Below are 138,975 nucleotides of genomic sequence, written 5' to 3'. Positions count from 1 at the left end.
GAAATCCTGATTACATCGTAAGTAACAAATCTGTACACTTTGATTTTTGCCTCTGTGAGCCTAACAGCAAATTGCCAGATCAGTACAAGGAGCAGTTATTACTTTGGAGATGCAGTTTCGGAGCAGTGTGGTCACTGCAGGTCATGGATGGAGCACTCTGGCAGCAGTGCATGAAGATTGGGAGGTTAGTGGGGTTAGAATAGGAGAAGTGCTGTGATTTGGAACTGAGATGCATCAGTTGGGAGAACTTGGCACTCTTGAGATGGTGGCTCAGAGTGGAGAGCCACAGGCCAACATGCGGTGTCCCCCGGTCTGTGGTAGCACAGGAGGGTACAGGTAAGAAGTGTGACAGGGTTTAGGACGCAGAAGAGTGGGACAGGAATGACTGCTGCAGTCAGGAGATCACTGCTGGCTGTGGGCAGACTGCATAGACACGATCTCAGAAACCAAAGGTTGACAAAACCGAGCACAAGTCATGGTTGCGGGTCATGGTTGAAGTGTGTTGTGCAAAAAAATGCAGAAGGGTGATAGGGTGTGCTGCAGGAAAGGACTGAGCCACTCTGATGCGGTGGACTTGGACTGGAGCAGGCTGGAGTATGTATAGCAGAACTGAAATGGTGTGGGAGAGCTGTGTTGGGAGGAGGTGTCTTGATAGCCCTGTGGAGTCTCGTGACTTATACCACTGCTGTTTCTTTTTTTAAAGGGTTTGTGAAGCTTTAAAAATAGGATTACAAACAAAATGTGGGGAGGAACAGCCAGCTCCTCAATCTTTGACTTTTTAATTGTTAGTGCCTGTCAGGGCCAGTGTGAGCACAAAGGAGATGTGGAGCTGGCAGGGTGCTTCTGTGCAACTGATGGTTGAGTGAGAGATCTCCTAGGAGCTTGCTCCCTCACTGTAAGTGCTTGCTGTTGGGAGCCAGTCAATAGCTTCCCCAGATGCTGCCACTAACTGCTAATGGGTATTTTGGGTTGCTGAGCCAAGTGAGGGAGGGAACTGTTGGACAACAAGAGAAGAGGCAGGCAGCAGGTGTGCCTGTGGAAGAACACGGTAATCAGGCCTTCTTTAGACTTGAGGCCAGTATAACCTGTCCAAAACACCCCACAGGGACTGCTTACCAACATGCAGCCCTAACAGGATTCCAGGTAATCTTGTGAAGGGGAGCTGGGTGAGTGGTGACTATGTTCAGTGAGTTATACCTGCTTCACCTAATGCTTCCCACTCTTTAAATTGTACGTTCCTCTCCTGTGCTCTCCTTCTCGAGCATGCCATGCCCCCTGGTGCTGGAAGGAAGAAGCTCTGCCATCTTTGGTGTAAAATAGGAGAGCTCTCAGGTGCGGTCCTTCTGCTAGTGTGGGGTTGTGGGGCTCTCCCGAGGGGGTTGAAGAGCAGCATCTTTGATTCTGTTCTTTTCCAGGAGGTGAGTGTCGTGCCTGCTGAACTTCCTCAGACCTGCTAGCCATGCCAGGGATTGTCGTGTTCCGCCGGCGCTGGTCTGTAGGCAGCGATGACCTGGTTTTGCCAGCCGTCTTCCTCTTCCTCCTGCATACCACCTGGTAAGCGAGAAAGGCAGAATGATGGTTTGAATTCTCCCATGAGTTCTTTGCTATTCCTCTTTCTTGCAGCTGTAATTCTTCCTGCGCTTATACATGCGGCTGGAAGGCTTGTTTGGGGCATTTCTGACAGACACTAACATATTTTCAACTTCTGGTTCTTTGGACAAGTTCTATTCTAAGGTCTAGTTCCGGTTCCAAAGAGGGAGCCTGACCAGAGCCTCCTGCATCCTCCAGTGCTGCCCAAGGTTGTCCACTGGAGTTTGGGGCTATGTTTCTGTACAGGGGCTCAGGAAAAACAATTGGAGTGGCAGATCCCGTGGGATAATGTGACTTGATGCAGATCATCAAATTGTTCTGACTGGGGTAGCAGGGCCTCTGGATGGCTTGTGGGGAGGAGATTTCCAGAACAAATTAATATTAATTGTAAATAGCTGTGGGACACTGAGGATCCTCAATAGTTCTGTGAGAAGAGCAGGTGTGGGATATTACATGCAGCTTTCTTTGGCTTACTGCTGGTAACAAGCTGGTTTGTGACTGGCAGGTTTGTGATCCTCTCTGTGGTGCTCTTTGGGCTGGTGTACAACCCCAACGAGACCTGCTCGCTTAACCTGGTGGACCACGGCAGAGGCTACCTGGGCATCCTGCTCAGTTGTATGATCGCAGAGGTGGCAATCATCTGGCTCAGCATGCGAGGCAGTATCCTGTACACAGAGCCCCGGGACTCGATGCAGTATGTGCTCTATGTCAGACTGGGTAAGAGGCAGCGGCCTGAGGCCTCCTAATGACTCAGCCTCCACACTGCCATCTGCTATCGCAGAAGACTTCTCTCCCCACACCCTGACAAACACACAGCTTCTGAAAGACATCCAGATGGCCACTTGTATGTGATATGCATCTGAATACATCACGTATACTGCACCCTGTCATTGCTGTAAGACTCTCATGCAATGCCCCAAATATCTTTCTAGCAAACCTTTAACTTGTCATCCTCATTGCGATGCAGGTACATCCTTTTCCTCTAACAAAATATGCTCCCCTTCTGTCTTGCAACACAGATCTGCCACAGTGAGATGAATCTACACCTCTCTCCCACCTTTTTCCACACGTTCTCCTATGATACAGGCATATGTTTGTGTAAATCATGGTGGTTCTGACCCCGAGGCATGTGTATGTCCTTGCCTGTCATACAGACACTTAAGTCTACACCCACCTACCTTGAGACCTCTTGACTCACATGTAATGCATCTCTTCATCCAGGAACCTGCACTTCGATACTCCACCTCCAGGCACCATGAGATAAATAGGTTTACCACCTGCTCACTGGTTGCATCTTCTGTCTTAGAGAGCACTTTTGCCTCCTAAAAACATTTCCTGTCCGCTCATGCACCAAGAACTAGATCAGAAAAGAGATTGTTCCTTGATCTCTTATTCAGGGCTTCCCTTATAGCTTGTCTTCCCTCCTCTGTTCTGTTGTCTTCCAGGTACAGAAACTTGGTCAGATTTTTCTGTGCTGAGTGAAGATTTTAAGAGAAAAATCTTTCGGAGATGCAGAGTCAAGCCCATTCCAAAGAAAGAATCTCATGGTTTTGCATCTCTGTTTTTGCTGGACTGTTCATGCAGTATTTGCTAAAATATGGGTAACCTTGCTTGAAAGCTCTGTCTGTGAGACATTTCCGCCTTTGAGTGCGAAGTGCAAATCATTAACATGAATAGCAAACAAATCTTTCTCTCCGGTTTCCCAGACACACTGCAGTCTCCCTAGGGAAGCACGTAGAGCCTGGCGGTTTGAGTAACACTGTGTTAAAACCAGACTAAATGGGGCAAGGGAGGTAGAGAGAATCCAAAGAGTTTTTTTCCCACCCAAGAATCATCCACTTTTCTTCCTTGTCTGCCTTAAACTAATACAGGTGTTCAGGATCTGTAGTTATACTGTATCTTGGGTCTTGTATGTGCTTGTTTCATGGGGCTTTTTACTCTCAATAGCTTCATCAGTTCTGATGGTAGAAATAGGAGTGGGACCATTGTGTGGACAAGGTCTGTGTGACTGTCCCATTTTAAGCATGTGCTGTTAGTGCATATGAATCTAGGGAAAGTGTTCCAATATGAACCCATGAAAGTCTTGTCTGTGCTATTGCTGCTCCTGTCCTGCAGCAGGTGATGTCAGAGGGGAGACAAGCCAAGGTAGGCAAAGCCTAGCTCAATTTAAGAATATAGATTGTGCTGAGCAGGAACCAGGTCCAGCCCTGGTTCCTTGCCCACTGTTGTTGAAAACTGTTTGCTATTGTGGCTCTTTGAACTGGTCTTTCCAGGATAGCGAGAGTCTGTAGTAAGCCACTTACGGAAAGATACTGTGCTGACACATAGATAAGGAGGGTGGATGGTTAGTTGACAAGGCTGGAACATGGGTTCAGTCTCGGCTCCACCAAAGGCTTGGTAGGCATTACTAAGCAAGCTATTTACCCTCTCCAGACCTGATTGCCCACCTGTACTTTGGGGTTGTAATGTGTAGAGAAAGGGTGAGGATGGGCACTTCAGAGCAGTGTTTCCCAACTTTTTTGTTCCAGGGAGCCACTGTCAGCCCACAGTTTCTTGTTCATTGCCTGGGTAGCATGCAAAACTGAGGAGCCGGTAAATGACTCCTTAGGGACTGTGTCCTGGGAACTGTTACTGTGAGGACTGCAAAGAGCAGAGGTGCTGGGAACACTTGCTAAGTGTAGTAAGCAGGATTAGTCCTGGATACACACTACTACTAAGTTCATATCTGTGAATCAGGCCAGCTGTCTGAGGTGCTTAAGACCTAGGTACTGTTACATGGTGATTCTTGTTACTTAGGGAGTCTTTCCACTGTCCTGGGTGGAAGGTAGGGCTATCTGATTCACACCTTTGATACAGCCAAGGGTACTGACAGCTCTGTGTGTATGTGATCCTTGTGTCATTTAGGAGTAGTTAGTGTTAAGGACATAGTACATTTTTGGTTCATTTTCTTGAATATCACCTTCCAAAGCACTGGGACCCAGTCCTGCGGTCACTTATTCTGTGCAATTGTCCTGCTAAAGAACCTCTCTCCAGAAGATGGGGAGAGGCAGTCGTTAATCCTTAGGGAGATGCTGCTACTATCCATTGTGTTCCTTTTGTTTCAGCTATCCTGGTGATTGAGTTTGTGTACGCTATTGTGGGCATCGTTTGGCTAACGCAGTACTACACTTCCTGCAATGATATCACAGCAAAGAGTGTCACTTTGGGTATGTATTTGGAATGTGGTTTGTGTACATTCCTGTGTATGCGCAGACATCCTCTTGCCTTGGAGAGCTAATTCATTCATGCATGTGGGGATTGACTGTTGGAAGTGGATTGTAGCTGTAAATGTGGTGCTTGTTTTCCTGAGACATTATTGCTCAGAACAGTCCTTCTATTCATTTGTTTGTGCTGTCTGCACTGAGGCAAGAATTCATGTTCCCATGGAAGGGTCTGGCTGGGGAGTCTGTAAAAACCTGGTTCCCCTTCTTCAGTTCAAAATGATTTTACTGTTTTCCTGGAACTCCTTTTCAGTCTCAGCCAGTCTCCTGGCGGGAGCGATGCCAATGTTGCAGTCCCCTAGATACTCAGTGAGTATTTAACGGCCTTCTGCATGGGCAATCTCCTAAAACAGCTGGCAAACCTAGCTGTGGTTTAGAAGCCTTTCCAGAGGAATTCCTTTTGCTGCAGCTGGCTGGAAGAGTATTTGGGGTAACTTTCTGTGTCTGCCATGCAGCAATGGAGAGGTAGGTGGGTCCGATGTGTGCAGTGAAAAGCGGGAAGCGATGCTGCCAAGACTTACGGGCAGAGCACCTGACTCGTCTTTCTTTGCAGGAATGGTTGTGTGCAACTGGGTTGTCATCCTGAGCGTCTGCATCACTGTCCTGTGCGTCTTCGACCCGACAGGCCGGACCTTTGTCAAACTGCGCGCCACAAAGCGGAGACAGCGCAACCTGAGGACGTACAACCTGCGGTAAAGCAGCGTTTCTGGAAGTGTGCCCTGCTTTTTTTGGTTCTTGACATTCTCCTTGCCTCATTTCAGGGAGCATTCAGCTTGAGGCATTGCTTCCCTTTGCTGGTGAGGGTGATTTTAGAAGGCAGCTGAGACTGTCAGGTGCTGTGTGTGGGCATCTGTATCCAAAGGAGGCGAAGCAATGTGGTATCTGGCTGGATTGCGTGTTAATCACTGGATTTGTGAATCCTTATGAGCCCCTTAAGGCAGTGCTGACCATAACAGCTTGTTTGTCCATCCTGTAGCACTGTTTTGCCTGATAACAGTGAGGCAGTGCTTAGATTTTCCTTAAGTTGAGGCAGCATCTTCTTCCAAAGCCCCTTTCTTCCTTTATTTTTGTCTTCAAAATATGACCTTTTGGCCTGAGGTTTCTTGTATTTGGTCTTGGCCAAGAAGCAATTTCTTTTGTGTTGGCAGTCAGATCTTTTAATTAAGAATTGATTGCATCTTTGAGCTACCCAGATGGGGATATGAAGGCTTTTTTCACCAAGCAAGGCATTTTTCAGAAGTTTCTTTCCAGTAGCAGGACAACACAAACAGGCTTTGTTTTCTTATGCAGTCTTGACATCTGTAACTGTCAGCAAGGAATGTGGTTTTGTAGGACTTGAGGGCATTAGCTTTTGAATGGTAAAAAATGAGGCTTTTAAAAAACACTCTGCAAATTTTGCATTTCTTGTTGGGAATGTGTATTCAAGGGATGCTTTAAATATATGCTCTTCCAGTGTCTCGAAATAGGATCCTTCAGGTTGTCTTTTTGAGGAAAAACCGACTTTTCTAAGGGCCATGCATCAAGTTTTGTTTGAAGGAGCCTGGGTTTTTTAATTGCAGAATGTGTAAGACGTTCTTCCTAACCTTTTCAATATGTTACTAACACCAGCCTTAAATATTTGGAGTTAGTGCCCGGTTAGCCTAACGTGCGCGATTGCTGCATTGTGATCAAGACATTCCCAGGGAGATGGGGATGAGAAGCTGTGACGATACTGTGGCTCTAGTACCCCACACTACATCAAAGCCGCTGGCTCAGTGCATTATTTTTCCGAAGGGAAATGGAGTGCCACAGATTACAAAGTTTTTTGCCAGAGAACTTAATTTTTGGGTTTGTTTTGATTTGCTTTTATCTCCCCTGTGAGGAGCTCTGAGATCCCAGACAGCTGAGTGAAGGTATTTGACCCTTGGGCCACAGCCAGGTTTTTCCCTCCAGGCCTATAACATTTTCAGAGAGCTTGTGCATGCTGTTTGCAGATTTCCACTCTAGAAAGGGAGTGTTAACAGGTGTTAACAAGCAAAATGCTGTGGGCTATAATGTGAAAGGGAAACATAAAATGTTACTATGTGTTCACTACTAAAGCAATTGTTTTCAAAGAATATATTTTGGAATTTTCCACTTGCTTAAAGCAATCCTTTCCAAAGAACATGTTATGAAATTCACTGCCTGTTTCTGGATTGTGATGCTGAGGGCCAGTCGTTCCTATTGAAATCTCCCTGTCTGCAGTGATACGTGCCTTCTGATGTAGAGCAGTAATTTGACCTTTGTATTATACTTAACCTGAGCCGTATTTCCTCTGTCTTAACTCATGAAAAACTTGATTTGTTTGTCACATTAAGGAGACGTGTAACTTTGGCTGCCTTTTTGTGGTACTCTGCTGTAGCTGTTGGACTCTGTTACGCAGAGGTTTTCCTTTACCAGTGGCATCGTGATGTGTGTGGGCTTTTATGTTCTTGCAGAGCTAAGAAAATAAAACAACTAAACAAAAGGCTCAGCTAATTGTGCTGAGGCTTTTCTAAGAAACTTGCTTTAGAGCTCATACTAAATGTGTGGAAGTTCAGTGTTGGGAAGAAAGAATTTGGGGAAAGTTGGACTGAAAACAGCTCAGAGCACACTTGCTTGTTCAACCCCCGCTGTGAAGTTGTGAAGTTCTTTGCATTGCTGCCCGAGTTCTTTGGCATTTAGTGGAGCAAACTGAGTGTTGCCAGCTCTGTCTTAAGACACTTGTATTCCTTTTCCTCTTTTGGAGTCTTCCTAGAGGTTGTGGATAGTTGTTTTAAAATGCTCAGGCATGAGTTGATGGATTGCCCTGTGGGATCTGCTCCTCCTGTTGCAGGCAAATACACCTTTACCAGCACCTTTTTCTCCCAGATGCAACCCACTTTCTGTGCTTGGGCTTTTCCTGATGTGGTTACCTGCCAGGAAATAAAGTGGTCTTTTTTGATTGGTCTGACCTGTGTTGAGTTAGTCTGTGCTCGCATTAAAAAAAGACCCTGCCTTAGAGGAGCTCTGGACTTTATGCAGGTAGCATGGCGCTCTGGCACAGAATCACACAGTCACCCACTTTGACGCCACTAAGCCAGACTTGATCTAAGGATTGTGTGCAGGTATGCCAGTCAAAAATGAGGGACTGTCACCCTGCAAAATGTAGTAACTAGGACAAGCTCACAACAGTGGAGAGAACTCAGCTGTAGTTCATTTTAAATAGGGTTGTCCAATTAGCTAATTTTGAAGCTGAAGTTGAAATGTCATATAAACCAAATGTGGGTTGAGCTAAACCTGCTGTATTCAGCCTTTTTTTAACCTTTTCTAAACTGAAAGGGAACCTTCAGCTTGCTTTCCTTTTTTTGATTAAAGTTATGCACCATACTTGAATAAAGAGTGCAAATTGTTTCAGTTCTGAGACTGTATTATGTTTAATAAACATATTTTTCAAAATAAGCTATTTTTTGGAAAAAATTGCACAGCTCTTCTCGTACTGAGTGCTCTTTTTGTACCATTCCCACCCCCTCGCCCCGAGGTGGAGTTTTCCTACTGAGTGCTAGCACACCCCAGCACGTGATGCAGCTGCCGAGTTACCAGTAGACCCTCCATCTGAAGCACCAGGTTCTCTTGTATATCCTGCTTCCAGCAGATATTGTAGAACAACAGTAGCTTCATCATGGCCATCCTATTCAGGCAGGACACCATGTATATAAATACAGAGGCTTGATCCTGGCTAGAACAGCTAGATTATTGACCTTCCTGTCCTATAAAATGAGCTGAGTTGTTAATCTCTATGTGCTTTCCTTGTCTCTGCTAGACCAGGATAAATATAAGACTATGGTTTAGCACTCATTTTACCAGCGATAGCGTAGGCTGTGTGACTTTGTATTGGATCCTACCATTTGCTTGCAGTCGTGTTCTCCTGCCCGTCCTCACGTGCATACTCTACTCTTTATTTATAGACACCGCCTGGAAGAAGGGCAAGCCAGCAGCTGGACGCGCAGACTCAAAGTTTTTCTTTGCTGCACACGGACAAAAGACTCTCAGTCGGTAGGTAACAAATATCTCCTGTCAGAGAGCAAGCTATGTGTATGGCTGACAGTATATGGGACTCACAGAGCGTAGCAGTGTGGGGTTCCTGCTGTCCAGCCTGGATGATGTGTGTCTCATTTCACTGTGAGTGTTCTTTGAGATCTGGAGGCACAAGGAGTCCAGTGAGCCTTGACAGTAGTGCATGCAAGGATGGCAGTGCCTTCCAAGAAGCAGCAAGCTGAGCTACCCTCAGAATGACCAGGCCTGAAATTTTGCTGTGTGCTGGTTCCTTTTCTTTCCTTTCAGCCCAAGTAGCCTGAATGAGCGCTTACATTTCTGCAGGAGGGTACCTGGGTATTCCGTGCAGAAGCTGATGTTTCCCTCTAGATGCAGATGTAAAACATGGTTGAGTAGGGCAGTTGTCTTTTCAGAATGGCTAGTCTTAACCCTCTGGTTTTGAGTATTACAGGACTCTCACTGAAGTTAGTAGTACTGAAAAGCGATGTTGTCAGTGTTAAAGTCTTCTGCTGAAGTTGTTTACCTCGCTGTTGCAGTGAACTGGGATAATAATTTTAAGTGAAGATACCAGTGGAAGAAATACATATTTTCACTGTTTAGGTTCAACATTTGACAGTACTTGGTGGTCAGCTTCAGTTTCCCTTTATCAGCCAGTTTGCTTAGGCAGTTTCTCTTATCAGCCTCATACACTTGAGAAGGAGACAGACCTCTCTGAAAATGGGAAAATGTAAACCTGTCAGAATCGGCAAAAGAATACTTCTGGATTACTAACAGTCGAAAACTACTACTTAATCCATAGATTCACATGAAGATCATTGGTTTGAAGTTTTCATGTGCTACAGTTGGGACTTTCCCTTGCTGTTGTCTATCCAGCAGGGAAGGGTAAGGGGCTTGATATCGCTTCCCCAAAAGTTAGCAGTCCATTCTTATTGCAAGTAGTGGGAGGAGGTTTGTGCCTTAGGGTGGTATTCAACAGGAGTCCTGAGGACCTGCTGGAGAGGTGAGTATTAAGGTGGAAAATTTTGCCGTAATATTTAAGTTGGTCAGAATTAAGAGTATTTAAGAACTCTTGAAAGACCAAGCAGAACCAGGGAATTGTTTCAGGAAAAATAGAAGAAAGTCATAAAGAAAGACAAGGTGATGTGTGCACATCTGAAGAAAGAGTTTAAATTACTTGCATACACTGGGCTCTGAATTAGTTACAACCTCTCAGGAAAAGAGCTGGGAGTTATCAAGGACACTTCAACAAAGACATCAGTGCACAGCAGTGGCCAAAAAATCAGAAAAACGTTTAGCTTCCATAGAAGGGCATAGAAAATGACAGGGAAAACACCAAGGGACCGACCACATCAGTGATGTCCTCACTAAATATAGCTTGGTGTTTGGTATCCTAAAAGATGCAGCAGAAAAAGGAGCATATTGGAGGGGATATGAACTTGTATAGGAAGAGAAATGGGACTGGGATTTTAACCTCAAAAGGGAAAGGTGTAATAAGATGAAGAGCCGTGTAAGAATAATGGTGAGGCAGGTGAAGGCTACCTGAACATTTGTTCATCACAGATGGCAACCAGTATGAATTAGATTAAAAAGGTTTGTTGGTAAGTGCTATGTAGTTATCTGCAGGGTGCAGTTTCCAAAGTGTGGACGGCTGCAGGAATTGTCATAGCACTTTTGCAGAAATCCAGCAATGTGTACTGGCATGCAGATCCTTCCCCGTGGCACACTCCTGTGGTACGGGATGAAATGCTGCCACGTTCCCAGGGAATGTCCCAGCCACAACCTGCTGTCCCGCTGAGAAGTCATAGCCCAGGACTGCCAGCTCTCACAGATCATCTGCTAGAGAAAAAAATTTAGGAAAATCCATCTGGAAAACGGAAACAAAACAAGCTTTGTGTCATGGCGGCTCAAACAGCAGCATTTCCTTGGGGGTTATTTTCTGCTCCTCTGCTTGCCTGCGCTACCACAGCAGAGGCAGCTTCCCTTCCCCCTGACAGCACAACCAGGTCGCCTTGCCCAGGTGTCCAGAGCCGCCTGTCCTGAGGGCGCAGCGTGGGTGCTGCAGCCTGGCTGGAGAGCCCTGGCAGGCATCTGAATGGCCTGGTTTCTGAACAACTCTATTTTATTCAGGAATGCAAACTATTTCACTTTGTGTCAAGCTTTTTTTAACAAACTTTTCATTCTGTGGTGACTGTCTGTTTCTACTTTTTTTTTTTTTTTTTTAGTTCAGGATAAAAGCAGATACCAGAATCTCCAAATTCCTTGTGCTATTGAATTTCCATTTTATATTCAGCTTGAGCAATTTTCAGGCTCTTTTCTTTGCAGAAACAAGCTCTGACTTTGTGTGTCCTGGCATGACAGCGTGTGGAATGAATGCATTTGTAATGGATCAGAAATGAATCCATTACTGTCTCTCCCAGTCTTCATGGAAAAAATGTTCTAGCAGAGGATCATCCTCCTCTGGGCTGGAAAACAGTTCTGCAGAGTGGACATGGCATTGGGGCAAGAATCTGTTCTTATGGGTCTAGACTGAAGTATGAAGTGCCAAGTCTCCACCGGCTCTGCCAGCCCCAGAGCCTGCAGGATTTGTTGCAGAACACTACAGTCAATCCTACAATATAATACCAGGTGCTCCAGCAAAAACTCTTCCTTCGGAACAGAACATGAGTGTTGAACTTCCATTACAGCCTTTTAATTTGGTCAGAGTATTAATGGGTGTTGATGTCACTTTGGGTTAATGGGTGTTCGTCGTATTTTACTTTGAGGCTGTTTGCATTTCTGGTGTGCTTAGAGGAACTGTGTTAAGATTTATGGGGTCAGTACTTCAAGGATACTGCAGTTGTAATGTTGGAGAGGTTAATGCCAGTCCATTTGCTCTTCAGAGACACAGCTGGCATGGAAACCTGCACAGTTGGCACCTGAAGCCCTGTTCTTAATGGTGATTTAACTTGCTTTTGTAGGCAAGTGAAAAATGATAGAAAGTAATCTTGCACACCAGGAGTTTGTCAGAGATAAAAGAATGTAGGTCACTTCCTGCAAGACTGCTAGGGAGGAAAGGGATTTACTTTCTTGCCTGTCAAAGAAGAGAGATGGAGAGATCCTGTCCTGAAGACTAGCCTTTCTTCAAGTGCACAGCTTAGGCTTTCTACAGAAAAGACTGCAGTCGCATGGCTCTAGGTGCTGAGTAAAGGATGCTATGAAAATACAGGCTAAAAGTTCAGGATAAGGCTGTGACAGACCTTGGTAGGAAAGGTTTAGTGATGGCAGGAATCAAAATACTGACCATTTGTGTACTACAGCACTTGCTCAGTCCCACTTTTTGTTGATCCAACCTCTGGGTCACCCTTGTCTTTAAGCTCGCTGGTCTGAGCGATGACCAGATCAGCACTGTCTCACAGTCCAGCCTATCTCCAACCTCCCCAACCATTCTCGCTTAAGGCCTTGGAGGTTTTTTTGTGTTACCGAGCAAAAGAGAAAATAACATTTCTCCTCAAAATATCTTTGTTTGTCACTCTGCTTCAGAGCCTTTGCTTGACCCTCTCAGGTCATTTCCACTTCTGTGCCTCTTGTGATTTCTTCCTTTTTTGGGTTTGGTCACCTTCTCTTCTGGGAACTCTGTATTTAATGATCCAGATCTTTTTCCAGGTTTTCCTTTTCAGGCCCTTTTGCTTGGGTGTAGTCCAAGATAAACCTAGAAAAGCCTGGTAACTTGGTCAGCTTCTTCAGTACCAAGAGCTGCCATGTGTAACACCTGCTTGTTGTGATTAACTCCTTGAAATCATGTAGCAAAGAGTGTGATGGTGACAGTGAGCAGCTACAGAGACTGTTCAGTGGCAGGATTCAAAAGCTGTCACTTTCTGTGATGTGCCTGGGATGGTGAGGTCAGGGTTAAGTACAGGCAAAATGATCCCAAGACAGAGTTACAGAACTGAAGAGGCTGTTACATAGGATGAAATCAGTGCTTTTTTCATGAATAGCCTTTGTTCAGATGAAATTGCTTTTGAGGAAGGATGACTCTGAGGTGACTCTGGATTGGGATTTGCTTCGTTCTCATCTTACTTCCTCTGTCTTATTTACAATGTAGAGATGAAAGCATTTCCTTTCTCTCCCTTCGTGTCTGCCTTGTCTGTTTTGATGTTGAGGTGGTCTGCTTGCCCACACATAAGCACCCAGCATAGTACCAATTCAGTCTCAGCTGAGGCCTCCTGTGTGACTGTGTAAAATAAGAGATATTAATATGATTAGACCAGATATGGTGTTCCCTGAAGGAATCTCGTGGATGTTTTGGAGAGAGAGCTATAGAAATGAGGCCGTTGCTGCTGCATTGGTTCTCATTCTGTGTCCTGTTTTGAGGCTCCCCACACCCAAACTCCTCCTCCTAAACTCTTCTTTCCCTGGATTTTGCAGGACGCCTACTCTGAAATCGCCTACCTTTTTGCTGAGTTTTTCCGAGACCTTGACATCGTCCCATCTGACATCATTGCAGGCCTGGTTCTTCTGCGCCAACGGCAGCGGGCAAAGCGCAATGCTGTGCTGGATGAGGTGGGTGGAGGGGGCGCATCGCTGTGCACGGAGGCGGTGGGCATCTCACTTGGTTTCTGACTTTGCTGCTGCTCTTGTGACTTGTTGTGAGAGAACTGCATGACTCTGCCCACCTTGTTTCTGTTCTGTGATGGGCTATTGCCAGTCACTGAGCTGTAAAATAAAAACACTAACTTCTTTAGCAGCTTTTTCTGAGTCTCCCAAAGGGCCCAACTGACACTGAGTCAAGCTTGTGAAACCTGTCATCTTTTCTAGGCAGGTGATACATACAGATTTAGCTCTTGACCCCAGATGGGAAACTAGCTTGAAAGGAGGTGGCAGGTACTTGAAAATGAATGGGAAGATTACGCCTTCTATACAGTGGTGCGGAGAAGTCTCCAGCATCTGGGTAAAGCTTCAGGAGGAACTTCAGGGGAAAATTCCAAAATTCCCAAGCCATTACTGGCATTGAGACTGTCAATCCAGTAGAAAATTGTTTTGTTTTGTTTTTCTGAGAGGTGGGGTTCAGACAGCAGTGATCAGATCAGGCAGAAATAAGAACAGCAGAATTGGAACCAGTTGAAGAGACTGGTTGGGATACTTGAAAGTATCTTGCCCCAGGTTACATAGTGCTTTCTGTTTCTCAGGCGTAGATTTTGTGTTGGTGTCACAAAGAAGAATTTTTATGTATGTTTGTGACTTCCAGGCAAACAATGACATTTTAGCTTTTCTGTCTGGGATGCCAGTGACCAGGAACACAAAATATCTGGATCTGAAAAATGCGGTAAGTCACTGGACTCTGATCTTGCAAACTCACCTTGCTTCTCCATGTAGCCTGTTTTCTTTTTCTCAGTGGCTTCTCTTATTCCTTTCTGCCCCTTTCTGGAATAATGAAAAAAATTAAAGATTAATACAACAGAATATAATAACAGTGCTTGCTCTCTGGAGGCTATTTGTCTTCAGATCACTTTTAAAGCGTTATCTGCCTCTGTCCTCCACTTTGTGGGAAGTGGTAGTATTTCCACTCAGATGGGGGAAGGCAGTGTGAGGTTTCCCCGAAGCCAGAGGTACGCCTTGAGTGCTGCATCCAGGAGTGTCGTGCAGAGCTCCATATGGAAGTACCACCAGCAGGGCTCCATCTTGATAAGGGCAGGAAGCTGCCTGGAGCGAGATGGAGCCTTCCTTCCTGGGGCTGATTGTCAGCAGTTCTCAGGATGGAAATGGCTGCAGTCTGTTCTGTTCTGTGTGAACTAAACTTGGCTTTTCTCCTGGCATGCTGCTGTTGCAGCCCTTCGTTGGGCAAACTGTATTCACTCCCCTTGATTAGATGATATTGCAGCAAGAGAGGCAAGACTGACCCAATCCCAGCATCTCTGATCAAGTGATGCTGTGATTAACCTGCTTGCGGCTGTGCTGTGCTGCGTTTTTTAATACTAACATCCTGCTCATGTTCAGCCTGTCTCTCCTTCCGAATAGGTGTGTGGGGAGAGATGTCAGCAGAACTTACAGAAGACAGCACTGAGGCACGTGGCCCCAGACTGGCTTTATGGTCCTCTCTGGGCATCTTTCTTATGGCCTGTGACTATGTGAAAGCAGTATATTTAGAGGGCTCATCTTCTTGGGACTTAGACTAGTTTATCTCTTTCCCAGCTAGGGCAGGGTGGGGCAAAACCCACAGAGGATGACCTTCCTTTGCAGCAGGGTGTTTGATACACAGAGGAGAAGTTCTCTAGAGCTAACTTCTAGTTTTGTTAAACAGCTGGCAGGGCTCCTCCGCTCAGGAAAACAGGCATAGCTATACTGAGCTGTTCTTGGGAGGGGGGAGGATCTTGCTCAGCACAATCAGCTTGCTCTCCTGCGGTCACCTGGAAATGCTGATGGTGCTGTTCTGGTGGTGCTGAGAGAGAAGGCTGATGCTCAGAAAGAAGGGTGCATGTGTCTAACTATGATGGAAAAAGGGAAACAGTAGAAAAACTTACTATCTAAAGAAGAATAAGGCCTTTAGCGAGTCTCTTGTCTCTTTCAGCAAGAGATGCAGCGGTACAAAGAGGTGTGTTACTACATGCTGTTTGCCCTGGCTGCCTATGGCTGGCCCATATACCTGATGAGGAAGCCCACATGTGGACTCTGTCGCCTGGCCAGATCCTGCTCGTGAGTGGCCATCCTGTCTATCACTCTGCCTTCTCTTCTTCCCTTTTCCCTTCTGTTTCTTCCAGATTTAGAATTCTCCGTTCTTTCATCAGTTTGCTCTCTTCATCACCCCTCTATTTATTCTTTCTCCTTTTCTCTTCTGCTTTTTCCTCTTTTCCCGTCTCATGCTTTTTCTTTCCATCTCTCAGTGACTCTGTGCCTTCAGACTCCAGTGTCTTTCTCCTCAGCCTCTTCCTTATAGTTGCTTATCTGCTTATCTTGTTAAATAAACCAGACTGTCCTGTGCTCTATCCTTTCTGGTGCACTAAGGATCATGCCAGTCCTGTGCAGTTTGAACAGCCAGCAGAAAGAACTCATCTGGCACAAGACTGCTTTCACACTGAGTCAAAATAGCTGTCTCGGAGCTCAGAAATCAGATTTATCAGCAAGCCCAGATATGCAGGCAGCTGACATTTGGGTCTTTATTAAAGCATTGGCAAGACTTGGCTGGAGTTTGTGCTGTGTTCTCTCTGACTAATTGTTTTTCTGCCATGCTGTATAGTGCTCACCTCACGGTAGCAATGCTGTAGTTCAGTTCAGGATTGCATTGTTTTAAATGTTTGCTTTCAGCTGTTCTAAATGCTGTCATCAGGTTCTCTTTGGGGTTGAGCTTTTTGCACTGACACAGGCAACTGCTGTGCTGAACTTATTAGGGGGAATATACTTCCTTTTTGAGTACTTTTATTTGTGAATTGTCTCATAAGGGAAAGAAGGAAAGAAGTAAAAAAAAAAATTTGTGCTGCTGTTTTTGTTCTGGAATGATTCTAGACCTGTTTTCTTTTCTGTTATAAACAGATCTAGACCTCAGTAAATACTAGCTGCTTTGTGTGTTGAAGCAATGTGGGACTGTGCTATGAAGCACAGTATCCTTTGAGGAGAGGTCCCAGCCCCACCGTGCATTGATTCCTCGGGGACTGGTTGCACTGTAGCTCTCTCTGGTGCTCGGAAGGAAAACTGCATCTGATCCCAGTGCCCCTTTTCGATGCTGAAACATGAGCTGTGTGCTGTTTTGTGCAAGAGCTCCTACGAGTGAGGGAAATGACTGCTGTTGAGATGAGGCCAGTGTGGCATGCAGGGTCTGTCTTTCCCTTATCTCTAGGCATTCCACTCTAAAGCCAGTCACTTCCACATTCCTCTTTTCCTCAAAGCTATTTTTTCCTTCTGCAGATGTTGTTGTCTCTGTCCTTCACGTCCCCGCTATGCACCTAGTGTCACCATTGAAGAGGATAATTGCTGTGGCTGCAATGCCATTGCCATCCGGCGCCACTTCTTGGATGAGAATATGACCTCAGTGGACATTGTTTACACATCTTGCCACGATGCAGTAAGGAGAATCTGCAACCCCCTTCATATCTGGGGCATGCTTCTAAGGCCTTTCCTAATGGGATTTACGTGCTTCCAGGTGTAGTGGTACAAAGAAGGAAACTTAAGCCTTTTTCTGACCCTAGAGCTTCCCAACCTATCTCTCCATCAAGAGATTCTGCCACTCGGACAGAAATATTTGCTACTGCCAAAAATCAGATCCTTCAGAGGAGTGCTTACGCATAAGGCATAACCTGTCAGGCTGCTCTGCCTCCTTTTCCCTGAGCAGGAGAATAATTAAACGGGAATGTCTCGCCTGATTGTTACAGTAGTGGATCTTTTCCAGGTTTATGAAACGCCTTTCTATGTGGCTGTGGACCATGATAAGAAGAAGGTGGTCATTAGTATCCGAGGAACTCTGTCTCCAAAAGTAAGTGCATTGTCCAGTGGCCTCACATACCCTTGGCCACTCTGGCAAACTTTCAGGAGAGTCTGAGACCTTCCTGACTGGCACGTGGTGTTTGGCTTACCTGAAGCGTGGTGACTGCTTTTCTTCCAGGATGCCCTGACTGACCTAACTGGGGATGCAGAGCGCCTTCCGGTTGAGGGTCACCATGGAACCTGGCTGGGACACAAGGTGTGGAAAAGAAAACAAACCCCAAACAAACAAAACACTGCTTTTTTTTCCCCTAATGTTTTGACTTTTTAATTATAGGCCAAAAAAAAGTGGTCTCAGTTGCTTGAGGTGCTTTTAAGAAGGGCGTTACATAATTGCAGTGAAATGGCTTTGAGGTGTTAGCATAAAATCCTTAGTTGTAACAGTTAAAATCGCTACATCTGTAATTAAAAAACCCATGCAATTAGTAAAAACCAAACTGTAGAAGGCATCTGCGGAGACCTAGAACAAAATGATTGGAGTCATTCAAGTAACTTTTTCTTCCAATCACCTTTTCAGAACTTTCAGCCAAACCCTGAGAACGTGTTTAAAATTCCGTTGCAAGGGGAATAGGCATCGAACCTCATAAAAGGATGATACCGGCAGGACTTGGCATCTGTGTGATTAGACTGATACTAGTGATCAGGACTGGGCTGACTAAATCAGTTTACTATAGAGCTGACCTTTGCCCCAGTCCAACAAAGTAATGACACGCATGCTGAGTTTTAAGATTATCGGGAATTTGGCAGCCTCTCAAGATGCAGTGCCAGATTGGGAAAGAAAAATACAAACTGGAGGTTGTGCGTGTTGGAACGTAGCAGCTGCTGGAAATGCTGCCGCTCAGGGAGACAAGATGCTGCTGATCATCCCATCAGGGTCCCTTCAGGGCGGGACGTTGAGCTCCTAACTCAGTGGGAGCCGTGAGCTGGGAGTTCCTGCCTCATTCATGATGTCCTGCCTGAATGCCAAACCTCTTCTCCGTGCTTCGGTGCTCTGCTTTAGGAAGTAGAGCAGTGGATAGATAACTGCGTACTCAAATGCTTAGCTGGATATGGGTCTGATAAAGAAGCCGTTACCTACGAGAGTGTTGTTTGGACGCTCTGTGGTCTCCAAGTCTCCCAGAGTGGGTCTTTTCCAAAACAACGCTGTGTACCTGCTATTTGGCTAATGGGTGTTTCCTTTGTTTTCCCCCAAAATGAGAAAATTAATCAACCTAGCAATTACACAGGACATGTTATGGAAACAGATAAATGAGGTAGTATTTTGTCACTAACTGATATTTAGCTATGTGAATCTTTACCATTTGTTTAACACTTCTGAAGCGGTATGTCTGCTGTCAATGATAATGTCACTTGGTTTTGTACTAATTCATTGAGCTCAAAATTACTTTGCACAATCGGTGTGATCAACAGTTCATAGAAAGAAAGAAAGGTAAAAGGATACCAAAGGGAAGCAAGGGGAGTTTTTTCTATTTTTAATGTGCAGATAAGCTAGTAATAGATCCTGGCAGAAGCTGGCTTTTCTTTTGATCTTTATGTGAAAATATTCATATGCCAGTGACTTATATGAAACATTATCAGATCACTCCCTTTGTTCTATGCTGAGTTTTTATTTGGCCTTTGTGTTATTTCTTTTCTGATTGTTACTAGTCCAGAAATACAGCTTTATCTTAAATTTTTATCGATATTAATCTTCAGACAATAATGTACTGTTGATTCCTGAGGGAAACTAATGGAGATAATAGAATTTAAAAATGTCTGTCCTAATGCGTTTTTAACGTCCAGAACTCAACTTTAATACAAAAATAAATGAAGTGTCTTGCTAACACTTACATTTAATTTGGAGAATAGTACTTGGCCATTTGGGAGCTTCCTGGAAGTTGTTTGATTTCTGTTATTTTTCTTGCTGATTCCGTCCCGCGCACCCAGCAGGCTGGCATGGCCTGTTATCTCCACCTGCGGAGCCCACTCGTCACTGTGCTTCACGCAGTGTCGATCAGACATCCTACAAATTACAACTCTTGATGTTTACATGAGCCTTCTTATCAATCCACTGGTACCAGAGCTGAAAGTGTTTGATTGCTTGGGTTGCTGTGAATGCCACGGTTAAAATATTTATTAGGTCTCTGAGCTATTTTGGGTCAAAAAACATAGCTGTAACTAAGGTTTATGGGTTAGCGTGCCAAAAAGAAAAGGGATTATGACAATCCCTAGGGGAAATTAACTGCAAAAAAAAAAAATCTAGCTTCACTATTTTTGAAATAAAATCCATTGATTTTATAACAAAGTTAATTTAAAAATAATTGTAAATCAAGGGTATGAATCCATACTTAATTCTGTTGAACTTGCATAGAAGAAAACTACTAAAATCATGTTATCGAGGTTTGTTTCCTGGTGTTGAGCCAACCAGGATGACAAGAAGTAGCTGCTAGAAGGAAGCCCTGAAAGCTCAGCCATGCTAACAGCTCTCACCAGTTTAATAGAAGAGTCAGTAATAGCAATGACTTTTCTCTACCAAATAGACCCCCTTTGTGGGTTTTCACACAAATTCAAGTATCGCAGAGCAGTTTCGTGCCTTCAAACTGCAAAGCAGTACAGGATATTTCCATTTCACTTTCCCTAGATCTCCAATCTGTTTGGTTATTTACGTGTGAGGTTTGAAAATTAAGCCCAGATGGTTTTAGTCCTTTGAAACTTATGAAACAGTGTCCACTTTAATGGAAAGTCTAAATGTAACTTTGCAGGGATAAAAGGCTCATTCCATAATATTAAAATCACTGTCTATATTAGAATATACTGTAATTATCAAATATAGCTATAAGGCTGACTAACAGCCCATTAGTAATACCACCATGGATTTAGGTCATGCTTTTCAAAAATAGAATCCTAAATTCATCTTAGAAATTTATATAAGTAGTCTGCCATTCACTTCTCATTAGAGCTGGAAATGGAGACTCTTCTGAATGCAGCGGAAGCTGGCTAGCTGCTGAGAGATCTGAACACAGGCATGAAATATCATGGCATCTGCTTTTTGATAATGATTACAGCATTATAGATGTCCCATTTACAGGCTCAGCAGAATCACCTGTGTTCTTCTCTTTCTCTTCAGTAGTCAGATGGGTTTTGAGGCTGTGTTTGATACCGAGGACTTTGAAAATTCTACATGTCTTTGCTTTTTGAGAGGGCCATGAATTCTTTTATGTCTCTGAGATTAAACAGTGCTCAATAATGTTCACTTTGTACTTAAACTGTTTTCAGGTAGGGATGTAATGGAAAATATCAGAGGAGATGATCTTCCCTGTTTTTTGGCCAACCGAGGCAGTGTGAATTATTTGAGGTCTGTAATCGCCAAATTAGAAGGAGCTGACTTCTGTTTACCCATGTTCACCCTGGACTACATCACTGGTTTTCAGCCTTTGAAGTTCAGGCTTGCTTACCACTGAATTAAACTGTAGTAAAGGCATAGCCAAGAATTTATGCAACCAGCCAAATTCTAGTTGCTTGTTTATAACAGATCGACTGCATTTGTAATTATTACACAGAGGGAGAAACGCTCTTCAGATGCAGCCATCAGCAGAGAGGATACATGTTTAGGACCGGACTGTCAGCTTATTCCCTGTCTTCCAGCAGTTCTTAGCTTCTAGTGAATAAAAACCTTTAATAAATTGTGATTAATGTCCTTTGACAGCTGAATCCCCTTAATAGTTGCTGCCTTCTCCAGTCATCAATAACTCTTCCTATACAGATAGCGCTGCCACTTTTCCCCTCCAGTTAGTGTCTTGGTGTTTGTATTATTTTCCTTGTGTGCTTGTTAGGCTAGTTCATGCTTTTATTCCCAGATTTAAGTGGAAGAGTACAGTTTTGCAGTTAAAGCACCAACGTGCAGAAAAATCAAAGTTTGTTTCTCCATTCTACTGCAGGTCCCGGTGTCTGCTGAACTGCCAGATACACAATCTTGTGTTCAAGTAGTGGGTTGTTTTGTGTTGGTTGGGTTTTTTCTAGCCTTTGCACCGTGAGCCCAGGAATAGGGCCTTTGAGTATTATCTTAATTTAAGAACTGTCATTACTTCTAAACAGTTTGTGGCTCTGGTAATCAGTGAGCCAAGACGTGTGCCTAATGAAGTCTGTTCCTAAATGTGGGATGGAGTCAGTATTCTTCCTCAACCCTGACACATGCTGTGTGGCACTCTAGAGCTTACACAACATTCGGGGCAGTATGGTGGCTGCTGGATGTTTAAATTGGGGCTGATATGCAAGCATTTACATCCTGTTCTGTCTTCATGTTTCCCTCAGGGAATGGTGCTATCTGCTGAGTACATCAAGAAGAAATTGGAGCAAGAAATGGTGCTTTCTCAAGCTTTTGGACGAGACTTAGTGAGTATTAGTTTTCTTTTTATTCTTGCAGGCTATACAGAAGACAAGATTTCCCTAAAACACTGGTTTTAGGGAAACCTCCATGTCCCTGAATCTGTTGTACTCATTTCTCAAATCTTCCTTCATTTCCTATCCCTCTGGATTGCTAGACAGGCAACTAGTTACTCATTCCCTCAAAGCTTTTTTATTTTGAAACCACCAATACTGTAGAGCTGCTGATGTTTTTATTATTTTTTTTTCCCCCCTCAGGCAAAGCTAAGCCAGGAAGTCCCATTTGGTGGCAATGCAGGACAGGGAACATTAAAAACAAATCAACAGGAACTAAAATCCCATCTCTATGGAGATTCTCTTTGGAGACAGCAATGGGATGCCACACTGACTGTCTGTGTGTGCACATTTCTTGTGTGAGAGCGCTATTGGATGACCCAAGAGAGATGTTACGAAGCAGCTTACCTTAGTTTATATGCCAGTAATAGCACAGTCTTACGTCCCCGTTGGGGAGGGAACTTCTGAACTGCCTGATTCCCTGCTGTCAGACAGCTGTCCTTTCCTCATGCCCAGAGAGTGCCTTGGCCTGAGCAGTGCCCATGGGGAGATTAGCAGTAGCTCAAGGGAGAAAGAAACAAGGGATGAAAGCCCCAACGGTTCTCTGAAACTTGAGTGTCACACCAGTCAGCACTGAAGTGTCTGCCTTGTGATGTTTGGTAGGTATAGGGAGAGATACATAGGCATCTGACTTCTTTATATGCTGCTTTATTCCTCTCTGCCCAGAAAGTGAAAATTGGTCTTGTTAAGTGATCTGTTACTCATGAGGAATTTTTCCTGATGTCCTGTAGAGGTCCATTGCTACCGGTCTGATAAGGATACGGTGACATTTGGAGCTCTATACTTTGGTTGTCTCCTGTGCGTGATAATAAGTATCATGTTCTGTTCTGTTTGAAGCTGGCTTTATGCATGGTGGGTCCAACTTTTAACTGATGAAAAATAGTGTAACTAGCTGGCCCTGACCCACAAGGATGGAGAGAGAGCTTGATTAATGTGAGGTGGAGCACCTGGCTTGTGGGTAGAAAATTAAGTACTGTCTGCAGCTGAACTTTGAAGAGTATCTGAAAAGTGGTATGGCCAGAATACAAATGCCCTCCCAGGTCCTACCAAAGGTTCATTCTAGCCCAGTACATTGTTTCTGACAGTTGCCAGCAACAGATGTTTAGGGAAAAAGTAAAACAAGTGAGGTGTATAAAGTCTTAATTCTCCCCCCAGCATTCACCTCACTGACTGAAACAGGCATGATGGTGGCTTAGAAATGGTCTTGAAAAGGCAAATGACACAAAGATAGATCTTTCATTCTTGTGGCCTGGTCTTATGTTTTATGTGTGTTTTCTCATTTGATGCAGAAGTCCAAGTATAGCCACCACTGTGGTGACCTGGGGCCGTGGAGAGTCGGATGCTGGATTCTCTCTCCCTGTGTAAAGCCTACAGGGCACTGGCAGAGCTCTGCAGGAAAACAAGACTGAAACTTTTCAAACGTTGTTTTAGTGAACTTCCAGGTTCTGAGCCATGCCTAGTACTCTAGCCTCTGAATAACAAGAGCGGTACAAAACGTTAGAGAATAGCTTTGTCTCTGAATTACTTGAGCATTTGCCAGCTGTTGAGAACATCTAGACTTGGAAGACTACCATTCACACTGCTAGTTAGGATTTCTGTTTTTCAGCCTGCAGAGGCGGTGGAATTAATGAAAGCAAGTAATTTCTAGAACCAAGGAGACCTCAGGTGTGTGAGCCTGGACTCTCATATTATCAGAAGGCTGTCAGATTTGAGGAGGAGCAAAAGGCTCATATAAAATCCTAAATAACTCAAACAGCTTGAGTGTACATTTCCTTTTTCTTCCTACCTTTTTTCTTTTGGGGAACACCCAGTAGGTCAAACACTGACTGATGGAGATGTAGGAGAGAATACCAGGAGAGAACAAATTCTAGCATCCCTTCAGAACAAGCAGGGCAGGAGTGTGCTGGGACTGCCACTGTGACTTAGACTAAACAGTGTAAACCAGAACTCTGCTTCCATTTCAAAATCTAGCACACCTTCACTAGTTCCCACTGGTGGGGGGGCTGGTTAGCTGGAGTCTGGAGTGCTCGTGTATGAGAAAGGCTCACAGCTGGGGAAAGGGACAGATTTGGGGGGTTGTGGACTTACCTTCCAGTCTGACCTCAATTTCTTGTTTTGTGTTTTGTTTTCAGGGGAGAGGAACAAAACACTATGGCCTGATTGTGGTTGGTCATTCCCTAGGGGCTGGCACAGCTGCCATCCTGTCTTTCCTCTTGCGTCCGCAGTACCCATCGCTGAAGTGCTTTGCCTATTCTCCCCCAGGTGGGCTGCTGAGGTAGGTGTTGGGGCAGGAGGACCGGTGAGAGAGAGGGGGGGTGTAGTTGTAGCTGGATGAGATCCTGTTTGTGATGCTCCGAGGAGCAGTAATAGACAAGTCTCTGCCCTGAGAAGCATGCAGAAAAACCGAGAGGCAGTTTATAGGAGCTGAGGGTTGCTGGCAGCCCTTTGCTCCGTATTATAGTTTGGAGTTTAGGTTGTGATGGCAGGTGGCCACTCTCCCAAATATTCTGGTTTATGACTTAGTCGTCTGTGGCTATATGTCTAATTTCACCCTGACTAGTGGAAAATGCAAGTTGAGTGGACAGGGTGCAATTTCCTTATTCTCTGCACAGTGCCAGTGTGTCCTCTCCCCATCTGCTGTGAATAGATGTATGGTAAGGGAGATATTTGACCAAATGTAGATGTCTGCATCAGTTGATCTAGTTGTCTGGAATCCTTTTGCAGCTGACAAAGAAATTGGCACTTCTGGGGTGTGATTTCTGTCATTCTAAAGTGGGTGCCTAAAACAGGTCAGAGGGATCGTGCTTCTTGGGTGCCTGTTTCTCCCCCTCGGCTATAGGGGGAATCTAGGGTAGCTGCCTCAGACATCTCTGAAGAGAGGTATGGTGAATTCCTCACACTGTAAATTGGAACAGACCTGCTGGTCATGTTGTTATTTACGTGGTAGCCAAACAAAAACATCACGCTTGATTGCTGTGAAGTGAGATAAAGTCTTTCTAGTCGTGACAGGCACTATGGGGACACTTGAAAGCAGCTATGGACTATCAGAAGCTTCTAGTGATAGTTACTGCATTGTGTTCCGGGAGAAGCCAAGGGTTTTAAACCATCCTGCTAATGAATCTGGACATTAGCATGCCTTGTTATGATAGTAATCCCTGGTCTTCTGCAGCTATAGATTAATTGCTGTGCAGAACGTTTCATGAGTTTTATAGCTTTCTGCTCAGAGCTTCCACTCTGAGATCCCTTGATAGCTTGGGTCGTGCTGTTCTGCGTCACCTCAACTGTCTCAGTTCAAGGAGGTGCCTCTGACTGCCACACTTTTGTTGCACTGTATGTTGTGCCCAGCATCATCTCTAGATCAACAATGTGGCATCTGTCTGTGGTGACTGTTTCAGAAAGTGATCTCTAGGAAGTTAGCTGATTGCAGAACCAGCTTATAGAGTGCAAACCTTAATTCCCTCTTATCTTAGTGCTCAGGTTGCTGCAGAAAGTGGCCATCTTGGTTCTACATTGTCTTTTTAGAATAGTCTTAGGAGCATGGAATGTCTTCTCCTTCCTTTCTGCTGTCCTGGCTATTCCCAAACTATAGGAAAACAAACTATGAGGCATTGAGTTAGAGTACTTCCTTTTCCAAGTATATTCAGAGCCATATGCAGGTAAGGATGAAGGAGCTGCTCTGTTTGTATGAACCTATACCATTACAGAATAATATCGCCTGGGGCATGGGATGTGAATATCACGCCTTTCTTTAGCAGGGTGCGAGCCCCAAAAGCCTCATGCAGCTTGGGTTGTTTTTTACGACCCCAGTTCACTGTTTGGTAACCTCTCTGACACCAGTGGCAAACTGGGAATGAAGTGCTGTTTGCTGCTAGTGAAACACTGTTTGCTTCCTCTTGGTCCTGTTTCTTTTCCAGTGAGGATGCCATGGAGTATTCAAAAGAGTTTGTGACTGCAGTCGTGCTTGGCAAAGATCTAGTGCCCAGGCAAGTTGAGAAGTGTCTGATTTCTTGATGAGTATTTGCTGTTCTATACCAAAGTCACCTGTTTCCTATCAGAAACACCTAGATCATATCTGTCTCCAGTTTCCTCATTTACCTGTCCCTGTATGCTTCTTGCTTGTCTTCCTAGTTACCTGTATTGCTGCGTCTTTTACCTGGACACTTATATTGGTGTTTCACACACCTTTTTATAGGCATATCCCTCCCCGCTTCTCAGCTGCCTGTATGAAAGAAAAGGGTGAATATCCTGTCTCTGTAACTATACTCATTGTGGTATCTGATGTGTCGATGCCATCTTCCTGGTTGCCTGTGTTTTCTCGGACCTCTTTACTCTCTGCCCTGAACTAGATGTGCTGTCACCTCATTTTGTACTGTTTGTCCCTGAATACCTGTTCCATATCATCTCACATCTCTGAACCAGCTCCCTCATTTCTTATGTCTTGGCATTTCTCATCTCTCATCATCTCCTGGGACATGTTCTGCTGAACAGGGCATTGGACTAGGAGCCAGACAACCTGGGTTTTACTTTTGCTTCTGCCCTGCTGTGTGACCTCAGATACATGGTGACATTTCTGTCTGTACGATAGAAGGCATGTAGAATTCAGTGGAGAGGAAGTACTAAATGGTATTGAATATGCCGTTTGTAACCTGTGTGACAAAATCTTGTCCATCCTGTAATCTCTTTAGTGGTGTCATATAGCTCTGTGCCACCTTTCTAATTTTTCTGTTCTGTGTCATCCCATACTTGTTTCTTGCTCACTTGTTTCTGTGATTGCCTCATCTCCCTCCTTATCTGTTCATTGACCTCTCATATCTGTGTTCACTGATCTGATTCTGCTATTACATTTCATACTTGTTTATTGTCACGATGGTTTCCTGCAGCCTCTTAACCATGCTTACTGGTCCTGGGTGATGCCACAACCCACCTCTGAAATTATCTCCATTATGGTGTTGTTGCATTCTTGTAGTATCTTTTGTAGCATAGTTTCTTGTTCTTCTGTGCCATGTCCCTACCATCCTGTTACCTGCCTGCTGTTCGCTGCCCAGCTGTTGTAAACACATCTTCCTCTTTTCCAGAATCGGTCTCTCTCAGCTGGAGGGATTTCGTCGGCAGCTTCTGGATGTTCTTCAAAGAAGTAACAAACCAAAGGTAAGAGTAAAGAGTAACAGACTCCCGAAGGTGAGTCTCTGAGCAGTGATGGTAAACTTCTTGTGTCACATAGCAATACTGCAGACTTCTCCTGCCCTCCAGGTCTCCTCAGGTCCACTGTGACTACTATTTAGGTAGCTAGAGGAGCGATGGCAAGAGCTGGAAGGAACTAGAGAGCTCAGGGCAAAGGGCTGCACTCTGTTTGCAGGCTGTGCGATGATTCTGGCTCACATGCTGCAAGTTCACCATCACAGGTCTAAAATAACTGAGCAGGAAATTTTCTCATCTGAGCCTGTTTTGAAGTCTGTGTTCCAACTGTAGCTTTTCTTGGCCGGTAACAAATGGTAACAGGCTAGGAACCACAACAGTTGTCTGCTTATAGACACTGCTGCGTGCTGTCTGGGTGGTGCTGTTCTAGGATAAGCGGTCTGTTCATGTTTTGGAGATAGAAAATGTGGAAAGTTTGTTCCTACCCAGGCTTCTTTACCATTACACTGAGATGGAAAAAACATAAGACATTAAGATTTTTAGGGGTAAAATATTATAGCAATGATCTGTAGAGGGAGAAAACTGAGTTTACATTTATTTTTCTTGTTAGCATTCTGTAGTTTTTGTGTTTTGGCTTATGTTTTTTTGGTGAATTTTTGGTTTTTAGGATTTCTTTTAATGCATGAAGGAAGGCCTAAGCAGAATTTTTGTCTGTTTATGTTGTATAGTATCTTGCTTATTTTCGTGCATTAAAAATTCAGATTCCATCTACCTTTTTTATCCTGGAAGATACTGAGTTATCAGTTGGTGGACGAGTTGGTGCTTGCTCTAGATCCTTAAATCTACAAAAACCTCCAGCAAAAAAAGGAAGGCTGAGATGTTGCCGCTTCTAAGGTTAAAATTGGGAAAGGAAGAGGCAACTTTTCTGGGCAGGGTTATCTCTGTCTCTAGGTCAATTATTTAAGCAATCAAGGCACAAGACCTGTTTTGCTCTTTTCTGCTATTAGGTATTCAGTTTAAACCTCCCAATAGTGTCTTGTGAGATGACTCTGCTTTTCTTTGATGTTTTTCTCTTCTCAACGTTCTCCCTCCTTTCTCTGGTGTTGGACAGTGGCGAATCATTGTGGGTGCTACGAAGTGCATACCCAAGTCAGAGCTCCCTGAAGAGACAGAAGAAAATTCGGTAACGAGTAATCGCCTCTGGACCCATCCCAGCGACCTGACTATCGCCCTGTCTGCAAGCACACCACTCTACCCACCTGGCCGCATCATCCATGTGGTGCACAATCATCCTGCAGAGCAGTGCTGGTGAGTATACGCAGAGCTGCGAAGCCAGCCCATAGGTGGGGATGAAAAATCTTCTTTTGGAAGAGACTCCCCAAGACAGGAACCCACCTATGAAGGAGGTGATTTTTTTTTTTTCCCCCACTGTCTTATGGCGACAGTGATTGTGTCTGTGCTGTCCGAATAGAAAGATAGTCATGTCACTGTTGGCTAGTGCAGAGTTTTGGAGCAACGGCAGTAGCGTGTGTACTTTAATATCTTCTCCCTCTGTTTTTCCTCCTGTTGTTTTTTCTGTCTCTGCAACCTGCTGTTTCTTTTGCATGCCAAAATATTGGCCTGCTCTTTCATCTCCTGCTCCCTGTTTTCTGCTCTGTTTGGATCCCAACTCCTCTTCCAGTTGCTGCGAGCAAGAGGATCCCACTTACTTTGCTATCTGGGGTGACAATAAGGCGTTTAATGAAGTGATCATCTCGCCAGCGATGTTGCACGAACACCTCCCATATGTGGTCATGGAAGGGCTCAACAAGGTAACGCAGAGGATTAGGACTGAGAGTGGGGAGGGAGCATTCAGTGCAATAACATGGGCTCTGGCTTGAATGCCTGAGAGGGCCAGGTCTGGGCAAGAAAGGCTCAGCACGATGATGCTGATGAGGTGAGCTCTAAACACAAAACGGAGAAGGGGCACGGTGGTTCTAGCGTATGAGCTGATGAGGCTTCTTGGTGCCAAGCCAAAGCTCTGCGTGCCTGTTGGAGAGCCAGGAGGGTACCCTTGGTGGGGTCCGGTTTTAGTAATTCTTATTGCAAGAGCAATTAGGTGCCCTAATAAAACGAGTACTTGGCTTGTCACAAGCCTTTATGTGCACTGAATAGGTAGTCCTTGCCCAGGAAAGCTGGCCGTTTAAATACACAAACCATTTACTTTGGAGAGGAGGAGGGAAGAAGATTGTGTTCTGGGCCAGTCATGCACAGGCTATTAGTGTGGGATGTAATGAGGTCTGGAAATGGAATGCACATCTCCATCCCAATACCCAGAGTCCCAGACTAGGCGGTCTTTCCAAATTTAATGTCATAACAATGTGAGCTTGGGTGGTGTTTGGTTCCTTCTCTCAGAAGCTGCCTGTTAAGAGACTGCAGTTCAGGTGAAATCCAAGCTGCGACAGAAGCCCTCCACGCTGCAGCTGCAGCCCCTGTTAGTCTGAGGGGTGATTGAACTTATGTGTAATGGTTGTAGAATGGGTCCCTGCCTGGCCGGTCTGCAGGCTGCTCCTGCCAGCATCCTGCCAGTCACCTCCCCAGCATTGGATTCCCAGCAGGGCATTCTGACAGGCTAGAGTATGTCAAAATTCATCGATATAATCCTTTATCTCAAGACCTTGCCCTGTGCTTGTGGAAGGCATTGGTAAGAAAGAGGCAAATCCAGTCCTGAGCTGAGAACAGCAAAGCTGCTATCTCCAGTAAAGCACTACTGTTCCTTTTCTTGCCTTGAATAGGTCTTGGAGAACTACAACAAGGGGAAGACAGCTTTACTTTCTGCAGCCAAAGTGATGGTGAGTCCTACAGAAGTGGATCTCACCCCAGAGTTGATCTTCCAGAGTCAGCCCTTACCTAGTGGACCCTCAGTGCAGATTGGAACAGGAGCCGTAACAGTGGACAGAAGGAACAGCAGCACTAAGTAAGGACATAACTTTTGATTTCTTTGAAGGATTGTTGGCTTTAGGTGTGGGTCCTCTTTCTCTTGGGGCATTGTGATCCATGGCTGTGGAAAGGATAGATCCAAGGGCTGCCTTTGTGGGACTTTTGCTTAGCTTCAGTATGTCTTCTGTCATGTTGGGGGGAAAAATCCTTTGTGTTGCTCAAGAATCTGTGAGTGCAGCAAGGTCAGAAGAACCTAGAAGTTGAGGGTACAGACGAAACTTCCTTTTCTCCTTATCCAGACAAGTGGGGTTTTCCCTGAAACTGTAAAGCCGAAGCTTACAGTCTTGCAGCCAAATTTCTGTTTTCCTGTATGATTTATGTGCCCGAAGATAGCCTATAATGGTGATTCTCAAAAGCTGAGAAGCAGTGAAAGTCATAAGCTTACCAGAAGATAGGCATTTAAAGCTACTTCATGATGTGATTTGTGTAATATTATAAACAGGACAATCGAGGAACACAGATACAGGTGAGGGGAGAGCAGTTGGTGTCCTGTTTGTGAAGGACAAGAGCAGGAAGCTCAGTCCAGTGGAAAGCAGGTGAGGGGAAAAGGCACGTTCTGAGTGCTGAAGGGGCTGTTTTCTGAAAGCTGGACTATCACTGACCACTGACATCAGTAGTCTGGCAAAAGCCAAAAGGTGGAGAAACATCGAGAAAGTATACAAAGGAGAGGTTTGGAGAAGAGCTCGTTCTTCGTGGTGTGCGTAAACAACTTTCCTCCAGGAGCCAATGGCAGAGAGACTCTTTGCATTGGCCCTTGGGGCCAAGAAGGCCGATGGCATCTTGGGGTGCATCAAGAAGAGTGTGGCTAGCAGGGCGAGGGAGGTTGTCCTCCCCCTCTACTCTGCCCTGGTGAGGCCGCATCCGGAGTGCTGCGTCCAGTTCTGGGCTCCCCGGTTCAAGAAGGACAGGGAGCTGCTGGAGAGGGTACAGCAAGGGGCGACGAAGATGATTAGGGGACTGGAACATCTTTCTTATGAGGAAAGGCTGAGGGACTGGGGTCTTTTTAGTCTGGAGAAGAGAAGACTGAGGGGGGATCTTATTAATGCTTATAAATACTGAAGGGGGGGGTGCCAGGAGGATGGGGCCAGTCTTTTTTCAGTGGTGCCCAGTGACAGCACAAGAGGTAACGGGCACAAACTTGATCATAGGAAGTTTCATCTAAATGCGAGGAGGAACTTCTTTATTTTGAGGGTGGTGGAGCACTGGGGCAAGCTGCCCAGAGAGGTTGTGGAGTCTCCTTCTCTGGAGATATTCAGAACTCACCTGGACGCATTCCTGTGCAACCTGCTCTGGGTGAACCTGCTCTGGCGGGGCGTTTGGACTAGATAATCTCCAGAGGTCCCTTCCAACCCCTGTCATTCTGTGATTCTGTGATTTTCAGATAACGTTTGAGGCACTGCAGGGCCACAGACTTGCAAGAAGCAAAGAAAGTAAATATAAAAATGTGGGCAAAGACTTATTTCAGAGTTGGAACACGTGACTTCTGTCACAGAATTGCATTATCTAGGGCAAATTTGCAGACAAAACAGGGAAGATGAGAGAAGGAAGATGGTTTATAGTCAGACATAGCAAATGGGAGTTGTGAGTGGAAACAGAAGACAGCATTGTGGGTGGAAGAGGATTATTTCTTCGCAACGGAAGCAATTCTGTGGAGACTTCAGGTAGAGAGACCCAACAAGAAGCTCTGTGTGTGTGGGAAGAGGCAGGGCGCGACGGTCTGTGAGTGACGGGCAGCTGAGTATCCTTGAGATAACATGAGTGAGATATAAATTTAGAAGAAAGATAGGACAGCAAATAATATGAAAATGGTAAGGTTCTTGTCACAGAGAGAGTGAATGGTCAGAGACAGTGAAGGAGAGCTTAGAAACAGAACTACAGCTGTGATGAAACAGCAGGAACAGGGATCAGCCCACAGTTGTGAAGGCTACAGTAAGACTGAGAAGATGAACTAGGTCAAGCAGCAGGGAGAGGAGTGGTGGTTTCTGTGCCATAGCCAGAGCAGACCCAAGGAGCTGCTTCCCTTTGAGGTGAGTGAAAGCAGAGAGGGAATTCTGAGATAGGAAAGGGAAAGGACCTGGGGCAGAGGGCAGAGAGGCTTAAGGGAGGTGCTAGAGCAGAAACAATTGTAGGTTTGTTGTGTTTAATTCAAGGTTAGAGCCAGCTTACTGTGTCAGACTCCCTCTTTTGGGGTTCTCGAAACCTGTTCTCAGATCCCTATTACTCTATTGAAGTTACAAAGGGATCAAATATTAGCCTAACTTCTAAGCCTTTCCCTATACATCATGTCCTTTTGGCAGGTGCAGCAGTTCTCTCCCAAGCTCAGGCTCTTTTCACAGATATTTCCTTAAGTTTTTGTCTTTAGGTCTGTCACTTCAGCTGCAGCTAATCCCAAGCTTTGCGTCTGCCTGGTGTGGGGAGCTCCTTCCCTGTGTCTTTGACACGGTGTCTTTCTGGAGGAGCCTGCCTGATCCTTAAAAGTCTGTCTGACTGGAGTCTTTCTAAAGATCTTTACCTGTCTTAAGCTGAGTAAATGGCTTTTTACCTATTTTAAAAGCTGTTACCTGAAACGGTAGCTGAATCGGTCATGGGCAATGCTCTAACAGCCTGCTGGCATTTGTGGTGGTAAGGTAGGGATTCCCAGCATGGAGAAGGATGGGAAGGCATGACACTGGAGTGGTTCAGAGCGTGAGAAGAAAGAGAAAGTAGTAGGTTAACTGTAGGCAAGTCCTTTAACCTCTCTTGCCTCAATCCTCTCTAATACAGAGGTGCTGGGTGAGACAGGGGTTTGTCTGCATGTGTGGAGCCTGCACCATGGTTTTGGGTGCTTCAGCTAGAAGTGCTGGAAGTTTCACTGGGAGCAGAACCATGGTCCTAAGTGAAAATGGTGCTTGAGAGGGAAGACATTTAGCCAGGAGAAAAGGGAGAAGGGCAAGAACCTGAGCTGGCAGAGGGAAGAAACTGTACCTAATATTTTCAGCTGGGAGGATGGAAAGATAAGAGGTTTCTTGCAGTTGTGGATGTCTCTGGTTAGAGCAATGCTGTGTGCATGAGGAACTCTGTGCCCAAGACTTGGTTCCTCTGGCTGTTCTGGCAGCTTGTGGTTCTGGGGAGTGACGCAGCCTCACGTTGTCTGTTTCCCATTGCAGGAGCAAGTCCCATTCTGAAATTAGCTTGGAGGGGTTTTATGAGACAAAGCCACTTTCTCCTGTGCAAAAAGACCCTGTGGAGCTGCTTCTCCTGGATACAAAGGAGCGTCTGTCTGTGGAGCTGCAGGACCGTCGTGCCCCTCTCGCGACCATGGAGAGCCTCTCGGACAATGAATCCATCTACAGCTTTGATTCAAGGCGCTCCTCCGGTTTTCGGAGCATCCGGGGCTCCCCCAGCCTCCATGCTGTCATGGAGAAGGATGAGACGCACTGCTTTTATATAGACCCTGCTATTCCTGAGGAGAATCCCTCCCTCAGCTCGCGGACAGAGCTGCTGGCTGCTGATAGCCTCTCCAAACACTCCCAGGAGACTCAGCCCCCTGACAATGTGCTCAACAGTGGTGGCACTACCCCTCAGCGACGCTGCAGCGAGGAGGGAGCCAGCAGTGAGGGGGACCGCGTTTCCTTAGCCCCTCGTGAGGAGCTGTCCCTCCAGAATGGACGGCTCACTGATGTTCCCAGTCCCCAAGTGCTGGAGTTTGCTGAGTTCATAGACAGCCTCTTTAACTTGGATAGCAAAAGCAGCTCCTTCCAGGACATCTACTGCATGATGGTGTCAGACAGCTCCAGTGACTTTGCAGAGATGCCCAAGTCTGTCAGCGATCAGGAGATCCTGTTGAGGGCACAATATGAACCCAACCTAGTCCCAAAGCCCCCGAGGTTGTTTGCAGGCTCAACAGATCCTTCGTCGGGCATATCTGTCTCGCCCTCTTTCCCCCTTAGTTCATCCGGAGAACTCATGGACATCACTCCCACAGGTGTGAGCAGCCAGGAGTGCCTGGCCACTGACAAAATCCGGACTTCCACCCCCTCTGGGCATGTAACCAGCCCTGCCAAGCAGGACGACCTCATGATTTCGGCCCTCTAGTGCAGGGTAAAGGGGTGCGGCTCTGAGAGCTGATCCCATAGGCTAAGTGCTGGGATAATACTTGGAGGAGGTGGTCATTGGGCAGTTTGGATCGGAGAAGACAGCTGGAAACATTCCTTCTGGGGTGACCCAGTGGTGGCACACTGGTGTCTGGAGGATGGATTGTGCTCGAGTCCCATGCTTGCAGCTGGGAGAAGCAGCATTGCCTCACGAGGCCTGCTACGCTAAGAGGGTCTGAGTCACTACAGGTAGATGCAAGTCCCCTACCTCAGCCTGTCTCATGTCATTTCAGAGGCAAATTCCTTGCCCCAGGGCACCTGCTGAGTTTGGGAGTGAGATACCCTGCTTCAGGGAATCCTCTGGGGTGAAGGGATGGATTCTCTGAAGCTTGAGGATTGGAATAGACAGAAGCAAGGGGGGCAGGCCAGATCACCCCCTTGGTACCGTGTCAGTGGTTTTGGAAATGAACGGATTGAGACTTTGGGCCCTATTGCACTACCATGTCGGATCTGGCCCAAGATCCAATTCGTCACACTTCCATGGGGATTGCTTTTGTAGGACACTCTCCTGTTTTAAAGCCATTGGGGCTGTATTTTCCCCAAATGCAGTCTCCCCTCCCCTGGCCAGGCACAGCAAGAATGGGGTTGGCACTGTGTTTTCTCTCCCCTGGGCACTTCTGTGTTCAGTGACCACCAGGCTGCTTCTGAGAGGGAAGGACACTGTTCCCAAGAGCCAAAGCCCTCTGCCACGTCCCTCCTTCACCAGAAAGCATTCTCCAGGATGTCACCATCATCGCTTCTCAGTTCCCTGGACCACTCTGAGCTGGCGACATTCCTGCGGGACTGACAGGATTCTCATCTCAGAGCTGCGTGGATGGATCAACCTAAAAATTTAACAGGCTTCTCAACATCCAGTGTTACTTGTCAGGCCCCTGCAGCGCCTGGGAGCCTCTCCTGGGCTCCGCTGGGTCCTCACACCACCCATATGCAGTAATTGCAGATCAGTGCCAGCCTCTGTCATTGGGAGTTCAGGGAAAAGATGAACTTTTACTAAGTATTGAAATCTCTTGTATGTTTACAGAGCTGCTAAGCTTTTTGGAAGGTATTTATTAAGCAAATGGGGAGGCTTTCCCTAAACAAAAAGCATGTTCATTCTCTCCTTCCTGTGCTGTTCCCTCTGGGGACTGAGGGGAGAGAGGATGGGCAGGTATGATTGCTTCTAAAGTGGATCGGAGTCTGGGGGGAAGCTGCGTGCATCCCTTGCCCACCCTCCCTTGTCCACCTCCCCGTTGCACAACGTCGCATTGCAAAACTTGAGCAAGACGGTAGTAAAACTACCTGAGTGCTGCTCTGCAGAGCCTCAGTGCCCGGAGGAGCCTGCTGTAGACCTATCTAGGCAGGCATTTTCCAACGATGGGAGCAGGAGAGAAACTATCTATCTAGAAAGTTAAACATACTGTGACCTGTAGAAGGCCTTTAATTGACAAAACACCTTCATATCAAAGCTCAGTGGAGTTACCAATCAGTCTCACTGGAGCTCTGTCCTCCCTCACTGGAAAAGAAATTTTTAACTTCCCTCCTTTCCCCTCCTTAGCCGTGATATTTCCATTGTGGGAGGATGCTGTGCTTCCCAGGAGCTTAGCTCATGACAAATCCCTGGGCTCCTGTTATCCCTAGCCTCCAGCTGTGTCCATTGAGTAGTTTCTGGAAGCCCCAGGCATGGGTCAGGGCTGTGCTGTCCCAGGTGCCACGCAAACAGAGCACGAGTGGTATCGAATGCCATCAAGTCAGAACGAGAGCACTTTATAGCCGGTGTGCGTTGGTGTAAATGGCTTCAGGAGCGCAGAAGTGAACTGTCTTTGTGTCGGAGTGCCGATCCCCCACTCAACAATTTAGTGTGGGATACTGTCGCCCCTGCTCCTTACAAATCACAGGGCCTTCAGAAGTGCAGGGGCTAAATGGGCAGTAAAGTATTGTCCCTGTGGTTTAGGTTCCAAAGGGGACCTTTTGTATACTGTCTTGAATTGGAGGGAAGAAGCCCCTCTGAATTCAAAGTAATTTGTAAAAGAAAAATGCTTTCATTCTGAGCAACAAGAAGTTACTTTTGTAGGTCCTTTGGAAAAGAGCAGTGTTGTCCCCCTTGCTCAGAGTGCTTGTATGGTTCAGGAGCTCATATAGAAGAGCTGTGTAAGTGCCATCAGATCATCCGCTATTGCAGACCACAGGGTAAGGCTGAATTGCTGCACACACCCAAGAAACATTAAAAAGGTGGTGTCTAGGAATACGCACACTAAACTGGGTAGTTTTCAGGTGGGAAGGGGAGCTGAAGTGTAGGGAGGCTGAGGCTAGCAGGCTAGCTCACCTCCTGATGCAGACTGCTGGCACACGTTGATAGAGTGAGGAAAAGGAGTTAATTTCTGCCGTTAATCGCTGGCAGAAGGTGGGTAGTAATAACACTTAGCACTTAGGCAGAGCTTTATATCTGCAAAGCACTTTACAAACATTAATGAAAGAATCATCTCTGTCCCTGGCAGTGGGGTATTAGGAGATGGCTGTCTCTGAGACTAGGTGGAACTACTGGTGCCCTGCCCGAGGATGGTGGGGAGATGACTCAAGGTGAGGAAGGTGGATTATCTCCCTCTTAAGAAAAAATTGTTGTTTCAGGAGTGACCTGATGATGTTTAATGGGTCGCAATATTGCACTATGAAGTCACTTCTGACCTGGGTGTACCTCCGCTATGTCCTGGAATACGCCATCGTTGTGCGTGACTTTCCTTCTCTGTGCCATTGGAACTGTGTCCTGGGGGAAGGGGGTTACCTTGCCCTGACCAGCTGTAGCAGGAAACAGCCTGGCGTGCTGCAATTTTTTTTTTTCGCTTTGTTTGTGCTCTGTGATTATTAGGCTTCTTCGGAAAAGCCTGGAAATAGCTAACACTTGTGACTTGGTTTGCCATAGATCAAAGCAGTAAAGGTGCAAAAGAGCCCTTTTAGTTAAGGTTCTTATTGCATCACATCATGGGTAATTCCTGTTTTCCGTTGTTCTGTCTTGACAAACAGATCTGTTCCCAGTCCTCACAAAGTAAATCCACGCTCTTTGTATTATTTCTGCTTTAAATGTCTCTCTGTGTCTTGATTCTCACCGCTCCTGTGCTATAAGAGCATTTGGACAAGCTGATCTCCTATTTCATCCTGGAAGAGCATATCTGGAAAGTTAAAATAGATGCGAAGCCTGTAGCTACCTCCTTCATTTGTACTGCACACCATTGCCTGCTTTCTCTGCCCTCACTCCACTCTGATGTGCAGCTGTCTTTGGAAACATGAAGTGTCTTCAGATTTCTTAATCTCTTGGCTTCTGGTTCCTACTCTTAAGCTTTGTGCCTTCTAATCTTTATATGTTCTCTTGATACTTCAGCGGGGTGCTCCACCCCACGTGAGGCAGTGCTGGAAGTGCGGTTCATAGTGCCTGACACCCCAGACCCCAGCTACGCTGCCAACAGTTCACCCAGTTCAACGGCACATCCTTAAAATCCCCTCTAAGAGGTTTTTGGTCAAGGAGTGGAGCTGAGGCCACAGAGTTCCTGGAGAGCAGAGAGTGGGCTTTGTGCACCTTAAAATTAAAGCGCAGTAAGTGAAATCCTCTACGCCAATGCAGCTTTGCCAAAGAGTCTAGCAGGGTTCTCTGCCCTTTCCACCATCCCCTGGTGCGGCAGGTTTCAGCTGTGTAACTGGCACTTGCCATTGCATGCTGCTTTGTGATATTCTCCGCAGGCTGTAGTGGAATGTAATCCTGAAGCTTTGAAGCGTTCAAGGCAAGATGGGAGGCCCTTAGCTAGGTGCATGTTGAACTCCATCCAACAGCTTAGTTAAAAACGGCCTCTGACCCCGCTGTGACTGTGCTCGCAAGGTGTGAAGGGTTTGGTACTGCTGTCCATTTTTTGCACCTATAAGCTGCACTCTGACCCTTTTGGGTGTGTCCAAAGTGGAATAAAATAATTGATAATATCCCAGTGAGTTTTGATCGTCAGGCCCTTAGCATGTAATGTTGGCTGGCTGTGGTTTTGGAGGCTCTTCTGCATCAATAATAATTGCTTTTATTGTTGCTTTAATTGTAGCAGTGCCAAGAACATAGACAGGATCCTGCTGTGCTGAGTACGTACAAGCGCTGAACAGAAAGAAAGCCCTTCAATACTTAACCGTTATCCCCTCTCCTTTTCTGGGGAGCTGCCCTCTCCATTTGGAACATGCATTTTCTCCTGAAACTGCCATCCTTTAACATTTCCTCTTTTCTTTGCTCCCTATTCCTGTCACCTAACCAGGAGTTAATCTATCTCTCTTCTTGGTTGCTCTGTCTCAGGATGATGCTGTCTTTAGTCCTTAAGCAGGGAAAAGCTATTCCCCAAGATCTCATGATGACCCAAAACAGTTGAATGGGATCCCTGCCTTGATTCACTCGAGAGAGCTGCTGCCCTCTGTGGCAGATAAGGCTATCTAGAAAGGTCAAAGCACTGTCAGCACTGAGAGGTTCTTTAGCTATCTCTAGCTTTTGCTTACCTGGTCTGTGGGTCAGTATTTTCAGTGTTCGTAATTTCTGCAACTTTTTAAGAACTTTATTCAAAGTAAACAGGAGTTGTATGAGAGATTTTGCTTTCTACAGAGGACTGAGATGGCAAAGCTGGTGGTGAATGTAGATATGCAAATCCAGTGACCTCCATTTCTCCGTACTTTTAGGACATTGTTGCTTAGATTGCAATAATAGCTGAAGCTCCCAGACAGGATTTAGGTGGGAACTAGGTGTTGCTGTCAATGAGCAAGGGCACATAAGAAGAAGGAAAAGCACCAAGCATGGGGACGCAGGGTCAGCGTGCGCTCCTTGGAGCCGCTTCTGCTGCGGGAGTCTGACTTCTTGCCGTGTCCTGTCTCTATCAAAAGAAACAGAACAGGACTGATGTGTATCAAGCGCAGCAAACCGGATGAATATGGCATTACTTTTTCAAATATCATTTCCTAATAAGGTTCCCCTCTGCTCAGTTTCACTGTTTGTAATCCGGGCCTGATTAAGAGGGGGTTTTAAACCTTCCCTTAATATCTAAAGTGATTTTGTTTCTTTATCAGGTGTCTCTTTGATTTTTCACTACTCTAGATTAATGTGGGCCCCAGTCTTAATGCTCTCTAGAAGGCTTTTCCATGTTTCTGGTTACTACTGCTTCCCACTTTTAAATTAATTTTAATCCTTCCTGTCTCCTGCTTTTAGACGGGGCGATGAGATCTGTACATGTTTGAAAGCATCCTGTTGATTTGTAAAATGGCCTCTTTAATATATTCTTTATGCACATAGATGTTTTCTCAGCTTTTTAATCTGCCTGCAGGCAAAGACCAATATTTTCATTGAATCGCCCGCACAGATACCCAGTTTAATTTACAACTTGGGGCATACAAGTAATCAGAATTATCTCTTGCAATGGTGATTAGTTGGGGTTAATCATTGCTGAAATGCATGTGTTGGACTTGATGATCTTACAGGTCTTTTCCAACCTTGATGATTCTGTGATTCTGTTTGGAGTTTGTCTTTTGTGGCTATATCCCTACAGGGAAGACTGGGAGAAGGAGCATCAGTTCTAGCTAGCCCAAAATATACATGCTTTGTCATTTGCCATTGTACTGGCACCCTGATACTTGCCCCTTTCCTAGGATAGCTGTTAGACCTTTCTCGTAGCAAAACAGGATACGTATTACCTATGCAAACTGTACTTGGGTTCTTTTACACATTTTACAACCTGAACGAATGGGTTTCTAGATGTAGTGAAATTTGGAGTGTCTTTAAAGTTTAGCTGCTGAGCTACAAGCTCCTCCTTGTTTCTGCTGGTGAGTGGATGCCATGTGCACGCATAAGCACTGCAAATACTCCTCAACGCGGCCCGCATCTAAAGCCCAACAGAACAATGATGCTGGAGGGCGTTCTAGCCTACCCTGTTGCCTTTCCATGGTCAACAGAAGCCCTTCTGTGTTTGCCTTGGGAATCAGCTGGGCTGGAGCTCTGCTCGATGCTGGGTTCACTTTGCGCTTAAGCGTACCCGCTGCTGGGTTATTCTCTTCCCTTGGCAGCAGGAGGGCATTCTGGCTTTGCAGCAAGGGTAGCAGTAGCATATAATTTCCATTTTTTTTTTTAGGTATGGTGGTTGCAACTACTGCTTGCAGAGCAAGTTAAGCCACGCAGGTCAGTAATTTGCTGATAGTGGTTTATAAGTCTTTAAATGTAATGCAGAAATACTGGCAGGCATTGAAAATATCCCCTAGCCCTCAACAAACCTAGCAGCTTTGCTCAAAAGCTCCTTCAGCTTTCCTCCGATCTGTAGCATCACATTTGGTCCTTTCTGCTCAGACAACTGAAGTCTGAGATGGCTTTTGCTGACAATCCTTTCATGCTGTCACTTCTTTGTCATCCCTTCTGTTTAAGTTCACCCCGCTAAAGCTGGATTTTTGCAGAGAGCTGTTATTTAATTATGCTGCTGCCAACAGACTCTCACAGAGCTTCTCTGCACTTTAGGAAGTATATAGACAATCTTTGCAATCCTCTTTCTAGTTGGAAAAGCGTAGGGTGAGCAGGTATTTGTTGGCTAAGTGCTCCCTCGTTAGAATTCTGTAGCAGCAAAAGTAACGAGTCGCACAAGTACAGGGAAGCAAAAGGGAAATGGGTCTAATGCACTGAACCTGAAAGCTCGGTGTTAAAACTAAGACAGATTTAACACAGATGGTTGTTGTTTCTTAGCTGTGAAATGTCGGCTTCTTCCATGCTTGCAGTGTACGTGGTGCCTCTTCGGCCTGCCTGAGGAAAGGGAGGGTTGGAAACGCAGCAGCGGCTTTGCACAGACTGCTCTGATGCTCTGAATGAAGGAAAATGTTGCTCTGAAGCATCGGAAAGCACTGGCTGAATCGGGCTTGTAGCACGTTCTCCTCAGACCCTGTGCAGTACTGAACTGAAGCGCTGGATTTAGGGAAGAACTGCATCTCTTGTGCCAAAGCTCCCTCTCATGGTGTTCCTGTGCGGAGGAGGCGATGCTCCATGTCGCAGGCAGAGTGCATCCTGCTGGAGGCAAACATTGCCCGTTCTTGGCAGCTGTGGGAAGAAGGAGAGAGAGAAAGATTGCAGCTGGGAGGTGGGACTTGGCCTGGGAGTTCCTTGCTCTCCAGTCAGATGGTCATACTGGTGTTATGGGCAAGTCTGAGAGGTATGTGATACAGATTGTACCAATATTCATTGTTTTTTTAATTTTTTCCTTTGCCAGCTCCTGAGCAGGCCGTGTGCCTGCTCTGTTCCCTTCGAGGGAGGAGCCGCTGCCCCTTGCAGTGAGATCTGGCAGGTTAGGTGGCAGGGACAAGCCTCGGGACCTGTGGTTTGTTTGCTGGGGAGTTTTATATTCCAGCTCTGAGAGTCGGGGCCTTCACTGCCAAAATAGGTGGGTCTTAGATCTGTGACTGACAAGAGCCCAAAACCTAAACCCTGTTAATTTGTAAACTCTGTGTCATTAGAGTGAAGCACTATTTTAGGAAGGAGATCCTTCGCTATAACAATAGCCCGCTGTGCGGAGGGCAGCGTGTTCTGCAGAGCAGCAAGGCTGTTGGCTTCCTTGGGTGGCAGGAGTACCGCAAACTGCCAAACTTCTGCTGCGCTTCTTTCTCCCCCGTCTCCCGACTGCATCTGCGCCCAGCACTTCCCTGAGAGCTGTTACGCTCTGCGCGGGAGGATGTTGCTAGCCTAAACTTAGGCTGCTTAAGGGCATGCACCCTGGAAATTCAAAATGAGGAGAGAGCACGTCCTTGCTTTGTCGTAGGGACTCGCAGCCCTAAAACGCATCAGCTGTCTCCGAGCACTTTGCTGTCTCTGATCCTGTTGTTGTTTTCTTTTTTGCTTATTTTCTCGAGTTCATACCTGTTGTGCCTTTGTTTTCCTTTGGCCTGAGGTTCAAGCCTCCTGCTTGGGACCAGACATCTGCTGCTTCCTTTCCCCCTTCTGCGCATTGTTTCTTCTCCGGGTCTGTGAAAGGGAACGCGGTGTGGCCGAGGACTGGCTCAGAGTTGCCCTTTCTGCCTCTGCTAGGACTTGCCAGATTTCCCCACTGTCCCCTCCTGCCTCAGGTCGCATCCAAGTGCCAGTCGCAAAGCCTGACCTGAGGCAGGCTGTTTCCTCAAACCCACGCCGCAGTTACCCTGCCAGCGATCTAGAACCTAATCTTGTACAAAGCGAGTGTTTTCTGTGCAGTAGGAAGGGGAGACTTCTTACCGCGTCTTACCTTTGGTGTATGTGACCTCAGTCAGTGTTTCACAGGTCTGTTCATGAGTAAAACTTCCTCTCAGGTCTATTTGTGAGTAAAACTCTTCCTGCTCTTCAAGATCTGGCTCTGTTTTTGCAAGAACTTATGCGGAAAGGGACTTAACATATTCTGAACTGTCTGCTGCAATTTTGATTTACTGACATTTCTCTCGCTGGCTCTGGAACAGCCATCTTCCAAAGGTAAGCTCTCTTTTTAGAAGGTTGGGCATTTTTGCTGCTTTCATTGCTGCGTTTGAGACCTCAGACCTCACCATGTCATCCTGTGCTCTGTTTTTCATTTATTGATGTTTTCTACCTGCCCAGCCTATCTGTATGATGAGGGGAGCTCTATCTGGCTACTTTTTGATTTCTGCAAAATCATTAAACAGAGAGCAGCACAGGAACAAGCCTTCATTTTGCTTTTTATTGGGATTCCACTGCCCTGCTTTCCATCACGGGCTTTGTGCAGTTCTGATGGCTCAGAGTCGGAGGTACCTGGCGCACGTGGCAGCGCCAGGAGGAGGGAGTAGTCCAAAGCAGTGCATGCATCGCTCGGCGCTCAGGCTGGCCCGGTGGCACGTGCCTGTACGGTCTGTCCTGTCTCGATGCACTACTTTGGGGATGTGTGTGCAAAGCGCTCACATCATGGTGTGTTTGCTAGACCACTGCCACGTACCTTTTTGGCTCTTAACTCCTTTATCAGTACGTCCACAGTGCTCACCGATGGCTGCTGTCTGGTGGCAAAGTGGCATCAGCTGCTGAGGCTACAGCTTCCCAGCTTTCCCTCCGCAAATGCTGCAGCTGACTGAAGAGGTGATGTCCAGGGAATAGTCTCAAGCTCCTGTCCTAGTGATAAACTTAATTACTGATGTCAACACAGGGATTATTGGTGATGGGTTACGCCTCTCTGCCTGCATGCATGGGCCAGCAGGAGAGGAGCGCTCTGCCCTGTAAGAGCCTTTCCTTTGGCTCAGCTGTCTGCTCCGGTGTCCTGCCGTGACAGCCGCCAGTCTGGCCTGTCCTCCCTTATGGCCGTGACTGAGCAGAGACAGCAAGAGCAGAGGAACTGGTGGAAACTATTTCCTTTCTCAACTTTTTGGGCTTTTTAGTGCCAGCTGTGTCGGGTGGAGCCCAGCTGGATGGCCTCCATGCGACAGCAGCTGTCTGCTGGTGGGGGGCTCCACGCAGCAATGGCATCCAATAACTCCCTTGCCTCCCACTTCTCTCTGTCAGCGGACACCAATGCCTCTATGGAAAAGCCCTTCTGCCTGTTTCTGTCACCTATCTCACATCACGTGCTGGGGCAGCTCAGAGTAGGGTAGCTATGAATTAACTCTTTGACCCCAGTTGCCTCTTTATAGCTAAAAGCCTTTTGCGTTTATGGGAGAAACAGCCCTTCTAGGGAGCTCTGAGCTGCTCTGACTGCCTCTTGCAGGGCTTAGGGCACTTGCATATGCAATCGGGGGGGAGATGGCACCGGATCCTGTGTCCCCATGCTCAACCCAAGAGGTCACTGCCCGTCCTGGGAATGCTGCCCTCCGAATCCCTGCTCCGAGCTGCCCCAGCATGAAGACTACAAGGAAACTAAAGCACTCCTCATGTGCCATTCTCATGTGACTTTTTGTACCTATGTATGAAAGATCCAAACTAATATTGCTGTAAAGAAAGATACAGATTAATATAGCATATTATATAAAGATATATGTATATAAAAGTTTCTGTATATTGTATGGCACTATGTATAAAATGGATGTAGAAGCATGACTGGTGTATGTGACTGTTCCCAAGTCTGACCTGGAGAATGATAGTTGTGATTTGCCTGAGGTTACATCCTAACGGATTGTGCGTGAGTTTGAGAGTTGGAGGAAACTGCACTGTGCGCTCTCGTTGCAGAGGGATGAGGAATACGGTGTTGGCGCATCGCTACAGCTCTCTGGGAGGCTCTGGGGACCAATCTGGCTGCCCCTGGGGCTGTTTGTCACCTCGCTAGCTCTGCCTGTTCTGGATCTCAACCTTTGGAGTGGGAAAAACGCTGTGGGGAATGTCTCTGTCCCTTGAGATGAGCTTGACGCTTCTACACCCTGCCTTTCTGTGTGGCACTCACTAGCTCCAGCCTGGCCCCGTGCAGCCGAGGGTGGAAGCTGCAGGAGACTCACTCTAGCAATCTCTCTTCTTCAGTGGAGAAGAGAGTTAAGGAAGAAACTTGATGCTTTGAGTTACCAAGCACTTGAATTGAACGAGCCATACAAAAAGAATGACATTAGTGCAAACAAAGGCAGTTGATGACAAGGGACTCTTTGGAAAGGTATGAGAAAGTGGCAGGGGGAGAAGAGGACTGAGCGCAAGCAAGAATAGCATAGAAAAATAGGAAGGTGCTGGGATCCTTCTGCAACGGAGTGGGGTTCAAATTGGTGAGCAAGAGTTTCACGGAAGCCTGGCAGTAAGTGCCCTGCAGAGCAAGGGATGCATCTTAGCGTAGGATTGAAAAGCAGGATCTCAATGTCCGGTGCTATTTACGCTACGGATGAGTAATGGCTGTAGCAATTTGAATTCTGGAAAGGGGAAAGCAGGAGTTGTGGCTCACAGGGTCAGAGAGGAGGGGAGTAAGGGGAGCGAGAGGAACAGGAGCTTTCTGAGCAGCCATGAGAAATACAGGCAGGAAAAGGAATGCCTGGAAGAAAATAATCCTATTAATGGCTGCATGGAATAGTTCTTGTGGTTGCTCCTGAAGAGACTAAGTACTATCAGGGAATTAAGAGCTCAAAGGTGGCTGAACTACTGAGTTCCTATAAAAATGCCTATAAAAAGTGCTGGTATGTATAAGTGCCTGCCTGATGCTTTGGGTTTGTTTTGGTTTTTTTCCTACCCGTAACTATATCAGTCTCATAAAAGGATATTGCCTCTTCTGTAAACGCTTCCTCTCGGGGGGGAAAGAAAAGCATAAAACTCTGGGTACTGCCCTTGTATAAACATAAAATAATCCATGCTTAGGAGCGACTGTTTTAATGCTGTTACCGAGGAGAAAAATGTATGAATGTGTACAGAGCAGGCAGGGCGGATGCTGCTTTAAAACCCATTTTACTATTAAAAGCCTTAGCTATTGAAGGTCACGAGGGAAGTAGCTGCTAGTGCGGAGAAGACTCTCTGGTCATTTGGTATGTCATTGGCCATAGGAGAAATTTCCAGCTTATTGAGAAAAGTGTTTTTCAACCCATTGGCCATAAAGCATCCAGAACGACACCAGAAAATAAATTTTCCAACAGTTTGTAAGCCAGACTGATGCATTCCCAAGCAAGCAAAGAAAATGAGTGAAAACTACTGGAAATATGTAAGTAGTTAAAGCTGTGATCTACTTGTTAATGACTTGTAAATGGAAACCAGCATCGCACAGACTCGTTCATCAGGTTTTTTTCAAGGATGCAAGGTTGTACTTCAGTTAGAAAAGAGAAAAAAGGAAAGGTTAAGAAACGGTGATCTGCGGGTGATTGTACAGAAAGAGTATTAAAAAAAAAGGTTATTTAATTAGCCTGTACTTTCCAGAAGAGGTAATGGTCTGGTCAGTCGTGTCACACAAAACCTTACTTGACCAATGGATTTTTCTTGGAAACAGTGTTAAGCTTAAGGGAAATAGAACCAATCTACGCCTGGAAGGATTTCTGGCTGGGTGGTGTCTCTAGCTCTCGGCGCTTTGATGCGGGTTAACTTAGTGCTTTCGATTAACAGTACGATAGAGAAAATAGGGTTGCTACTTGCAATGACGGGGTGATGCCTACTTCTCCGCCGAGGCCAGATTAGTACAAAGAGAGCAGGAGCCGGGTCAGTCTGCCTCAGTGTAAGGGAAAGCCTGGATAACTGTCCAAGTGGAAGAGTGGCATGTGGTGGTATAGGAGAGGAAGAGCGCGGGCAGAGCTCATGACGGGCCGCAGCAGCAGAGCTGGTGTGTATAGAAGGATGCAACTCATGCAGCGGAGGCCTGGGTAGCCTGCATGTATCGCTCTGAAACCGCGCACGTGAGAACGCGTGGGATCTTCTACCAGCCTTCGAATTTCCCTGCCTTTTCAGCAATCCCTACTTACGCTGCCGTTCTTCCAGTAACGGAGCGTCCTTGAAAGGCAAGCCCAGCTTCCGTGGGCTTGTTTGTTCCTGTCAAAGTCTGCAGAGGGGCTCGATCAAGCCTAGATATCCTTGTCAGGAGATGCGGAGGTGGACGCGTGATGCTTCCCGCGGTTGCCGCCCCTGGTCCGAGGTGCCCCGTGTCGGTCGGGCGTGCCGCAGCGGAGGGTGCTGTGCCTGTGCTGGCAGTGCCGCCCGCCTTGGGCGCTTCCCCTGTGCAGGGGTTCCCGGTGCTCAGCTGAGCACCCCTGCGATTGAAATACCGCTCTCGGCGCGCTCCCAGAGCTTGCTCTGCAGCGGGCAAGGGCAGGGCTGGGGAATAACGGTGATAGCTGGGAGGGACTGGCCTCGGGAGGGGGGTCTTGCTGCTGGAAGACCTCAGCCATGCTGTGAACTGGCACAAGCTCTGTGGGGTGCGGCAGGAACTCCTTTCCGATCCGCCCAAAAAGTTTTGGACCAATCTTTTGGGTTTTTTGTGTGCAAATGTTCCCCCTCTGCTCTAGTCGTTCTGAATCCCTGCAGTGCTGGTTTGAGCCCCTGTGGTTCTGACTCTGGTCTCCCATGATGGAGAGGTCTCCCTCGCTGACGCCTATCCTTTATTTTTATTTTTTTTTTAAATCACACAGAATCACGCACAGAATCACTATGGTTGGAAAAGACCTGTAAGATCATCAAGTCCAACCACCAACCCAACCCCACCATGCCCACTAAACCATGTCCCGCAGTGCCACGTCCACACGTTCCTTGAACCCCTCCAGTGATGGTGACTCCACCACCTCCCTGGGCAGCCTCTTCCAGTGCTTCACCACTCTCTCAGGAAAGACATTTTTCCTAATATCCAGCCTGAACCTCCCCTGGCGCAAAATCAATGGTGGTGTTCTCTCCATCTTGGGAACGAACCTCTTGCAGTTAATGAATAACCAGCGAGAGATTTATCAGCGTGGTTCTCTTGCCAAGAGGAGATAACAGAACGAGCCTGCGGCAGTCTGCTTCCGCCTCCAGCAGTGTGGGAGCTGCCTTGGGTGTGTACTGGGTGCTGGAGAAGGGCAAGATTGCATCCTCTGCTGTCTTACCCGGTCTGGGGGCTGAGAGCAGAGGAGGTTTGCAGTCAAAGCAGGCTACCCCTGAGAGAGACTCTGTGAGGACAGATCTCCTCGGGCTGACCGAGCTCTGCCCGCCCCATCTGTCTGTATCCACCAGCGTGGTTGTGTTTGTTGGTTCACACCGGGAAGACCAAGGCGCTTGTGTGTGGGACGCGTTCTTGTACGAGCGCGTGCTCTTGCATGGGTGCTGCTAAGAGTGCTGGTCTGCGGGGGCTTCACAGAGGACGTCTTCCTCAACTTTGATAGTCCATCACATCCGCAAAGGCCTCTATGCCCATCACTTGGACGTTTTTGTTCTGTACTGTGTGTCAGCAGTTGTTTACCAGTGGAGCCAAACTCGTCTCCTGCTGCAGCTCTGTGTTGATTTGAGACATCTTGCCCCAAAACTGCTGGGGGGTACCTCTGCTTGGCTTTTCACGGTCTTTTAGATACAAACAGAGCTCCTGGGAATGGAAGCTCTTCCCTGAGCGTTATTTTTGCACCCTCCAGGCTGAGGAGGAGGCTCCCAGCAAGGCCCGCTGGAGTCCCAGTTTGCCTAGAAACTAGCAGGACTTGCCTGAATGATGAGCGAGAGGCAGCCCAAGCGAGCAGCGTTTTGTTTAGGTGGCTGCACAACTTCCATTACGAGACGCCGGCGTTCTGCACAGCTGGCGGGGGGCTCCCAGAATAACCACGCTTGCTGAGGAGGGGAAGAATCGCGGCAGTGTTTGAGGCAAGGAGATGCCATAGCACAAAGATGAAAGCTTTCTGGCAGCCTGGAGGGAGAGACCCACAGAGAGGAGGGGAGATGCGGGTGGGGGGCACCGGGGGAAGAATTAAACGTACCGTGATTTCACGGGGTTGCGTGCCGATTGCTGTGCTGGCTGCATCAGAGAGAGCCGTAGGGAAGGATGCTTGCTGCATGAGGCCAAAGGAGGATGGAGGGTAAGGAGAAAGGGGCTTCCAGGTGGGAATATTTGCGTAAGTGCAAAACCGAGGAAAGAAAGGAACTGGCTGGACTCGTGGGACAAGCCCTGGTTCTTCAGCTGGCCCGTATTCAGGCTTGCTCAATCCTGTTACATCAGCGGCGTTCAAGGGAGAATGAGCTGGGAATGTCGGGGAGCATGGAGAGTTGACCGCATCCACCAACCCTTCATCCGGCGTCGCCTTGGTGTGTGGGCAGGGAGGGCTCTCCTCGCCTGGGAAGCGCTGGCGGTGTGGTGGGGGGCATCTTGCAACAGTGAGAAAACAAAGCCCCTCTGCGCGGCGGCGGGTGCCCTCCTGAGGCTGTGCCGCGGTGGGTTTGGTTCCGGCTGTCTCGGCGAGGCGGGCTGTTCCCAGGACGCAGACGGAGCAATCTAGGATGTACCTTACACATCCCTGATAACAGTATCAGCGGTGTTAAAGCTAACGAGGCCGGTGACCCCACAGCAAATGACACTCTGCTTTGTACTGCACTAATGTTACCTCTCGCCAGTCTCTGCTTTTCCCTCTGCCTTTCCCTGTCCGCAGACAAAGCCCGACTGCAAGAACAGGAGGAAGGCACCGAGTTCAACAAAGGGAAGTTCAGTAGAGCGTAGTAACAAGAAACAGAGCAACGTTCCTCCTGCCTGAGACCATCAGGTGAGGTAAGGACGGAATGGAATAAAAGGCATCCGAAACCCTTTCCATAACTCCTTCCCAGCTAGCTCGCTCCCTGGGCCGCGCATCCTCTGCCTGCTCACGGCTATTCCGTTTGCCAGCTGCGGTATCTCGTTGGCAGATACCACAGCGTAGCTCAAAATCTGACCCTCATCTCACCTGCCTTCTACCGTTGAGACCACAAACTAATCCCCTTCTTGACCGTACTGATCAAAGAGGTCCTGCGTCAGCCTTTGGCTGCAAAGCTCGAGGTGCTGCGTCCAACCTCAGTGACATTTCCAAATAGATTTTCTCCATCTTAGCATCCTTCCTCTCTGCGTGCCGCTACGCTACACATTACCCGAAGGGATTTCAGTCTCAGATGTTGGCTAAAGGTGTTGGAGGTCCTTATTTTTCCCCATGCAGGTTAAATTTAGTGGTAAGTAAGGCTGCCCTACATTAAAGTGTGGCACGGAGATACGTTCACCGTCAAATTCAATGGCACCTGAACCGACTCCGTTATAAATCCATTTCAGAACAAGGAAACACAGTTGAGGTAAGAGTCCTCGCTCTGTGACGTAAAGCTGGCCCAGACCGTGGTAAATGCACGGTGCGGTCCCGGTGGCACGACCCGTTCAACCTGCGATGAGATGTGGAGGAGAACTCATCTGTGTGGCACAGACCCAGACTGGGTCTGGCGGAGGGGCTTTGCCGGTGTGCACAACGCGTTAGTTAGGAAGCAGTTTAGCTCCTCACTGCGGTGTGACGTTGGCGTCCTGGTGCTTTACTCTTGTTTCTAGGTTTGATTTTTTTCAAAGGCGCAAGGGGCAGTTTGGCACTCAGTTCCTACTTAAAACCAATGGTTGAATCCAAACTCCCATTGGTGCCTTTGGGAACGTCATCCTTATGTACGTGTGAAGAGAGAGAACGTTTCAGAAGGAGCGATAAAGTTGGAGAGCACTGTCTACAACAGCAGTTGGGTTTTGCAAAACGAGAAAGTAGGTGATTCTCTGGTGCCGTAGGAAGGAGGGAATTGAGCCGGCAGTGTGCCCAGGTGGCCAAGAAGGCCAACGGCATCCTGGCTTGTATCAGAAATGGTGTGCCCAGCAGGAGTAGGGAGGTGATCGTGCCCCTGTACTCGGCACTGGTGAGGCCGCACCTCGAATCCTGGGTTCAGTTTTGGGCCCCTCACCACAAGAAGGACATTGAGGTGCTGGAGCGTGTCCAGAGAAGGGCGACGGAGCTGGTGAGGGGTCTGGAGCACAAGTCTGATGAGGAGCGGCTGAGGGAGCTGGGGGTGTTCAGTCTGGAGAAGAGGAGGCTGAGGGGAGACCTCATCGCTCTCTACAACTGCCTGAAAGGGGGTTGTGGGGAGGTGGGTGTTGGTCTCTTCTCCCAAGTGACGAGTGATAGGACAAGAGGAAATGGCCTCAAGTTGCACCAGGGGAGGTTCAGGCTGGATATTAGGAAAAATGTCTTTACTGAGAGAGCGGTGAAGCACTGGCAGAGGCTGCCCAGGGAGGTGGTGGAGTCACCATCCCTGGAGGTGTTCAAGGAACGTGTGGACATGGCACTGCGGGACATGGTTTAGTGGGCATGGTGGGGTTGGGTTGGTGGTTGGACTTGATGATCTTACAGGTCGTTTCCAACCTTAATGATTCTGGACTCTTCAGAGCACTAAATTAATTCTTCCTGCTCAGACAGATCAAGAAATATTGCACTTGGGTTGCTGCCATGTTCTAGCTTTAAAATCTATAATTGTTTTTGCAGGTTTCTTTTGTTGGAACAAAAATTGAAGCTGTTGATAGCTATTAAGTGATAGCATGTATTAGATCCCTACAAAAGGGATTGAGGACTGGAGTGCGGTTTATGCAGCCGATGGCCTCGCAGAGGAGCGGCGTGCTGTATGGAGTGCATCCTGCATGCTTTACAAGTTGGAAGCGTTTGTCTGCAGGGTCTTGCCTAAACGCTGGCACTTGCCTTGCAGCCCTAGAAATTCAGCTGTGGGCTTTATAAATTCTTTAACAAACTGATAAGCTCTTCCCATGCTTGTGTGAGGATTTTTCCCAAGTGCCTTGAACCAGTCAGCTTTTAAGACTCGCAAGCTCCCCAGCTCTGCCTGGCAGCACGGTCCAGTCAATTAAACGTCGTAGAGCAAACCCAGAGAATCCCAGACCTGAGCTTGGTTCTGACACTCGCTTGCTGTGAGACCCTCTGGAAATCAATTACAAAAGGATTCATTCCCAAATGCAGTCTCTGTTTTGGGCTCTTTGGCTTTAGATGCCAGCAGGCCTTATGGTCGGTAAACGTTACGCTCTGTTTCATTTGGTGGAAGTCAGCCAGCACTGCAGGAGCCACTGAAGGTGGTTTGGAAGAGGTCTGGCCTTGAATCAAAGGCCACCTTTGGAAAGCAGAGCCCTGAGCTCTGCCAACTCTCGCTATACAAGCGGCGCTCACCTACCTCCTTGCAGAGGACAGGAGTGTCACTGCTAGATGTGCCTCCCCGCTCCTGAGGAAGAGATTCCTCTCCGTATCTCAGCCCAGCTGTGTCATGACCATAGCTGTCCACGAGCAGTGATGGCAGCAGGGTTCTGGAAGGTGGTGAGCAGGCAGTGGAAGCCTGTAGAGAGATGACCATGGGGAGAGCACAGAGTTGCACAAGCTCAGCGTTGTGTGAGAGGCAGCTTCAGTGCCAGCTTGCTGGCTCCCGTCATTGACTGCATTCCCATGGAGTTACTCATTGAAGCCGTAGTCTTCACTTGAAGGTTTTTGATCTCTCTGTGATCGTGCTGAATTCACTGGCTGGCTCAAAGGAGCATTGTCGCACCAGATAAGAGCAACAGCTCTTCCCCAGGGAAGTCAGGTGGGGTCAAGGAGAGAAGTTTCTCTGTCCTCCTCTGCAGCCAAACAAGCATGGGAAATAAAGTTCTGCACGGTCACTGAGGCTGAGCTGACTCGCGCCCTGAACAGCTATAAACTGTCTAGAGCGCAGATGAGGCTGCGTGGACCAAGAGAGGTGGGTGTTGGTCTCTTCTCCCAAGTGATAGGACAAGGGGAGATGGCCTCAAGTTGCGCCAGGGGAGGTTCAGGCTGGATATTAGGAAAAATGTCTTTCCAGAGAGAGCGGTGAAGCATTGGAAGAGGCTGCCCAGGGAGGTGGTGGAGTCACCATCCCTGGAGGTGTTCAAGGAACGTGTGGAGGTGGCACTGCGGGACATGGTTTAGTGGGCATGGTGGGGTTGGGGTGATGGTTGGACTTGATGGTCTTACAGGTCTTTTCCAACCTTAATGATTTTGTGATTCTGTGACCATCCACAAATAAAGTCTTCACACCGCAGCCTCTTTCTCACCCAAACACCCAGTAACCTGGCCCCAGTACACCTAACATGTATAGGAGCCTTGGCAGCTCCTATAGTAGACGGGTTGTTTTCCCCATCGCCTATGCAATCTCGCGCACTGCCCACCGTCAGGTAGCTAGGATGGTGTCGGTCGGGGTGGCTGCCAGGTTACACTCACGTTAACCCCGAGGGCAAGTCCAAAGGCCCTTACTGCAGCGTGCCAGCATACCAGGGTGGCCATCGCCCCGGGGAGACTCCAGAGACGCTTGCCAGCTCGCGGAAGGGGCCGGGAACTGAGCAAGGGGACTGCTGGAACGTGGTCCTGAATCACAGCTCCTGTAGAGCGGCTCTTTTAACCCTCCTAGCATCTGTGAAGAGCCAAGTTCCGTGCTGTAGACAGTGATTACTAATATCTGCTGCAATAGTGCCTTCTTTCTGCAGCCTTTAAGAGCGACAGTCAATTGGCCGTGTTACGGTTTCTCTGCTTTTTAAACCCAGTGACTACAGCAACCTGTGAAAAATTCTAGGGGCCACGTGTGCTGTCTTATTTTCATTTTCAACCATGTGAAATGTGACTTAATTCAGAGCGTTTATTTTGTTTATAACTTTCTTATTTGCTTCTGCTTGCCTGTAGGCAAATTTTAAGGAAAAAAAAAAAACCACAACAAAAAACCCACCCAAGACTTTTCACGGGTTACATACCACTGTACTGTGCCCGGGAGGAGGAGAACTGCTGTGGCTTCCTTGCAACTCCTTGCAGTTGTTCTACTTCTCACCTTGAATGCCTGGAGACTCCGTCAGAGGATAAAATCACTCGGAGCGTTTGTCTTGTCTAAGGTAATGGGCGTTTTTAGGATGTAGCCGCTGGCTGACATATTCAGAAGCTCGGGCTGGTTAAGGAGGCCGTCTGAATCCAGTTGACGTGGTCCGTGTGAGAGTTTCGGTACATCCCGTTTAATGCGGTGCAAAACGTATACTATACATTTCTCTACATTTGTATAGTGAGGGGTCTGGAGCACAAGTCTGATGAGGAGTGGCTGAGGGAGCTGGGGGTGTTCAGTCTGGAGAAGAGGAGGCTGAGGGGAGACCTCATCGCTCTCTACAACTGCCTGAAAGGGGGTTGTGGGGAGGTGGGTGTTGGTCTCTTCTCCCAAGTGATGAGTGACAGGACAAGAGGAAATGGCCTCAAGTTGCACCATGGGAGGTTTAGGCTGGATATTAGGAAAAATGTCTTTCCTGAGAGAGCGGTGAAGCACTGGAAGAGGCTGCCCAGGGAGGTGGTGGAGTCACCATCGCTGGAGGTGTTCAAGGAACATGTGGACGTGGCACTGCGGGACATGGTGGGGTTGGGTTGGTGGTTGGACTTGATGGTCTTACAGGTCTTTTCCAACCTTAGTGATTCTGTGATTTGTGATATTGCTTAACTGTTCCTCTTTTAAATGCCGACGAGGCTGAGTAGCGCAGTCAGAAGTTTGGGGAGGCGCAGCTGTGTGCGCAGTGTGATTCTTTTTTTTTTTTTTTTTTGTAAGCCTGCTTCGCAAAGGATACCAGACACATCCAGGCTCTGAGGAAGGAAGACTGCTGGTGTACAACCACCTTTGACAGGGACAGGCCCCAGTTGCCCCTTGATTTTTACTGTCGTGAAATTCAGCATCGCTTCTCCTAACTTGAGTGGTCTTTAATCTTTGACGTAGCCTTAATATACCAAACAAATGGACACACGCACACTCTGAGTATACAACGCATAAACCGTTAGCATGACATACCAACTATTCCAGCATCTCCACCAGCTAACCAGCAGCTTGTTTGGCATTGGGTGGCACGGTCGCATCAGGAGCAATCTTGGCGTCTCTTGACCCAATGCCTTGCCCAGCTGAACCTCACGTTAGCCGGACCGACGGTTCTGCCGGCCTTGCCTGTGGCCCCTGTACAGGACCTGAGGTGTCTGTCCGCGCTCAGGGCTGAAAAAGAGACTAAAAAGTCTTCCAGCTGTGTCCGAGAAGCCCGACTGGGGCTTGGGGTGCGGGGAGGGATGGGGTGGGGGGACTGCTGAATTATTTTTTTTGTTTTAAGCTGGACTTTGAAATTTAGCGCTGGAGGGAGCACCAGCCACACCTTCCATGAGTAATATTCCTCCACCCCCTTCTTGGCTCGGGCTTCCGACCAACCACCTGGGATAGGGAGAGCAGCGCTTACAGAGAGCATGACCCGGAGGAAGGGAGTGTGTGTGTATCCGATGGGGAGAGACGCAGGGATCCGGGAGGACATGGGCTGGCAGGGAGGGAGAGCATGCTGTGATGGGGACTAGATTTCTATCCCCAATCACCTGATCAGTCCAATCAAATGATGTGTGATACACATCTGGCAACTACCGATCTAAGCGATACCTTTTTGCTTCTCTGGGTTCAGCTCTCTCTAGTATCTCTTGGGGATTACACAAGTACAACCCTGACGTGCTGGATTCCCTCCTCGCAGCAAGGGACCGGCTGCTCTTGCCCCTTTCGGGAGGGGATGAGGTTGGGTGCGTACCTCAGTGCCATCAGGAGTGCGTGCCCGACCCGTCTTTTCCCTTTAATTAGGTCCAGGAAGGGAGACAGCAGCGCTCCTTGGGACGGAGAGCTGAGCAGTACCGAGAGGCAAAGGTGCACGAAGAAAAATAAGGTGAGAAGGACGCAGAGCGTCAATACCTCGCTTGATTCAGACCCTGGGGAAGGAGCAAGGACGGGTGAACCGGTCCAAGGGAGGCAGTTAGGTCCAAGGAGGCACGGCGTGCGTTTCACAGGCTGCCTGCTTGGACTGGGACAAACGCAGCCACGCTAAGCTCTGCCTTCCCAGGGCAAAGCGGGAGTAAGATTTCTTAATCGCCGATGGATCTTACTCTTACGATAAGGTAGTGCGTGATACTGTGCTAATGGTACCCCAGAGGTGATACCGCGTTGAGCTGACCTGCGGGGATCCCGCGGCCGCGCGCTGCGGGCGAATCCCCGGCTAGCTTAATGCTGTTGCCCAAAGGCACCAAGTTATTTCAGAAATTATTTCTGGGCCATTGACCTGCCCGTTCTTACGATAACTTTATAGCGCAGACAATAGAACCGAGTGTTTTGTTTATCCTGCTCCCCCACGGTATGTACATAGAGTATTTATCAGGGGGACGGTTTGCTGGGGGTGGCAGCCGCTCTGCGTCCTTAGTGGGGTGCTCTCAAAGGGCTTTTCTCGTCTCGTTAGCGGGGCGCGTGGCACTCTGGGGCTGGGAGGGCTGGCTGGTCCCTGCCGTGTGCTGCGGGGCCGGCCACGTCGCTGCTAAGGAAAGGAGGGAGGTGTCACGGGTTTATTTTAAATGACTTGCCGCACAGGAGTTTGCACCTTGGGGGTGGGGAATCCCGGGCAAAAACCGACGCGGTCGTTCCGGAGGGTTACAAATCCGAGGCAGATCGATCTCAGGATCATTTGCCTTTCAAATCTTGTGATCATCTTTGGACCCAGCTTTAGGGTCTAATGCCCTAACGTGTAGGAACTTGTTCTTCTGCCAGCTTGGCCTGTTTACAGGTTCTCTTGCTGGCTGTGACGGTCACCGGTGAAGTGACCCAGAATAGCCTTGGCCTCCCCTTGTTGTTTTATTGTGCCTGAGCAGCTGAAGCTCCAGCTCCCTCCTGCCGCTCCCGTAATTTATTAGCTGTCTCCGAGAGACGTGTAGGTGATGCACCGCAGGCCTGATGGCACACGAGCAAGACTTTAGGGGTGGGCAACGTGGCAGTGAACCGTCGGGGAGCGGCGCAGGGGAGGTTCGGCAAGAGAGACCTGGCCGGGAGCGAGCAGAGACTGAAAGGGGGGGAGGCTTTCCTGTACGCCGGTAGCGCCGAGCTCCATGCTCAGGTCCTGTACGTGCTTGTGAACGTCTTCCGCTGCCTTCTCAAGTGAAATGTGGGTGTATGGGGCCGTGTGCCCACCGGGAGGGCCGTTCCTGCCATCTCCGCGCAGGAGGCTCTTGCTGGGCAGAGGGAACGTGCCGCTGGGAGGACGGGGGACCGAGCGTCGGGGTTTGAACCCTTAGCGGGAGCGTTTAGTTCTGGGGTCTGATCTAACACGACCTAACACCTCCCCTGGCACCGACCGGGTCTAGGCCTGGGCTAGCGCTCGGGCTCCATGGCGAAAATAAATTTTCGCTTCCTTCCCACGCAGCTTGTGCCTGAAGATGGGGGAGGTGAGCGTGTGCCCAGGAACAAGGGGCCTGGGGGAACAGAGAATAACAATTGTCTTAACGGAAAGAGAGAGGGCGAGAGAGAAGAAAAAAAGGCTGTTGAGCTCTTTCTCTCCATCCCCGAAATAATAGACCTATTACTATCCCCAAACCTCAGCCCCCCTCCCCTCCCCAGAGAAGAATTGGTCACTGCACAGCTGTGTGAGCGAGAAAAATATATTTATATATATAAGAGAATCTGCCCTTCTGAATTGGTTTGTGGGGATGGACAAAACCTCATTGTGCGCTTTATCTGCCCGGAAGAGAATGGCCCCACAGTCTTTGGCTGGCAGGGGCTCCGCGTTTGGTGAACTGTGGTCAGATAACTGTAACTTCATTTAGATACTGTACTGTTATTTATTAGTTTTATTTTTATTTTTTTTTTGGTAGGCATTATTATTGATTGTGGGCACATCTGGGGAAGAAAACGCGACTGTCCCTTCCCCGTCCCCCAGCCCCCGTGCTGGAAGGGATGGCTTTGGGGGGTGATTTGGGGCTGGGGGGGCGGTGGGGCTGCTCTGGGGCGTCGTGCTCTTGGCAAAAGCCAAGAGCTGCTTGTCTGGGGGGGGGGGGGGGGGGCACCCCGGTTCTGGGGAGGGCAGGCGTGGAGGTGCTGCCGGGGCAGCCCCGGGGAGCGGGGCGGGCTCTCCCCGCCGGAGGAGGAGGAGGAGGAGGAGGAGCGGGGCCGCGGCACCGGAGGGCGGAGGGGAGGGAGGAGCGCTCCGCCGCAGCCCAACTTTGGGGGCCGAGCGCTCGGCGGTCCGCGCCGGAGGCCGATGGGCAGCGGGCGGCCGCTCTCGGCGCCGGTACCGGCACCGGGACCCCGCCGGGGCGGCGGCGCGGGGCGCTGAGAGCGGCGGAGGCGGCGACCGGGGTTCACCAGCGGAGCGGCCCCGGGGCCATGCCCCGCTGCGGAGACTAACCCGGCCCGGTGCATGGCACAGCTATGGAGGTGGTGGACGAGACGGAGGCTCTGCAGCGGTTTTTCGAAGGTAAGGGGCTCCGCGGAGCCCCCCAGCCCGCTCTCCCCCCGCTCTCCCCGGGCTCGGGGTGGCCCCGGAGCCCCGGCCAAGGCAGGGTGCAGCCACCGCCTTCCCCAGCGCCGGGGCGGCCCCGGGGCCCCGCTCACCTCGGGGGTCCCGAGCTGGTGGTCCCGGCACGCCGAGGGCTGGGGAGCGCCTTGCGTGGTAGGTTGGGTGCCTGCCGCCACCCCGGCGTGGCCTTCGGAGCGGGCGCGGGACGGCGGCGCTGGCGCGGGGATGGCAGGCGTCACGGCGGGGCCAAACTCCTTGGCCGCCCGTTCCGCTGGCCTCAGGACTGGCGACCACTCTACCTGTCCCCCGAGCCACCGCCGCTGGGCGCAGCGTGTTGGAAGCGGGCTCACCGCTGCGGGCTTGGCTGGGGAAGCCGCTCCTCTTCGGTGCAGGACATAGCCCATCCTGCAGCAGTGGTGTCCGGCAGCGGACCCCGCGCCCTCCCTTCGCCGGCGTCCGTAGGCCAGCGCTCTCCAGCCGGAGCCCGCACCCCTTCGGGCACCACGTGTCTGCAGATCAGAGTCTCCTTCCCATCAGCGCAAACCAAAGGCAGCTTTTACCGAAACCGATGGCGGAAAAGTGGTTGTAAAGAGAATTTGGCCTCTGTCAAGCAGGGGCGGACCACGGGTGCTCACGGCACCTGAGGATTTGGTAGGGCTGAACTGCGTGGCTGGGGGGACGTCGGGACCCCCATGCCCTTTGTTGGTCCTCCCTCGGCTCAGCGTTTCTTCTCCCCGCTCTGGCTTTGTGGGCGCACTTCGCTCTTCCTCGTTGACTGCCTCGCTGTTTCTTTCTCGCTCGTCGTCTTTGTCTCTCTCTTTCTGGTGCTGCGCCCCGCACCGCGTGCCTCCCGTTCTCCAGCAGGCCGTTCGCCAGGCGGAGGTTTCGGTTGCACGGGCTGCGCACCTCGGCGCGAGCCCCTGGCACGCGGATGCGCCGGTTGGGGGGGAACGATGTGCCCGTCCTAGCGAGGCTCCGTTCCATCGACGTGTCCTGTCGCCGGTGGCAGAGCTTGGGGTCTGCCGGGGTGGACCCCGGTCCGCGGAGAGCAGGCTGTGCGCACGGCTCAGCTCTGGAGCTTGGATTCCCTCTGGAGTCCTCGTGCTGTGCTTCGCCTGCGGCGGGATCGGGCAGCGTGCTGCTCGCTGCGCCGAGCTGCTCCCTCGGCCTCGGCTGGGGCAGGGGGACCGTGTCCCTTCTGTTTCTTTGGCTGGTGGAAGGATTTAACCCGAGGAGGAAAGCGAAGGTGCGCCACAAGCAGAAGATGCTCTCGGGAGCGAACGGAGGCTCAAGCCGCTCGCTTCTCACTTTCCTCTCTTCTGGCATCCCTGTGACGCTCAGTAATGCATCTCTTCTTCTTCAAAGGAAAAAGCATCCCCTGTTCCTTCCAGCCGTGATTCTGGATTCCCGGGAGCGACAGGATTAGCGAGGATGGGAAGCCTCGCCACGCGGGCTCTTATCGTGCGCTCCCAGCCTGTGTTCTCCTCCGCCTTCAGGGGGCTTGGGTTGTTTTTAGGGTTTCGCTTGGCCCCAAATCCTGACTCCTGCCCCCCCGCCTCCTGTCCGCTGGGCACCTCGCCGGCGCCCTGCCCAGCCCTTGCTCAGCACCCCGACGTTCTTTACGGGCGTTAGGCTTCAGCTGTCTGTCTCTTCGTTTGTAGAAGGGGAATTTCTCTCTCTCCCCCGGAGCGTCTTTTTACGGGGCAGAAGGTTTCTTTCTTTCTCTCTGTCTCGTTCGCTCTTTCTGGGTGCTGGGGGTGGTCCTGCTTGAGCCGGGGGTTGGACGAGGTGACCTCAACCTGCCAACTTCAACCGTCCTGGGGTTCTTTCTCTCATTTTCCTTCTTTCTCTTTTCCTTCTTCCTCTTTTTATCTTTGTCTTTTCCTCTCTTTCTCCTTCTTTTTCTCTCTTTAGAATTAAAACCATCTTGTCCCTGTAAAAACTGAGAGGGAGGGAAACCGGGGCTGAAGGATATTTCCTCGCCTCTGCTCTTTGCTTCCTTGTATAACTTCTTTTTTCCAACTTCTCCGATCTTAATTGTCTTGCGGAGCCCAACATGGCTCTTTATTTCCTTTGGGCAGCTAGAGCCCGTTGGCGACGTTATTAAAAGGTGCCCGTTATGACGCAGCGTTTGAGGGTGAGAGGAGAAAGTTTCACCACGAAGGATTGCTGCACAGTTCGGTTTATGCAGCGAGCGAAGGAACGAGGTTCTTTCCTCCTGTGCACGCTTTAACCGCCGTGCTCTGAAGGAGTACGCGGCCAACCCGATCCTCTGTTATTTGGAAGGGGAGGTCAGTGCCTTAAACTGCTAGCTTTGCGGCACGGAGTCGGATCTGCCCTGGCATCTCCCTGTCCTGAAGGATTAACGGTTTCTGGATGTGTAACACAGTGGTGAACGATAGATCTGTTCGAGCTTATTAATTTACAGGAATAAACTCATTAGTAGAACCGCTCAGTACCCCATCGCTGCTTTAAAAGATGTCTGCTGATTCCCTTCCTGGGGGGAGCACATGTTCAAACCCTATTTTTCTTTTAGAGTGAAATATTTTTCCTTCTCGCAGATCATCCTCTCACCGAGCGGGGATTTTACGCTAAAGGGATTTCTTCCCATACACTGAAAACCCTGAAATAATTTGGGAATTCCCTTTCCTTTGCTTGACCCTGATTTGCGCGGGATCCGAGCCCGCTGTAAGCGATCTCCCCATATCTAAGAGTAATCCCGTAGGGCTTGTATAGCACTCGGTATTTCAAAGTGTCAGACGAGGATTAACTGGGCTCTTCTCGCAGGCTTTTGGGGAGTGGGGGCTGTGCCGGCTGAGGGGTGGAAGTGAGTTGGTGTCTGCGCCGATTCCAAATCCCGGTGTTCAGCCAGCTCCAGCGACAGGGTGGCAGGTCCCATCGCGGAGCAAGGCTTGTTTTGGGGAGTGAGCGCTCCCAGGATTTCAGGTCCGATTGCTCGTCTCCGGTTTTTTCAGCTGCGGGAGACAGAATCATGGAATCATTAAGATTGGAAAAGACCTGTAAGATCATCAAGTCCAACCACCAACCCAACCCCACCATGACCACTAAACCATGTCCCGCAGTGCCACCTCCACACGTTCCTTGAACCCCTCCAGCGATGGTGAATCCACCACCTCCCTGGGCAGCCTCTTCCAATGCTTCACCGCTCTCTCCATAACGACATTTTTCCTAATATCCAGCCTGAACCTCCCCTGGTGCAACTTGAGGCCATTCCCTCTTGTCCTGTCAGACAAACCTTTCTTTTCGTAAAGAGGGCTCTCGGTGTTTCCTTGGGCAGGATATCCTTATTTCCCTGGAACATAGTTGGCTGCTCTTTGAGAGGGAGATCTGAGACGTGCGAGGACGGAGAAGCAGAAGAACGATGCGCGAGGTTTAGGGCTTTGTTTGGGAAGGGACTAGGGAAAAGTGTACCTAGTCTCTGAGAGGAGAGATAGATCGGGCATAACTTCACCCCCTCCTGGGGAGCGGGATGAAGATGCCGCGAGTGGTAAATATGTTTGGTGGTGCCCAGGACCGTCCTGCCGAGGAGAGCTTGGGCAGGCGGCTGGGAAAGCTTGGAGGCGGAGAGCGTGGGATGCCGGGGGTTCTGGCAGCGGAGGTGAAGGAGCTCAGTTTGGTCTTTCCATAGTATTGGGAGTGTTTACCCAGAGCGTTTGTATTTTGTATCAAAGGAAAAGTAGGGAGTGGAAAGCGTCTGACCCTTGGCTGGCATCCTGCTAGAAACCTTACCTTCCTCCCTGCCTACCACTCGCGTAAGGGAAACAGTTACGACAGAGCTCAGCTATTCGGGATCCCTCTCTCTCTTGGCTAATTTATGAGATAAGAGGTTGTTAAAGAATGTATATCGGGAAAGATGTGCAGAGCAGGGCTCGGGGGGCAGGGGAGCGGGCGGTTTGGCAGATGGCTGAACGGGGATAGGGCAAGAAATGGGGAAAGAATAGCGAACGCTGAAAGTTTGCAGGGTTTGGGGTCGGACCGTAGTTGGGAAAGACGGTAGCTGGTTAAACAGAAAGGGCCGGATTTCAGTGAGGGCATGCGAGTCCTGTGAAATGAAGCAGCCCTCGACAATTTTTCAGCCAGCACAAGTGGCTGGAGCGCGCGGAAGCACGGGTTTGTCAAGCGGCCCTGCCTCTGTGCCTGCGCGCGCGGGAGCTGCCGGTATTGCGCTCGCTGCCGGTATTGCGCTCGCTGCCGGTATTGCGCTCGCTGCTGGAGGCGTCGCAGGAGCCTCCGAGCTGGGAGCGAGCAAGCGAGTGCCGGGCGTTTTATCAGCGAGGCAGCAAGCGTGTTTGTCTTAGTGAATGTTTTTGCCCGTAGGAGTGCGTGTGTATGCGCGTTAATGGCATCGGTTGCTTTCTCGGTGATTTTTATTGCGCGTTGTGGAGTGCTTTACGTACGTGAGTAGGAAATGCCGCCTTGCAGCCCTGCGGGGAGAGGTCTGGGCCATCGCCCCGTTTTTCTGGGATGAAGAGACGTGAAACGATGGGGCTGAGGCAGAGGCGAACCCAGGACTCCCGCGTTTGCACCTTGTCCATTGCGCTGGGTCGTCAGGGTCGGGTCTCTGCGTGCTGTGGGTCTGCGGGAGGATTTGGCGGCGGATGGGAACGAGCAGAGGAGGATTTCACTGGTAAAACTTCCACTGATGTAAAACGGCGAAGCCGTGAGCTTAAGGGAAGAGGAATAACGGTTCCTCTTCAGAGCTGCCCAACACCTCGTGGTGGGGTGAAGCATCCCTGAGCTGGAAGGGCTCTGGCTGCTGGCAGCGCTGGTGACCCCCCCTGTGCGTTACGGCTCGCCGGGGGTTCGCTGGACGACGGGGCCACTTTCAGTTTCTGCCAGGAGGATTGCCAAAAAGAGTCACAGAGAAACAAGGGACTGCTTTGGAGCCTTCCTTGGCTGCTTAGGGGTGCAGAGGGGAGAGCGGCGGTTTCTTGAGGCTGAAAACCCTGGGAGCAGACAGGGCAGGAGCACAGTAGACTCTCGTTCCCTTGAATTATATGAAAGAATAGCTTTTTTGGGAGCTGGGCTTCATGCTTGCGCTTCACCCTCTGCCTGTCCAGAGGCCCTTAGCCTCTGCATCCCCCAAACGCATCCCCGAGCTCTGACGCTGCGCCGGAGAGAGGCTTTCCTGCGCCCCTTGCATAGAGCTGTTCGACGTGGCAAGAGTAAAGGCAGAGGGAAAGCAGCGGGGAAACGCTGCGGAGAGTCGCGGGCTCCGTGCGAAAAGCACAGCGTGATCTTTGCTGCGCATCGCTGCGGGCGCCTTGTGCCTAGAGCCGACTCTCGGGAGGAGCGGGGTCGGGGACGCGGCAGCTTTGCGGTGTGACAGTCTCTGCGGGGCCTGGCTGGCGCAGCGGGGAAGGTAAGAGGCTTTGTGTGGAGCGCTTTGCTGGACGGAGTCAGCCCGTGACAGAATGGTCCTGGGGAACCTGGTACAGCACAAACACATGACCATCCCTCCTGGTAATCCCCTCGCAGACCCAAATCCCAGTGTGTAGCAGCAGCCTCCCAGCCTCCTCCCTGGCCCTCCCACTCTTCCCTGAGGGAATAGAAAAACCAGCCGGCAGCAGCCCTGGGACCTGGACAAGCTGAGCTAGGCGGCATAATGGCCGAGGGGGAGAGCCGGGACGCAGCGGGAGCTTGACGCCTGCTCTCACCATGCTCAGGATGCGCTGGATCCGCGCAGGTAACAGCACAGATCTCCCAACCCTTCCACGGCTCAGCTCGCCTTCTCCTCTGCCTCTCCATCTCTCTTTCCGCTGTGATTGTTTTCTGGTCCTCCGCTCTCCGCCCTCTATTTCAAGCTTCCCCTGCCCACCCGACTCGGTCAGCACGTGCCCTCAACAAGAGCAGGTAACGTGAGGATGCTGGTGAGCCCGGCCCCATCCTAGGGGCTAAGCAGAGGAGGGAAGAGAGAAAAACGTCCCCTTGAGCTCATCACCAGCAGCCTGCAGTGCTTGGCTGAGTCCCAGGGGGCCTCTTAGGCGGGATATTAGGAAAAATGTCTTTCCGGAGAGAGCGGTGAAGCACTGGAAGAGGCTGCCCAGGGAGGTGGTGGAGTCACCATCCCTGGAGGTGTTCAAGGAATGTGTGGCTGTGGCATTGTGGGACATGGTTTAATGGGCATGGTGGGGTTGGGTTGGTGGTTGGACGTGATGATCTTACAGGTCTTTTCCAACCTTAGTGATTCTGTGATTCCCGGGCACAGGGGGAAGCTGCCACCTCCATCCCAGCAGGACCAGTGGCAGGAGGTTCCCAGAGTCTTCAGCCAAAGCGCTTGTCCTCGTCCACTCCTGAGGGCAAGGCTCGTGCAGAACAGTCTGCCGCTTCCAGCGTGGTCTTGTGACTGCGCTGGTACTTCTCTGGGGTCTGCCCTTTCTCCCCAGTTTCCCCAAAACTCCCTTTTCCTGGGTGGGAAAAGGACAGGAGACATCGAGATGGAGTAAGGCCAAGAGCTGTTGGTAGGAGGGTGGATCCCTTAAGACGTCTGATAAGGGGTGGGTTGTGATTCAGAAAGAGTGACGTGAGCACACGCCCGCAGAGGCTCCGTCGGGGACAGAGAGGGGTATTTTGCCCGTGTTTTGGTTAATGTATCTTCCACAGCTTGGTGTCCTGGGAGCGATACCCGGACACGGACCAGGAGAGGGGTTTGGGAGGAGGTGGCGGGAAGAGGTGGCCGTTGGGGCAGGTTAGAGGGGAGTCGTGCCGGAGGTGTGACCAGGCTGACGGAAACGGGCATGTTGGTGACTCAGAGATCCGGCTGACCCGCGCTGCTCCCTGAGCCTGGGCCGGGGTTGCGCAAGGGCTGCTGTCTGCAAGGATATGGGAAAGAGATGCCGGTCAAGAAGGAGCCTTACTGGGGTGCTGGATAGGCAGGGTTTCCCTCCGCCCTCTCGCCCTTCTCTGCTAGAGCAAAGCTAGGGCTGGCCTTCCGGGGCCGGAGTCATCCCAGCTGCCGTGTCGCTGGCTGCAATAAATGTGGAATAAAACGGCTCCTGGGCACGGTTAGCCTGGAGAGAGCTGGGCGTTGCCTGGAGAAGTGCAACCCCACCTGAGCGGTGCGTAGGGAAGTTGCTCTCCCCACCGGCTCTCCGCCTCCTGCCATAGTTCAGCGGTCGTCTTTTTGCTGCTTCTGCTCTGCTGTCGTTCTCCGCCCATGGTCTCTTAGGAGAAATAAAACCAGAAGAGGCCTTTCAAAGAAGGAAGGGTGATGGGGCCCTGCTGTACTTGCCCTCTTCTGGTCCAGGGGCCATGTGGATTCCTCCCGCTGGGACCTTGGCGTGATCTTGGAGCCGGGAGCCGTGCTAGGAGGGTGCCAGGCTGCGGCCACCGAAGCCGCCCTTCCTCTCTGCGGCCCAGAAAGGGTCCGTGCCTTGGCATCCCTCCAGCGTCTCTCTGCCCCGGGAGTTCCCTGCCCGGGCATGGCGTTGCTCCGGCAGAGCTTGCTGGGTAACCCCCTTGCCTTTTTCCAGTAGTGTTGCTGATTGGACTTGGACTTTGCACTCTCTGATAAGAACCCCAGTAAGCTAAACGTGTCTGAGGAATGATTAACTAGTGTCTGCGTTGCCGGAGGACAGGGGAGCAGCTGTGACTGGAGACACAAACAGGGACGGGCTTGTGGCTTTTGGGCCCGAGCTGGCGCTTGCCGGATGCCCTTCCCATGCGCCAGCTCACGGGGCAGCATCCTTCAGGAGAGGGAGCCCACACCATGGCCTCCTCGGTGCTTTCCAGGCAGACACCAGAACTAGGGATGGACAGAGAGGGATGAGACTGTGCCAGATCAGCCGGGGAGGTGCGGAGTCTGTGGGAGGATAGTGCTGCTGTGTAGGGAGAAGAAGCCCTCTTGGAAGTAGAGGGTGGATCGCCTTGGACACCACGCTTGGCTATCCGGTGGCTCCCACTTATGGTTTCATGGATCCACCCTCTTATTCCTACTGACTGGCACGCTTTGGCATAGCCTTGCTTATCCTCCAGTCCTTCCTTCTCCCCTTGGCACCGTTTGTCCCGACGGCAGGGACAGAGGACGTCTGCTGGCCGAGGTGGCGGAGGTGGACGCTCCGGTCGGCCCAGGACCCGGGGCTCCCCGCCGGCGTCCAGCACACCCTGGAGCGCGTTCAAGGCACGTTTGAGTGAAAGGCTTCCTTCCCGAGGGAAAGCGTAACGTGACGCTCAGGGTCCACCGCTTATCTCGCTGAACTTTGGTTCTTTCAATGCCGTTAACTCAAAATGGCGAAAGGGAGCTCCGGGAGCGGGGCTGCGGGGCTGGGGAGGGCGGCCACCCCGGCTGGGAAACGCAGATGCCGGAGCTGTTGTGGAATGAGAGCGAACGCTTGCGGATTTTGCTGGCTTTTGGGGCGGTGGGGAGGAGGAGGGCTGGTTGGAAAGGCCAAGGCTGGGGTTTTAAATAGCCTCGGTGTGCTCGGATCCAGGATTCGAGGGCAGAGGCGAGGGGGAAGCACGGGGAGCTGTCCTGGGGGTGCCATGCGGCTGTGACCATGATCCCGTGGCATGTGCAGGGCTGCAGGCAGGGGTAGGAGTCATTTCCTCTGGTGCAGCACAGCATCGATGCTTCTCTTTCATATCCCAGCCGCTGTGACAGACCGGCTTGGTCGTAGGAAGGCTGGCCTCAGTCTCTGCAGTGCTTAAAGTTTTCTTAGCCTCTCTGGGCTTACCCTACATTTCCTTTTTTTCCCCACTCTTCCCCTTCTGCTCTATCCAGTCTTCTGTTCTTCAGCTGCTCTCATCATTGACAGGACAAGAGGAAATGGCCTCCAGTTGCACCAGGAGAGGTTCAGGCTGGATATTAGGAAAAATTTCTTTATTGAGAGAGTGGTGAAGCACTGGAAGAAGCTGCCCAGGGAGGTGGTGGAGTCACCATCCCTGGAGGTGTTCAAGGAACGTGTGGACATGGCACTGCAGGACATGGTTTAGTGGTCATGGTGGGGTTGGGTTGGTGGTTGGACTTGATGGTCTTACCGGTCTTTTCCAACCGTAGTGATTCTGTGATTCTGTGATGGATTTGTTTGCAGTGTATTGAAGGGGATGTACTGAATTATGCCCTAAGTGATCGCAAACTGCGTCGGTAGGAAGAGCAAAAAAAAGCGGGGCTGTGATTGCAAACCAGTGTGGAGTGTGAACAGAGAGTGAAGGGGCTAGCTGAAGCAGCGTGGGATGGGACCAGAAGCAAGTAAGGAGCTGATAGGCATCTGCAATGCCGACAGCCGTGGTCTAGCTTTGGTGAGATCTGGTGATGCAGTCACCATCCCTGGAGGTGTTCAAGGAACGTGTGGAGGTGGCACTGCGGGACATGGTTTAGTGGGCATGGTGGGGTTGGGTTGGTGGTTGGACTTGATGGTCTTACAGGTCTTTTCCAACCGTAGTGATTCTGTGATTCTGTGATCTCTGCTTTTTTTAAAAACAGTAATTAAAGCAATTCTTGCTGGGACTGCTTTATTTATGTTTTTTTTTTTTCTGTAGAGTCTTTTGTCATCACCCCAACATTGCAGTAGTGTATTATCTCAGGGGACTCAGAGTGCCAAAATGAGCTGGTTTTCGTACCCGAGGAGAAGATGATAGTAATTGGTGGGGAGGAGACAATGCAGAGGGCGTAGGGGTGGGCACGGGGCAGGATTTGCGGAGGACACAGGTGGGATTTCCAAAAGAGCTGGAGGCCTAATTCCTGTAAGCTGGCTGTCTGCCTTGATGGCAAGGACCACAGAGCGTGCTGAGCCGCTCTTGCTTGCAGCCTTGAGAGTATAAAGACGTGATATAAAGAGTACGTTCGACTTAATTTGGAATATGAAGATTCACTTAGTTTATGTCTGACAATACTTATTAATCAACAACTATCATTTATGACTTTTAATCCCGCGTGCTGATTACAACTGACTGCTAGAAATCTAGATAAACAGGAAACCAAACAACTTATCAGCCTGCTTGATCTTGGCTTATCTCTTCTGTTATGACAAGCCATGGTTATGGACATTGATTCAATAAAGCACTAAAAAGTGCGCTTCGACTTTATTGGAAATGAAACACCTGCTTAAGTAAAGCAAAAGCTTAAAAACTGTGCGTTATAAGGGCCATCAAGCCATTTCACAGTTGGCTGCTTGCTGATAATATAATGAATGCTCCGCTCAGTATCAGAACAGAAACGGTCTTTTCCCTGATGAGGTCCCGTCAAATCAAAATCTGAGGTCAATGAGAAGTTCTGGGTAGGGGGGAGTCGGAGGACTTCTGTCCATCTCCCCTCCCTCCTGTCTATTTTAATTCAGCCTTTGGAAAGGGGCGTTGGAATGGTGAGGTGGATGGTGACGAGTTTTCACGTGCAGCGTAGTGGAACGTGTAGCGAAGATGTTTCAAATGATGTTTCAGAACTCATCTCCTTGGGGTTGAGGGGCTGAGGGGACACCAGAAACAGCAATGTGGGGACCTGCAGGCTGGGGACAGGCTGCACAGCCCAGAGTGAGGAGTGGGTGCTGGAGGTTGTGCCGGTGTGCAGGGGCTTGGGAAGAGGAACTGGTCAAAAGTCAACCCAGTCCAAGAGGATGGTCTCGTGGAACATCAGGGTAGGGACCTTTCCTGCTCCTCTGCTTTTAGACGCAAGTACTGTGGCTCTGTTACACCCAGGAGGCATCTGTGGATGCAATAGATCATGGATGATCACCGATAGAGATTTTTACCATGAATTTTCAGCACAGCTTTCTTAATTTAGTCAAGGCACAAATTTGTAGGTGATCATGACATTGGGCCAGATTTGGCTTTGAAAGAGATGAGAATGATACCGCTGACAGTGAGCTGTGATGTGCAGTAAAGCTGATACCAGACACCACAAACATTTACCACCGCTGGTGCAGAGCAAGACCTTGTCAGGAGGCCGTAACGCGTAGGCTGGAAGGCTTTCGGTTGGCTCCGGGAGGGAGAGAAGTAGTGGGGTTTACTGAGCTGTTTTGTTTAAACCCTCTTCTCTGCAGTTTTTAGAAACCAAACCGCACTGAGAGTGAGCTTTGAGAACGGGGTAGTAGGGATGGGATGGAGAAAGTTGCTCTGATGTGTCCTTGTTTTGTGTTTTAAGCCGCGGGTTGCTCAGCCAGTGAACGAGTGGAAAAGGGGACATGAATTTGGGGAGTGCAGGTTGCTCCCTGGGGATAGTCACTGCCTGAAGGAGACTTGTGGAGGCCTCTGGTTTTGCAGAACTAAACCCCAAGTTTTGTAAAAGTTGTTTCTGCTTTGATCAGCCTGTTTTTTAGATGGGTCAGGGCGGTGTTTGTTGGTTTAGGGCTTTTGTCAATGCAAGAGAGACGCCTTAAATCTTTTTTTTTGTTTTTTTTTTGGTGTTTTGCAAACTTGAGACCCCTCAGTAAACCCAGCGGCTTGCTGTCAATGAGCGGTTGGGAAGTCTCATATCATTAAGGTGTTTGTCCTCGTTGCTGGTGGCGTTGCAGTGGGGGGGAGCTCCGAACCTCTTTGGACTGGCAGAGCCAGACCGTGCCCTGAAGTCTTTACGGTCCTGGTGAAGTGTGGAAGGGCGAACCTCCCCGCTTGCAGAGGCAGCTAAGGACCACCCGGGGTGAAGTGACCTCTCCCTTCTGTTCCCATCCCTGTCTGCACCTCTTTTCTTGCTTGCTGATTTCCTAAGGCCCAGGCAGTGGCAGCAAGTCTTTCAATAAACTTACCTTCTGATTTTTCCCTACTTTGACAATATCGTTTCTTAAAATAAAGACGCTTAACTGAGTTTCAGGTTAGAAGGAACTATCAGCTCTTCTATCCTGACCCATATAACAGCTTTGAGCAATGCGACCTCCAGCCGAAACTGTGCAGGCGTAATAGGTTTGGTGGTTTTCTTACTGCCACATAATTTATCTATGAGATTGAGGTTAACATCCTACCTTTGCCGGGAGAACTGTGGAGCTTCTCATCATGGGTGGTTGGGGGTTTGTGTTTCATCTGTAAAAAAGAAAAAAAAAAAACAAAACCCAACCAACCAACCCAAAACCCCATAGCTCTGGTTTGGGGCTTTTACAGGAAACAATATGTCCTGTTGAACTGTGAGGAACTGGTCGGTCTTTGCCCTTGGCTCAGCCCTGAGAGTCTGCATGGGCTGAGAACTTCTCTGAGGGACCGGAGAAGTCAAAGAGACTTGGTGCAGATTGTCAGCAGCGGTCGGTAATTCACGTGCTTCTGCAGGAAGCTTTTTTTAAAAAACCAAAGAAACAAGTAACGACAGAAGTTTCCAACAAGAGCACAGCGTGCAGGTCGATTAGCGCATGGGTCTGACTTGCTGGCTGGTCTCAGGACGGGTCTCTATAAAAGAAAGCTTTGTGTCTGTCCAGCCAGGGGCAGAGGCAAGGTCTGCCAACCTCTTCCCGCAGCTCCTCAGGTCCCTGTGCCCTTTTCCGAAGGGATAAGCAGGGGTCTCTTCCAGGCAAAACAGGGGGCACGTCTGCAGATGTGGTTTCCACCACCGTTTTACGGCATGAATCCAGGCAGTCCCCGGTTGCTTTGCCTGTGTCAGCCCTTTGTGTAACGGACTTGTACAATTTTGGAGCAAGATCCATCTCTTCCTTTCTTGTATCCATGTAGCCCCTTGCAGAAGCGACTACACAGGGATAAAAGGCCAGTAGCCTTGGGAATTTCTTTCGCCCCGCATGGGCAGAGATGTCACAGGGATCAGAGCTCTAGGCACGAGCACTGTAAAAAATAACCGATGGAGACTGCCGTGGTTGTTCAATAAGTGTGGACTGACCTTACAGGAAAGAGACTTCTCGGCTCTCCCTTCGGTGCGTGCCGGCGCGAAGAGGCGACAGGCATGAAGAGGTGACGGTGCCTTGGACAGCAATTCTGTCCTGGCAGGGCCTTCCCACCGCCCTTCTCCTTCTCCGGCCAGGAGGTCAGCTCCGGCCCTATGACGAGCCCCACGGGCCGCAGGGAGATGGCAGGACGGTCAGCCTCCGCGGGACAGTCACAGCTCGTTTCCCATTTTGCAGGCGCGGTTGGGTGGAAGAGCTTCAGAAAGTTCACTGAGCACCTAAAGGGAGGTGCATCGAGCTGAAAGTCCCATTTAATTCCGCTCTAGACCTAAGGGGTAAGCGCTAACGTACTTGACTGGTGACGTGGCGTTGCTCTTCCCTAGAATCCTGCGTGTAGGGGGTCGCAGAGAGGTGGGTGTTGGTCTCTTCTCCCAAGTGACAAGTGATAGAATGAGAGGAGATGGCCTCAAGTTGCGCCAGGGGAGGTTCAGGCTGGCTATTAGGAAAAATGTCTTTCCTGAGAGAGCGGTGAAGCACTGGAAGAGGCTGCCCAGGGAGGTGGTGGAGTCACCATCACTGGAGGGGTTCAAGGAACGTGTGGACGTGGCACTGCGGGACATGGTTTAGTGGGCATGGTGGGGTTGGGTTGGTGGTTGGACTTGATGATCTTACAGGTCTTTTCCAACCTTAGTGATTCCGTGATTCTGTGATCTTGTCAGGTTTTTCTATCGCAGCCCAGAAGTCAACCGTATCCTGGGCTGCATCAAAAGCAGCGTGACCAGCAGGTTGAGGGAGGTGATTCTGCCCCTCTGCTCTGCCCTGGTGAGACCCCACCTGCAGTACTGCGTCCAGCTCTGGAGTCCTCGATACAAGAAAGACATGGACCTGTTGGAGCGGGTCCAGAGGAGGGCCACAAAAATGATCAGAGGGATGGAACACCTCTCCTATGAGGAAAGGTTGAGAGACTTGGGGTTGTTCAGCCTGGAGAAGAGAAGGCTCTGGGGAGACCTTCTTGCAGCCTTTCAATACTTAAAGGGGGCTTATAAGAAAGATGGGGACAGACTTTTTAATAGGGCCTGTAGCAACAGGACAAGGGGTAATGGTTTTAAACTAAAAGAGGGGAGATTCAGTCTACATATAAGGAAGAAATTTTTTACAATGGGTGTGGTGAAACACAGGAACAGGTTGCCCAGAGAGGTGGTAGATGCCCCATCCCTGGAAACATTCAAGGTGAGGTTGGACGGGGCCCTGAGCAACCTGATAGAGTTGAAGATGTCCCTCCTCATTGCAGGGAGGTTGGACTAGATGACCTTTAAAGGTCCCTTCCAACCCAAACCATCCTGTGATTCTATGATTCTATGTGTGAGCAGACTTCTAGGAGAGACCCAGGAATCTGCAGACGGAGAAAGCACCTTTTCTATCGTGACAGACCTCGATCCGCACAACGAATCTCTAAAAGACGTGGAGTGGGGGTCTGGCAGGGGACGGATCCTGGCTGCAGGGTACACTCGTGCTGTTTCAAAGACGTACTGGGGTCTGTCATAAAAGAAAGGAAAGTGGGGAAAGAAGGCTTAGAAAACTTCAACAAAGTGGGCTGTGCTGTCTTGGGGGAGTTTTGGGTGGCTGAAACTCTTGTCATTTATCTTCTTGGCTCAGCTTTTCCCCCCCAAAATTGGTCATGGTCGCCAGCACAGCCATTCCAGCCTTTTAGATCACCTTTCATTCGTAGCTCCCGGTGTTGTTCGTAGGTAGTGAGGAATTATCCTACAGCCTTTGGAGGGAGCTGAGCGCCGGAATTAATGCTAGCACTTCTCTTCTGAGGTTAAGGAATGGTTTGTCACTTGTGGGTCAGCTTCCAGGGAAGCTCCCTTTGCAGCTGGGGACTGGCTGAAGGACTTGGGGCAGGGGATGAAGCCAGCGTGCTGTGCTGGAGGGAGGTGTCTGGTGGGAGCGGGACCAAGTCAGTGCTCGTCCCCTTCCACGGACGACTCATGATTTATGGAGCTGCGGTAATGTGCTGTGAATGAATTTTGCTAATAGAACTCCCTTGGGAGGATCGGTGAACTATGCTGAGGACGAGGGAAATAGGAAAATACTGTCAAAAGTGTTCCTGAACTGCTGAAAATCCTAAATCAGCTTCTAATCACTGAGTTACCTCTGAAACCTTTGTCCATAACTCAACGATGAGGAGACCCTGAAGGACAGTCGAACGTTGCGTTAGATTCAGAGCACTGCGGGCTCTACAACTAGGAGGGGCCTCCAAGAGATCCGAGAGGTAGAATCGCTCCTAGAGCATCTCTTTGAGAGTCATTTTCTTATCGTTTCCAAAAGATGGTGACCAGCAATGTTAATATTCCTATTTATTGCGGTCAGAGGTGAGGGCTGTGGGTCTGCTGCGGCCGCGCTTCGCAAGCGGGGAGGCGCAGATGGTCCCTGACCTGCGTGTTTTACCTCGCTGGGAAAGCTGTTGCTCCCTGCTAGGAGCAACGTCTTATTTCACGGCTGCCGCTGTCAAATCTTGCGCTCCGACTGCCTGAAACTCCCTCCCCATGAGCTGCGTTCTCCAACGCGAGTTCAGATACGTGAGGATTCAACCACTGCTCAGCCTCCTGGTAATAAACACACCAGACAGGGACTTCTGTAAAGCTTCTTGTGCATCCCGAGCAGCGTTATTTCGACCTTTTCCAAAGTCTCTCCAGTATTTCCGTGCCCTCTTCCAGACATACAGAGGCGGGCCGCCCATTCCAGCAGCGGTACGCAGAAAAACCAGGACCGTTTCTCCGTCTTCTGCTCCGTAGTCCCCTTGCGCACGGAGAACCCTGCAGCCACCGTCAGAGCTGCGACGTTGTGTCGAGGGCTTGCGGGGCTGCGGTTGGTCCTGAAAACTGGAGCCCTTTCGCGGAGTTGGTTTTTCCCAGCGGTTTCCCAGCCTGTACGTGCTATTTCCAGGCGGTTCTCTTGCCTTTTGTGTTGTTATTACGTGGCAGACGGCTTGCTGTCCCTTGCCAGGCGATTCAAGACGCTCTGTAAGAATGAGTATTATTTTTTTTCCCTTCCTTTGCTAGCCCACCAACATGTGTGCCGCCTTCAAACTTTGCCGGGGGAGAAGAGCAATAGAAAATGCCGCACGGCTTTGGCGCGGGTGCCGATCCCTGGGGATCTCTGCCGGTAACCCCTCTGCTCCTTGCTGCCTCTACATTAACAGCTGTATTTTAGCTCTGTCAGTTGTGTTTGATCTCTCTCTCACGTTCTCTCTGTCAGTTCCATGCGGGGGAAGTTTCTAATCCGGGATGTCGTTCGGCATTAAGTGAAAGGCACCGGAGAAATTCGAGGCCGTAAACGCTGCAGGGCAGGGGCTGCCTGGCTGGTATTTGAATTGACAACACCTAGCCCAGCAGACCTCGGAGCGTGTTGGTACAGAGGCACCTCAACAACAAAGGTATTTAGTGACCTAAAGATGCCGCCGGTCCCAGAAGCGCCGAGTGAAAAGATGAAGGGGGGATTTTGCAGGAAGACCAGGCTTTCTGCTCCGTTTCCGATGACGTCTGCTGCGGTTCAGCCCAGCTGCGGCTGTGGCCCTTGGTTTTGGGGAAAGCAAAAGAAGATGACACATCTGGGGGTAATCATTCCAAATGTAGATTATTTTTTTTTTTCAAAGGGAGAGAGACAGCCTGCCTGCTCCCGGCGGCGACGGATGCTGGGGTGGCAATGGGAAGCGATAGCGCAGGGATCGTTGTGCCCAGGACGGTGGCGGGAGATGGATAATGTCACGCTGGTGGTAGTCAGGACCGGAGGAGTTGGCCGGGGAGCAGTTGTGGTTAGAAGATAGCGAATGGCCCAGCTGTGAAATCCTTGTGCTGTTTAGCACGGGGAGCACTGGCGGTGAGCGGAGATAAGAAAGGGAGCATTCAGGTCGAGCTCTGAGGAGGGCAGCCAGACTTGGAGGAGCGTGGGGCCGGAGCGTCATGTCCCGAATGGAAGTGACGGAAGTCCAGACCCACGGGGCAGAGCCCCACGGAGCGAGCTGGGGACGAATGACCTTGTGCTGGCCTGGACAGAAGGCTCTAAGAGGTCTTTTAATCTATTGATCTAATGACTCATACAATTTGTGTAATTTCCTCGCCTTCCCACTCTTCCCTCGTAACTCGGCTCTTTGTCACAGTTCTGGCTGGCAGCGGGACAGACTCGTTCGCTCAGGACCTACACGCTGCTTTCCCCAGCAGGTGCTTTAAAGCAGCAGCAGCAGCAGCGTGTGATCCCTGCCCTGATGGAAGGAGCTGGCTGAGCGGTGCCGGGAAGCAGCCACAGTCACTGCCAGTTGTCCTCTGCGCCAGAGGGAGCAGAGGAGGGATGACTCCCAGATTCTGCCCGGGCCAGGTACCGGGAGAGGGTTCTCGATGTAGTTCGCAGGTCCCTGACCTTCTTCGTGCGTCTCTTCTGCGCTCAGTCCTTTGTGAGAAGGTCTTACCCATCGTCATCCGTCCCTTGTGCTTCTGTGCCTGCAGCTCAGGCAGTGCTGCCGTGAGGTTTGTCTCGCTTTGGGCACATCTCCCCCTGATTTCAGCCCTTGTATTTACCTCTGTTTGTCTAATGCCTGGAGACAACTCGTTCGAGAGCCCGAGGAGCTGTTCTGCCCGCGGGAATGTGTGCAGGCAGTGCCTTCCACCTCCCCGGGGTGACCTCCTCATCCTCTCCTCCGGGTGTGCTGCCCTCCCCACACAGCGTCCTCGAGCAGCGTGCCAGGCACCTTCCCTCTTGGTTTGTACCGCTCCAGACAGCACGCTGCTTTGAAGCGAGACCCAGAACACACAGGGAGCTTGCAGGGTGGATGGGATCCAAGCAGCACATTTGGTATCTGATTTGTATTGTCTGGTAACTGTTTGCTAAATCCCTGGCGAAGGAACTATGTTCCGCTGCGGGAGACAGCTCACGGTTCGTCAGAAAATGCAAACAAATTTTTTCTTTTTAAAAAAAAAAAGAAACCTCAGTTTCAGTCTGAAAGCCTATACGGAAAGAGCCAGCATGACAGTAATCCCTAGGGATTTTTCTGGGGTTGTTCAGCCTGGAGAAGAGGAGGCTGAGGGGAGACCTCATCGCTCTCTACAACTACCTGAAAGGGGGTTGTGGGGAGGGGGGTGTTGGTCTCTTCTCCCAAGTGACGAGTGACGGGACTAGAGGAAATGGCCTCAAGTTGCACCAGGGGATGTTCAGGCTGGATATTAGGAAAAATTTCTTTACGGAGAGAGTGGTGAAGCACTGGAAGAGGCTGCCCAGGGAGGTGGTGGAGTCACCATCACTGGAGGTGTTCAAGGAACGTGTGGACGTGGCACTGCAGGACATGGTGGGGTTGGGTTGGTGGTTGGACTTGATCTTGCAGGTCTTTTCCAACCTTAGTGATTCTGTGATTCTGTGATTCTTTAAATACTTACTTTAATTGCACCGTTATGTGTTATTTATTGTGGGTGGCTAGAGAAGCTTAGCTTAGCTCAGGAAAAGGCAAAGCACGAAGGTGACTGAGCTAGGACACCAACACCTTGTTGAAAAGCAGCTTTCTTGGGGCAGAGGGCTCTTCAGCCCGGTAGTTAAGGGCATGGAGATACTTTGTGCAGAGTAGGATGAGGAGCTAACGGGTGGAAATGGTGTGGCCCATTCCTCAGGAGATTAATTGATCAGGTGAAGCCTAATTCGGAATTGCATCTGTCCGAAGGATGTGTCCTCTGCAGTGAGAAAGTCTGGGTTTGGTGGGGGACGCCCTGAGTAAAATTCTGTGGTCTGCGTGATTCGGGGATATAATGGTTGGTATTGTCTTAAGATGGATGAAATTGGAGAGAAATAGTGTCCGCTGTGTCCTTCGGTCCATCCCTCCCTCAGGAGTACGAGGAGGGCAAGAACTGCCGAGCAGGGCACATCAGCTCATGAATCAGCCCCGAACAGGAGCCACGCGGCAGAGCAGGAGGGCTCTCGCCAGCCCGTCTCCCCAACCCCAACGCTGCCATCCAGCCCAGCGTGCGTCGGCTGCGGGAGGACCTGCACACACGCTGTTTATACTCCATAGCTGCTGAGTAAGACTCGAACCACTGAAGTGGGATACGTTGAATCTTCTCCTTGTTTCCTCCTTGGGGAAAGAAATGACTGCCCTGTGTGCCTGACTGGTCCGCTTCTCCTGGTGCCGTTGCTCTTAGACCCTGGGAAGCGGCCTTGGGTCTTGGGAGGTTTGCACCACGTGTGCGGCAGAGGTAGAGGAGGGTTTACTGCAGCGACAGTTGAGGAAACGCAACGACGCAAGAAGCTTTGGGGTGCCCTTTGCGATTTTTCGCAGGAGTCAATTCTGGAGCGAGCGCTATTGCAACGTAGCGCTGAAAGCAAGTGCTCTACGCTTGCGCGTCCCAGCTGTGGGAGAAGAAGGAAAAGCCTGGTGACCTGACACTCCTGCTTGTGAAAGATCGGTGTTGGTTGCACAGAAGTAGCGATGGCCCTCCCCAAGCCCTGGCAAAAGTCCCATCTAGATAAATCGCTCCGCTTTCTTACACTCAGGCTCCTCTGGAGGCTGTCCAGACTGGACAGGAGAGACCTTGTTGCCTCCCAGTTAGAAGGGAGGAACGAGACGCCCGATCTGGACGTGGTGTTCCAGGCGATGCTTGGCTGCCTGTAGGCTTGTATTCTGTTGCTGTTTGATTATTAATCTTCCTGCCTAAGGATTGTTTTGTGCTGGGGGGTTTCCAGGAGAGGCAGCGCAGCTCCGAGTCCCCCGTGCCTGTGGTGCTCACGTCTTCAGAATTGGGCTGAAAATGGTCTCCGGAGCGGCTCCTGGATCACCGAGTTTCCTAAGAGCCTTTTCGGGAGCCACAAGCCCGGCAGCATTGGTGGCCCTGCGGCGAGGTCAGTGTCCGGGGACCGTGGCCCTGGGCTCTCTCCCTGGCAGTAGCAGAGCAGTGACATTGCTCAGCCATCTGCCATCAGCCTTGTCAAGTCCCTGTGCCTCCCTGAGTCTTTATTGCCTCTCCCGGTCACCGCCGAGCACGGCAGGGCTCTGGGCAGCTGGGTCGCAGTCTCTGCTTAATGCCGGTACGTAGCTGCTAATAAATATTACTATTTTTTTTTCTTGTATTGCCGGTATACTCTGGTAATAATTCACGCTGAAGAAAGTGTGAATTATCTTTTGCTGATAGCGAGAAGAGCCGTGCTGGACCTTCGCTGCCCCGATGGTGACAGGGACCTCATGCACATAGGTGTGACCCTACAGAAAAAAGTCACTCCTGTCCCCCAAAACTTCCATCTAGGTAAAGTCAGTGGGCTGCAGAGAGGAGCGCGCAAGGGGTTTCCGTGCCGGAGCAGAAGCTTTGGCTTATGTCTCCTTTTTGTCTTTAACTGCAGCCCGCTGAAGCCTGGTGAAGCGGAGCGGCCGCTGTGCCGTAATCCCGCCCAGGGCACGGCTGGAGGAGCCGGGCGCCTGGTGCTGCTCTCCCTCGGGTCGGGCCGGCCCGGCAGCACGAAGGAACCTCAGCAGAAGGGAGCCGGAGGCTGCGCTGAAAAGCCTCTCCCCGTTCCTGTCTTCCTCCTGGGCTGCGGACTGGAGGTGCGAGGGTGGCAGAGCCTCGTGCAGCGGTACCTCCCCGTCAGCCCCGAGCTGGGGAGATGCCAGATGAAGTGGCCATCTCTGGTCCTGTTGTCCCCCCTGCCAGCCCTCCGACACCCGCGGTCCGGAGAGGGAGATAAAGGCGTTGTCTTCTGCCTCCGCGGGACTCCAAACAAATAGGGCAATGTGCCCCCCTGGGCAGGCACCTTGGACCCCGCCAAATGGCGACGCTTGTGTGGGTGCTGCTGTTCCTGCCATCTTAGTGCATGAATGGACAAGCAGGGCATTGACGGCCGCGGGGACACGCACAAACGCTCCACTGTGTCCCCTCTCACACCTTCCCCTCCTCCTCCTCGGCCCCGATGCCCGGAGGACAATGGCTCTATCCATGCCAAGGTTCACAGCTGGCAAGGGCGGAGGAGAGACCAGGACAAGGGTGGAGAGCCGGAAGGAGAAGGGACTTGGGATGGTCCGGAGAGATAGCGGCTCGGGGAGGGAAGGGATGAGGGGAGACGGGGAAATTCGAGAGGGGCTGGAAGAGGGAGAGAGGAGAAGGTGGCGAGAGGTGGCTGGCGGAGAGGCCGGAGAGGGCAGTAGGAAGGAGGGAGAAGAAATAGGAGGGCTCAGGAAGGTTTGGGAGAGAGGATGGAGCTCGGCCATCCCTTCTGCATGGAGCTGCCCGCCTTTTCCCGCAGAGCTCCCTGCGGGACGTGCCCATGCCCTGCTGTGGCGCAACGGGATGGTTTCCTCTGGCTCCTCACGCCTCTTCTTTCTTGGGATGTCTCTCACCTTGTCCTTCCCGAGGCCTGGGAGACAGAGAGAGGGCATTCTCTCTCTCTATACACCTATACAGGGTATATATACTGGCTCGTGTCCCCTTCTTGCTAGTATGTCAGGAATGGCACCACGGCGCAGCAGGTATGGGAGGGAGGGATGCTGTTGGCCTGCGCCACGACACCTTAAATGGTTAGGGACGCTTTCCAGCTTATCGCAAGGCATTTTTGTCAGGTATGTTCTTCTGTGCACGTAAGCTAGGGAGTTGCAGGTCTGCGTGAGAGCAGGAGCTTTCCAGGGGATGTGGAGATGCTGCTGTGGGTGGTGCTGCTGACTCTGGACACGGGGCTGCAGGCTGGCGGTGGTCTGGTTGTGCCTCGTACCAGTGTCGTCCGTTACTCTGAGTGTTTTGCCACTGGTGTTGGTTCGCTGTTCAGCCGGGTTGTTGCTTCAGGGTCTTCCTGGCCACTGGAGACCCTGTGACACTTTTTACCCGCCATGGTAAATCTGGGGTCTTGGCTAAATCCCCCCTGTCCCCCATGTCCATTCCTTTTGACGCACTACGGTCTGCATCCCGCCCTAGCTGGCATGGGAACGCGGTAGTTTCTCCTCTCGGCAGCGAGAGGATTGCAGTGGGGTTAGACGTGGGAGCGGGGATGCTGTCTGGGAGCTCTCCGAGAGCGAAGGAGAGCTGCCGGGGAGGGAGGGAGTCAGGTACAGTCGGGCTGGGTACAGTCTTGGCCTCTCCATGGAGAGCGTGTCAAGGGGAGGCGTGTGTCTACGTTCAAAGCTGCTCTCAAGTTGCTCCATTCATTGGTTCATTTCAAGCATGTGGCACCCAAATTAGGCTCCCCGGAGCCCATAGGTTCCAGGTAATGCCCAAATTCCCACGAACCCCCAACTCCTTAGCCCTGAGTTTGATGTTTTCCCCAGGATCTCATCCCACGGACTCCCAGAGCTCAGCCTTGGCTGTGTTTCTGGCGTGACTTTGGATCTTGAGCTTTCTGCTCTGGAGTGAACGGGGGATGCACGAGCTGGGGCAGGACTGTCCTTGGTGATGGGCTGTCAAGGGAATGTCCCCAGGATGGGACGCAGGGTGGCGGCTCTACCTCTGCATTGACTGGGACAGCCCTACCTTTCGCGATGGGAAGGGGCACGTGCTGCGTTTGCCTGTGGGTGGGAGAAGGGTGTCCTAATGCGGCTGAAACCGCTCGAGGATCTTATTTAGGAGCAACCAGCCGGCGTAGCTCAGCGTGGCTCCATCAGTGTCAGATCAGGTGAAGGCCCCTGAAGCCAAGCAGTTGACACCACGTCAAAGTTTCCGCCGCTGGCAGCCCGTGCAGATCCCAGCAGGCTGTCCCGGAGGGGCCGAAGGAAGACGATAGAGGGGTTGGCGTGAGGAGGGGCTCACCCCATGGAGGAATCGTGCTGTGGTTCAGGGAGGAGGCCCGGGGGCCCCTTTCAGTGCCTCGGACAGCCGGGGCTTCGCTCTGGGGTGGTCCCGAAAGTGCTTTGGGGGAGACGGAGGAGTGCTCTGGCTTGGCGTCCCACTCGGGTTACAGGAGCCACTTCTGCTGGGAGCGACTGGTTATCGTTACAGTCAGGTAATAAAGAGCATTAATTAAGGAGGAATGCTGGGCTGGTATCTGGGGGGAGGCAGGGGCTGTGGGGTTGCCGTCCCTCTCGCCGAAGGGGATGTTTCCACCCCCTCCGTACCCTCTGGGCAGCCCCGGGTTGGGCACGTGGAGCGATGGGGAGATCGTCCCGCTGTCCCTTACGCAAGGAGCTCTGTCCCCACGGCTGGCTCTCCCCGGATGGCGGATGCATAGCCCAGGTCTCTGGACAGGGACAGGATTTTGTTATGGCCCCTCGCCGTGTCCCGCTCCAGGCAGGGCAGGCACGGGAGGGATGCCATTCCCAGCCGGAGCGGAGCAGGGCTGTCACGCTGGGTGCTCTTTGGGCTTCGCCCCATGCTGCAGACCCAGCCGGGTTCCTGCTGTGATGGAGAAGCAGGTCTGAAGCTGAGCGCTGGCCCCGCAGCTCCCCGGGCTTAAGCGGTGTTTGGTTAGCCAGCCATGGCACGGATTCCTCGTGCTCGCGGCCAGGCCGGCAGCCAATCCGCCAGGGCCGAAGGATAAACAGGGGAGGAAGCAGAAGGGGGTGCTGAGCAGCGTGAGGCCCCGGGAATGTGCCGATGCGGCAGCCCGGCCTGCCGATTGCACAACCCCTCGCGCACGGCCGCAGGAACGTGCTCAGGGCCGTGCCGGGGCTCTGCACCTCACCGTGGCATGGCGAGCTTCGCAGGCAATGCCGTGCCATACCGGGTGACGGCTGGTGGGCCTTCATGCCCGGCAGAGTTTGCTGGGGCTGGCTGCATTTGTCCTGCGGAGCCGTGTATCCCCCCAACGCTCGGCATCCACTCCAGTGCCTGCTGGAGAGCTGCTGGGAGAGGGAACGCTGCACCTTGCCCTGTGGGACCGTCAGCCAGGAGCTCCTGGGGTCTCTCGCTCCCGTGCCACTGTGCACCCGCTGGATATTTCGTTATTGCCTCCCTTTTCAGCAGTGGTTTTGTCACCAGGGTGCTCTGTGCCTCAGTTTCCCCATAAGCACCCTGCCTTCACGTGCTTCGTGTAGGGAGGGCACCAAGCGGAGGTCCTTGGGCAGGTGGCTGTGCTTTGCTGGTTGCAGTGACCAGCTGAAGGACCGTCCCCAAAGCTATGGGCTCTCCAGCGCGCTCCAGCCGCCTGTGCTGTACCACCAGCACCACGTCCGCGAGGCTCCTCTCCCCGCTGTGCTGTATCCGACGGCTCCCCGGCGTGCTGCGGACGCGAGCGAGCCGCGTGCCCTTTGCACCAGGTTTCAGGTGAAGGTTTGCACACAGCTGGGTAATGGACCTGGCCCGTCTGCAGGTCAAGGACTTCAAACCAAGGGCCGGTGCCACTATCTCCTGCAAGCTGCTCCCTCTCCCGGCTGCGCTGCACGCCGGGCACTGCCCAGCGCCTCGCTCGATTCCAAGGCAGCACAGCAGCGCTCCTCCAAAACCCTGGGAGCGCAGATGCTTGCCCCCATCCCGGCCACGCTGGCAGCGAAGCGGGAAGTTTGGCTGCCGCAGTGCCGCCGGAGCGCTCCTTGTCCTATCTGAAGGGAACGCGGGGCAGTACTACAGCCGGTGACGTCTGCCGCACTTCAAGCAAGTGTTTTGGAGAAGCAACCGGACTTTCCGAGCAGCCCGCGGTGGAGGTCGTCACTTGTACCTGTCTGTTTTGGGAACGAGGCAGGGCTGAGAGGGCAGGGAATGGGAATGTGCTGCAGGCAGGCTTACCAGGGTCTACGGCTTTTCGTTCGTCTTAATTGTAGTCCTCTTCTCACCGGCTTTCACAGCGCTCAGGTCCGAGCACGGTGCTGCGTTTATAATTCAAGCCTGCAAACCCCCCGCGGGTCCCTGAAACCCAGAACAAAAATTCACCCTCCGGTGCGTGGCTTCAGTGCCACGGGGAGGCTCCGGGCTTGGCACAGCCTCTTCTCTTCCTCCTCGTCACTGGCGGCCCCCCACCCTTCGCTGATGTTCCCCAGCCCCTGACAACGGTTGACCTCATTGTCATCTCCAGGTTCCCACATCTGGTTCTTGTTAGCGGATCCCAGGACGAAGTTCTGCAGCTCTCTCCCTTCCTCCCACCCCCAGGTGACCCAGGCAGGATTACGGGCGATTAGAAGACAGGCAACAGAGCAAGAATAGGAGGGGGAGGGACTGTTATAAATAGAAATACCATAAACTTATCAGCCTATCACTCGAGGTAAATTCTGGTTTTAATCTCCCAGACCTGTAAATATGACGACTCGCGGGGGCCGAACGCCGTTAACTCTTTCAGAGCCCCGTGGCCGCGTGCCCGTCTCCGATGGGAAGAGGGATGCGGCGGAGCACCTGAAAACAGGATGGGGAGCAAGTTCCTGAGCCGAGAGGGTGTCCCCAGGAGGGACAAGCTGGCAGACCCACGGAGCCATCGGAGCAGGGGCAGGGAGGAGACAGCAGCGCGGGAAGCACCTCCGTTTGGATGTCGATCATGTTTGAAGGTTTGGGGAAGGCAGAGAAAACCAGTCCAAACATTGGGATTCCTGACATTCTCACACGTACGGGGGCCTCTGCTCGCCCGGCTCTGCTCACGAGGAGGGTGCTGCGGGTTTAACATCTTGTTCTTCGGGCAAAGTTTACTTTTTGGGGACCTCCTGGACCCTTTTGCGAGGGAGGGGTCAGAAAGCGGAGCGGATGGAGGGGTGACGTGGCGTGAGAGCGGGGTGGCAACGCGAGGGCCAGGAGGAGGACAGGACGTAGGGACCTGGCAGGTTTGGGAGTTTCTTTGCAGCAGCATCCACTGAAGGAGCTGTGAAACAGAAGGTTGTCCTGGAAGAGTTTGCCCTGAGGAGCCTCCGTGTCTGTACAGGGAGGTCAGCGTGGTAGAAGTGGCGGAATTATTCGGTCCTGGTACCCTCCTGCCCTGGGACGGTCGTTGTGTGTAGAGCACTAATAAGCTGGTTGGCAAGACGGTGCTCTTCGGGCAGCTCTGCGCATGCCTGTGGCACCTCTCCCGGCTTGCTGCTCTGGGATGGAAGGCAGAATCCATCCTGCTGAGCTTCGAGGACATCAGAGGGGTTACGAGCGACGAGAGCTCTCGCCTACTCTTTGGAGCAGGCGCTGGTGCCGGGCCGTAGACAGGAGATGCTACGTGGGGATCGCTGCCGTTCTGCCCACAGCGAGAAGGCGAACGCCGGCAGCACGGGGGAACTCAGAGCTTCCCTGGGCTCCTCCGTCTCTCCTTCGCAGGGACGAGGAGATGCGGGAGTCTGTCTCATGCGGAGCCGTGTGGATGTTGAGCTTCCCAGGGTCCCTCCTCGGTGGCTTCCCACTTCCTCCTAATCCCCACTTTGGAGGGGGAGGGAGCGTCGTTAGTGTCGTTAGGAGCTCGTGACTCTATGGAGAAGTATTAGCTTTTAATTAATCACCTAAGCTGGCTTTCAGTAAGAGCCCAGCATGCGTGGACGCTACGAGCGGTGGGATGTTCCTTGTGCAGGTTTGCCGGCGAGACCCGCTGCCCTGACATCCCCGTTTCATCGTGGCTGGTGCAAGTGCCTCTGTCCCCGAGCAGAGGAAAATCCTTTATTTTTAGGGGGCAGCCCCTTCCCATGGCACACGCGCAGCCGGACCCCGCCGCGGCTGTTATCGCATCTCTAACAGCTCCACAGCGGCGCAGCTGACGCGTCTCTCACGTCACGGTGCTTATCTCACCCCTCGCCCGGGTCTCAGCTGAGGGCTCCTGAAGGTGACTTTTAAGACAAAGTAGCAAAGAAATAGGAAAGCCCAGCAGCACTGCTGTCTGCTGAGAGCCTCCTGTCCCTTCTGGATAGGTCCTGGGCTCCTCTTCCACCCTGGAGAAGCTCCTGGAGTTCGGAGGTGCAAGGGAAACCCACTGGGGTCAGACATCTTGAGAACTTTTCATGGACAGGCTCAGTAGCTTGTGGAAAAGCAGCAAAATTGGTAAAGTGCCTTTTTTGCTTCCTTGAACTTGGGTCCCAACCCTGGAACTTGGGATGAAGACAAGTTTTCTGACAGCTTTTGCGGCGGGTGTTTGCCAAACGCATCGTGTGGTTTATAGCGTGGTCTCTTTGACCAAGAGCGAGGCAGCGGAGAGCGCTGACTCCCTGGCAGAAGGGTTTCAGCCGACGTTCAGGGGTCACGGTGGCCGAGGAGTGGCTGCCTGTAGAAGAGGTGTCTCGGTAGAGCCACGCGTGATCAAGTGTCGGGAGCAGGCTCTAGCAGAGATCCTCAGGGATGAGCGAGAGACACAAGCACCCGAGGTGCCTATCGGTGAGCTCTTCCAGTCAACCCTAAGTCGAAGCAGGACGATGGCATGGTTGCTACCATGTCACTGCAGTGTCAGGAGTGGACGTGGCTGTCGCAAAGGAATACCCCTGTGCTGACCTGGGGTCTGCAACCACATAAGCGAGGTGCTGGCACAGCTCAGGACCTCGTAGGCTCTGCCTGCCCTGTCCTCTCCTCGCCACGATGCTCGCCTGGCGGCAGCATCTCGTGTCCGTGCTCCGGTTGCATCCTCTCGTAGCAAGAGTTTGCGTGGGAGAGCATCACCGCCTTCTCCCCCGAGTCCCCGGGCTCTGCCGCGGAGGTGCAGGGTGTGCAAAGGGTTAGGTGTCTCACAAATGAACGGCTACCCAGGTTTTTTCCCTCTAGCCAGGGTTACTAAGGGAGAGATCCCTCCGTCTGCGCACACACCCTGTCCGCTTGGCAGAATTCCTAGCTGGATTTATTTCTGCCGATTTGCTTGTCTTGGTATGAAAGGGATTTGCAGAGGGGAGAGCTGCAATTGGCCGGGGGTGGGCTGAAACCCCCCGTTCTGGGGTTTGCGGTTCAGCGGCTGACCTTTCCCCAGCGCATGGTCTGCGGGGGGGCGAGGTGGGGGTCAGGGTCTTCTCCTGGGCGAGGGACGTCGTGCGTTAACGCGGAGCCGCGGGATCGTTCAGAAAGGGCCGTCTTCGTTATCTGAGCTCGGGGAGGTGGGGGGAGCTGGGCCTTCTCTTCCACTTTCTTGGCAGTGTCTTTGGCACCGAGGGCTGGCACCGACCCCAGAGGGCTGCAGACTCCCACTTCAGAGAGACAGATAAAGAAAGCACTTTCTGTCAACAAAACCCGGCCCAGCTTCCCCAGAACAGGAGAGAGGAGGAGGAGCCCTCCGGGAGAAGGGAGAGGGAAGTCCACCGCTTGCCCGTGCGGGAGAGGAGAGGGAGGAGGGCTCCTGCGGGGTCAGGAGCTGATCCAGAGCTGTCGTGGCAGCGGCGGAGAAATTCCAGCGCGTTCTGCAAAGCGGAGGCGAGGGTCCAAAGGGAAGGAAAGCAGCTTTCCCGGAGCACCCCCTGAGCCCACGCTTACCGCCCTGCTTCTGCAGGCATCGCTCTCTCCCGTGGCCTGCCAAGGGGAGCCCCTCCGTCGGCCCCGGCGAGGCCAGCGGCTCTCGCAGCTTCGCTGACGAAGCCGTTGCAGGTCACGTCGGTGCCAAGTTGGTGGTGGTTGGGCAAGACTTGGCTCTCGTGCTCTGCGGAGCCGTGCGTCTTGCGGAGCTCAGGCCTGACCCCGTCATCTCCCTTCTCCCACGTGCCCTGAGCCTGGCCGCGGGAAGCCCGTGTGTCCCCCAGGCAGAGCGTGGTTTGCAGCTTGCTGTAGACAAACCCCACCTGTGTGTCCCTCTTCCCAGGCAGCGTCACCAGCCTGGCTTGTCCCACGCGCCCCATCTCTGTCTGGTTTTACACTGGGATGCAGATGGGTACGGACAGACGGCAGTCCTCAAACCGAAGGATCTGCTGATCTTCTCAGATCAGTTGCCTGACTCGGCAAAGGTCTGCTGGTGTTTCTGACCTGCGAAGCAAGGGCCTTTCGTGTCCTTCTCACGGCTCATGCTTCCACCTCCTCTCCCCTTGCAGGCCACGACATTAATGGAGCTCTGGAACCATCAAACATCGACACTAGCATCCTGGAAGAGTACATCAGCAAGGAGGACTCACCAGATATGTAAGTGCTTCCCTTGCTCCGCAGCAGGAACAGTGTTCGCTCTTGTTTTCTGTGGAGGGATGTTGAGTGATTTCCAGCCCTGCAATTCGAGGACTGATTTAGAAATGGCTGTGCAACCCTGGCTGCACCTCTGTCCCTCCTAGAGTCCTCCTTCAGCGCTCTTTGCTCCCTTCCTCATTTCCAGTTCTTCCTCCTGTCTCTTCCTGGCTTCTTGCCTTCGAATTTCCCTGGTCTCTTCTGTCCCCTCTCTTTCCCCTCCTGAGGGCACCGCGGAAGACTTCTTTTTTCCTTAATTTGAGCAATGGGAAAGCAAGCACTAGGAGCTCAGTGTGAAAGACTAAATCCCCAGCGCAACACGAGTGCGGAGAAGGGAAGGGTCTCCCCGTGTGTGCCGACATCGGCGAAGAGGCGGGGAGCAGCCCTGGGGAGCAGCCAAGGTGATCTGGGTCGCAGGGTAGGAGCAGGATCTTTGGGGTGTGACGTGACAAAGCGGCTTCCCCGTGCTAGCCCGTAAGCTGAAGCACGGTGAGCAGATCCTGCTGTCTACACAAGCTTTGAGCTTGGTGTCGTGGGCACTTCTGGCCTTTACAGCTCCGCAGGTGGATTCTGCACCCTCGGGGTTGCATCAGTGCCCCCAACCCAGGTGACGGACCTGCCTCCCTGTACGCTCCTGCTGATGCCACCACAATGCTGCCTGTTTTGCTCTTTTCTGGGGGTCCCAGAGCACCTGAGTGGCTCCGTCCCCATTGCTGCATGGCTGGGGAGGGGAGGGGTGGGCAGAAAGTACCGTCTACCTGCCCCTCTGCTGAGGTTGTCCCCTTCTCTCTCTCAGCTGTTTCCCTGACATCCCTGCTTCAGCCAGCTATGCACACCCCCAGCCCTCCAGCTCAACCACCGTCAACGCGCCTCTTGCCAGCTCCATCGCCAATGTGACCAACCCCGCTTCCAACGGTTCCCTCCACCTTCCTCCCCCGGGCAGCCAGATCCCAATCCGGCATGGTCCTCTTCTGGCCAACCCTTGTGGACCAGGCTACGGTGCTCACCTCAACTGCAATAACAACAATGGCATGGTGGTCCCCAAGGGCTACCTTGGCGGCCACTGCCTAAACAACGTGGTCCCTCCAATCAAATCAGAGCCCAAGGCCTCCTACGCACCTGGGTAAGTGGGGTTGGGGTGGCAGAACGAGGGCAAATGGTGGGACAAGTGCTCCTCCAGGCTGGTGGGGCCTGGGGGGTTGGTGTAGTTTGTCCCCCAGTGCCTGAACCGCTGGCAGCGTCAGTCTGTATTGAGCCCTTGCTTCACAGAGAGAGGCTTTTGTACAAGTGTAGGTCCTAAAGTTTCCTGGAAGGTTGTCTGGTAGATCTCGTCTGCATGCGTTGAGTTAGAGAGGATGAGTAACATCCCCCGTGTCTGCAGGTGGTGGTAGAGCCATCGGTTCTGGGTGACCAGGACATCTACAAGTGTGTGACGGGAGAATATTGTAGCATTGTATTTTTTTTTAAGAAGAAAGAAACAGAGAATAAATTTGAACAAGACAAGATTCAGTCTCCAGGATGTTCCCATGACTATCCCAGGGGAAGATATTAACTAAATTGGGCAGAGAGATGTACTTCTCTTGGCCCGATGTTGTCGCTACTCCACTCGAGAGAAGAAGAAGATAGCATCTGAGCTGGATTTGTACGCCTTTGCAATGAGCTCTGGATGCAGACCTGCTGAAGGGGAAGAGGATGACCGGTTTTTAGTATTGCCGATGGACTCAACTGGGCAATTAGTCCTGGGAGGAGAAAAGATGCGGTTCCCGCTCTCTGGGATGGCCTTGCCCGGCTCAGGCAGGCTGAGAGAGCGCAGCGACATGGCTGCTGCCACCGGCAGTGGCCAAAGGGACCAGACAGAGACCGTGTCAGCAGAGAGCACTCTGGCAGGCGTGGCACGCTGAGGGTACAGCCCTACGGTGGGGTAGGAGCTGACACGCGTAAAGCTTTACAGCCTGGAGACCCAAAGGGAAGAACGTGTCTGGTCTCTTCCTCCTCATGCACCTCTCTGGTCCATGCTGCTCTCCCCCAGTCGAAGGGGAATGAAACAAGATGATCTGAAGCCGGACAGATGAAAATCGAAGTGCGCCGCAGCATATTCATCAGCAGGAGGCCTTGGCAGTTGGCAACGGTCATGCCATGAGGAGCTACGCCGTGGTCCAACCTGTCTCTGTAGCGCAGGTGATGGGTGGCCCTGGTACGTTCTCTGCAGAGCCCATCTCTGCACCTTCTCCAGTGGAGATGGTGGATTAAGGGACAAGGCGGTCAGGGTGGCCCCAGCACTGCTCATCTCTGCAAGCCCCTGTCTGGCTTTTCTCCCTCTGCCTGTGCCCTCTAGTGTTACCAGCAAGTACGGCGTGGCGATCCCCAGATCTGGAAGCCTCCGGCACGCTGAACTGATGATTCAGCCATAGTGCAGCTCCGTTGGGATGACTTTGGCCCTTTGGATGAACTTGGAAGGATCTTCCAGAAAGAGACAAGCTAAAATCTGCCCTTATTTTATTCCCAGACCGGGGAGTTCTCCCTTGCTGCGTCCCCAGAAGGCTACACGCCGCTTACGGGGAACCATGCCCAAAAAGCATGATGTGATGCCTTGTCATGATCCTTTCTTCTGCATTCTCCAGGATGTGAGAGGTCGTGAGTAAGGATCATAGCTTGCTATTAGAGGTGGAGACCTTGCTTTGGACGTAGATGAACTGGGTCAGCTTTGACGCAGCGTTTCTTCAGCATCCCAGAATGACTCTTCCCCGTTGTACTAGGCTTTTCCCAGAGGAGCAATGTCTGATGTGTTGGATACCAACGAACCCTTCCCTTGGGCCGGGCACATCCATACTACCTCCCCACATGAGTTCTGCAGTGTCCACCTTTCTGCTGCCAGACCTGTTCCAACCTCCAGGATTCCCCGAATTGTCCCGGACCCTTTTGTTATTGGCCAAAACTTGGCTTGCTGAGGCACAAATCGTGATAAATTCATAGGAAATACAGTATGAAGTCGTGGCCGGCGTGGCAAGGAGCCTGGAAATAAGGCTGGTGATAGATGCTTCAGCCCAAGCGTAGGAGGGGAGTGGTGGAAGGGTGCTACAAGCGAAGGTGGAGGGTGAGGGAAGTATGGCGACGGCTTTTTGTTGGGGTTACCCTACCTCATCCCTCTCCAGCTACTGCTGTGTACCGCTTACCATGGAGAACCCATTTACTGGGTCTTGGGCTCCTCTGGTGCAGGAAGGTCCTGGTGGGTGTCCTGGTTCGCAGCTGTGGTCGTGGGTGCCGTCAGGAGCAGAGTTTCCGAGAGGCGTGTGCGTGGTGTACTGCACCTTTCCTCCCCGCAGCCCTAAGGACCTCGTTTGCTTTTTGGCCGGCTGCCGTCCAAGAAGCGCCGGTTTGTCTGGCGTTATTTTGCAGCCACAAAGCCGATGGCGTAAGGTGGGGGAATGGAAAAGGATCCCCACTGAAAATCCACTTGGGATGAGGAACGAGGCGTCGGGAGATGGGGAGGGAAACAGCCGTGTTTGTCTTAGATGGAGCAGACCTTGCCGAGGTATTGGGCTGCTGAAAGCTGCTGGGGCTTGCTGAGGCTGTGTGTCGCCGGCGATGGAGCAGGTATGAACGGGCAGACAAGACATCTCCCTGCCAAAGATCTCCATGGGACAGAGCATACTGCAAACACTACGGTGAAGCAAACCTTTCTCTAGAGTATAGGCAATGACTGCTCCAGCCACCGGAGCCACCGTCTCCCTGTCCATCCCTGCTGCAGCTTTGGCTTGCGGTGACCACGGCTTTTTCCATGCACTTGATCTTCGGAACGTTGCTAGAGAAGAACCAGTGTCCGAGACAGGCAAGTCCTTTACGTGTGCGCCAGGGTGGTGGAAATTTTACCCCAGCCTGAAGATGTGCGAGGCCCAAGCTTCTGCTGCAGCGGGATGCGTGTTGAGGAGGGGCTGTGGAAAGAAAAAAGGGAAAATTGGTTCGAATGAATTTCCAAGGAGGTGCTTTGGAAATGGCTGAAGAGCCCAGCTGCCGGGAACCTGTGCTGGCTTGAGGTAAAGTGAGGAAGGATGCAGGAGCTAACCGGCTCCCTGCAGTGCATCTGCGCTGCCGCCGCACACGACGGGGCTGGTCCTCAGTCCTGCCGTCCCCGCGCCGGGGGTGTGCTGGAGATGGCAGCTGAGAGCTCCCCCTTTTATTGGGTTGCATTTTGCGCTCAGGGCCAAATCCTGCTCCTGGTGACGCTGGATTAAAGCCAGAGTGATACAGCCAGCAGCTGTGGTGGTGCTCAGGTTCGTACAGGTCAGAAGGCAGAATCCATCCCATGGGCTTCCCAGCCTTCGCTTTTGTGCCTCAGGTCCCAGGTCCCAGCCCAGCTCCTCCAGAGCCTCCCATTTACCCACGGCGAAGCGCGCGGTCTTCCTCTGGGGAGCGGATAAATTTCTCTTTGGCTTCTTTTAACCGGAGGTCTCGCTGGCAGGTCAGCAAAATGTCTGTCCCTGCTCCTGAGGTCCGGGGAACCGCTGTGGGGAGTGGGGTAGCAGTGACAGCTATGGCAGTCCCGAACTCGTCAGCCGGGCACGCTCGGGGTGATGGGGATCCGCCGCGGGCACAGCTGGGATTTCCGACCGGAGCCCGGAGGGTGCTTGGATCAAACCGGACCTATCGGTTATGCTGGAAGCTGGTTGAAAATGACCTTCCCTTCTCTTTCCCCATTGCTCTGCAGCACTTTACCTGACTCTCCCCCGGACTCTGGATCAGAAGCCTACTCCCCTCAGCAGGTGAACGGTAAGTGCTTAAAAGAGAGAGAGGGGGTGGAAAAAAAAGCCAATAATCCAAACCCCAAACCCAACATCCTCCCCCTCTTTGTTCTGTGAAAGTGGTTGGCTCTGCAATCTTTATCAGACGGGAGAAAACAGGCGGCTGCAATACGTGGGGAGATTATCAGTTAGTAAATATCCCTAGACTTTCGTCTATTGTTCTGCTGCTAGTCTTTGCAAGGGGGGAGAGCGAGCGAGAGAGGGAACAGGAGAGAAGGCAAGGTGGGAATCCACTTACACGGGGAGAGATCGGCGGTGTGGCTCGTCCCCGGGCAGGGTGGGATGTGGAGCCTGCGAGCCTCCTTGTCCTGCCCTCCGCCTGGGGTGAGCGAAAGGCGAGGCGTGAGAACGCGTCCCTGAAATGGAGCCCGGCTCGGGGAGACAGAAATGAACCCGCCGTTCAGCAGTAAGTTCCCTCCCAGCCCTTCCCTCCCCTCCAGTGGGGCCAACTGGTCCTGGGGGGTCTTCTGCTCCCCCTGCAAAGGGCAGAGGGAGCTGGGTGCCCCCAGGTGCAGGCAGCGGCGTGGCCAGGACCTCCTGGTTCCCTCTGGGGAAGCCACCGAGCGTTACTTGGTTCCTCTGGTGACCTTCACTGCTCTTTGGTGGAAGAAACTCCTTGGTGAGGAAGGAAGGTTGCTTCTGGTCTCCCTCCCCCCTCGGCAGCAGCACCCTCTTCCTCAGGCTCCAGCCCAGTCCCCACCAGGAACAGCGCCTGCTCTTTTTTTTTTTGATGGAAGAGGTCAAGAGTTCTGTTTATCTTGCTAAAAAAAATCCCTGGAATTCCTCCTGGCCCTTCCTTAAATATAACAAAGAGGCCGGGTTGCTCACCACGGGGAAAGCTGCTTTGACGTGCTGGCAGAGCGGCAGCACCTCTGCTTGGGGAGGAGAGGAGGCTCCGGAGAGCACCCGCAAAGCAGCTTCTTCCTCACGAGGGAAGGATCGGATTCCCAGACCTGTTTTTTTTCCCTGGAGCTGCGTTTGGCAAATGCATCAGCCCCTGTCCCCACCCTGGTTAGAACCCTGTGGAAATTGCGATGCGCTCCTGGACACGGTGAAGGTGCGAGGGCACGTCCTTGGACGCTCGTGCAGGGATTCTCCCTTGAAAGCTGCACAAGGTCTCCCAGTTTGTACCCGAGCCGCCAGTGCCAAGGCCGACCGTGCCGCAGGGTCAGGACGTTCACCTAAGGTGTTGTAAAGACGCATTTCTTGCAGTGTTTCGCAGGAGAGGACGCGAGGCTCCTCTCCCAGCCCTGGAGCAGCTGTCTGTCGGCGCGGGCTTGGTCTCCGAGGGTTCTTCCGAGGCTGTTGGAAGCTGTATCCGTCAGCTGGGCTGAGCGATGCCAAAGCTTCCTGGGCCGGTTGTGTTGTTGAGCCGTGCTAGTCTTTGCTCCAAGTTGGTGGATGTTGAGTGCTTGTCGGGATGGCAGGAGCAGAGCTGGCTAAGGGGGACGTCATGCCCGGTACCATCCCTACCCGGCTGAAAAGCGGAGATATACTCTATCCCAGGGACGTCACCTGTCAGCCTCGGCCATCGCGTGAAAGCAAGGCTGCTCTTTGGTCCTGATCTCCGAGCTCCTGGGGCTGGAGACCTCCCCTCCTCCCCAGAGCCCTGGTGCTTGGCTGGGCTGTCCCTGAGACAGCTCCAGAAGGCAGGCTGGCCTGGGAGCAGGACCCTGCCTCTGAGCACGGGCAGAGGCACCCAGCTCGATGCGTGCTGCAAGAGGGCACTGGGAGATCTTGGTGGGGGGCAGAAAGCCTTTGAAGGGAGCAGAATGGGCGACTGGGTGGAAGCGGCCCTGCCCCGGCAGCCTTCAGTAGGAGGGCTCAGCGTAAACACGTTTCACTTTTCCAGACCTCGCCACGGGAGTTTTCTGATTCCCGGTCAAGTGCTTTGGCCTCATTAGTCAACCACTGACCGGTTGTTCTGAGCGACCAAAGTCCATCCAGCCCCGTGTCCGGCTCAAGGCTGGCTGGTGGCACCTGCTGAGGGGACCACCCGGCAAAGACCCAGCAGATATCTTCCCTGCTATCCCCCTCCATGTCCCCATAGCCTGGAGCAAGCTTGGACAGTCCCTGGATGTGGTTTTTCCCTCCTGCAATTTGCTGGTGGTTAGTTTAATCAGATGTCCACAGCGGGGTGCAAAGAAGCCTTGTCTTGCGTTTGAAACACCTGCAAAGTCCCTGTCCCTTCCCACCCCTTGGTTTCCTTATACCCCGGGGCCGGGTGCCCCAGGAGTCGGTCCCTCCTTTCTTCCGGGACCTTGGAACGCTGCGGGGACAAGCGGAACGTGCAGGCTAATGCGGACGCACCTCCAGCCATTAGGCAAAGGGTGTGAAAAGAGATGGGCTTTGTCCTGTTGAAGAAAAGGTGTTTGGTGCCTTCTTCCATGGGGCTGGGGACCCGGCTGTGTGTTTCCCACGGGGGGAACCCGGCGAAGAGCTCCTGTTCTGGGGCAGTGGCTCAGCTGCATGTTTTGTGGCTACCTGGGACTTCCAGTTCCAGTTTCTCTTAGGCGATGTCCTTCAGCTGGGCATCAGCACCTGGCTCCCTACCAGGTTGTGACCAAACCGTGTCTGAGCGTGCTTTGTCGGCAGAGATTTGGTGTGCTGGGTTCTGGGGAGGTCTCAGGAGGGTAACGTGAGTTTAGCTGATCTTTTTGCTGCTGTTTAAAGGACCGTGCTGTCAATCTCCATAGCGAGCCCAGGCTTTGGGAGTGGTATCGAGATCTTCTGTTTTAATGCTAGGATGGGAGGGAAGGACTTCCACGTAGGAGAAAAGTTGAACTTCCACACGAGGCTTCTGTTACCCGCTTCTCCAGGAGCTGCCTGAGATTCCCACTCATCTACATCCAGGATGATCACTCACATTTTCCTGGGAGATTTTCATGGGGAAAAATGTAAATTCTTTCAGGTCGTATTTTTCTCAGCATGACGTCTTCAGCGTGCACTGTTCTGAAAAGTTTCTCTCACATGCAAGATCTTGAGTATTGAGATTTTTCTGTGCGCAGATCTCCGAGCGAAGATCCGCTCGCAGTCTTTGCCAGCTCACATCTCGTGTCTCTTGCACTAAAGTTGGTGATCATTCTTTTGGTTTTCCTGTATTTTTCACTACGCTTCTTCACTTGCAGAATCTAGCTGTGGAAGGGTTTGATTTTGCTAAAGAAGCATGTTCCAGGTGAAAAGTTTCTCCTCTTTACAGTTCCTTTCTCCTCTTTACAGTTCCTTTCTCCTCTTTACAGCTTCTGCAGTGAGAATATGAAGCTGGAATAAGAGAACATTGCAGTTCATCACACTCAGATCTTTGCCTTCCGCTTGCTCATGGCACAAGCTCACTCTTTTTGAGGGTGCATTAAAACATAAAAATAAGCTGCTGAAATGATGCCAACGCTGACTACTCCCAGAAAGTTTGGAGCAGGCACTAAATCCTGCCATTATGGCTGAGTTCTGATGAGAGTGGTGTTAAAACTTCACCGGTGTGGGCACTAACGTGACCAGTCCGTCAGTGCTGTAGGCAGTGTCACACAAACACCTGAGTTCAGAGAACACAAAAATCATATCCTGCTCCATCTGAGATGAGCACTGAGCCTGTTCAGGTCACAGAATCACGGAATCACTAAGGTTGGAAAAGACCTGTAAGATCATCAAGTCCAACCACCACCCCAACCCCACCATGCCCACTAAACCATGTCCCGCAGTGCCACCTCCACATGTTCCTTGAACCCCTCCAGTGATGGTGACTCCACCACCTCCCTGGGCAGCCTCTTCCAGTGCTTCACCGCTCTCTCCGTTAAGAAATTTTTCCTACTATCCAGCCTAAACCTCCCATGGTGCAACTTGAGGCCATTTCCTCTTGTCCTACCACTTGTCCCTCGGCCTGAGGACCTCATTGCCCTTTGAGTTTTGGTTCTTTGAGCTTCAAGACGCTGGGCTTTGCCTGCTTCCTTTGTGCTTACCCCTTCCAGTCTCACCTCTCCTCGGAAGACGTACGGTACGAGACACCTGGTTTCGTTGTGTTGCGTGTCCTTTTATCAGCTGGCCGGCCAGGACCCCGCTGTGTCCTTGCTTGGACAGACTGTGTCTGAAGTTGACAGCCAAGGCTGCTGACATGAGAGAGGAAGCACCGCGCTGGTTCTCACGCTGGGGAACCCCGGAGGTGTCTACGGGATGCTGGGGCCATTAAGGAACCTGGGAGGAGAAGTCAGTGCAGGGCAAGGTGGCCATTGCAAGGCAGGTGGGGTGGCTGAGGGGACACGGCCGTGCTGAGGCGAGGCAGAAGAGGCAGAGAGGTGCGGGTTGATGAAGATGACCAGGACCGGGATGGTTCCGGGGGAGAGGAGTGCTGTGTCTGTGCTGGACATGGGCTTAGGACACAGAGTGCAGTGCCCTGCCTGCTGGTCTAACAGCTATTACTCTTTCTCTCTTTCAAGATCCCCACCTTCTCCGGACCATGACCCCCGAAAACATGTGCCACATGACTCCCCCTTCTCGCCTGGAGCACCCTCCTCCGCCGCCTCCACCTCCACCCCCCCACCTTCAGGGTCCCCCGCCGCCACCTCCTCACCCGCACCAGCAGCAGCACAACCCTCACTACCCCAGCCTGCAGCGGGACATGTACATGAAGGCTGAGCCCCTGATGCCGCCCTACGGCATCGGGCAGGGCATGGCGCCTGCCGAGCTCCACCACGCCCAGCAGTCGCAGATGCTGCACCAGCTACTCCAGCAACACGGAGCGGAGTAAGGCCTCAGGGCTTTTCAGGGTGATTTCTGTGGTTTGGGGAAGGGGAGATGAGGGAACGGGAGCTGGAGGCTTGCAGAACGCGCAAGCAAAATTGGTGGGTGTAACTGCAAGTGAAGGAGCGTGCCCTGGTTCTGTGGGAGCGAGCTGGGGAGGCGTCGAGGTGGAGATGACCCAAAGCGTGGGGCGGGGGTTCGCAGTGCATGGCTCGGAGCTGGGTGGTGGGGACGGACAAGAGGAAAGCAAAGACGTGGCTCGGTGCACGGATGCGGCACAGAACCGGGCAGTCACGGGGTGGGTGGGAAGAGCCTGGTGGGAGAAGGTGGTGATAGTGCTGGAAGAGCCTGTGGCTCCCTGCATGAAGGTTTTGGTTTTCATGTGAGATCCCAGCTTTTTCCGGGCTGTGGGGCTGGTACCTCCCCACCTCTTGCCTTCCTGCTCAGCCTTTGCTTCCCGGCGGGTCTCCGCAGCCTCCCAGTGCACCCTGCCAAGAAGCGGAAACACTCCGAGTCACCCCCCAACACCCTCAATGCACAGATGCTCAACGGGCTGATAAAGCAGGAGCCAGGTATGGGGTCCGTGCCACTCAACCCTGACAGAGTCCAAACGCCTCCCTGGCACCAGCCGGGAGCACTCTCACCAGGTATGTGGTTTTTGCCCCGTCCCCCTCCCCTTAATACCCCCAGCATGCAAACCCCTGCCGCCAGCCTGGGCACCCCGCCGGGCCAGGGTGCTCGGGAGGAGGGCACGTGGGCACCGCAGGGTGTCAGCCAGTGGGGCTCACCCCGGTTGGGGCCCCAGGAAGGGAGAGCGGGGCGGTGAGTTCGTTCTGGTCCAGACCTCGTGCCCGTGGCGGTGCCGTGGCGGTCAGGAGGCAAGCTTCAGGCTGGCCGCACAGGCAGTGCCAGTTGCTTCTTTGCGCTTTTACCCAGCTGGATACTCACTGTCGGAGTGATTGAAATTGTTTTTTTCCCCTCACCACAGGCCTGATTCAAGATAACGACAGCTTGAACGGCTCCTACCTGGATCCCAACTACCAGTCCATAAAGTGGCAGCCACATCAACAGAACAAGTGGGCAACTCTGTACGATGCCAACTACAAAGAACTGTGAGTAATTCACCCACCGGCGGAGAAAGTCAGATTCAGCTTTTGTGTATCAGTGGCAAGGGACTGGGGTTGAGGGCATCGTACTCACAAGCTGGGACAAGGATCTCCCTGGGCTCCCCCTTCTCCTCTCCCATCCCCTGCTGATCTCCGCTTGCCTGCGCTGTGGTGGAGATGCTCTCCCCGCCGTACCTTTGCCATTGGGAAAGTTACTCCTCTGCACTTCCGCGGGGCTGATGGAGCATTAAGAAATGGGGCTGACGCTGTAGGAGCCAGCAGAAGGCGGTTCAGCAGCTTTGGTGGCAGCTCAGCAGCCTTGGTCTGCCGTGGAGGGGTTGTATCGGCAAATACAGCCTGGCCCTGAGCACGGTTTGGACCAGCGGCGCCCTTTCCTCCTGCCCAGGCTTACCAAGGTCCTGGATTTTAAAATAAGTATCAGGATTTACTAGACAACACGTAGCGTGGCTGACGGGAGGTCATCTATTGCCTCTTCAGCACAGCTTGAGAGCAGCGTAAAAAGGAGCCTGAGGAGGAGGAGTGGGAGAGGCTGATGGGCAGAGGAGGAAAGGAGGAAAGAAAGGAAGAGGGAAGGGGTTGAGGAAAGCTGGGAAGCCAGGAGGGGCAGAGAGGCAAGGGGAGCGGGTGGAGAGGAAAGCTGGGGTGGCCGAGGCGGGGGGGGGGCAGAGAGTGGCTGGGTGGGAAGGGGGGCTGGGGGGGGCTGTGTGGGGCTGGGAGCTGGAAGGAGAGGCTGGGTGGACAAGCTGCATAGGGAAAGAGGAGTGCTCAGGAGGAAACCGCTCTGGATCCTCCCTGCATTCCTCGGAGGTGACAGAGAGCTGGCAAGCAGCAGGCTGGGTTCCAGGAACCGCTCGCCGAGCAAACGAACCCCCCCCGTTTCCCCTCCTCCTCTCTCTGCACAGCCAGTGGCTGGTAGGGGTCCTCCTGGGGGACACGGAGGAGAGGGTGCTCTGTTGTCTGCGATACCAAATAACCCAAGATGATTATCACACCTTGTCTGGGTGGTGCTCAGGATGGGAGCCAAGGGCACCAGGCGAGGCCAGTCGTGGAGGCAGAGTAGGATCTGTGACGTGCAGGGAAGCTGCCGCTGCAAGCCCCAGCCCTCCTGCACCACGGATCTCCTGCTCAGCCCAGCCCTAGTCCTTGTGTCATCTTTAAAGCAGACCCGGTGGTGACTGGAGCATGCTATGGGTTGTTCCCCTGCGGAGAAGTGGCTGTTGGAGTCGGTTACTTCTTTGGTGGCATCCTGTCATGTGCAAAGACTCTGTGGCTGTTTCCCCAACCACAGCAGGAGAGGGGTGATTTGGGGAGGTGGTAACTTCTGTTTTCATAGAGTCATAGAATGGTTTGGGTTGGAAGGGACCTTAAAGATCATCTGGTTCCAACCCCCTGCCATGAGCAGGGACACCTTCTACTAGACCAGGTTGCTCAAAGCCCCGTCCAACCTGGCCTTGAGCACTTCCAGGGTTGGGGCATCCACAGCTTCTCTGGGCAACTTGTTCCAGTGCCTCACCACCCTCATGGTGAAGAATTTCTTCCTAATATCTAATCTAAATCTACTCTCTTTCAGTGTAAAGCCATCACCCCTTGTCCTATCACTATATGCCCTTGTAAAAAGTCCCTCTCCGGCCCTCTTGTAGGCCCCTTCAGGCACTGGAAGGCTGCTAGAAGGTCTCCCCAGAGCCTTCTCTTCTCTGGGCTGAACAACCCCAACTGTGTCAGCCTGTCTTCATAGGAGAGGTGCTCCAGCCCTCTGATCATCTTCATGGCTGTCCTCTGGACTCACTCCAACAGGTCCATGTCCTTCTGATGTTGGGGGCCCCAGAGCTGGACGCAGTACTCCAGGTGGGGTCTCACGAGAGTGGAGTAGAAGGGGAGAATCGCCTCTCTCGACCTGCTCATCACGCGTCTTTTGATGCAGCCCAGGATACGATTGGCTTTCCGGGCTGCAAGCACACACTGCCAGCTTATGTTGAGCTTCTCGTCAACCAGCACCCCCAAGTCCTTCTCCTCAGGGCTGCTCTCAAGCCATTCTCCGCCCAGCCTGCATTTGTGCTTGGGATTGCCCCAACCCACCTGCAGGACCTTGCACTTTTACTAAACTGTTTCCGTAAAGGAATCATCTCCCACCTTCAGGTGGAATATCAGCTACTTCTGGGGTCTTGTGAGCAGCTCCGAAGTCCAGTCCTGCAGCCCTGCCCCTGCTCTCCAATGTCAGTTTGCCTTTCTGGGGATCGGGGGGCAGGGGAAGCTGATCGTCTCTCGCTGAGCGCACACACGCCACAGTCCCCAATTCCTGCTTTCCCACGCAGGGCGGTGTCCCCAGATGGCTCCCACCTCCTCCGAGTGCTGTCTGGACACATCATCTCTATCACTTAGTTTTCAACCAGGGCCTGGGCATCACTGGGCAGTTGTGACGCTGCCGTTTTCCCACCTGGCAAAGCCACCTTTGGCTTTTGCTGCTGTTCTTGCTTCTCCCAGGCTCTGTTTTTGGGCCAGTACTGCCTCCAACTGTGAGCCTCGGTATCTTTGCCCCATCTCAAGTGAGTTCTGAGACGTGGAGGTGCCAGGAGAAGCGAACCCCCCTTCTCTAATTTAGGCAACACTTGGTTGCAACCTGGCAGTCCCTGGAGCAGCCTCTCCTCCACCATCAATCTCCGCAGGGCTTTCACTATGTGGCAGAAGCACAAATGCACCTTGTGTAGTCAGCAGGGTCCAAAGAGCTCTGCGGTGGTAGGAGCAGACCTTTCGCATGGCCTCGCTTTTCTCTTTGACAAAATGGGTCGTCCTTTTCCTTCCAACTCACTGTTTACCTGCGCTGGGTAAACGGTCCCTCGTCTGAAACACGTCACGACTCTTTCAGCTTGTCACCGAGGGTTTGCAGGTGTTACGGTCGCTGTTCCAGAGATTTGCCGTGCACCCCGGTGTCATACAAGCAGACCGGCAGAGGCAAACCACGCAAGATTTTCTGCTGGGCACAGGGACGTTGATGCAGTGCTGCAAACCACAGCTTTTAACTTCTGCAAACCCAGCCCTGCCCTGCCATGTTCTTTGGATCTGTGCTTGGGATCACTTGCCTAATACCTGCTTTTAGGATTTAGGGCGAAAGCCAGAGCAAACCTCCTTCTGTGGCATTTAGGTCATCATCCCGTTGCGTAATGAATAAATTCCTTTTAACTGACTTCATAGAGATTTTAGGAACCCACGCGCAGTTTGTTGTGGCGCTGGATTTGACCAGAATTAAGGGTTAAGGTCAAGGGTTGAGCGCTTGGTTTTTAGTTACACACTACCTCAGGGGACCCTCCCTCCTTTGCGGTGGGTTCGAGGCCAGGTAGCTCCAGGAGAGCCTGTGCAAGCTGAACCTACATCTCTTTCTAAATGGAAGGTGGTTTACTTCTCCTGGTACAGCACTGCACCAGACTAGATCTATGAGAAACACCAAAAGATCCATCTGCTCTTCCTTCTTCTATAATGGCATTTTTTAGGTTGACTAATTCAAGTTTTAGCAGGTAGGAGCCTCCTCCTTCCTTTCTGCCTTTCGGCTGTACTCAGCAAACGAGCAGGCGTCTGTGTCTTTTAGAGATCCGTGAGTATTTCCACAATTCACTTTCCTCTGAGACCCTAAAGCAAGGACCAGCCATTCCCGGTCTGTTTTCTGCTGGAAGCTGTCCTCTAGTTTGTATGTGCTGTTAGAGTTGCCTGCCCCTAGAGGGAACGTATTTTTTTTCCCCTGTGACCCAGGTGCCCACAACCTCTTCACAGCCCCAGGAATTTGAATCATCTGAATCATCTGATTTTTCCTACTCTTGTTCTCAAGAAAAGAGACCAGAAAGGTAGGTTAAGGAGGGAGACCAAGCCTTTAGGATGCCATGAGCCCGTAGGAAGCTCTTCAGGTCCTTACCCCAGCATGGTGCCATGTTCTCCTCCTCTTGCACACACAAAATTAGGTCCCTTGGTATAGAATCATTTAGGTTGGAAAAGACCCTTAAGATCATCAAGTCCACTAGTAACCATCGCTGAAGGATTTTTGTTCCTCAGATGAAATTCCTGCCATGGTTTGTGATGATCAATAGCCCTGTGAGAGTTTGTTCCAGCTTCTATCAGCACCATTCAAGCCCATTTAGCAGCTCTCTTTCCTTATGCAGTGAGTGTAGCTGTCACATCGGATCACATTTGTATCTTGTGCCTGTGAAAAAGTGGAAAATTTCACCTCTGTTCAGTCGTTTTCCTGGCAGAAGGCTACAGAGTAGGAGCCCTTCAACCATTTCTCTTTTTCTGCTGTTCTGGGCTATATAGGACAAGAGGGAATGGCCTCAAGTTGCACCAGGGGAGGTTCAGGCTGGATATTAGGAAAAATTTCTTTACTGAGAGAGTGGTGAAGCAGTGGAACAGGCTGCCCAGGGAGGTGGTGGAGTCACCATCCCTGGAGGTGTTCAAGGAACGTGTGGACGTGGCACTGCGGGACGTGGTTTAGTGGGCGTGGTGGGGTTGGGTTGGTGGTTGGGCTTGATGATCTTACAGGTCTTTTCCAACCTTAATGATTCCATGAAATATCTTGGAGCCAAGTGCCTTCTCAGCCATTGCCATGGCTCGATGAGATGGGGACAGTGTAGGGGGGACCTGAACTCATTCTGCAGTTCCTAAGTAGCTTTTCTGCCTTCCATGAGACCTGTACAGTCAATTTTCTTGTGTGAATGGCAACGGATTCCCCATCCCCAGGCAGGCGTGGAGAAGTGGAGCGGCCCTGCAGCAGCCCTCTCTGCCAGGAGAAGAGCAAGGGAAGCCGGGCTCATATGAACTACACGCGTTTAGTTTTGACACAGACTTCCTAGAAGTAGGCTGGATTAAGGAAATGGAGGAAAGGAAAGGCGGGAGGGTTGCTGCATGGATTCAAGTGGAGGCGCCTGGAAATCTCTGTCTTGCCTCGCTGGGCTTGTGTCCCAGGCTTTGCTTATGTGGGCTGAGGAATCTCTGTTGGTTGAAGGAGTCAACCAAGTCTCTGGATCGGTTTTATTGATAATATGGTTCTTCTTGGCCTTTTGCACGGGTTTTGCGGTTTCAGGCTCACTGGCCCTTCAAAAGGGTTAGCAGCGGTGCCGAAGAGGCCTGGAACCAGGCAGTTCGCTCATTTACTCCTGGGAGCAGGCGTAATTCATCTCCCTGACAGCGTGCTCTGATAAATGCCAGCAGGCTCCCTCCTCCCGCTCCCCGTTTGTTTACGGTTTGAGGTAAGGCAGCTGGCGAAGGGTAGTGCAGCGCTCGACAGAAAACGTTTCCATGCCGATGCCAGAGCCTCTCCGCTCTGACCCTGGGAACTGGGCTGGTGCCGTTCTCTTCCCATCAAGCAAACTGGTGCTCTCCGTGTGCTCTCCCCTGAAGCTCAGGTCTGCGGGCTAAACCTGAGCTTTCAGGCTTGCACTCCGTGGTTGGAAGAAATGTCCTTATAAACAGCGCCAAACCTGGCCTGGCTGCAGATCCCGGATCTCACCAAGGGGACGGAGACCGGGGTGACGCTGTCCATTCCTGCTGGATGCGTTTTGGGTTAGGCGACACAGCGTCTTGGCCCCGTTGGCCAGCTTGGCCATCATCCCGTGGTGATGGATCGCTGAGATCTCCCCCTCCCGTGCCGTGAGTGTATATCTCAGGCAGCTGAAGGGACCACGTACGGTGCTGAGCCAGGGACGCGCTGGTGGGGTTGTGTCAATCTAACACGGACGGGGTGAGACAGCAGCGTCACACTGCTCAACTGTAGGTTCCTATCCTCCATCCTGGTGTTTGTGTCCTGGAACAAAGCAGGGAATGCATGGAATTAGCGAGCGGTCCTTGAATTAGGGGGTCTCCGGACATTATGTCTCAGGAGTGGTTGAGATATTGGGGAACCTGGAAGGAAGGAGAAATGGGGGGAGATTTTTCTTCCAGAGAGCAAACGATTGAGGCACATGAGCATCCCTCCGACAATCCTGCTCTCGGCCACAGATCCCAATACGGTTCCCTTCTTATCAGAGGCGCGTTTCTCCTCGCAGCGCCTTTCCCTTTGCTTTGCACTTTAATGTGGAGGGCGAGGGTGCTCCCTGCTCCCCTGGATGCCATTCGTGGCTGTGCGGAGCTTGTAACCTCTCACCCTCGCTCGGGCTGGGAGAAAGCTCCTCTCCTCTGATCCTGGCCTTCTAAGTCCTGCCTTAATCTGCTTTTGTCAGCGGGGGCATTTTGGCTGAAATAATCCATTTGACCCCAGACCTTTTATTCCTGACGCTTTGCCCTCTGACCCCTGCGCTCTCCCTGGGAAAAACCAGCACGCCTTTGGCTGCCCTCGGGCCGTTGACTTGTTCAGCAGCTGGTGTCACCCCTAATCCCAGGAACCGCTTCTGCCTCGGGGTCGCCTGCCCTTCCTTCTCCTGCCGCCCCGTTCACGGCAGACGCCCATCCGGAGAGCACGTTTTGGGATGGGGGGGCACGCTGCCAGCCTGCTCCCCGAGGACGGGGTCCGGGGTGGGGTGCTGGTGACTCTGAGGTCTCTGTGGGTTAAGACGAACTGGAGGATGTGTTTTTTATAAGTGTCACCCGACTCCTTAACGATGCCTCGGACGATGATGTCCCCACACCACGTGGCAGTGGGGGAGTGGGTTTGCTGCTTCCAGGTGGGATTTACAACGTGAGCATCAAAAAGCACCGGAATAGGAGATGCAGGGGATACCCCGCCCCGCGCAGTGTCTGCGGTGGGGGGCAAGCTGGGAGCAGCTCCTTGGCTCAGCTGGAGGTGACGGGGTGAAGGCAGAGGGCTGGGGAGATCCGTGGCCTCTCTGATAGCTGGAAAGCAGCTTCTGGCCTCCGATCTACCCCAGCGCAGGGATCCCGCTTTGGGGAATGACACCAGCCACAGCCGTCGGGAAAGCTGAGAGAAAAGGAGCCTCTGAGAAGGGGACTCTGGAGGGACCAGGCATTTCTAGAAGACAGAGGAGGGGGAGCCTGAGTGTTTCCCCTCCATCGACACGTGTTTAGCAGCCATCAGTTTGAGTGGTATTAACCAGAGCATGTTTTGGAAGCATCCATGGTTTGGAAGTTGGGTCAGACCCTCCCTCTCCTTGGCTTTCTCTGTTAAAAAACAGTGGGGCGCGTGGCGAATGCTCGGGGGTCCTGGGCAGACGGAGGCAGCTCAGCAGGCAGAGGCAGGTCTTGGTAAAAGCAGTCTGGAGGGGCTCCGGCACCTCTGGGGTGAGCACAGAGGGTGCTCGGGCCAGCCCAAGCCGCAGCTCCTCGTCAAGAAGAGGCAGACGGAGAATTCAGGGCTGAGGCTGGGAGGAGGGTGAGAGCCGAGGGGAATTCCTCTCGTGCTTCTGGGCTAAGGTAGTGCTCTGCTCCCACCGTCTGGTTTGTGTTCGGGGCACAGCACGGCAGCCCCGGGTCCCTCGGGTGCAAGAAATGAGTAGTAGTTGCTCCTGGCCATCCCAGCATTATTCACGGCTGCCTGGAAATCCCCACAGGTTTCGTCCACGTTGACCCCTCAAGTGCGCGTGGGGGGAGAATGGCTTTCTTCCCAGAAGAAAGGAAGGGACAGCCAGGGGAGCAAGAGTGACCTTTCCGTATCTCCTGCTTCCCAGAGTCTGCCGAGGTCTGCCTCATCCATCGCTGTCCGTCTGTCCGCCTCCCCTCCCATCGCTCTGGGCAGTACCCGCCTGGCTCTATTAAGAGCTGGAGATTCAAGTCAGAAGCGGTTTGTGTTTTTTGGGAAGAGGGCTCCGTTATTTTTAAGCCTGATGTCAAAGGCTAGGCTGAGCTCCCCTTTACCTCATCCAGAGTTCTTGAATTAAAACCAGTGGGATTTTGCTGTTCCGCTACAACCGCCTGATGGGGAGGCGGGATGAGAGGCATCTCCTTCCCCCCTCGCAGGGCGGGCAGCACCGGGGGCCCACCAGCCCAGCTCCGGGTTTTTGGATGGTGAGAGAAAGGGGACTTGCTGCAAAGGCCACATATTTCCCTCGTTCCCATGGTAACCAGCCCATTAAGGAGATGTAGATTAAACCTCCCCAGCTGGTGTGTGTTCATCGGGCAGCCAGGGCCCCCTCCTCCTCCTCCGGACCTGCCCGCTGGGAGCTGGAAGCTTTTCCCAGCAGCCGGAGCAGGTGGTTGTGATTTCGGCAGGAATCCGGCACGCAGGCGGTACCGCCTGGTAGCAGGGCCGGCGCAGGTGACGTCGGGAATGCGACGGGCGAAGCGAGCGGAGGTGCGGGACCCCCGCCCAGGTCAGCTTGAGCTGCTTCTCCCAGCGAGCGGCATTAAGGGGTCTGCTCCAGGCTTTGGGCAGGCTGCGGAGCTTGACATCTCCAGTGTGCGTTGAGCCAGCGCTAAGCAGCTGCACTTTTTAGGAGCAGCACTCCGAGAGGAGATGCTAGCTTGTTGTGGCTCGTATTATACTATGTTTATAGCATCAGTACTATAGCGTAGCGTATGGAGGGGTGGTTGCCCCAGCATCCTCATCAAATCCTAGTCACAGGAACCGTATTCCTTTCTGGTTGAAGACCCACCTAAAGCAAAGCTTACAGCTTCAAGGAGGTACGGACCTTCTCTGAACTCTCATCCCTGCATGGGATCCATGCCTGGATGGGTTGCTGCGTGGGCTTAGGCAAGGTGGGGGGTTCACGTCAGGCAGTGCCTGCCTGTGCCGGTCGGCCCCACGGGCACCCAGGAGCAGCGTCGGCGCAGGGCAGGAGGGGACAGCGCCAGAGGCCGTCTCTTTTGCCCCGATACAACCCTCCTTCCCCTCTCGTGTGCCTGCTCTGCCTCAGGATTATTTTGGGGCTGTACGTGTGAGTAGAGGTGGCCTTCACGGTCTGCGGTGAGGTGGGTCTGGTCACGATACGGTCGCTGTTCACGTGCGGTGGGACATGGAGGTGAGCTGTCCCCACAGCCCTGCCCAGCCCCTAGCAGGGTGCTTCACGTGCATCCGCACCCCGACATGCGGTCGTGTAGCATCCCATACGGACCCCTCGTTGCCTCTGCTTCTGGGCGTGTGGCTCATCCTTCCCCCCCCAAGCGTGAGCCTCCCGCGGTGTTCACAGGGCTCTGGTCTAACGCCCGCTGCCTCTTCCACAGCCCGATGCTCACCTACCGCGTAGATGCTGACAAGGGGTTCAACTTCTCAGTGGGCGACGATGCCTTTGTGTGCCAGAAGAAGAATCACTTCCAAGTCACGGTCTACATCGGCATGCTTGGAGATCCCAAGTATGTGAAGACCCCCGAGGGCCTGAAACCCTTGGAGTGCTTCTACCTGAAGCTGCACGGAGTGAAGGCAAGCGGGAGCTAAGGGCCGGTAGTGAATCCAGCATGGAGAAGGGCTGGGATCAGGCAACGCCACATCTTCGTGCGCGAAGTTGTAGGATAGTGCTGAAGGCCAGAGCAAGGCAGATCTTGAAATATGAGTCCTAAGATAGACTCAATCACTGCCTGGGTGTCTTTAGGGCTGCTTCTCGCTCACCTTTGACTCTGGGGATATATAGGCACTTTGGGAAAATCCTTTCACCCTCAACTGCCCCCCTGCCAAGGGAGGCACCCATGCTTGGACAATGCCCGCGCTCAAGTTGGGTGTTGCGAGTCGGTTGTACTGAGTCATAGGAGGGTGGGCAGACGGCTGGCTTGTGCTGGGGAGACGGAGGTAGGAAGGGGAAGGTCTCGGCTTTCCGCTCTTCCTCACGTGCCCAAATCTTTCTCTCCAGCTAGAGGCCTTGAACCAGTCAATCAACATAGAGCAGTCGCAGTCTGACCGCAGCAAACGGCCCTTCAACCCTGTGACGTGAGTATTGCCCGGGGTGTGTTCATGTGGGGGAATTGCTACCAGGGAATAAGGAATGGCAGAAGAGGGTGGGGAAAGGGGCTGAGTCGGAGGTCTCGGGATGGTATTGTGGGTGTCACTCTCTGGTTTTCTCCTCTGTTTCCCACAGCAACGTTTTCCTCTCTTTACATTCCCCACTCTGCTCTGTGCCCAGTTCATAGACCTGCCTTGGTGGAGCCGGCCAGGAGATGACCATTCCCCAAAGAACCTCCTCTCCAGCAGTGTCCTCACTCGCTCCTCTCTTTTCCATCCCTCAGGGTCAACCTGCCTCCAGAGCAGGTCACCAAGGTCACCGTGGGGCGGCTGCACTTCAGCGAGACCACAGCCAACAACATGCGGAAGAAAGGCAAACCCAACCCAGACCAGAGGTGAGGAGCACGGACGCCTTCTCCAAGCCGTTCTGAGCACTCAAAGCCTGTGGATGTGCCAGTCCCCGGGTTGGGGAGTGCGGCTGGAGGGAGGGGGACATGGGGGACAGGTCCTGAACTGGCCGTCCTTGTCTGTGTGGAGGAAAAGAGGCGTATGCTGTGGCCACAAGAAGGGTCTCCCCTACTCTGTGAGGGGTTGGGGACACTGCCTGTGCCCCACAGCATGAGGAGAGGGGATGTGCCAAGCCCGCCACGACAGCTTGGTGCCTTGACCTCCGGAGGGGAAGCAGACCGGGCAGCTCCCAGTGCAGGTTGGCACCCTGACCTCTCTCCCCTCCCGGCAGGTATTTCATGCTCGTGGTAGCCTTGCAGGCACATGCGCAGAACCAGAACTACACGCTGGCAGCCCACATCTCTGAGCGCATCATCGTCAGAGTAAGTCCCTCTCTCCTCCCTCAGCCTCTGCAGGTGCCCCGCAGTCCTTTGCTGGATGTCCCGGGCGATCCTCCTGCCTTCCTCTGGCTTTTCCGTGCTTTCCCCACCCAGCCCTTTCCCACCCTCTCCAAACTCTTACTGCCTTGCTTGTAGCTCTCCCTCTCTCCTTTCCACACCGCCGTAGCCAGAGCAGCCTCGGGGCATGCAAGAACCTGTTGCAGGATAGGGAAGGGGTCCCATTCTCCCAAGGTTGGACCAGTACGGCTGTTGGGAGTGAGGGAACGGTGTTATTGGGACTCTGCAGCAGGGACAAGGCCTCCAGGTTGCGGGAAGACCGTGTGCCTTCGCAGGGCAGCACCTTTTGCATGTGCGAAGGCAGCTCAAAAGGTGCTCAAATGCAGAGGAGCGGGAAGAGGGAGGCACCATCCCCAGGCTCTCCCGGGGCTCTGCTCGAGCACTCAGCTCCGAGACGTGAAGGCAGGGGGTAAAAGATAAACAGAGGGACCTCAGAGTCTGCAGGCAAGTAAGTCCACGATGAATTATGCAGCCTCCAGGCTGCCCAGCGCAGAACTGCAGGGAGTTGCAGGCAGCCTGGTCTGCCCCGTCTCGACCTGCGAGTGGGTCGCAGAACCCCGGCAGCAGGGCAGAACCCCAGGATTTGGGACGCAGGAGCAACAGCCGTGTCGCTTGGTCTCCTGCTGTCCTGCGTGGTTCTGGCTGGGGTTGTTGGAACAGCTCTGGTAGCTGAGATAACACACAGCTCAAGAAAGCAAGAATATTCCTGTAGGGAGAGGAGCAGAGCAGGCATAGCCTTGGCTCCTGCGGAGAGAGGCTTAGGCAGGGCCAGCAGCTGAGTGCCAAGGCTGCCTCTGCTGTAAGGGCAGGCTGGGATCTCTTCCAAGGGCTGGCGGTGGATCCCTGCCCCTGCCGCTTTGCCTTGTGCTGCCGCAAAGCTCTGTCTCGCACCTCCATGGCCTTGCTTGTCCTCTGCTGGCTCTGCCCTGCCTGTCTGTCCAGCTCCCCGCCGTCCCCCTCCGGTGAGGCTGGGGCTGCCGCAGCTCAGCCTCGAGGTCTTCCTAGGGCTGTAATTCAGTGACGCTGCAGGCTGGAGAGGGCACCCGGGCCAGGATCTCGTGAGACCTGGACTGTTCATCCCGAAAGCCCCCTCCCACTTCTCAGGGTGTCTGGATGAACATGCCCCAGTTTCAGCTGAGATCTTCCCCGTCCCCTTTTCCCTTCTGCCGAGCAAGGACGCTGCTGTGCCATCAGGGTGCTTCTGCTTGTGCCAAGCTTTGTTTCGCAGCTGGTTTTTCCACTCGCACTAACAGGGACAGCACGGTGCTGCAGTGGGGTGCCTGGCACTGTCCAGGCCACCGCAGCAGCTCGGGGCTCTCCGACGTCCATCTGTTGCCCATGGTCTCTCCTGCCATACAGTCCTTCTGCAACGTGCATAGAGGGATGGGTCTGTGGGCTTCTCCTGACATCCTCCCTCTGCCCACATCTCAGAGTGCCTCTGCCCAGCAGCGCTGCAGTGTTTCTCTCCCTGGTTTCACTACTGCTGCTTCAGTCCCCACTTCCCTGTCTCTCCGCAGGCCTCCAACCCCGGCCAGTTTGAGAGCGACAGCGATGTGCTCTGGCAGCGAGCACAGCTCCCCGATACCGTTTTTCACCACGGCCGGGTTGGCATCAACACAGACCGCCCCGATGAAGCCCTCGTGGTCCATGGCAATGTGAAGGTCATGGGTTCGCTGATGCACCCTTCAGACGTCCGAGTGAAGGAGGACATCCAGGAGGTAAGAGCCAGGCAAACCAGGGTAGGTTTGGGGTGATCACGGGTCTGGAGAGGCACCACAGAAAGTGGGAGTGTCCTTGTGAGCCTGTTTCAGCTGCTGATTTTGACATGGTCCTTACGAGCAGCCTGAGCTGGATATTAGGAAAAATTTCTTTACTGAGAGAGTGGTGAGACACTGGAAGAGGCTGCCCAGGGAGGTGGTGGAGTCACCATCACTGGAGGTGTTCAAGGAACGTGTGGAGGTGGCACTGCGGGACATGGTTGAGTGGGCATGGTGGGGTTGGGTTGGTGGTTGGACTTGATGGTCTTACAGGTCTTTTCCAACCTTAGTGATTCTTTGAGCTCCCATTGACCAGATGGGAAGTGCCTTAGAAGTCTGTCTGTCCCTGTCTGTCCCAAACACAGCCTGTCCACCGTGTCTTAGGGAATATTGACTCTTCCGCTGTTAGCCAGAACTAACAAATGCAGAAGTTGCAAACCTGGAAACAGGGGAGTGCATCAGATGATAGCACACTGGGGCTTGCCAGAGCCTGGGTGAGAGGCTCAGCTCTGCTCTGAAGTCCTCTCAGCTGGATGTCCCTGTCCAGAAAAGCTATGCAAGGTCATGTCTCGTATTTATGAGAAGTGCCTCTGCCCTGTGCCTGGTTGTGCAATGGGACTCAGTCTCCTCCTGGCTTCGCTACCCAAGGAACTTGTCCAGTGACAAGAACCGGAGATTAACCCCCGTGCAAATGCTCTTTGTCCTAATGTCTGAGCAGGGTTCAGGGCTCACAAAGGTGTTACCATGAGCCATAGTGGGTTTTGCTGCCTGGAGTCAGAGTCACGGGAACTTAAGAAGCAACACCCCACTTAGGAGTTGCATGTGTCCGTTTTGTCCCAGGTGGACACCACAGAGCAGCTGAAGAGGATCTCCCGCATGCGGCTAGTACACTACAACTACAAGCCCGAGTTTGCGGCCACAGTGGGCATTGACAACACCTCTGAGACAGGTACGGGCCCCATGTCACGCCATGGCGACCCGCTGGCGTCTGCAGCACCAGACCTCGCGTTCTGCAACCTACAGCGGCGTTTTGTTCGTGGTGCCGAGCGGCACTGCCCTGCCTTTCCTGGGGGCTGTACCCCGCTCAGCCCTGGGGTGGGAGAAAGGGAGCTTCTCACCACTTGAAGTTTAGGCATCTAATGAAATTCCCTCTTTAGCGAGCGGGAGAGAAGGCGGCGCTTGCCACAGGTGGCTTCTAGGGCTTCTGTGATCAGGTTTCTCCAAGTAGACACCTCTCTCCAGGGGTACGGCCACAGCGGGGTGATGCCAATACCCTTCTCCACGTACCACGGGAACCAGCCTTGTCTGAACAGCCTCTGCTCTTCTGTTGCTGAGCCCGTATGGGGTGCCCAGGCCACGGGGCCTCCCACGAGCTCTGCCTGGCCCCGCACAGCCCTCGTGTCATCCCCAAGGAACAGGGTTCCTGCCAACGACCACGTGGGCCAGAGAAAGAGCTGTGGCTGGAGGAGCCCTGCCCAGACCACCTTGACCCCACTGTGCTGTTTCCACGCAGGCGTCATTGCTCAGGAGGTAAAGGAGATCCTCCCTGAAGCTGTGAAGGACACCGGCGACCTGGTCTTTTCCAATGGGAAGACCCTTGAGAACTTCCTGGTGGTCAACAAGGTTGGTGGCAGCCGGGAGGGGCAGGGAGGCTGTTGAACGTGGCTCAAGGGAGTTGTGGAGCTGGAAATGGAAGAGGGAAACTGTGACGCCTGGGAAATGCTTCTGGGCCAACACCACCCATATGAGTTTCAGACCTGGCTGGTCTTTCGGTTGTCAGGAGCAGCCCTGGGTGGATGGCAGACATCAGCAGGGAGGAACTAGCCTGGTGTTGGTGAAAGTCGGCAGCATCCAAGGAAGGGCTCCTTGTTGGCAGGCTCCCGTAGGGAGGCTCTTAGTCATAATTTCTCCTTTCTAGATAAGATAAGGTGGTTATGTCAAGATAACCCAGAGCACCTGGCTGCCTGACCTCTCCATAACCTGTGGCAGCCTGTTTGCTGCTCTGGGCATCGAGGGGACAGCCTCCCAAAGCTGCCAGCTCTGTCCTGCATCACTCTGTCCAGAGTAGGAATGGCCAGGACTGGCCTTAGTGCCTTGTTTCTCCTTTCTGGAAGCCTAGACCCTTGCAGTTACATCCCCAGCTACCGGTAGCTGTGAGCGTGACCTTTTCTGTCCCATCCGCACGTGGCCAGGCCATTGCTGTCCTTTGTTTCTGGGTACAGCCCTCCTCCGTGGACTGCAGCTCAGCGTCAGCCCTCCAAGAGGAGCTGGTGCAGGCTGCAGAACAGCCTGTCACAGTGAGCTGCGTGCTCTGCTCTGGCTGAGCTCGCTGAAGAGCCATCTACCTGCTGCTACAAATTACCCACGGTGTCCAAGATCCTCTGAGCGTAGTGCTGGACCAGCACACCACTGAGATGTTTTGCGGAGTGGCAGAGCCCAAGGGTGGAGAAGGGGCAGGGGCGATACCACAGTGCCGGCAGCAGCGCGTGGGATGCGGTTGCAGTTGTGCTGGAGGGAGATGCTTGTGGTGGAACGCCCCGCCTTTACCAGAGGGGCCGCAGGAGGAAGGTTGCTCTCCAGAGGCTGCTTTCTGGATTTGGGCTCTCCGCTGGTCTGGATCAACTGTCTGCTGGATAACGCTGCAGAGTAACTCCAGTGGCTTGCACTGTAGAGCAAGAGACAGAGGGCTGGGGAGGGGTAGATGGGGAGCGTTGCTGACGTGATTTGGCACAGGGCTCCTGACGAAGACGGGGACTTTACGTCTGTCCTTTGTGACTGAGGAGCACTCCTTGGATTAGCGCCAGCAGGAGACCTCAGGGATCCGGCACCAACATTTATTGTTTTGATTGGGTTTGAAGAGGCTATCTCTTGTCCTTGCATCCAGGGGCTGTAGAGGTCTAGATGTGCCGTGTTGGTTGATTCCCTACCCCTAGACCTGGGTGTTGTGTAGCCTTTCCCCTGGGGCAGGGCATGGGAGAGCAGTCAGGGTGGCCAGACCCATGGGAGCCGGAGCACCTCCACGTGCCAGGCCACTCAGACTGCCGACCCGTTCCCTGGCAGGAGCGCATCTTCATGGAGAACGTGGGAGCCGTGAAGGAGCTGTGCAAACTGACAGACAACCTGGAGACCCGCATCGATGAGTTGGAGAGGTGGAGTCACAAGCTGGCCAAGCTCAAGCGACTGGACAGCATGAAGTCAACCGTGAGCTCTGGGGCATTCAGGTATGGGCATACTGAGGGCACGGGAGCCAGAAGGGATGTCTCCTTTTGAGCCCGGGAAGCCCTGAGCGACAGCTTGGTTTGGGAAAGGAGGGATGGGGAGCAGTGGTGGGGTGTTGGCAGTTGTTGTTTGCCCTGGGGTACATTCAAGGAGCTGAGATTGGTGAGACAGGTCTGGCATACACATACCAAGAGCCCAGAAAACCCCAATATGAAATTGTCTCCACCTTTCCCTAGAGTAAGTGAGCGGCTTTCTCAGGGCAAAGAGTTCCTCACGCTTCCAAAATCATCATGCTGACCCTGGTCAGCTTATGCAGGTTTTAGAGCAGAATTCAGGCTCTCTGGGCAATGGACCAGCACTGCACCTACCCCCGGGCAGATGGAGTGACAAGGGTTTGTGACTGTCGTGCCACACAGAGATTTCTCCCCTCCCAGAGAATCACATTTTTGCCTGGGAATCGCTCCGAGTGCTGTCCCTGCGCAGCTCGGCTCCATTCCTCCTTTCTCCTTGCAGCCAAACAGGAAGCCAGTTCAGCCGTGCGGGAAGCGTACCCCACAAAAAGAGGCCCCACAAAGTAGCCAGCAAGGTAAGGGAGCGCTCCCAAAGGAACAGCGCTGTGCGGGGCAAGGCGGCCCGTCTGGGAACGGTCTCATCTTGCATAGTCCTCGGGTGTTTTCTTACACACCCTGCAGAGGGAGAGACCCTGTCCGCTCCCGTTTCCATGATTTCTCCTTCCTTTTTGTCCATGCCTAATGATGATGTTACCTGGCTTCTGCGCTGTGGGGGTTCAGGGCTTGCAGGGGCGCAGGAAGAGAGCTTGGGATGGGTTGGGTGGCATCTGTGCAAGGACCAGAGCTTGATCTTGGGGTGTTTCTCTTGCAGTCACCGTCGGTTGTGCCGGAACAGGCCTGCATCAGCCAGCGCTTCCTGCAGGGCACCATCATTGCCCTGGTCATCATCATGGCATTCAGGTGAGACCGCGCACCCGGGCTGCCGCCTCTCCACTGTCTCTCTCCAGCTCACCCGCTTGGCCCGTGCCATGCGTGGGGTGTGCAGCGAAGGGCTGCGGACCTACGGCTCCTTTCACGGGCTGAAATCCCTGGGAAGCAGATCAGTACCGTGACGTGTCCCTTGCCCCATGCCCGGCCTCAGCCTGTGCCTCTCTCTTTCTTTCCAGTGTGGTGTCCATGTCCACGCTCTACGTGCTGAGCTTGCGCAGCGAGGAGGACCTCGTGGATATCGATGGGTAGGTACCTCTGGGCTCTGTGGGAGGGATGTGGTGACCGGGGGAGTCCGAAGCGCAAAAACCAGTCGCTGTGGGGTTCTTGACCACGGTTCCAGTGAGTCAAGCTGGAAAGCCAACCAAACTCATCCGCATGCCCAAGTCTGATGTCAGTTAAATTATCCCGAGCAAGAAGTGAGGAACAAAGAAGAAAAAGAAAATAGCTTCTTGTATGGCTGCTCACATTTCCACTCGTGGCCGGTCTGAATGTTCTCGGGACGCCTGTTCAGCAGGACTGGTACAGCACCGTCCCGCTGATTGCAGTGGGGCTGGACCCGTCTGTGCTAGGCAAGAGTTTTCCTCTGCAAACAGTATCCTTAGAGTGGAGAGAGCATGGAGGGAACGGCCCCAGCCCGGCAAGCGTGCGCACGGGCAGCCTGTGCTGGGCATTCAGTTTGGGCACACTTGACTCCTTTGGGAGCTCACGTTACCAGATAATGAGTCTCTTTTTCTCTCTCTCTTCTCCCTGTCCTATTTCTCTCCCTCCTGTTCTGGTTACATCTCTCATCCAACCCATTTTCTTTCCACTTCATCTTTAATTTTCCCATTTCTTGTCTTTTCATTTCCGTTATCTTCCATATCTTCTTTCATTCCCCCCGTCCTCCTCATCTTCCACCGACCTGCCTTTTCCTCCCGTCTCCCTTCACTGTCCTGTAGCTCTTTTGCTGTGCCCACTGCCTGTCTCCTGGCCCTCTTTCGGCACAGGGGTCCTGGGGTCCCGGTCGCTCTATGTCCACGGTATGTCACTGTTTCATTATACTGTTATTTAATTGCTGCATCCCTTCTCTGAATTCTGCTTCTTTCTTCCATCTGGAAGAAGAGGAGGTGAGGGGAGACCTCATCGCTCTCTACAACTGCCTGAAAGGGGGTTGTGGGGAGGGGGGTGTTGGTCTCTTCTCCCAAGTGACAAGCGATGGGACAAGAGGAAATGGCCTCAAGTTGTGCCAGGGGATGTTCAGACTGGATATTAGGAAAAATGTCTTTACAGAGAGAGTGGTGAAGCACTGGAAGAGGCTGCCCAGGGAGGTGGTGGAGTCACCATCCCTGGAGGTGTTCAAGGAACGTGTGGACGTGGCACTGCGGGACATGGTTTAGTGGGCATGGTGGGGTTGGGTTGGTGGTTGGACTTGATGATCTTACAGGTCTTTTCCAACCTTAGTGATTCCGTTATTCTGTGAAAATACTTCCCTTAAGAGGAAAACGGGCCCCAGCTGTCTATCAGCACCCTTTGAATAAAATGCTGCATAAAGAGCGGTGGAAGACCCAATTAATTTGTTCTTTTAAGCGCTCCACATCAGAGCATTTCCCAGGAAGCTATTAAAAAAGGAATTGCTTGTGGGATGCGAGATAAAGCCATGCATGGAAAGTGGTGATGAGGCAGTGGAGGAACATGAGGGATAGGGATAGGTTTTTGGCTGGGATGAAGGTTAGCTGCAGAGGCTGGTGCCCACATTCCCTCCAGGAGACCGGCGTTGCGTCTCCTTTCACCGGAAAAAGAAATACGTGTAATAAGATAAGTCTTGCAGGTGAGAAAGCGGTATTTTGATTTCCCTAAATGAGTGAAAGCTCCGTGTATCTGAGAAACCTTGAGCAATGCTAAGGGGACAAGCAAGACATGGGTACAGGACAAGCAAAATGTGGGACAGACAAAACTGAGCTGCTCCGATGCCTGGGCAGGGTCTGGACAGGTAAAATCTTGAACATCTTTGTTAGGAGCTCAGTCAAAATTTCTGCTCAGTGGGCAGCTACAGTCTGTGAAGGCGAGAGCTTTGGTTTATCCCACCTCTCTGTAGGCAGTAGCTGGTGCCCAGAAGTGGCGTTGCTCTGGGCTCTTTGTGCAGATGTGGGAGAAAACCAGCACCAGGCAGCGGTTCCTCCCCTCTCTCATCTGCCTGACCCTCGGGAGATGCCTGCGGTGTCCTCAGCTCGGATCTTAGTAGCTTCAGTGAAACAACTGAAATTGTGTGGGATGAACCTGGCTGGGATTGTGTGTATTTCTAAAAACAAAACAAGATGAGGAACAGTCTGTCTCTGAGAGATAAGGGGCACACCTCCCTTAGGGGATGGTGAGTGCTTGGAGCCTGTTACAGCCTAATGTGTTGAGACCCAAGCACGTAAATCCACCCTGGAGATGACTGTTGGAAATCGAGTCCACTGAGTACGCCCTGTTCCACAGTGAGCATCGAGGGAGCATTGCTGGTGTCCTCTGAACCAGCTGGGACTTGTCCCTGCCAGACATGGGACCGCCACACGATCTGCTGTGGCATTTCCGAGCTCTCCTTGCTGTCTTCATGGCTTGCGTGCCTCTCTCCTGCCTTGCCTTTCCCAGATCACTCCAGTCTGTGCTCCTCCTCCTTGCACTCTCCACGTCTGCTCTTGCTCCACGTACCCGGTCCCATCGCTCTGCTCGCTGCTGCAGCCGCTTCTCTCTTCCCGTACAAGTGACACCGTTGTCCCCCACGGTAGCGGTTTTCACCGTGTTTTCCTGCGTTTTCAGGTCAAGCCAGAACTTTGATAAGACGCAGATGGTGCGATCCACAGCTGCGTCGGACGGAGCCGGCGGCAGGACCCCCACGCACCACGGTAGGTCGCAGCGGGGCGGAGGGCCTGGCGGATGCGCAGGGTGATGGGTTGTGGTGCAGGGTGAAGTAGGTGGCTGCTCCTCTGTGCCAGGGGCTTGCTGCCATTGCGCTGTCTTCATGCTGGGAGGTCCTGGGGCTCTGCTTTTGCGGAAGGGATGCCGGGGGCAGGCGGTGCTGCTCCCGTTAGATGCCTCTCCCCTTGACTTACTCCACGTGTCCCTGCTGTTTGCCCTGCAGTCACAGAGGACACGCATGACTTCAGCTTACCCGGTCACAGTGTGCTAGCCTGCTTCAGCCCACCATGTTTCTCCATGTGCTGCTCTGCTGCTCCCACCAACGTCTCCTCTGTTGCCCTCCCTGAGACCAGCCCCACTCATGCCACTAACCGGACAGGTAAGTACCAGCCCAGGCACCCAGGAGGTGCTGGAATAACGCCGAGGTGTGTCTGTCCCACCACCGCATCGCTTCGTATCCCCAGCCCCCTCTCACCTCCTGTCCTACCTCTGCACGTTCTGTAGAGGAGGTGCAGCCTGCCCTTCAAAATGCGCTCGGTTTCCTCCACACCCACTGCCCGGGTTGAGACCCGGGTTGAGACCTGGGTTGAGACCCTTCGCTGTCCTCCTGGCATGGTTCGGACATCCGCAATCGTGCTGCCAGGTGTAAGTGGGGGCTGGAAGGTCTTTGGAGCTGCCTGCTTTACCAGCACAAGGTCACCAGAGGCTACGCTGGGCTGGCCCACATGCCCGAGCAGCTGTACCTTGCAGTCTGACCTCATTCACAGCATCACTAAGGTTGGAAAAGACCTGTAAGATCATCAGTCCAACCACCAACCCAACCCCACCATGCCCACTAAACCATGTCCCGCAGTGCCACGTCCACACGTCCCTTGAACCCCTCCAGTGATGGTGACTCCACCACCTCCCTGGGCAGCCTCTTCCAGTGCTTCACCACTCTCTCAGGAAAGGAATTTTTCCTAATATCCAGGAAATATTTTTTTGCCTAATATTCCTCTGCTTTGAGCAGAGGCCAGGAGGTGTGCTGCCTCTTGGCTGCCTAAGCAGGGCTTTTGCAAGCTCGCTTGCTCCATCGCCGGTCACTCTTGCGGGAGGAACAGCGCCTCAGGCAGTCGCTGCAGAGCCGTAACACCCCTGGAGTCATCCCTTAACCCTGCCTCAAACACCGTGCCCTACCCAAGCACGGGGCTGTGCCCCTGCTTTGTCCCCACAGCCTGCTCGAGCTTCCCTTTGCCGCGAGGGTCCCACCGGTCCCTTCAGGCGCGGAGGTTGGGAAGCCTCAGCTGCTCACAGGGGGTAATACGGGAGGTGACATGGGGACAGGAGGAACCCGGAGCTGGTAGCTGTTCTCCCTGCGCTGGTCCCGGAGGTCGGGAGTGCTGCCAGCCTCTCTCTGCCTCTCAGCACAACCTTTCTCTCCCGTCTCTTCGCAGACCAAAGTCAGACCTCACTCCTGCCAGTGACAAATATCAAAGCCAAATCCAGGGGCATCACCGGGAAAGCGACCTCCTACTCCAAGTGGCCAAAGACGCCTGACAGGTCTCAGAGCTTCGGCAGCCCCAATGCCAGCCCCTCCTCCCCCTTCACCCACATCCAGGGCAAATCCAAGTACGTCTCCAACCTCTCGCTCTCCCGCAGCAACTCCCCGCTGGGGCAGGCCCGGCAGCAGCGCAGCATCAAGCAGCCGGTGAGCGAGTGGCCCCGCACGGAGGATCCCGGCACGGATGGTAGGTGGACCCTACCTTCTCCTCTCCCTGCAGCGGCACCGCGGTCCCGGGCTCTCTCCTGGGGTGTCCTCAACCAAGTGGGTCTCATCAGTCCTGCGCAGTGTCCCCAGCCTGCGGCTTGTTTCCCCCCAGCTCTCCCAGTGCAGCCGGATTCAACCTCCAGCCCTGCCCTTCCTCCCCCCTGCTGCTCTGGGCTTTCTGGCCATATTAGCCAGTTGCCAGTTCCCTTCTGAGGCTGCCGTACCGGCATCTCCGTTCTTACCCCCGTCTCGGCTTGCTCAGTCATTTCTAAATCAGAGCTAGAGGAAGGAATCCACGGATTCAGTCACGCTGGCAGAAAGGAGTGTCGATGACGAGCCGTTGGCGTAGTCTGGGCCACCCCTTCTCCTGGCTCTCCGTGCCTGGACGTGGCGTTAGCGCAGTCTTGCAGCAATCTGACCCCCCTCTCTGATGACAGGGCGATGAGGAAAGGTGGTCTCAGTGCCAGGCGTCCCTTCCAGCCCTTCTCGCTCCGGGTACCCCAGCTGCCATCCCTTTGCTGTTCCTAAATAGCCTGTTCTCCCACCCGCAGGGCCAAGCCCAGTGCTGCGCTCCGTCCGGATCATGGAGATCAATATGGCCATCCAGTCCCGGTACTGCGCAGCCGCCGACGCGTGCAGGTGAGCGAGGCGAGGCCGACCGCCAGCGCTTTGGTGGCAGCAGCAGTGTGGGAGCTCCAGGGGAAGCAGCAGACGGGCAGCTCCTGCAGCCTTGGGCCGTTTTCTGGCATCACCCCGAGGCAGCCCATGCTGCTCCTTCGCTCAGAGCGCAGGAAGATTGCGTTTGGTGATGAGGGAACTAGCCTGGGAAGCCCTCCCCTCTGAATTTTCAGCCCAACAGAGACTTTGGGACCCGTCCTGCCCATCTCACAGCCGCCTGGAATGCTGCGGTGAGGTCTAACACTCTCTCTGTGTTCCCTAGGACTGGAAATTTCACCTACCGCATCCCTGTCAACCAGCTCACAGCAGTGAACACCAACCTGACCCTGGAGATGAAGTGAGTGCACGGGGCTCGTCTCTCGGGCGTATTGGAACCCCTGAATTCAGCCGGAGGCTGTGCCGTTTGGCCACGGTGTCTCCTGCCTGAGCTGGGGCAGAGGCAGCGGGGTCTTACTGTGTCTCATCTCCCCAGCTCCTCCTCCGCTGTGTCCGTCTCCCTTTGTGGTCTTGTCTCCAGTGACCCCTGCCAGGATGCCGCGAGCACGAACAGCTCCGCCGACGCCGCAGACGCACAGGTAGGGAGGGAGGGTACGGCTCACGAAATCCACACGCATTGTGTCATCCCGGCACACCGCCGATCCCGCCAGGAGGGACTACAGCCTGGCCAGGGCAGCACAGGAGCTGCTGGAGGAAAGCTGTGCTCAGAGATAGCTGTGCTCTGCACCGGCTAACGTCAAGGACCCTCAGACATCCCTGTAACCCCAACAGGGAGGTGTCCGTAAACTTGATACGTGTGGTCACTCATATGACATCATCCCACCCGACCCCGCTGCACGAGCTCCAGGTCCATGGGGAAAAAGGCTAAGCTGTAAACTGCCGTAACGCATCCTGAAAAATCCCTTCGGGGGGGATTCTGCAGGTCTGCGTGCGCAGAGCCTGCATCAGAGCCTTCTTACCCTCGAGTGCCCCCTTGCCCCTCTCAGCCCAGCTCCACTGCTGACCTCAGAGCGGTTGCTTCTCCTCTCGACGGCGCAGGGTTGGGTGGTTCCTTGCCAGCCTGGCCGGGGAGAACATCCTCCGCTGCTCAGCCCCGATCTCATCCCAGCTATTCTCTTTTCTTCCCCAGGAAACAACGCACCGTTGGCCTCTCGTCATGATGTCTTTCCGGGAGTTTACCTACCACTTCAGAGTAGCACAGCCTGTGAGTACCAGCAGCTGCGTTGTCTTTCCTCTTGTCCAGGGCTGAGCGGAAGGAGAGCAATGGGACCGTGACAGGTTTAGTGGCCACGTTGCGCTGAGAGCCTTCCACAGCCCTCTCCGCCGTGGCTGTTGCCTTCCACGGGTAGCTGGGTACTGGGGGTATGATTTTTCTTTGTCCCAGCACATAATTCCTGCACGATTCCCCGCTCAAAGCACGCATCCTACCCCTGTCTGTAAGCTCTTTTTCTCCCTCTCTCGCAGGGCCGAGCCAACTGCAGCACTGCTCCCGAGCAGATGGGACACCTTTTCACTGACTATTATTTTCAGTTTTACTGGCTCTGTGAGTGAGCCCTGGCAGCACCAGTGCCCTCTGGTTGGAGAGAGGAGGGGGACTGGTGACACTGGGGAGACTCCTGTACACCCTCCTCCGCTAGCCCCCAGCCCCACCTTACCCCCGTCTCCGGCGTGGGGCGTGGAGCTGGTTTGGTCGTGGCTGGTGATGCAGGCACTGAAGCACAGCACACGTAGAACGTAGGATCTAAGCCACAGAAACACAACCAGCCCTGTGGTATCTCCCGGGCTCACCTCACACCGACTCCCGCCATCCCACGCCGCCCCAAACGTCTCTCTCCTTCCCTTACGGGGACGCTTGTGTCCTCCGTCACTTCTCCCTCCCCTCGCAACACTGGATTTGAAAGCATTACACTGGACTGAACGTGGACGGGTCTGCGGATGGGAGCTCCATCCTGTACTGGCCCAGTGGTCCCAGATGTGCCACATCAGCTCTTCACAACACTGGAATTGCTCAACACTGGAGCCCTTTCCGAGAGCGAAACGCTGGAGTTTGGCCTGGAAAGGAAGGCTGTGCCTGGACGTACTGGAAGTCGTACACTGGAGTTGCTGTTCCTTCTAGTTGGCGCAGGGCCACCCCCCGCGGCCCCACTCCACAGACCCCCGGAGACCCCAGCACCCGCGAACGGACTGTCCTCTGTGGACAACAAGAAAAGGCGCAGCTTCAACGTTAGCCCCGTCTGTCCCCCTCCTCGCCGTACTCTAACTTTCACCGTATCCAGATCTGGACGGATAAACTCAAGAACCCCACTAAAGATGCTGTGGAAGCTGTGCCTGGGCCAAACGGTGTGTGGGGACACCTGCCATCAACCCATGGGAGAAAAAATTACCATGAGTCACCTGCATTAAGTGTCGTGGGACCCCCTTTTTTTTTTATTTGGCAACAGCGTGTGGCTTCTCGCAGCGTGCGTGGAGCTGCCTGGTCACCTCTAAAGTCAACACAGCCACCTCTGCCCAGATGTGCCGAAGAGAGACCACCGGCAAAGCCCGGCGCACACGGCAGAGCAAGGCTGAGTCGCTGGGGAGGTGTGATGCGGCTTCGCGGCACCCCCAGGCTAACGGATCTCTGCCAGGCACTGAAGAGGCCAATCCTCTCCCCCGAAGCGGGGAACGGCAGCGACTGCGGGCCCCTGCTGTCACTGTTCTCGGAAAGCAGTTATGTTGAGTGTATTTTGGGTATTCTACTGTTACAAGTTCTTAACTTGCTAAACTACTGAATTTTTTTTTTTTAAGTCGTATAAAAATGGGTCTCTTAATCCTGTCCCTGTTGAGCTACGTGTGTCTCGCATAGGAAAACCAAAGGGGGCCACTGCTGAGCTCCACGTTAAAGCTTGACTGCTACAGCGGTGCTGGGACACCTCAGACTGACTGACCAGCACGCGTGGGCTCCTCCCCGTCCTGCTCCAGCACCTCCTGCTAAAATGGAAACCTCTGCGTTCCTGGAGGCTGAGCCACCACCAGGTTCTCACATCGGAGGTGCCTTTCTCCAAGGAAGCAGCAGCCACCGCTGGGGAAGGGCGGTGAGGGGGAAAGGCCACTCACCGGTCCTGAAGCACACGCTAACGTGTGTGGCTGGTTCCGCTGCTCCGGAGAAACAAGCTGCAAAAAGGTTTGGGTTTTTTATCCAGAGAGCGAGATGGTTCCTGTGCACATCTTGTGGGACCCTACCCGGCCTTCCCTCCCCGGTCTGGGGAGTTTTTATCTCCTGTCACCCATCTCAGAACTTGCTTGTCCCAGCAAAGCAGCCGTAGCCCTGCAATTCCTTGCGACGTCGCTAGGAGTTGGCGTCTCTGCTGCCAAAGGCTCTTTGTTTGTAGGGTGGTTTCAAGGTCAGGTCTTCGTTCCCACTGTATGCCTACCAGCAACAAACAAAACTCTGCATCGGTGATGGTCTCCAGTTACGACAATGCACTGAAGCCTGGGCAGGCAGGAACAGAAGGGTGAGCAGGGAACGCCGGGCAGCCAAGCAGGAGTGAAGCTAGGGCGCTACCCTAAAAAAAGCCAGAGGTCCCAAGGCTTGGGAGTACCCATCACAAGCAGGTCAGCTCCATGCTCAGCAGGATTCGCTGTTTCTGCCTGCAACCGGGAAGGAAACCCTCCCACGTAGCTCTCTGGAGAGGCCACGCAGCGCTCTTCCCTCCACCCACCCTGAGCTTTTTTTGCTTGGCCTGAAACTGGGAAGCTCCTTTCTCGGCAGCTTTTATTGTCCGCTTGGCAATCAGTGGCCCAGTCCAGCACGTCCTTATTCAGGTGAGTGATGCCACGTGCTCTTCGACGTCCGCTCAGCTGAGGGGGTAGCCTTCTCAGACCTGCTCTTTTCCCTTGTATTGTCAAGCGGGGCTAAATGCCTGCGCGCTCGTTTAGCCCCTGAAGAGGTAACGGACGGTGTTGCATGGGCCAGAGCTGACAGCGCTGCCCGCAATCACCACCACCAATCCACCCCCTCGCCGGTGGTCCTGGCTGAGGTCAGCCAAGACCCACAAGTACATCTCACCCCGCCGTGGGGAAAGCCACTCCTGGAGGGGAGGAATCAATCAATCACTAGAAACACGCTAGCAGCGGTGGCCCGAGAGAAGATGGAGTCTCTCAGGTGTCCCTGCGACGCTTAGCCACGGGGTTTAGGAGGGCCCCTGGCAAAACAAGTGCCTAAGGGCTACGGAAACATCTCTAGTGCCTTTTTCTGCTAACAAACAGGACTGCACGAGGGAACGGCGGTTTCCCACACGTGCGTAAAATGCTGCGTGCCTCAAAAACAGTGGCCAGTTAGCTTAAGAACTGAGAGGAGGCAACACCTAAAGCGCAAAGGCCGGCCCTGCCCACGTACAGCTGTTTCACAGCAGAGCCGCACCGGGCTGACAGCAATCCCTGGTATCAAAAGAGGAGAGGGATTCAGAACGCAGTTTTTAGCGTCTTATATCGCAAACAGCATCTTTTGTCTTAAAGCGTTATCACAAAGCGTATGCCAGTTCCACCAGCCGCCGCACGGCAAGGCAGAAACGAGCTCAAAAGGGTTTTGTAATAATTAAAGGGTCAGAGGATCGCTTCTAAGCCCGCGGAAACAGCTGTTCGCGCAGACTGCCCCACAAAGGTGTCTCTGCCCTGACTGAAGACGCATTCCCCGTCCCCAATCAGTAACAAGAGAGTTAACAATCAGGCCGTTCCCCGCATGAGACGGAGGGAGCTCTGAGCCGATGTCTCCAGCCGTACAGCTTGGGGAAAACCCTCTTTCCGCTGGAAACCAGACGCTTCATCTCTCTAGACATTCTTGGCAGGAAGGAAGACAAGTGTGGAAACGAGGCCACTTGCCAAAGTTTGGCTGTTTCGGAGTTTGTTTCAAAAGCAAATTCACAAACATTCTGTCCTACTGTTAGAGCTTAAAGCCTGTAAATAGAGACTATGCCACCGCTGCAAGAATTAAGAAAAAAAAAAAAGTAAAGCACTAATTTGTTTGGTTTAAATGTCGCTGTCACAGCTTTAATCACTGTATATTGCCAGCAAGTTTGTAGAGTTGCATTCTTAGCAGGTATTATTGATTATCGGTTTTTATTTGTGGGGAACAAGCGTGGTTTCCCTCCTTTCTTTCTGATTTATATTTATATTTTGCTGAATTTGAGTGCTGAGTCTCCGGATTCCCCACTTTTTTGTTTGGCTTATTTAGACTTTGTTTTATGCTGGAGGTAAATACGCCCATATAAATAAATATATAAATACTGCTTTGTATCCAAGGACGGCTCCTGGCGCATTCCTCCCTCGCTATGAAAAGAACAGTCTTTCAGTTCAGTAGTTGTAAAACTGCTTCCCGCAAGATGGGGAGTTCCCAGACGTGCCCACGCAGGCTCCGGTCAGGGTCAGAACAGCCCCGGCCTGTGGCTGCTCGCTGCTACGTCGCATGCTTTCCAACAGGTATAAAAAAAGAGCTCTCGGTGCTCATGCCTCAGAGGTCAGAGCCAGAGGCACCCGAGAGCATCCGCAGAGGGAAAGCTTCCTTCCCAAACAAGAAATTAGGGCTTTACATCTGTAAGCTGTTGAATTTCTGATTTTGAAATGTAATTGCTTTGAAAGCTGAGCTACAAATTCAAAGCTACCTATAAAAATAGTTACGTATGCCGTAAAGAAACTCCTCTTTTATAGGCAAGGCAGTTAATTCACTACTTAACTGAAGGGCACATCCACCCGCAAGATTATTCTGTCCTGTTACTTCCCAAGCATTCCTCCCAAAACCTCATTTCCCACAAACACAGCTTGTGGTGCCCACCGGACAAGCGTTCTCCTCACTCTGCGTCCGAGGAGCCACACCAGCGCGTTCCCTGGGAACCCTGGCCAGAGACCGTTCTGCAAGCGCGGTTTCACCCATGCCAAGCGGTACGTCCACCCACCCGCTGCCGCCATCCACCTCAGGAGCACAGAGCCTCACCGAAGAGTGGGCCCGAGCATTTCCATCGGCTCCGTTTCTGGCGCTGGAGGTCCCCAGGGCGCTGCCGGCGGTAAGTGAACCGCTTTGCGAGGGGCCACGAGCGCTGCCGAGCCACAAAGCTGCTGGCTCGGGATGAGAACGGGCACAGCCTTCCAGAAAGAGGGCGAGGGGACACGATGGGTAATGAAGGTTGAGGGATGTAAAAGCAGGCTTAGGAAGAAGCGGGAAGCACTTACTTTCTAGAGTCTAGCTGCACTAGGGCACAAGGTGGCCCTGAAACGCCTCTGGGCATACACAGCTGTGGAAATCTGTGATAAACACGGGGCCCATCCCAAGGCACATGGATCTTGTGCCAATATCAAAGTGGTTTGGAAAAGCCAGGTGGGAAAAAAGCATGTAAAAGACAAACCATGAGTCCAAAGGCAGATGCATCATAGAGGCAGAGTTTTATTCAGGTTTGTCTGGCTGGCAGAAGTCACTCGACGGGAGCACAGTCCATGCCTGATACGGGCTTTGTTGTTGAAGTACAAAAGAAATACAAAAAGAGCTTCTGCAGGATTTCCCACCTAGAACCAAAGGAGAGGAGAAGGAGGTCGGTGAGGCGGCATTCCCCAGGGTGGCACCGGGACTAGACTTCGCTGCAACTAAAGCCACAGAGCAAAGGATGATACCCAGCACAGACACTTCCTCGGTGCCTCAAACCAGGGTGAATGCCGGTCCTCCCACAGTTACCAGCTAGGCACAGGAGCACTCTCCAGCTAAGTTATCCAACGGCTGTTTCACAGCTCGGAGTAGCCGTGCTGCTTAAGCCCAAAGGCTGCTGCTGGGATGAGGGCATGGCCATTTCCTAAATTCAGCCCTGAATTTTGTAAAGCTCAGCTGTCACAGGGCTACATTTCCAGGACCCTCCCGCCCAGGCGCACCCATCGCATGAAGACCTCGCGGAGCTTACAGCCACAGGGCGTTCCCAAGGCGGTACCGCTGCTCCTCCGCCCGGGCCTCAGACGTAGATACCGACCCACAGCAGCAGGAAGAGGACGCCGAAGCCCATGAAGAGCGAGGCCACCAGCGAGATCAGCAGCTCCTTGTAGATGTCCCGCGTGTACTTGGTAGAAGTCACCTCGTAGCTGCAGCGCGGGGGTTAAGGCGATAACGGAGGCAGAGCAAGGTCAGGGGGACCCCCCCGCTCCCCTGTCCCCCCGCCCCGCCCCAGCCCGGGGATACACGAAGAACCAGGCGGTGAAGAACATGCCGATGGCCAGCAGCACCACGGTGAGGTGCGGGAAGACGGCCGGGTTCACCGGGCTGGTGTATCTGCTCATCGCTTCCAGCTCCTGCGGGGACACGACGAAGGTGAGCGGCACCACCGGGGGACGGGCCGGGCCGGGACTGGGCCGGGACCAGCCCCCGGTCCTGGCTCCCGGCCCCTGACGGCGGCCCCAGCTCCCAGCCCTGGCTCCCGGCCCTGGCTCCCGGCCCCTGACGGCGGCTTCCCGGCCCCGGCCCCTGACGGCGGTCCCGGCCCTCACCATGTCGCCCAGGTCCCGGTCCCCGCTTGGCTCCGACACGTCGCCTCCGCTCCCGCCGCTGCCCGCCCCCCGCCGGAAGCGGAAGGGAGAACGGGAGCGGGGCATGCCGGGACGGGTGGGCGGGGCGAGTGGGAGCCGCTCGCTATTGGCTCCGTCGGTTCCCGGCGGGCATTGCGGCGGAGCGCGGGAGCGGTGGCGGGAGCGAGCTGCGGGGTAATGGCGGCTGGAGAGGCTGAGGCGGACCGGGGCGGGGAGTAGTGGCGGCTGGATGAGGCTGAGGCGGGCCTGGGAGGGGGGATAGTGGTGACAGGGGAAGGGGGGGAGTATCGGCGGCTGGGGGGGGCTGCGGCGGGCCCGGGGGAGAATGGCGGCTGGGGGGAGAAGGGGGCGGATAATGGCGGCTGGGGCGGGTGTCTGCGGGCCGGGAGAGGCCGCAGAGGAAAGGGGGGGTAATGGAGAGGCTGGGGGAGGCTGTGATGAGGAGGATAAGGGCGGGCCCTGAGGAGGGGGGGTGGGAACGGCGGACCGGGAGAGGCCGAGGCGGGAAGAGGGGGGGTAATGGAAGGGGGGCGGGTGATGGCGTGCGGCGGGAGGGGGAAGCGGGAAGAGGGGTTAACAGCAGGCCTGAGGAGGCTGAGGACAGGAGAATTAATATCAGGCGGGGGGTAACGGTGGAGGTGGGAACGGGGCGCGGGTAATGGGGCCTGGACGGTTATAATGGTGGGGCTGGGGGAGGATGAGGAGAGGGGTAGGGCTGGGAGAAGCTGAGGTAGGAAGGGGGGTAACGATGGGCCTAGGCGGGGGTGACAACGGCATGCCGGGGGGTGGTGGGTAGGAGGGATAACGGTGGGCCTAGGGAGGCTGAGGCCAGAAGCAGGGTCATGGCAGCCAGCGGAGGCTGCAGCCCATGAGGTAAAGGTTTGCAGAGGAAGCAGCCACCTCCCTTTGGTCCCCCCTGCTGAAGTGGTACACCATCCCCCCAGCTCCCCCCAGCACCTTGGGATCAGCCTCTGTCCACACAACATCCCCTTTTCTGCTTCCCAGGATGGGAATCCATGGCCTGGCCAAGCTTATTGCTGATGTGGCTCCTAGCGCCATCCGGGAGAATGACATCAAGTCTTACTTCGGCCGGAAGGTCGCTATAGATGCCTCCATGAGCATCTACCAGTTCCTGATCGCCGTGCGCCAGGGAGCTGAAGTCCTTCAGAACGAGGATGGCGAGACCACGAGCCACCTGATGGGCATGTTCTACCGGACCATCCGCATGGTGGAGAACGGTATCAAGCCGGTTTACGTCTTTGACGGTAAGCCCCCGCAGCTGAAATCGGGAGAGCTGGCGAAGCGGACTGAGCGCCGGGCTGAGGCCGAGAAACACCTGCAGGAGGCTCAGGAGGCCGGAGAGGAGAACAACATTGAGAAGTACAGCAAGAGGCTGGTCAAGGTGACCCAGCAGCACACCGATGAGTGCAAGAAGTTACTGACGTTGATGGGCATCCCCTACGTGGAGGCGCCGGGGGAGGCCGAAGCCAGCTGCGCTACCTTGGTGAAGGCTGGGAAGGTCTATGCGGCTGCCACGGAAGATATGGATTGCCTGACTTTCGGCAGTCCTGTACTGATGCGGCATCTTACCGCCAGCGAGACGAAGAAGCTGCCTATCCAGGAGTTCCACCTGAACCGTATTCTGCAGGACCTAGACCTGACCTGGGAGCAGTTTGTGGATCTGTGTATCCTCCTGGGCTGTGACTACTGCGAGAGCATCCGCGGCATCGGGCCCAAGCGTGCCGTTGAGCTCATCAAGGAGCACAAAACCATTGAGAAGATCGTTCAGCAGATAGACACCAAGAAGTACCCTCTGCCTGAGAACTGGCTGCACAAAGAGGCCCAGAAGCTCTTTCTAGAGCCTGATGTGGTCAACCCTGATGCTGTTGAGCTGAAGTGGACCGAGCCGAACGAAGAGCAGCTCGTCCAGTTCATGTGCGGGGAGAAGCAGTTCAATGAAGAGCGGATCCGCAACGGAGTCAAGAGGCTGAGCAAAAGCCGGCAGGGCAGCACGCAGGGCCGGCTGGACGACTTCTTCAAGGTGACGGGCTCCATCACGTCAGCCAAGCGCAAAGAGCCGGAGACCAAGGGGTCGGCAAAGAAGAAAGCCAAGACCAACAACGCCGCAGCTGCAAAGACCAAAAAGGGAAAATAGCCAGACCGGCCAACCACCAACCCCTGGGATGGGTTTTTATGCTCAACCAGGAATTTTAGGCTAATAACAAACGGTCGTCTTTCTGTCCTGCGTGTTAGTGCTAGGAAGGATGCTGCTAAAGTGCTTCCCAACACAGCTAGGTTAGTGAATCAGACAAGCGTCTTCCCGTGCAGCAGTAGTAACGTACGAGGCTAGGAGAGAAGAGAGCTGAAACAACCACAGCGTGGGGGGGTTGGAGGGGTGAGGAACCAGGGAGTCGCATTCCGCAGTTCAGTGGCAGCGTTCTTCGGTTTGAGACTTTGGATGAGGAGGCCACAGGGACCGGAGGCGATGCCCAGGCTGGGGAGTTAAAGGGAGGTGCTGATCACAAACACCCTCTCTGATTTAAGAAATAAGTTGAACAGCTAGAGAGCGAACTGGGTACAAATGATAGAGAGATTTCTGCCTGATGCAATCCATCCAAAAAGCGGTAGGTGCCAGCAGCAGAGGCTGAAGGAGAAACTGGGGAGATGTGAACGGAAGGGAAGCTGGAGTTGGGAAGGAGACTTGAAATAATGAGGTAAACTTCTCCCTTTAACGGGGACGGGTATAGGTTCTTCCTTCCCTCATTGTAGTCACTTGTCTTTGTTTTTTAAAAAAATGTTGTAATCCTGATTCCAGCAAAGTTGTGGCCTGCTCTTAGTGCATAAACCGATGACAAGCTGAGCTGAGACTGCGGCTCTCCAAGCCGGAATTTTGCTGCTAAGTTCTGGTTTATGTTTAAAAAATGTCAATAAACCTAGAATGGAAGCCTGTTCACTCCCTGATGTCATGAGGCATCCTTCCACGTACACACAGAGACAAGTCCCAGACTAAGAAGAAAAGAGACGGTGCCTCATTTTTTTTCTTATTTTATTCTCTATTTTGCGTAGTCTTTTCCTCTTACTTGTCAAAGCAATGTGCTGAGTTTTTGTTTTCAGAATAAAATTTATACGCAAATGCAATGTTTCTCATTCTCTGGAGGGGTGGCTTAAACCTTGTTGCTGAAGGCTGCACAGGTGAAGAAAAATCCCAGGTTTAGAGGGAAACCTATTAGTGACAACAGCCAACAAATAAAGCACAGGCCTGAATACAGATAATTTGAGTTTTAATCCTGGTGTTAACTGGCTTTTGGAAGCTTTGTAGATGTCAAAGATCTGTGGGTCAACTCTGCCAAGTTACAAAATAAGAAGCTGGGCTTGTTTCACAGGGGAATGCCATTAACATTGCTAAAATAATCCTGATTTTTAAAGCCACCTCAGAAATTTTCTTCACTGTCATGTGAAGAGTAGCAGCAGGGGCTGCGTGTGGAGGCCGGGAGCTCCTCACGCTTCCCGGGTGTGTGGGAAGGGGTGCGTGGAGCAGAGCACCCAAAACTTACAGGTCTGCTTCTCTGATCTGGTGGTTTTCACAGGGTCTCGGCTTCACCTGAATTCCATGCCCTAGGCTGGAGATACTTGGGCAAGAGGAAGCCTGGATGCTTCAAACGAGGGCAGCTGTAGCCAGCGTGTTTTGAGGTCAACATCTGTGCTCTCCGCAAGTGACAATGCGCCTGTTGCTTATCCTGTCACCTTACTTGCAGAATCTGCACCCAGAAAGCCAGGAAGGTGCTGTGGGGAAAAATCAGATTTTGAAATCGACATGAGGGGTGATGTTTTATCACCAGTTCTGTATATTTCTGTATTTAACAAGGCTTCTACCTGCGAGTATTTGTGCTTTCAACCCTGAATCCTTGTCACCTCTTGTCACTGAGCCACAAGCTTTTCTCCTTCAGCTGGAAAAACCTGCTCAGACAGTTTAAGCGACTTCTAAACGTCCTGGCGCTGGTTTGTCTTTTCTAACGGAGAAGCAGAGCCCAGGCTAAGTTCTCGGTGCAGTTTTCCCAGGAGGCTTTAAGGTACAGCCTTGCCAGGCAGGTTAGCTTGAAAGCCTGGCTCTGCTGGGGGGTTTTAGTGTCCACCCCATCCCGCTCCCTCTGTCCTTCCTCTCCTGCCTCCCACCTACCCTCCACCCCTGTTACCTTCCACCCAGATTCACTTGGTCACCGGGGTAAGTTAGCCCTGCGCTATTACAATCCATAGTAGGCTATACTGCTGATACGGTACAGTATATACAATATATAGTAGGCTATACGCTACTATGATACTCCGTAGACTCTACTATACGACCTTCAGGTGATGAAGGTACTACTCTTTTAAATGTGTTTATTATGTGTAGAAAGCTACCAGTGAAAATTGACTGAAATACATTTTCCTGTGATGTTGCTAAAAGATGTCCGTTATCCTTAATGGGTATTCCCCTGGAAATCGTAGTGGTTCAGACATTTTATCTACTCAGATTTCGTTATTTACGTTACTTAGTTTCAAAATACAGCAGACAAATTGTGTTTTCTCAGTGTGTATTCTCTTAAATGTTTCAATCCATAATCTGTCCTAACAGGAGCTTCTTAACTAAATATTCCTATTTCATCTGTGAATGCCTTCATTGTGACCACGTGGAAAGGTACAGTGAAATGGTTTTGTGGTGAGGGAATGAAGGATGTTAAAAAAGAATATGTGGAAGAGTCAGGAAAATGGTAGTAGTGAGGAAGTAAAGTCAGCAGCAGGAAAAAGGACCTGCAAACTTACTGTCTTCAACCTGACCCCGGTCTCCATAGCTGCTTGCAGAGTCCTTCATCCTGCCCGCTTCTTGCTGGCCTGAATAGGATTTAGCTCATCGCGTTATGATGTACCACGTTATTACGATGCCAAGAATAGTTCAAGGAATGAGGCAGGAATGACAAAACGTTTGTAAGAAAGTTTAACTGCCTTTTCACCTACCTTTTATTTAGTCAAAGGAACAACGTTAAAGTTGCTGCCTACCGTTTTGTCAAGGGATGCCCACAAAGAAAGCAACCTTTGCATGAATATAATTTCTCTAATGAGCCTCAAGTAAAATCCTAAGCGTGATTGATTTATTACAGAAACACGGGTTGGTGTTTGTACGCTTGGCTTGTGCGGTTACACGGAAGAACACGTCATGCTTTGTACCTTCGGGTGGGAGGCACGTCTCCTCCACCTCCACGGCTCTCCTTGGTGTACATTGCGTAGGACGCAGCTGCAGCGGTGATCTCCAGGCGCAGAAGTGATCAACTGGAAAAATCAGGTTTTTCTAAGTCCGAGTCATAAAAACCGTTACACGTGCAGGGAGAGAAAGCAATTTATGTGCGCATTTGACTTCGGTTACAGCACTCACGCTTTCAACTCCCTTAAGCTGTATAGTTCATGTAAAGCTTTCAACTTGCACTGTCCAAACGGGAGAATAAACTCCAAACCCTGGCATCTGATTAGACTTTCTTTGGCACGCTTGTACGGTTTCTTTCCCGGCTGTGGCTCAGCAGAGGCGAAAATTACCCCTTCTTTGCATCAGCACTGAGCGAGGGAAGGTTAATGAGCCCTTTTTTGCAGGGTTAGCTGGAAGGAACAGGACCAGAGTCCAAACTTCTTCCAGACTCTTCTGAGAGTTTCTAATGATCCCCTCCGTGGCTGGCATGAAGCTCTTTGCTCAGCTAAGATTTGCTTCAGGGATTTTATCAATGAGGGGCAAAGAAGTAAATAAACCCAGAGCCGTCTCCCTGCACAAGCCCTTCGGGACAGCCTCATCATCCTCCCTGGTAAAAAAGCCGGGGCCGCGCGCCGTCGCTTCTTGCCGAGGGAGCTGCGGCGTCACTCGGTCTCACTTCTGAGCATCACACCTGCAAACTCCCGCTTCCCTCCTCCTGTGGCGTCGGGGTAATTTGAAGAATGGAGGGAAATGGATGGTGGTTCTTCTTTCTGCCTTAGGATGGGGCCCCGTATTGTGTGCAAATTACAGAGAGATGCATCCGGCTGCTGGGTAAGAATATGGTGTTGCGTGGGAAAGCAGGACTGTCAGCTCAGGCTTCAAATGCAGAGTAGGATGAAACCCCACGGCATTCGAGCTTGCAAGTTTACTCATTCAGGGCAAAAGCTTGCTAGCAGAATATACCTGAACTGTATATTTGCCATATGTCTGAATTTCTAGCCATTGTCTTCAGGCTTTCTAAGTATGCTTCACCATCTTATTGTGAGAAAACCTCTGAGAAAACATTTGAGAGGCTGCTCTTCTGCCCTGAACATATATAAACCGACCAGGGAAGAGAGCTGGAAGACAAGAGCAGGACTGCGCTATGGAGCCACACAAAGACCTGTGGCCTGGGAGCGTTACGCAGGGCTCAGCCCGTGGGGAAACCTTCATGATTTTTCTCTAGGAAGAGTAAAAACATGCCGCAGAGCCTAGAGCAACCTTCTGCTTCTGCCCATGCTGCAGTATTATTCCGCGTTTGCGGAAGGCGAGAGCTTGGTCCCAGCAGAAGGGTTGGGTGGCTCTGTCATGGGTTTTTGTATATAAGGATGTTTGAGTGTTCTCAAAAACTCTTCTTTGAGTGGGAAGGAAAAGCAGCTGCAGCCAAAACCTAGAAATATCCTACCAGCTACTTCTGGTACGTTGGAACCTCATAAATATTTGTAAAGTGAAAACCCCGTCTGTTACAGAGCCATCAGTAAGAATCTGGGATTGTAGCAGGAAAGTGGAGCACAGCGATATATCTCCCATGCGAGATAGCCACCCTGATGGGAACCGCTAAAACCAAGACTGGCGATTAAGAACACATTCACCGATGCCTGGTGCGTGAGCAAAACTGCCAGGCATCGCCCACGGCGTCCCTCCGCGCTCCAGGGCGGCGGGCTGCGAGAGAAACAGCGGCGTGCTCCATTTCTCTAGGTCCCAATCATGCTTTTACGAAAGGTCTTTGAAGTGTCTTTACAAGCGTCTTTGAAAATCAGCTGAGCTTTTGGTCTCGCTGTTGCGGAGAAATAGTTTATCCCCTCTGCTTGCTGAGGGAGGGGAACTGCAGGGATGATCCATGTGGAAGAGGTTTTTACCGATGTGGCGGCACACGGGTTTGCTTTGTGTAGCTCAGATTCAAGTCCCCTTTCCCTGCTATTCATTTCGGGTACCGCACCATCACCTGTCTGCCTTGTAGTCCATGTTATCTTCACTACCAGGTGGTTTTTTCATACGTTTTCTGTTCTAAACAGATTTCCACTGCTGTTTATCACGCTGATGTTATTGTTAATTAATACCAGCACCACTATTTGTACCAGAAGCAAGTCTTGCAGGCGCATGAACATCCTAACATCCGCTGTGCTCCGCTAGAAAGAGTGAGTCACTGGGACTGGAAGGGCTTGATTAGAAAAAAATACTGTGTGCAAGGTGTTGCGTGGTTTGAAAATGAAGGCACCAGTTTTCCTTCTGCTGTATGGAGCCTTCTGATAAGCGATTATATTTTTTTCCCTCCTCCTCACCTCCTGAATTCCCGTGAATACAGCTAACAGCTTTCTGTTACATATATAACACATTCTATACAACTCATTTCTTAGTCTCACAATTGTGAGGAGCAGCCTGAAAACACCTTCCTTCCCTACCATGAGTGGAGAAAAACATGTAAGTCATAACTAAGCTGGAGCAGATAAAAAAAATTAAGCATCATAAAACTCTCTTTCATTATTTACAACACTGGGGGGAATTATTTCCCTGTGTGCTGGAACCTGACCAAGCTTATTGACCAAAACGTGGCAGCCCAGCAAGAACAGGCTAGCTAGCACGGGAGTTTCTCTCCCTGGCAGCTCGCTTGGGGAGTTGGTGTGGGCAGCTGGGGATCCGGCAGAGCTGATCGGAGAGGGCACGGTGGATTCAGGGCTCCCAGGGTCATCAGGACTCACGTGTGTTCAGTCTTCTCACAGGGGGAAAAAAAACATTCCCCTTTTCTGCCTCCTATTCTAATGAAACGAGATGACAAGTTTGCAAATTCTTCACCCCTTCTCCGGTTTTCAAACCATTCAATACTGGGGTTATTTTTTTTTTAAAGGAAAACCCTAATTTTTTAATTCAGCCTCATGATTAAAGAGAGTAAGGAGAAAATACAGTTTCTGACAGGTTTGGGATGAGTTGCTCTGCCTGTGAGGGTTTGCTGAGAACCTAGGCACGGTTGGATGTTATCTCAAGTATCAAAGCTTTGTACTTTTAATAAATAGTCTAATAAAGTACTTGCTGACAGCAGCATCGTATGCAAGCCATGCCGTTGCTCTTTCTTATTTCACTCTGCTTGTTTTTCCTCCTTCCAGCAGGCATGCTCCTATGAAGTACGGCAATACGGCTAAAGGCAATCGCACCATGGTGACCCAGTTTGTCCTCCTAGGACTGACAAGTGAGCCCAAGCTGCAGGCTCCTCTCTTCGTAATCTTCTTAATTATTTCTCTCATCACCTTGATGGGCAACCTCGGGCTGATCACATTGATCAGGACAAACCCCCGGCTGCACACTCCCATGTACTTCTTCCTCTGCAATCTGTCTGTTGTTGATCTTTGCTACTCCTCCGTCTTTTCGCCAAAGCTGCTTATTGGCTTCTTGGTGGAAAAGAAAACCATTTCTTACTCCGCCTGCTTTGCCCAGCATTTCTTTTTCCTTGTGTTTGCGACCACAGAGGTGCTCTTGCTGGCTGTGATGGCATACGACCGCTACGTAGCCGTTTGCAACCCGCTGCTCTACGCTGTGTCTATGCCCCAGAGGGTCTGCGTTCAGCTGGTGGCCGGGTCATACGTAGGGGGGATTTTGAACTCACTAATCCAAACGTGCTGCTTGCTGCCGTTGCCTTTTTGTGGCCCCAATGTCATCAACCATTACTTCTGTGACACTAACCCTCTGCTGAAACTCACCTGCTCCGATGACCACCTCAATGAGCTTTTGCTTGTAACCTTCAACGGGACCATCTCCATGTCTGTGCTCTTCATCATCATCATCTCCTATGTATACATCCTCTTCTCCATCCTGAGGATTAGGTCTGCCAAAGGAAGGCACAAAGCCTTCTCCACCTGTGCCTCCCACCTCCTGACCATTACCCTGTTCTACGTGCCCGCGGGGCTGAGCCACATGCAACCGGGCTCCAAGTACTCACTGGAGATGGAGAAAGTCACCGCCGTGTTTTATACCCTGATCGTCCCTATGCTCAACCCTCTGATCTACAGCTTGAGGAATAAGGAGGTCAAGGATGCGCTTAGGAAAGCAACAGCAAATAACGTTTTTGTGAGTTGAGCGCTGACCAACCTGACCCCCCATCAGTTGATAAAACTCCTGCTGCTTCCCTTTTTAAATAGTCTTTGTCGGCTGTCTGGAGGATTAAGGAACTGCGTGTATTTACAGAAGCAGGTACAGCAAATTTTAACCATGCTTTAAAATCTGCAGCGACTCAGAGCTGACAAACATCCTGTCATTATGGGTCTCTGGTAAATATTTCCTTGTCATCTCTTGCTTTTTTTTTCTCTGTGAAATGATGTAATATCGTAGAAGGTGGTAAAAATAAGCTCATAAGGAATTTCCCTCTGCAGCTTAGCTTCTTAAGCAGTTGCACTGATTCAAGCAGTGACTCCTCCAGAGGCAAGTTCAGGGAGGACCGAAGGCTTTTGGGGAGGTATATAAAAAACCACCTCACTTCGGGGTAACTACAAGGGAAAAAAATCTCATTTGCTTCCAGGGGGATGTGCCATGGAAAGTAAGGACAGGGAGGAGAAGCAGAGCCCACCGAGCTGCCAGGGGATGAGAGGAGTAAGTGCTGTGATCTACCATCAGGAAGATGCTAAAGCAGTGAGTGACCAGAACATCCCAGCCTGGAGGCAGCACAGCTGTATCTGTGCTGAAAAAACCTCCGCTGCTTTGCCTCCAGGCCTGGGGGGGCACCTCCACCCCAGCAGCGGGATGTTTTCCTGCTGAACTCCCAGGCATTTTCATCCCTGGGGAGTGAAAGCTCCGACTTGTCTCTGCCTGTACCCGAGAGCACAGCAGTGCGCCCAGCCACCCACATGGATCTCATCCTACACCTTCCTCCCTACAGCTGCAGGGCGTCTAACTCAGCCGAACAAGCTTGCTCGATGGGAGAGAAACGGGCTTCATCCGACCTGTGTCTTACCCCTTCCCTCGGAGGAGAAGCAGCAGCAGCTGGGAGTGGTATTTCTCCCTATCAGCCAGGAGTTTAGCGTGATCCAATGTACCTAGCTATGGAGAAGTATTTTTTTTCCCCTATTTTCTTGTCATGGGGTGGTTGTAAATGATATTTCCTCCCAGCCACCTCTTCCCCAAGACAGCCGTATAGCTGAGAAGGTGCCAGCGAGGGATGCTGCAGAATCTCATGCTCCCCAAAGCAGAGCCAACTACTCCAACCTGTTAAGAGACCTTGAGCAACAAGAGCTGGGATGCCAGGTCCCCACAGAGAGAAGAGGGGGGTCACCTGTCACTTAATGTTAATTTACACATGGCTGCATCCGAGTTAGTCCAGACATTGTTTTTTTCATAGCTAAAATAAAAGATAAATACTCCTAGCATGATTTCTTTTAGGTGGCCATAGAAATCATGACCTGAGCCCACCCATTGTATTGTTATACCAATAATCTAAACTTTTTTTGCTCAGATGTAAGAGTCTACATTGTGGATACCTAATATAGAGTAAAATAAACCCCACCCAGAGCACGCAGCTGAGCAGGGGTCATTTTTCTTAAGAGACAAAGAAAAAGGGGCAGGGAAGGAAGATCCTTATAACACTTACCTTTCATAACAGCTTGCTTTATCCTTAGCTTGGATGCCAGAGGGTCTTGTCTCACATTGAGTTGTTTGTGTTATTTGCATGATGCAACATGGCTCAGGGAGCAGAAAGGACCAGTGACTCCCTAAGGAAAAGCAAACTGGGAGCTGAAGGTGCCCACGACACAGGGTGGGCAATAGCCTCACCCTCCAGGCACGGTCCCACAGTGCCCGAGCGGAGCAGCAGCTCCCATCCATGGCCCAGGGGAAACCGAGAGCCAAATTCAAGCCGGGAAAGCTGAAGAACAGCCCAGGACCAGGACCAAGCACAGCTCTGAAAGGGGTCAAAGACCCAGGGCTGCGCTTAAATAGTGCCCCGGGCCCTGGGCAGAGGGTGTGGGTGGAGGGCCCAGGTGATGCTGGCCATGGCAATTACAGTGGTTGCACTCCCTGATGTCTCAGGGAGAGGGGAACTGGTGTTTTTCCCCACCCAGTGCCCTAAACCCTGCTACAGCACCGTATCCAGCCTCCTCTGAGGTATCCCTATGCACAGAGGATGGAAGGACGGAGCAGAAAGGAGCGATGAGCTCCTTCGATGTGTGATAACGATTCTCCTCCCTCCTGAGTCGTGCAGAATAAGGTGCTTCAGATGTCATGTTCTCTGTTTCTCAGGGAAATTGTCCAAATGCCTCTACTTTTCATGAAAACTCCATCAGGAACTTAATTTAAAAGCTCTATAGCGTTTCACTTCACACCAGCCTAAAGCTGGTTTTAACTTATTGCCGTTTATTTAATTCATTATTCATTATGGTTCTTTTAGGAAGACCACAGTTTACAAAGATGCTTATTTTAAAACATAAAATTTATTCATTTTGTCATTATACAAGCAACAATGGCTGTACATGTTCTTCCAGAAATTGTATGGTTCCTTAAACGTAAAAGGCGTGTCTCGATTAAATGTTAAAAACCCCTTTGTCTACTGTTCTTTTTGGAGCATCTTCCACCTCAGCCGTGCAATGACGTACAGAAGAGTCATAACTCAGTCAAATGTGGTTCAGTGACTGCCACACAAAGCATGGACCTCTTACTGATCATCCAGAAAGGAAAAGATTAGTGGATGTCAAGACAACACGTCCCCAGGAGATTTTGGTTGGGACACGCTTCTGGCAACGTGCTAACGTATGTGTGCCCACGACACGTGGTTAGCACGGCTCCAGGTCCCCAGAGCCAACACCATGGCTTTGCGCGGTCCCATGGTTCTTCCAGACATGGGTCAGAAATTGCATCTGAGGTCAGAGCTGGACCTTGACCTGGATGGTCACGTTCCACCCTGCTATCACCAGGTCACTTACGTTGGATAAACGTACCCCTCTTGTCAGGGTCACCTCTGGCAGTATCCTGCAAACCCTCTCAGCCTCTTCCCGTACAGGCGACTGCTATTTCCCACTTGCAGCCTTTAGGAAGGGGACCTGACTGATGCCTGTCTTGGCAAAGCCTTCGTGAGAGCAGATCTAACAGTGCCACCAGAAAAGTTCAGATTGTCTGG

General features: G+C 52.3%; 5 protein-coding genes across 5 annotated transcripts; 4 read left to right on the top strand and 1 right to left on the bottom strand.

Annotated features, from left to right (window-relative positions):
- The first annotated feature begins 1,459 nt into the window (after positions 1–1,459).
- DAGLA (diacylglycerol lipase alpha) lies at positions 1,460–34,028 on the top strand. The gene is made up of 19 exons (XM_059825873.1): positions 1,460–1,554; positions 2,096–2,307; positions 4,695–4,796; positions 5,404–5,542; positions 8,795–8,882; positions 13,287–13,421; positions 14,107–14,184; positions 15,427–15,551; positions 16,758–16,914; positions 17,239–17,322; positions 17,452–17,529; positions 21,621–21,701; positions 23,939–24,081; positions 25,721–25,789; positions 26,882–26,954; positions 28,054–28,250; positions 28,624–28,753; positions 29,717–29,898; positions 33,068–34,028. The coding sequence occupies exons 1-19, from the start codon at positions 1,460–1,462 to the stop codon at positions 33,993–33,995; spliced, it is 3,096 nt and encodes a 1,031-aa protein (XP_059681856.1). The 3' UTR covers positions 33,996–34,028.
- Positions 34,029–57,638: 23,610 nt separating this feature from the next.
- On the top strand, positions 57,639–120,643 carry MYRF (myelin regulatory factor). Its single transcript, XM_059825872.1, has 27 exons — positions 57,639–57,684; positions 86,332–86,419; positions 87,252–87,578; positions 91,161–91,222; positions 95,682–95,988; positions 96,460–96,632; positions 96,974–97,097; positions 106,203–106,398; positions 106,823–106,899; positions 107,196–107,306; positions 107,651–107,741; positions 109,334–109,534; positions 110,414–110,522; positions 111,087–111,196; positions 112,634–112,794; positions 113,306–113,378; positions 113,675–113,763; positions 113,970–114,038; positions 114,732–114,812; positions 116,572–116,657; positions 116,894–117,049; positions 118,104–118,397; positions 118,969–119,056; positions 119,358–119,432; positions 119,568–119,670; positions 120,222–120,296; positions 120,557–120,643. The coding sequence occupies exons 1-27, from the start codon at positions 57,639–57,641 to the stop codon at positions 120,641–120,643; spliced, it is 3,459 nt and encodes a 1,152-aa protein (XP_059681855.1).
- Positions 120,644–125,487: 4,844 nt separating this feature from the next.
- TMEM258 (transmembrane protein 258) lies at positions 125,488–126,638 on the bottom strand. The gene is made up of 4 exons (XM_059825921.1): positions 126,590–126,638; positions 126,285–126,394; positions 126,013–126,187; positions 125,488–125,626 (listed from the first exon to the last, which is right to left on the bottom strand). The coding sequence occupies exons 1-3, from the start codon at positions 126,590–126,592 to the stop codon at positions 126,061–126,063; spliced, it is 240 nt and encodes a 79-aa protein (XP_059681904.1). The 5' UTR covers positions 126,593–126,638; the 3' UTR covers positions 125,488–125,626; positions 126,013–126,060.
- A 996-nt stretch (positions 126,639–127,634) lies between these two features.
- On the top strand, positions 127,635–129,746 carry FEN1 (flap structure-specific endonuclease 1). Its single transcript, XM_009809036.2, has one exon. It carries the CDS (start codon positions 127,635–127,637, stop codon positions 128,781–128,783), a length of 1,149 nt encoding a protein of 382 aa, XP_009807338.2. The 3' UTR covers positions 128,784–129,746.
- Positions 129,747–134,924: 5,178 nt separating this feature from the next.
- Positions 134,925–135,950, top strand: LOC104255091 (olfactory receptor-like protein COR8). The gene has a single exon (XM_009809047.2). It carries the CDS (start codon positions 134,997–134,999, stop codon positions 135,948–135,950), a length of 954 nt encoding a protein of 317 aa, XP_009807349.2. The 5' UTR covers positions 134,925–134,996.
- Positions 135,951–138,975: the final 3,025 nt, after the last annotated feature.

The sequence above is a fragment of the Gavia stellata genome, chromosome 17 (assembly GCF_030936135.1).
Source record: "Gavia stellata isolate bGavSte3 chromosome 17, bGavSte3.hap2, whole genome shotgun sequence".
In the NCBI taxonomy this organism is placed as follows: domain Eukaryota; kingdom Metazoa; phylum Chordata; class Aves; order Gaviiformes; family Gaviidae; genus Gavia; species Gavia stellata.
Note: the sequence above shows the minus strand (reverse complement) of the source record. Positions and strands in the feature narration are given on the sequence as shown.

Excerpts from the sequence above, each read along its gene's own strand:
- DAGLA (XM_059825873.1), top strand. The coding sequence starts at position 1,460 with ATGCCAGGGATTGTCGTGTTCCGCCGGCGCTGGTCTGTAGGCAGCGAT. Across the intron at positions 5,543-8,794 it reads CTGAGGACGTACAACCTGCG|ACACCGCCTGGAAGAAGGGC; the intron begins GTAAAGCAGCGT and ends CTTTATTTATAG. Across the intron at positions 16,915-17,238 it reads ACACATCTTGCCACGATGCA|GTTTATGAAACGCCTTTCTA; the intron begins GTAAGGAGAATC and ends GATCTTTTCCAG.
- MYRF (XM_059825872.1), top strand. The coding sequence starts at position 57,639 with ATGGAGGTGGTGGACGAGACGGAGGCTCTGCAGCGGTTTTTCGAAG. Across the intron at positions 106,900-107,195 it reads CGGCCCTTCAACCCTGTGAC|GGTCAACCTGCCTCCAGAGC; the intron begins GTGAGTATTGCC and ends TCCATCCCTCAG. Across the intron at positions 107,307-107,650 it reads AAACCCAACCCAGACCAGAG|GTATTTCATGCTCGTGGTAG; the intron begins GTGAGGAGCACG and ends CCCTCCCGGCAG.
- TMEM258 (XM_059825921.1), bottom strand. Across the intron at positions 126,188-126,284 it reads TTCACCGCCTGGTTCTTCGT|CTACGAGGTGACTTCTACCA; the intron begins GTATCCCCGGGC and ends CCCGCGCTGCAG.
- FEN1 (XM_009809036.2), top strand. The coding sequence starts at position 127,635 with ATGGGAATCCATGGCCTGGCCAAGCTTATTGCTGATGTGGCTCCTAGC.
- LOC104255091 (XM_009809047.2), top strand. The coding sequence starts at position 134,997 with ATGAAGTACGGCAATACGGCTAAAGGCAATCGCACCATGGTGACCCAG.